This window comes from Dipteris shenzhenensis, chromosome 1 (genome assembly GCF_047967505.1).
Source record: "Dipteris shenzhenensis isolate YYH24624 ecotype China chromosome 1, Dip_SZ_1.0, whole genome shotgun sequence".
Classification (NCBI taxonomy): Eukaryota; Viridiplantae; Streptophyta; class Polypodiopsida; order Gleicheniales; family Dipteridaceae; genus Dipteris; species Dipteris shenzhenensis.
In genome coordinates, this window is record NC_141596.1 from 48403882 (window position 1) to 48548060 (window position 144179).

At 45.0% G+C, this 144179-nt stretch overlaps 1 protein-coding gene across 4 annotated transcripts; it reads left to right on the forward strand.

Annotated features, from left to right (window-relative positions):
* Positions 1 to 6321: 6321 nt before the first annotated feature.
* On the forward strand, positions 6322 to 120472 carry LOC147905960 (boron transporter 1-like). Of its 4 annotated transcripts, none has more exons than XM_087375911.1 (13): positions 6322 to 6488; positions 20103 to 20185; positions 20274 to 20466; positions 20640 to 20778; positions 20919 to 21084; positions 110090 to 110256; positions 110540 to 110713; positions 110972 to 111067; positions 111422 to 111559; positions 111635 to 111951; positions 112051 to 112321; positions 112800 to 112953; positions 120069 to 120472. In XM_087375911.1, exons 1-12 carry the CDS (start codon positions 6382 to 6384, stop codon positions 112944 to 112946), a joined length of 1998 nt encoding a protein of 665 aa, XP_087232037.1. In that variant the 5' UTR covers positions 6322 to 6381; the 3' UTR covers positions 112947 to 112953; positions 120069 to 120472. The 4 variants fall into 4 exon arrangements, with proteins under 4 accessions (XP_087232037.1, XP_087232029.1, XP_087232021.1 ...); XM_087375903.1 differs by having other exon boundaries at positions 120080 to 120472; XM_087375895.1 differs by lacking the exon at positions 120069 to 120472 and having other exon boundaries at positions 112800 to 113218.
* The last annotated feature ends 23707 nt before the right edge of the window (positions 120473 to 144179 follow it).

Consider the following 144179-nt stretch of genomic DNA (forward strand, 5'->3'; position numbering starts at 1 on the left):
CAGGCATATCAACATCCAAGGTGAACATTCTGCCATTTTTGTTGCCTTTCGCAACCAAGCGGCACTTATTTTTCAAGTCCTCAACAAAGCATCCATCAGGATTAAATCTAACCTGCAGACCTTGCTCAACCATTTGGCCAACTGAAACCAGGTTCTTAGTGATTTTTGGAACATGAAGTACATCTGCCAAGTACTTCGTTTTGCCATCCTGCATAGCCAATGGCACTTTACCAACCTGCGTAATTGGGTGCGCAGTATCATCACCTGTTTCAACATAACCTGGCTTATCCAAATTTCTAACATCATGAAACCACTCACCATGACTGGTCATGTGGTTAGAGGCACCTGAATCAACATACCAAACATCATTGCAAGCTGCAGCATCTCCTGACATGGAGTTAGCCATATGATGCATCACAAAAAGGTGCTCATTTCTGTCGTCACCATGCCCACTTGATGATGCATAGTTGCTTTGCTACAACTTCCCACTTTTGATGTCATTCTGCTTTTTATAGCATGTATTCTCCTTGTGTCCAGGCTTTCCACAATAATAGCATTCTGTGCTGCTATTTACTTGCTGGTTCCTTTGCCATGAACCACGGCCTCTTTGGCTCCCCCTGCCTCTAGAACTACCACGTCCTCCTCCATAGGACTGGTTTTCCTGTTGTTGCTGTTGGTTCTGATTTCCTGCACGGCCACCAAAACGGCCTCTTCCTCTACCCCTGCCTCTACCTGTATTCGAGTAGAAAGCAGTCTCTTGAGAAGTTGAGGTGGCTGAACCACCATTCCTTTGCTCTTCACTCAGCAAGAGAGCAATAAGTTCCTGAAAATCAGGAAATGTTTCACGGACTCCAATGGATGTCCGAAACTGTGCATAATCTTTCCCAAGACCATTCAAGGTCACAGACACTAAGTCCTCATCATCAACAGGTGCTCCAATGGAGGCAAGAGAATCTGCAAGGCCTTTCACCTTCAAGGAATACTCATTTATATTCATATTTTTCCTTTGCACATTGTGCAACTCCTGCTTTAGCTGCATCTTTCGTGCTTTGGTATTTGTGCTATACAGCTTCACCAATGTATCCCATGCCTCCTTAGGCGTCTCTACATCCTGTATATGCACAATCATAGAATCTGAAATGCTAACAGATAGCCAATACAAGCATTTTCTGGCTTTTTCATGCCATTCTTTAAAGGCCTTCAATTCAGCAGGAGTGGGAGCAGTACCCAAAACTGGTTCTGCAGTTTCACCACTGATGTAATCCCAAACTCCCTTTCCCATAAGGAAGTTTGTCATCCTGAACTTCCATGCTTGGAAGTTGTTCTTGTCAAGCTTCTCACTGACAATGGTAGACAAATTCTCAGACATTTTACAAATCACGAATTGCAACAGCAACCTGTAAACACAGCAAATGCCTCACAAGGGCAAATAGCAAAACTTCTGCAAAAAGCCTCATAGGGGCAGATCTGCAACACTGACGAAAGTGGTATTTCACCACACAGTCACTTCCTAGTGACGATTTTGCATCGACAGGCAACAGGCATGAATCTGCAACTCCCAATATCTTTGCACACAGGCATACGATGCAATTTCTGTGGCACCTTTCCACCGACTAGCCGCGCAGTGGTCGCACAGCGAAAAACAGGGCCTTTTTCTGAGCGCCTGCGAAGAACTTGTGCCTTCAAAACGGGCCCCGAAACGGACTCAAATCAAAAAAATAAAGTCACCTAGGGCTTCGCCCTGTCCCGCAGCATATACTGTGCTCTCGCCACACCGCGAAGGGCCTCTCAATCTGAAACAGTGCACTCCTGCACTTCTGGCTGTGCTACCTGCAGAGGTTTGCTCCCAAACTCGAAATAGGAAAGCAACACTGGTCCTCTTACCAGGACACCACAAACTTGGCTTGCTTTCTTGAGCTCCTTACCACGAACAAGGCTCTGATACCATGTAAAGAATGAGGGAGAGAGATAGGAGACTCAAGTTCAGCTTTCTTCACAACACACAAAAGAGAGAGGACACAAAGTTGGAGGGTGAAGCCTTTCTTCACTTTTGCATACAACAACCATACAATAGAAGAGGGAAATACCCTATATGTCAAAACCTAGAATATGTGGTTCATATGTGAACCCAAACCAAAAACATACGTGGTAGTCTAACTACACCACGAGTACAACTATCATAGGCGGTGACATAAATGATAGTCACCCAGGAGATATATCGGGGGTAGAGCTTGATATCTCAACATACCAAACCACTTGGCAAATAGCTTTTTGATATAAGCACAAAAATGCTCTTAGTTTCACTCAGAAGAAGGACATTCCCATTAAAGGGGTGTGATGGAATGTAATGTTCAGTCCTTCTTCGATTCCCCATAATCATCATCTTGAGGGAAGGCCTACTTCATGATGTTGATCTTGAGGGAAGGTGTTGAGGAACCATCTCAACATCATATGCTAAATATGTGCAAAGCACTAACCCAGTAGAGTGCTATAAAGGAAAGGGTTAGAAACCCTAACCCTAACCCTAAAGGAGTTTGTATATATTCATCATTTTCAACTAAATCTAGTGTACAGTTGTCATTTGTGGTGTGCTCTCTAGTTGTGCCCTCTCTCCTCATCCCCATTCTTCTCCTCTCCTCTCTCCATATTTGTTCAAGGTGGTGATGAGAGTGTGTAATGAGGTTTGTTATAGTGCAGCAGACTCGCCATGAGATTTGTCGGTTGCTTGTCATAGAGAGGTCGTGGGGAGTTTGGAAAATCCTTCACATGAGGGCTACACTTTAATCAAAGTTTATCAATTGATATGTCTCCCTAGTGAATTTAGGGGGAGATTTAATTAATCCACTGCCCTGCACATGATTCATATGTGATTAACATAAGGTTTTTTTTACATTAGAAAAAATGAATTTTTTTAAATAAAAGGTTTTACAAGATAAACAAGGTTTTATGAAATTTTGTTAATAAAAGGTTTCACAATATAAACAAGGTGATAATTTTCAATGGGCTTGCCAAGCAGATTCTACACTCACAAGAGGAAGAGTGCTGCCACAAAACCATGCCACCAAATTTCCTTAGTAAATAGGGGCATTAAAAATCAAACATTTCACCCTCCCAAATTTTCAAAATCCATAGCAATGATCTTCTTATTGAAAGTTGTTGGATTTTTCCTGGCAACAATTTACTCACATGTGGCTAGCATATGATTCTCGACTCATAGCTATTGCTTCCTGATAGTGGAAATTCATTGCTATCAGCCAAGTTGAGAAATTTATGTAGCCAATTGTACCCAATTTCACTCCTAATTTAATTCCTTAAGTAAATCTAGGTGTTAAATATCCTCCCCAAAAGATCATCCATTTCACGAGTTTATAGAAATTTTCCCTAGCCATATTGTGTGCCACCAAAACATCATTATGCTTTGTTGCAAAAACAAGTTACAGAAGTAGGAATTTGAAAGGAGGGACCTCCCCAAACAGATGATGATTCTTGCATCTCTAAAATCTACATGAGTGTTACCCAAAAAAGCTAGAGCCTCCAAATCATCATGCTTGCATGGCACCTAACCCTACCATATATAGACAACCATGCATCAGTCTAGCAACTAAACACAATTGTGAATCATGCTACATTGGACAACCCAAATACAAGCCACTAGGGGGCCTCTAGAAAGTGCCACCAACCTCCCACCAACAAGTGGACCAATACATACATGATCAAGATGCAAAATAAAATTAAATCATAATTCTCTCTTTTTTGTTTGAGAAAGCAAGAATAATTACTAAGACCTTCCCAAGAGGGGCAGGCCAAAAAGAGTACTAAAACATAGCTCCAAGAGCTCAAAAGGCTAGATTGTACTAAAGATTACAATTTACAAAATATTGTAGCAATTGAAGGATCTCAATCCGAACTAGACACAATAGATTTGGTGGAATGGGAATGTGGCAAAATACAAGAGAATCTTGATTGTGACAAATGCACTGAATAACCAATCCTTTGATGAGGTCCCACAAAATAATTTGAGGCTTCGATGATTTTCCCTTATCACCCATAATGCAACCTTCCATTTGAACGGCATTATGATTTGTGCTTTTGAGCAAATATTGCCAAATTGACCGAGAAACCAAGCACTCCCAAAAGAGAGGGTGAGGGAGAGGGGGGCTACATGGAGGGAGAGGCAGCTGAGCGAAGGACAAGAGGGGGAGGGAGAGGCATGAACTGGGGGAGAGGTGTGAGGGAGGGGGAGGAAGGAGAGGGATGAGTCGAGGGAAAGAGTGTCATGAGCAGAGGGAAAGAGCAGCAAAGGAGCGACATGAGCAGAAGGAGGCATGAGCGAAGAGAGTGGCAAGAGAGAGGTATAAGGGAGAGTAGAAGGAGTGGGGGAGGCAGAAGGTTAATCATGTCAATAATCTCCTTACATTGAACTAATTGGTTAATCAATCCCTTACACAGATAATCAAGTTAATAATCCCCTTACACAAAAGCATTTTTTCCACCCAACTGTCACATGAACAAGCTCTAGAGTCTACATTATTCAACACCACATAATTCACAAGATGATGTTCAATTCTCTTATTTCTCAATGGCAATCTAGGTAAGTGAAAATAAACCCTTATTATTTATCCACCATTAAGAAAAAGTTATTTAATTTCTTTTAGGCTTGACCTTAAGTTAGTCTTAAAAGGAACATTGTACCTATATTACACTTGAGTTTGATGGTCAAGCAATTTCATTAGGCTCAAAAAACCAAATATATATACAACTGCACATACAGTAATCCAAAATATGTGTTCACTTCGTTTGCTAAAAGGTTAGTACATTCACGCTTAATTTTTCCCTAGAATAATAGAAGATTTTATAAGGAATTTTTAATTTGGTACTTGAGTAAGTGCAAAAATTCCTAAATTGCACTTTTACGTGTTAGAAAAGGGGATACCCCTAGGTACAAGCAAGATGATGTATAGCCAAAAGGGTTCCTTCTACCAACCTTGCTCATTCATTCTTACCAATTAGTCATCCGTATATTGAAAAAGTCGCCACCTTGCTCATTCATTTCGGCCATTAGTCATCTGTATATTGAGAAAGTGGACAAGGAAAGAGTCCCCCCTCTGGACTGCATCATCCCTCAAAATACGTATTCCTCATAGCAAGACAAGTGGGATTGGAACACCTATGATGTAAGAATCCTAGGAAGCTACATTTTCATAGTTGATAGGGATGGGAAGAAGTCCTTAAAACACATATCCCAAAAGCTCTTTTGGAAGGGGAATATGAATGGCCTAAACTCGATCATGTAGAAGCTGATGATGTCATACTCAAGTTGGCCACCTTGTAGACTTTGGGGCTTCATCCCAACTTTATGAGTGCACGTAAGATGATGCAACCCACAAACAACGCATTCTCACCATGTTTTCACTTCTTGATCTAGAGAAATAATGTTGAACCAAAGAGAAGACTAAGATACTGGTATTCATTCGAGCTTGTTGCGTCCATGCATGGGCCAGAATGGTACCTTACATTCTACTATTCTGGTCCCATTTGGAACCCCAAAGGCCATGGTCTCCCCATGTATACTAGCTTTTGAAACCATTATAATTTCACACTCTTCGAGTAGTTTATCCCATAGGTTTTTTTTTTTGGTAAAGGGCATAGGACCCAATTTTGTGGGTCCATGGGATGTTATGGCATTACATAAAGCTTGGTCTCAAAACTTACCATCTACATAGCGTTTCAAACCATGCAAAAAATGCCTTCTAGAAGGAAGTTCGACCTTGCTAACTTTATGTCCTGCTTGAACTTTACTTGACGTGCACACTAGCAAAAGGGGATATACCTAGGTATAAGCAAGGTGATGTATAATGACACGGTTCCTAGTGGGCCCTCCTCTCATCTTTGGAGACCTCACTCATTCGTTTTCGCCAATCAGTCCTCCATATGTTGTAAAAGCGGCCACCCTACTTATTCATTTCTGCCAATTAAACTCATCTGTATATTGAAAGAGTGGCCAAAGGGAAGGGTCCCCATAGTCAACGGAACCATTTTTTAAAACGCTTCAAATGAGTGCGATATATTCCTCGTCCCCACTGGATGTGTGGAAGTAAGCATTCCTCAAAATTCAAATGAAGCCAATGCTATATTCTTCGTACCACCTACGGTGTAAGAAAGCTACAAGGGAGTGGTTGGAAGGCCATGGAACACGTAATCCCAAAAAAGCCATATTGGAAGGAGAATACGAACGGTGGAGATTCGATCATGGGAGTTGATGACGTTAGTATTCAAAGCTGGCCACCTTGTAGAGTTGCAGGGAGCTTTGTTTTTCGTTGCTCTCTCGTGAGCTTCCAGTCGCTCATCCTTCCCAACCTTCGTCTTCCCTGCCTTGCTACCATGCACTACGCTCGCCTTGCTCCCTTTCGTGGCATCCGCAAGGACTTCGCAGCTCGCCTCCAGTTCTATAAGCAGGACTGGACCGCCGCCTTCGCCTCTCCTTCCAGGTTTTTCATCCACTCTTCTTGAATTCGTCTCTTCCTCGTTATTTTCATTAGCATCGGTACAACGTTTTCTCAAGTCGCGAACCGGTTGTTGGGTGCACGGTAAAGGGCTCCCGCTTAGCTAGCGGAAATGCTAGGAATCACTTACATGCAACGTGTCTTGCAAGAAATGAAAGATGGGCAATTATAACGTGCCTCTCCGCTTATTTCTTTCTGAGCTCCGCAAAAGTCAGATCGATTTTCTGGGTTGTACTGCTACGGTCGGTAGAAGCTATCCCTTAACCTTCAAGTATATCAAGCTGCTTTCGTCCGATGTTTGATTGCAATACCACAAATTGAAACGTCAATCTCAAGGATTGCTGTTTCTCAAACTATGAGAAGAAAGAAGAGCCAGTCGAACACAATTCTGCATCTTATCACGCAAGGAAACTTTGCCTAGCTGTAAGTATATATTCCCCTTCCCACGACACGTGTACGACACTTACATTCATGCGTCCACAACTACGATAGAATAAATAAGTCATCACGGGCGCATCAGCAAATTTCGTACTCTCTAAAATCAGCGAATTGAGGATGGTTCTCTTGTTCTAAGCAAACGATTCTGTAGATTGTCAGGACAAGACGCCACTTCCAATGCAGAGACAAATACGCGTCCACAATTAGGCGAGCATGATAAAATAAATAGGTCATCCCAAGTGCATTAGCAAATTTCGTATTCTTTATCGCTTTCTCTTTCTATTTTTCAGAATTTTACAAGGGTGGAAGTTTGCGTTCCCTTCACTCATTGCAGCTAACTTTCTCTCTAGGCTGCTTACTGTTTTCTGGAATAGTATGTCTCTCAATCTCACATCGGTACGTTTCATTAGTCTAAGCATTTATTTTACTTGTTTGCAAATCATGGGCCTTGAAACATGGTTACAAATGTTTTTAGTTCCAATATTTAAACCTTAACAAACCTTGGGCTGTTATGCATGGTTGCATGTGGCTAAAGCAGAAGGAGAACGCAAACCATCCTAATATAAAGAAGAATATATGGACAGCTGCTACTGGCTCCTCCTCTGTATAGAAAGCCTTTGGAATCCTGATAGTGGCAGAGTAAGAAGGAATATGTGGCTTACAGATAGTAAGAGCCATGAGATAGAGACCAGACGAAACCCGAGTGGCAATCAAAACAATACCACCTCTATGCAAAGCCCAATCAGAACAACTGTAAATCCTGGAATGGATGGGCCTCGAATGTCTGTTATTTGACCAGGACAATAGGAGCAATGGTGGCAAGGCATGAAATGCATCATCAATTCAACAATCTCTGCCTCTAAACTGAAAAATCAAGTCATCCCAGGAAGCTCTATCAAGAGAGTAAATGCCACATTCCATTCCTCTCTATATCTAAGGTCAAGACCACCATGTTGAAGCCACCTCCAATGATCCAAGAATCAGCTATAGGGGCCCAAGAGAACAACTCTTTGCAAAATAGAATCCGTTACGCCCTGTTGAAGTATAGATATTAAGGAAACCAATCTTAACCCCATCTATCAAACCCAATGTTCTCTAGATGGAACAATAATTCCATGGCGAATTCCATAGAGGGAGGATGGTGGCTGAAAATGAAGTGCGCGTGTCTTCTCTAGGGCCAAATGCAGTATATCAAGAAGTGCAACTGCCAACTAGAAATGCATGTCCCTTCTCTGGGGCCCATACCAAAAACTGCAAGTGGAAGAAACGTGACTTGACTTTTGCAATCCCTACTATCCAGTTTGCGCTCTTGGATACAAAGAATATCAATAGGTCCCCCCAAACCACTTTGAATCTGATCGCATATCATCCGTCTACAGCGGTGATGTGGTACACCATCTAAACCCTGAACGCTCCAGCTAAAAAGCTTCATCGATGAGATACGGTAGCCTAGAACTGCTTTCTTGACCTAGTGGTGAACGCACTCACCCCATGTGACCTGAACTTAAGGCATAAGCAAGAGCCAGAAAATCCATTGAAGATGAGAGATCAATCCAAGGCTGAAGTTGAATGGCTTGTGGAGAATGTCTATCTGCAAAAGTAGGAGCAAACTCCAAAAGGTCTCTGCAATCAGATAGGACAGTAAAATTATTATGCTGCACAAGCTGAAATGAAGAGGCATAACATGGGAGGGCTTGACCATCATATAAAGTGGAGTGGAATGCGCTACCCTGGGTACGTCTGAGGGAATGGTCAACAAAGCATCTTCATAAGAGAGAGAATCTGCTGATGAGCATATGGAGAGAGAGTCTTAGAAAGAGCCGGCTGGTCCTGATCAAGCCACATGAAAGGAAAGGGTCGTATTCCACAGATAAAAAATGAGCAAGGAAAACCTAATACAGATGAAGATGAACTTCGTGACAATTCAGGGCAGGATTTTGCATCACCTCTATGCCAAGACACCTTTATGGAAAATGAGATCTCTAAAAGAAAAACCCGTCCTTTTTAACATCTATATGAAAAGCAAGTTTAAAAGAACTCAAACACTGGTGGGCTCCATGCTTTGATAATGCCCAGGAAGTGGAAGCACAAACTCTTCGTAGTTAATGAAGGGTATAAGCACAATGAGAGGGCTCAAAACGGTGATAAGAATTCCCCCCTAAATCAAGTGGTCCCCAAAAATTGTTTGATAGCAGCTCTGATTGTGTTGTATCCGTTGAACAACACTTAGTGTCACAGCCTCATCAATTTTCAAAAGGATATGATGGAGTGTACAATGGGGAGTCCAAAAGAAAGCTACCTCTCAATACAGATGCTGAGGTAATAGTTTAAATGGTTCTGACCTGGGGAGAAAGAGTACATGGAGTAGTAGTTACATAGCCAAAGTAATAAGTCTTTAAGGTTGTGTCCGGTGGACCTAGACAAGCAAATATCAGCAGCCACTGGCACAGCCTCAAAGTTCCTTAACATATGCAAGGGAGATGGTCCAATTAAAGGTTAGATTTAAAAATAACTTTAATCTTATCCTCCTAACAGAAAAAAGTGTAGACACAAAAAGTGTAAGAACAACCACCACTAGACTAGTAAGTTACTATTCTGCAGTATGCAGGAGGCGCCTGAAGCTTTGAGTCTGGTGTTGGTGCCTGCCATCTTGGACTACTGGGAGGAGCATGGGCAATAGTAGCATCTTGTTGAAACGAAAAATCATGCCTTCTTTGCCTTTTGGGGCATTTTCTTTCCTTGGGTAACCCCTAGCAAAATGCCCAAAGAATCTCCAAATATGACACTGGTCCTAGCACCCCACAATATTATCCTCTGACTGAAAGGGAACCATCTTCATTCTGAAGGATGATAGGCGTGCTACGAGGGGGCAGGCAGCGTGCAGGTAAGGGGGGTCAGGATGAGGAAGAGGAGCAATAGGCAACAGGCTGAGGAAGAGGAGCAATAGGCAACAGGCTGAGGAAGAGGACAACATGGGGGGCTGAGGATAAGAGGGGGCAGACTGAGGAGGAGCAACAGGCAACAGGGAGGGAGAGCAGCCATTTTTGGCTCCCAGTCTTTGAAGCTTCTGTGGTCATGAATCATTCACAACATGCCTTTTGAATCTTCTGTGGTCATGAATCATTCACAACACTTTGTCATGTTTGCAATTCTTTGGTCGCTCAGTGACTTCTCTATGGGTCAGTTTTTGCTTTGGCTTATGGTCCTTCCAGCTGATCTTCAATTGTTGTCTTCCTAGTTTTCGGCAGCTTTCTAGCTGATCTTTTATTTTGGTCTTCTCGATTTTGGCAGCATTTTGTTTTTTTTGCTGTTCGCTGTTTCGCTGTAATGTTGATAGTGCTTCTTTTGTGTAGATTCCAAAGCATGCATATGGGCTAGATTCTTTGCCAATCTTCATATCAGTCAAAGATCTAGGTGAATAGAGATCTTCCCTCACCTTCAATTGATCTTCATTAGAATTTATTGGTGTATTTGCGCAAGAAAAGATATGTGCCAGAACAATACTTGACAGGCTGCTGCTCCTCCCGGCTCCCTTGCTGCACCCTCTCCCTCAGCCCATCCCTCCCTCTCTCCCTTTCCCTCAGCCCCTCCCTCTCCCTCAGCCCCTCCCTCCCTTCTCCTCCTCCCCTTCCAGCCCGCCCCCTTCCAGCCCGCTCCCTCTCCTCCCCCTCTCAGCCTGCTCCTCCGCCCCCTCCCTGCCTCTCCGCCCCCTCCCTGCCTCTCAGCCTGCCCCCTCCTCTCCCTCTCCTCCCCCTTCCCTTCTGCCCCCGCTCCCTCTCCTCCCCCTCCCTGCCTGCTCCTCCGCCCCCTCCCTGCCTCTCAGCCCGCCCCTTCCTCTCCCTCTCCTCTCCCTCTCACTCAGCCTCTCCCCTTTATTCCTCCCCTCCTCGCCCCTTCCCCCGCTCCCTCCTCACCTCCTTTCCCTGTTTTCTACCCCCCTTTCTCCCGCAGCATTTTTTGGAGCGGAAGGAGCCTCCAAATTGTCAGAGTCGGCCTCCTCACCTCGATTGGCGATGGATACTCCGTCAGCCAATCCTACTCCACCTCCATCGGCCGCGAAAACTATTACCTTTTCTAAAGACGAGTTGTAGCAGCTCAAGAAGGATGTAGAGATTGAATGCTCTACCACGTTGCTAGCATGCATCTTCGGGTCTCACCCCTCTAGATCCCAAGCCAGAGACTGGATGCTTGCGGCTCTCCCCCCAGACCTCACTCCATGATTGTTAGATGTTCGTCTTCTGGGACGAGGTTTTTTCCAGGTTGTTTTTGACACTCCAGAGGCTGCGAGCACTGTGCTCAAAGCTGAGTTTTTACACCTGGGACACAGGAAGATCTTCTTTGAAGCCTTTCATATTGGTTTCGACCCAGTGGAGACAGATAAGGAAATCTTTTCGCTCATCATCAGATTCCCCGGGCTTCCCCAGGTTTACCATCGACTTCTTTCTGTTATTGGGGAGCATTTTGGCGCAATTGCTGAGATCCCACCCCTCCCTGGGTTGCCATTGACTGCAGCAGAGGCAACCAAGGCTGATGGGGTACCTAGAGTTAGGGTCCTCTGTAAGGATCCTAACCTCAAGATGGATCATGTTATGATCCAGCTCCCGGATGGTTCCTTTTTTCGCCAGAGCGTAGAGATTTCAGGCAGACAGGACCAGTGCAAGATATGCAGGACCATTTGCCAGGGATTGCCCCAGGAAGAAGAAAAGGCCCAAGAAGCCCTCTGGTACAGCTACCGCCGCATGGCCTCGACAAGGGGGACAGGTGGGTGGTATAGGTCCAGCACTTGCTCCTCGGCCTCGACAGAGGGGTGGTACAGGTCCAACACCTGCTCCTCGACCTTCGCATGGCGGTCCTCCTCAGGATGGTGGTGGTACAGGTCCAGCACCTGCTCCTCGGCCTCGACAGGGGGGTGGTACAGGTCCATCACCTGCTTCTCGACCCCCACCTACCTCAGGGGCACGCGACGCTCTCCAGTGGGTTTCGGCACGTGTGCAGATCCCTCCTTCAGTTCACAAGGGTACATTAGTGGACTCTGCTTCACCTGGAGCTGTCCCTCCAGTCTCACCTCGCACAGTCTGAGACACTGAAGCTTCGACCTCCTCCTTGGTTGCAGCTTCTTCCCTAGATCCAGTGGTGCCAGACGCTCTTCTTGAGGCAGTAGAGGTCTCCGCGGCTGGGCAGACACAGGATAGAGAGCAGTCCTCACTTCCTTCCTTGGATAGGGGGAAGGGGATGGTTTACACTATTGATCCTCTTCCCTCAGAAGGGATCCTTCGCACTCCGGTGTCTGGCTTGCTTCACAGGAACTCGTTTTTAGCCCTGGCAGATGGTTTAGATTTCCCAGAGGAGTCGTCTGTGCCCGCTACTTTTGGGGAGACTGTGATTGGGTTTCCTGTTGACAGGGCTTCTTCTTCAGGTGGCAGGGTTCTTTCCCCTGTTGATTTTCCGCCACTTGGTTCCATTCCTCCCTCCTCGAGCAGGAGGTCTTCCCCTGTTGAGGGGTTTGTTTCCGCCACTAGGTCGGGTAAGGTGTTCCACTCTACATCCTCCCGTCGATGAGGATTATTAGTTGGAACATACAGGGCCTAGGTGGCGTCCCACATCGCCACCGTAGACAGCTGATACGGGATCAGCTTCATCCAGGTATTACTAGGGGTTCCATTGATATCTTATTTATTTAAGAACACAAACTGGATTCTAGAGATTGTGCCAAGTCAGACAAGTTGCTTTCTGGCCATACTTTTTGGTCGCCTGCCTTGGGCACCAAGGGGGGCACTTCTATTTCAGTTTCGCAGTCGGTTCTCCCCTTAGTTGTTGGACACTGAGTCATTATTCCCTCTAGAGCTCAGTGAATTATTCTTTTGATTGGAGGGCGTAAGGTTGGTTTCCTTAACCTGTATGCCTCCAACATTAGAGGGGAACGTGTCCTTATGTGGAAGAATTTGCTCTCCTTGGCCCCCATTGTGGATTCATGGGTGATTGGAGGTGACTTTAACATGGTTGAGTTACCGTCAGACAAAAAAGGGGGTAGAGAAGACGGACTTCACTCCTTGGAGAGAGCAGCTTGGGATGCCTTTCTTTTTCACTTCTGTGGCAGAGATACTTGGTGGGATGATGCCTTTCTTATTCAGCCACAGTCCCTCCTGTTCTCTTGGTCGAACAGGAGGCAGCAGATGCCTATTCATGCACGCATTGACAGATTCTATGTAGATGATTGGGCACTAGACAGAGGTGGGTTGGTATGCATTGCTGCTGGGGTTTCCACTTCATACCACTTTCCTGTTGTGCTGGCTATCTCAGAGTCTCACCTGAGAGGCCGGTCTACCAGCATCAGGATTCCAGATGCCTTTTACATAGAGGAGGACCTTACAGAGGCAGATTTGGGTTTCTCATGTCCAGGGTGGGCAGCCATATCCATCACATGTAGCCGCTGCCCTTTCTGTTGCTTGTACCAGGAGACGAGATATTCTCAGACGTGAGATTGGTGTTCGCCAGCAGTTGGCATCTTTGCAGAGGGAAGAGCAGAAACGGCCTTCAAATGCTTGGATTCAGGAGCGCCTTGCTGCAGCAAGGGCTCATCAGAAGTTATTGCTTGATCAAAGAGCAGAGTATGCCTTTCATGCACGGGAGTCCTTCTGGATTCAGATGGGTGGTAGAGTCAATAAACACTTTTTCTCTACTCTTGGCCCTAGACATAGTAGAGAGAGTTTATCCCAGCTTATTGACTCACATGGGGTTTAACAGACAGAGCCTGATGATGTCTTACGCATAGCTTATTTCTATGCCACCCTTCTTACTGCTAATCCTGAGACACATGATAGAGAGGATGCTAGACAGGCTATTTGGCAGAGCATCCCTGTGTTGGTGAATCCGAGTATGCATGTTCTACTCGATGCCCTTTCACCAACACAAAGTTCAGGACTGCACTTTCAGCCCTTCACAAGGGCAAGTGCCGAGGTTCGGATGGCCTCACCCCCTCTTTTTTCATTGCATTTTGGGATATGATTGGAGACTTTATTACTTCAGCCCTGCAGGCCATTTGGGACTCTGGCGAGATGCCTGGGTCACTTACAGAGGGTCTCATCCACCTTATCCCAAAAGGAGGTTGCAGAAATTTAGTGTCCCAGTGGAGGCCTATCACACTTCTAGGGACTTGTTACAAGATTCTGGCCAAGGCTATCAGCCTCCGATTGCAGCCCCTTCTCCCTGATCTTATTCATGACACTCAGATGGGATTTGTGCATGGCAGAAGCATTTTTTATAACATTTTCTCTTTCTGGGAAGCTTTAGAGTGGGCCATGCAGAGTGGCCAGAATCTTGCCATTCTACTTTTGGATTTTGAGAAAGCTTATGACAGAGTAGATTGGGGTTTTTTTGGAGGGCACCCTTCTACGCTTTGGCTTTACTGATGCTTGGATCAGAGGTGTTTCCTCTTTGTACAGATCAGCCCACAACGAGGTACTTATTGGTGGGGTAAGGGGTGAGAGATTTTTGAGATCAGTCCGTCAGGGATGCCCCCTTGCTCCTTTCCTTTTTTTGTTCATGGCCGAAGCTATGAGTATCTATGTTAGATCTCAAGCTGACATCTTTGGGCTGAGACTTCCCATCAGAAGGGAAGAGGAGCTACTTGACAGTGAGTTGGCAGATGACACAGCAGTTTACTTGGATGCCACTCCATAGATGCTCACTTCCTTCAGGACAGCGTTGGATTTATTTTGCTTGGCGGCAGGGGCGCAGATAAATTGGCATAAATCCAATGGCTTTTGGATGAGTGATGAGGACACTCCAGTTTGGGGGCTTGACATAGGATTCACTTGGGTTCAGAGGGGTGAGCCTATCAGGTATTTGGGCTGCCAGGTCGGCTTGGATATATCTACCACGCAGCAGTTTACTCTCGTTTTGGAGAGCATCAGGAGGAAGCTTCTTTTTTGGAGCTTAGCCAAGCTGGATCTTGCCTCTAGAGTGGTGGTGGTCAACCAGGTCCTCTTGGCCACGGCCTGGTTTGTTTGTTCATGCTGGTGCCGTTCTAGGGACTGCATCATTCAGCTCAGAAGACCGATCAGAAACTCTCTGGAGTGGGCTTGATGGCACAGCAGATGCCTTAGCCAGGGTGGCTAAGGAGACCCTCATCCTCCCTACACAGGAAGGGGGTCTCAATATTATTGATCCAAATTTACAGTGCAGAGCTTTACTTTGCAAGATGGTGGTGCGGGAACTTATGCCAGGGCAGGAACCGTGGAAGGACTTTCTTATTAGCAGCATACAGAGGTGCACACCTTCTTCAGGAGGAAACTGGATGAGCAGTGTTAGGTGGATCTTCACCACAGCACACCTCAGATCACCTTCGTCCCCTCTCATGGTTGCCATTCTGAAAGCTTGGGCTAGTTTCAGAAGCACTCTTCGGAGGATTCCTCCCTCCTCTCGGGAAGAGATTGATAGGCAATCCATCATGTGGAATGACAGTATTTTAGATGATCATGGCAGACCACTGGGTGCCTCACTCTACATGCAGTGGTCCAGGTGGGAGAGGAGACCTGCATCATCTATGGGGTCTTGGAAAGCTTTCCGCAGGCTTCCAGAGGAGACCAAATCAAGGTTGACAGGACATCTCAGAGGGAGTGCAGCGAGGATCTTGCAGACTGAGGCAGCCCTTCCAGAGGTTTGGGTAGACACAGATGATATGCCACTCACTTCCTCCACTTGGGCAGGTACTTTTACGAGAGGCAATGTTCCGCTTCAGGTTTTGGCCTTTCGAGATGCACAGGAGGATGCTTAAGTTTTTAGTGTCCAGGATGGTGGCAGATTGCTCAGGTCCACAGAGGACATCTTGCTTGAGTCTGCTTTTCAGCCTATCAGGGTTGTAGGTCTTTTGGTGCAGGGATCAGATTCAGAGTGGTTCCTAGACCCAGACCCCCGGCTACTCTCCACTGGGTCTTGGAGGCTCTGGCTCTATGGGGGAGTTCCCATCAGGTATTTGCAGTGGGACCCTAGAGAGTGGGAGTGGATTGACGCAGGGCATCGAGAGAAGAGCATCCCCCTCTTTTGTCACACGGTCAGTAATGCCAGGAGATATCAGCTCAGTAGTAGAGGTTGGAGACCTTCCAGAGTTCCTCATTGGGAGACATTTGATATCACTGCGGATCTGCAGAGGTGCTTCTGGAGGAGACTTTGGAAATCCCACAAGAATAGAAAGATCACTATCTTCTTTTGGCTTTCTATCCATGGTGAGATTGCAGTGAAACTTTGGAGGTCCAGGTTCGGAGCCGACCCTACTTGCCCTCGATGCCTCTCTGCTTCGGAGACTATTCAGCATTGCTTATGGGATTGCAGACAGGCGAGGATGATTTGGATGGGGGTAGCCAGGATTTTCAGTCACTTTGCCCACTCCCCATTTTTTATGACATGGGGCTCAGTGGCTTGGCTTTCTCTTACAGGGCCTCAGGTATTCTATGAGAGATCTGACTCCTCTCGGGCCATTTCGGTTCGACGTCATCGAACTGAGTCCTATTCGTTGGATGTGGTACCACACCTTCCTTTTACAGCTATACATGCCTCTGTGGATACTTCTTGGGAGATTCTAGCGAGCATAGCATCCTGGCATATCTGGAGAGCCAGATGACAGAGGCTTTGGAGGTTACTCAGGTTCATCCCTCGCACACATTGGCTAGTATCTGGATAGACACCGTACATACTTTGATGGCCGTATGGACGGGTATGTAGGGAGACTCCCATGTGCAGCCTCAGCTAGGAGGGCTTCTTTCTTCAGGGAATGGAAGGATTCTCCTTTCTTCTCTGAGACTACTACAGGGTTGAGGTGGCACTTTCAGCCTCAGCCTTGGTTGTTTTCCACCTCACTCTGAGAGGGTTTTTTATTTATCCTCATGATTTCATGATGTATTCCGCTTTGAGCTTGCTCTCGCGGGTTTTCTCTCTTACTTAATAGAAGTCTCTTTCATGAAAAAAAAAAAAAAGAAAAGATATGTGCAGTAGATGATGTTTCTGGATGTTGGGAAAATCTTACATGTCTCTTACAACTCCATCTCATACGTGAGTAATGGAAGATTACAGGTCTCTCTACTTAACCTACCTATCTCCCATTGCAAGATCACCAAATGGAAACAGGAAAAACATTGTCCACGGACCAGGTTGCCATGGTAGGAAAAGAGAAAACCCAAAGGGAAAAAACATTAAGGGTAGAGAGAGAGAGAGCTGCCATAATTACTCGTTTCTTCCCAAAAAAATGGAGAGGCATACAAAGAAAAAGATCCATTTAAAATGGTAGTCATGTCCCCATATAGTTTCCTTTCTTCACTGTTCCCAAGAAACCTTTTATTTGAAGAGCATGCCGCTCTATTGTAAATGACTAGTTACGGAATATGATTCATCTCTTTTAGCTCAGTTGTATCAGATGCTAAGTTAACTCCGTGTTGAAATGAGCAGTGTTCTTTTCTAAAGCTCTTATGCTATTCTGCCTGTTGATATTACTTCCGCTTGTCTCTTTCAGCATTCCAACATCATTATCTGCAAGTTTATGTTCCAACTCATGTCTATTCTAGACAAGCGCCTCAATATACTTAGTTAATGTAAGAAAACCGCATTAACAAGCAAGGTACCCAGAGACTTTTTGAGAGGATATAGGGTACTCCTAAGTAAATTTGATGGAAACTTTAAGATTTTCCTCTAAGGGTTATGGTTGATTGTTGGAATTGAAAATTTCATGTGTCATGATGACCTTGCAAGCCCACATGTGTCCCCTTGTATCATGTTTGAGGATGGACTTTCGGGGACTTTGGGGTTCGTCTACTTCTTTATGAAATTGTTCCTATTTCAAGGCCATGAGGACAAAGTTAGAAGCTTTATAAAATGAAAAGCTCTTAAACTACGGCAAAAATGCAAAAGAAGACATAGAAAGGGATTACAAGCCCATGGTAATATGGGAATGCTATGTCCATAGTAAAAATTGTCAGGCCTATGGTAAGAGGTGCTAGGGCAAGTGCAAGTCAAGAAGAAGCTATGGCCAATAATTTCAAGGCCTTGGCAAGGGAAGGAGAGCCATGGCCAGGAGTTACACAGCGATAAACAAGGAAAAGAGGAGACTTGCTGAGGATTGCCAGCATGCACCATAGTAAGGAAGGCAAGGAGGATTGATCACTAGGAATACTAGTACTTATTAACATTTCTTTTAGGAAGTGCAGGCCCATAGTATGGAGTGCTAGTGCCATGGCAAGGCAAGAAGCAGCCATGACCCCATGAGTGCAGGGTAGCAGCAAGCAACTATAAGGGCTACCAGATCTATGATAAGGTAAAGCCAAGGTAAGATATTTCAGTTGAAACCTGACAAGGTCATAATTACAACAGTATAGATCCATGGCAACTGAGACTAAGCCTAAAGAATCTAGGAACATTTAAGTAGATATGAAGCATGGATCAAAGTTTGGTACTTTCAAAGGAGTAAAGACAAAGTGTTGTAACTTTTGACCACGGAAAAGATGCCACAGACTGATAGGGAATGACTGCCTGAAGGACTAACAAGCAGAGACCTCGTACTATAGAGAAAACAGAGAATCTTAGTATAGTGGGTGACCCCGCTAGGAGAAGTGGCCATCATAACTAGGCCACTACTGTGGAATAATGTGGAAGAGAGGTTCATGTGTGTATCCAAGGCACAGGAGGCCTCCTCCTAAGAAAGAGAAATAAGGAGCACAATACCTCCCCTTTCATTTCTATTTTTAATGACAGCATGGCCATACACCCTTGAAACGCATGAAACCACCATTGTGAGAGAGGGAAAGAACTATTTGTTATGTACAATGCTCTAGAGACGAATTTTTGGCCAGGTTCCTGTCCATGGAACAAACTCATATTTTCTTATCGCTTATTCTTCTCTCGTGTACCATAAAACAATAGCCTCTGTTCTATTTTTACCTTGTCCTCTTCTCATTCAAAACTCTTTTTTGCATACACAAGTCAATTTCTAACCACATAAGTAATCCTGTTCCTTCGTGTTCAAAGTTCTGCATTCTTTTGCACCCATTGAGCATTTCTCACCTGGGTGGGCATGGTGGTAATCTTCCAATATTACTACTGTAAACTCCCGACAATAGCAGTCCTAGAGTGCCTTCTTACAAAGAATTAGATTTAAGTAAAGGAAGGGAGGTGAGGTGGGAGGGGGAAGGAACATGTGTACTATGAATGTTGCATATAAGGAAGCTCCAAAGTGTGCCCATGGGAAAGTTCTTCCATCCATCAGACAACTACCCCTAAATTAACAGAGGCATGGAATAGGCATGAAGCAGGATGGTACTGCCCTTCTCTGTCCTCTTGACTTTTTGTCAGGTAATCAGAGCAAAAGAGGCCAGCACGTGCAAAACAAAACAGTATCCTGTGTTGCTGCTGCTGCTGCTCTCTCTCTCTCTCTCTCTCTCTCTCTCTCTCTCTCTCTGAGGAGCAGGACGAGGCGCAGGACCATGAGCACAGAGATAGCCCATCTTGCCAGAGAGCACCGATGGTTCCACCCCGAGGATGTACATATGACATGATCCGGCAGCACCGCAGGATGATCTTACACAGAGGCCGTACCCGTCGCTTTATTTCTAGACGACGGAGGATGATGGCAGATTTTCGGAGGAGATTGCTCCATGGAGACTTGGCACCGCCAGCAGCCCATTTGACACTTGCCCAGATCTTCACACTCATGGCAGGAGGCATGGTCGATGGCCATGACTTCCATCATTTCTTTGGATCACAGACCCCTTAGGGAAGACGATGTTCCTCATATTCCATATTTTACATTTTGTATCTAGGCAATTTTGGTACTCTATTTCATTTCATTTTGTATCTAGGATTTTTGTAGCCATTTTTGGCATCTTAGCGGTATTACGATGAGGCCACCTAGTTGGCGCATCGTTGATGATGTATTTTCCTTTCGGATGATTTTGTGTCCCATAGGCCATGTATGGCCTTCCGTGGACCTTTAATAAAATTTCTTTCTTTCTTTCTTTCTCTCTCTGAGCGAGAAGGGAAGCTTTTCGAGACAACATGCCTTAATTTTATAAGAGTTATCATTTATATGCAGAGTGAACATTTGACCATGCTTTCTCATCAATGTGAAATGTTTTTGCGTACCTCATACATAGCATATGTCTTGACTCTCCATGGCAGGATTCTCGCACCTACAACCTACATCTTTTTTGCTTCAGCTTTACCAGTACTTGCATTCGGAGAACAGATGGATCGTGATACAAGTGAGTGAGCTCATTTTATGAATGGTTGGTTGATCATATGCCATCACTGAAGACCTCAGTCTTTTACAATGTTTCACTCACAAAACAGATGGAGTCTTAACAGCTGTTCAAACACTGGCTTCTACTTCGTTATGTGGAATCATACACTCAATGTTGGGAGGTCAGCCTGTATTAATTCTCGGAGTTGCAGAACCAACTGTGATAATGTACAATGTCATGTATAATTATGTCAAGGATAAAAGTCAAATTGGGCCCGAGTTATTCCTAGCCTGGACAGGATGGTGAGCTCTTCTATGCAATATGTCTGCAATAGGACTGAACTCTACAATTTTCGAATTCATAAGTTCAATTTTCATGTGTTATAAAGATTCTTTCATTATATTTCCTTTCAATGTCATTTCATAGAGCTATTTTGTGGATGGATGCAGTGTTGATGTGCCTTGTCCTTGTAAAGGGTTTGTGTTTGGACTGCAGTGCTGTTATTTCTGCTGGCTGTCTTTGGTGCATGCTCCCTTGTGAGTAGATTCACTCGTGTGGCTGGGGAGTTGTTTGGCTTGCTCATAGCTATGCTATTTGTGCAACAGGCTATCAAGGTCACTTCTTGTTACTCTACTTTCCTCTTTGTGTACAAGCTGCTACCTGATAACTTTTGTTACACATTGGGTCCTCTCTGTTCATATCATCTACAGCTTGCACCTTAAATATTGTTTCTATGAATTCAAATGTCCATCAGGGTGTTGTGGGAGAGTTTTACTCACAGAGTAGGGAAAACCCTAACCTCGAAGAACTTGAACCTGCCTGGAACTTTGGAAATGGGATGTTTGGGATAGTACTTTCTTTTGGGTTAGTGATGACGGCATTGTGGAGCAGGAAGGCACGATCATGGCGATATGGAACAGGTATAGACAAACTCAGAACCTTATTACTCCAGCTTTTCTCCCAGGGGTTTGAATGACACTATACATACATGGTTTGGTGTTCCATTTTCCCACCCCTTAAGAAAAGGTATTTTTCTATGAAGAATCTACAGTGAAAACAAGAAGGTATTTTTCTAAGAATCTACAGTGAAAACAAGCAGAAGAACTCCCCACTGTTACACAAAAAAATTTCAAAGGAATTAACAGGACTCCAAAGCATGGATGGCACCCACTAATGTTAGAAGCCATAATATTAGTCCAGGCCTAGCCATCTACCACACCATCAGCAAACTATTGGCCCTGCTGCACAGGTAACACGTTGGCAAAGACAAGGAATCCAAATTACAAGATGAGTTCCTGCCTGCTTCCTCCTCTGACCCCTTCTCCTCCTCTCTCCTCTTCCTGCCCCTCTTTGCCTTTCTCCTTCCCGCAGCTTTTCTGGAACGGACAGAGCTTTCTTCTATTCGAGTCGGCCTTCTCATCTCAATTGGTGATGGATCCTCCCTCAGTCAATCCTTCTCCGTCTCCACCAGCCACGAAAACTATCACATTTTCAAAAGACGACTTGCAGCAGCTCAAGAAGCATGTAGAGCTTGAATGCTCGACCACTTTGATCGCACGCATTTATGGGTCTCACCCTTCGAGGTCACAAGCTAGAGACTGGATGCTTGCGGCGCTTCCCCCAAACTTCACCCCTCGATTCAAAGATGTTCACCTTTTGGGACGAGGTTTTTTCTAGGTTGTATTTGACTCTCCAGAGGCTGCAAGCGCCGTGCTCCAAGCCCGTTTTCTATACCTAGGACACAAGAAGATTTTCTTTGGTGCCTTCTCTCTAGGCTTTGACCCCATGGAGGAGGATAAGGAGGCATTTTCGCTCTTTATCAGGTTCCCCGGGCTCCCCCAAGTCTACCATTGCCTTCTTCATGTGATTGGGGAGCACTTCGGTATGGTCATTGAGGTCCCCCTCCTCCCTGGGTTGCCCTTGACAGCTGCAGAGGCAACCAAGTCTAACGGGGTCCCTTACGAAAGACCCTAACATTTCAGATGATCATATCTTACTCCGGATGGATCTTTCTTTTAACAGAGAGTGGAGGTTGCAAACATATTGGACCAGTGCAGGATTTGTTGGACCCTTGGGCATTTCACCAGGGATTTGCCCCAGGAAGAAGAAAAGGACTAAAAAGCCTTCTAGTACAGCAACTCCCCTTCGCCCTCAACAGGGGGGTGGGATAGCTCCTGCGCCTTGCTGTCCAACCTAGGCAGGGTGGTGGTACTGCTCATCCACGACAAAGCGCTCCTCCTCCATAGAGTACTCCTTTGGTACCGCCGCCTCTTGCCTCGGGTGCCTCATGTCCCCCATTGGCACCCGCAGCACTTCGTTGGCTCTCGGTTCGGGTACAAAGCCTACACCCTCGAATGTTCAGGAGGCCGCCATCATCAACTCCACCTCCTTAGGAGCTTTGGAGTTTCCTACTGTGGTTGTTCCCAATGTTGCACCTCACACAGCCTAGGACGCTTCAGCTACACTTGAGCCCCAGTTGCAGCCTCTCGCCCAGACCCAGAGGTTGCCCTTCTCCCTATCCCAGTGGTAGCCCCTCTCCCTGACATCGCACATTCTCTGGTTGGAGGGGCCTCCGTAGCTTTTCAGATAGAGGGTTCTCAGGAGCAGTCTTCAGCTCCCCTCTTGGATAAGGGAAAAGGGGTTGGGTACCCCATAGATCCGCTTCTTTCTGAAGGGATCCTCCGCAACCCTATGTCGGGCCTGGTTCACAGGAACTCCTTTTCAGTCCTGGCAGATTTCCACGAGGAGGACTTTGTGCCCTCTTCTCTTGGTGAGGCAGTGATTGGGGTTCCTGTTGATGACAGGGCATCTTCTTCTTTAGGTGGCAAGGTGTTTTCTCCTCTTGATTTCCCGCCAGTTGGTTCCATCCCTTGCTCTTTGAGCAAAAGGTCTTCCCCTGTTGAAGGGTTTGTTTCCACCACTAGGTCGGTAAGATGTTCCTTTCTACATCCTCCCGTCAATGAGGATTGTTAGCTGGAACATACAGGGACTGTGGCGTCCCTCATCGCCGTCGCAGACAGCTGATACGGAATCAGCTTCATCCAAGTGTTACTGGCGGTTCTATTGATGTTTTACTCTTGAAGGAGCACAAGCTGGATGCCAGTGATTGTACAAAGTCAGGCAAGCTACTTTTAGGTCACACCTTTTGGTCACCTGCCTTTGGTACTAGGGGAGGTACTTGTATTTTAGTTTCGGATTCTTTTGTCCCCTTGGTTGTCAGACATGGTGTGATCTTACGCTCTAGAGCCCATTGGGTTCTTCTTTTGATTGGGGGTCGCAAGGTTGGACTCCTCAACCTTTATGCCCCTAATAACAGAGGGGATCATGTATAATTTTGGAAGGAGTTGCTCTCCTTGGCCTCCATTGTAGATTCATGGGTCATAGGAGGGAACTTCAACATGGTAGAGTTACCCTCATATAAAAAAGGGGGCAGAGTGGGCGGCATCCATTCTTTGGAGAGGGTAGCGTGGGATGCTTTCCTCTTCAGTTTCAGCGGCAGAGATGTTTGGCTTGACAATGCTTTTCACACTCAGTCTCACAGTCACTCCTATCTACTTGGTCGAATAGGAGGCCGCAAATGCCTATCCATGCACCGATTGATCGATTTTATATTGATGATTGGGCCTTGGATAAAGGAGGATCAGTTTGCATTGCTCCTAGGGTTTCCACTTCGAATCACTTTCTGATTGTTTTGATGGTTTCCGAGCTACATTTGAGAAGGTGTTCTACCAACATTAGGATTCTTGATATCCTTTATGTAGAGGAAGACCTCTCAGAAGCAACTTTACAGATCTGGGTTTCTCATGTGTAGCTTGGAGCACCCTCCCCATCACTTTTGGTAGCAGCCCTCTCTGATATTAGCGACTTTTATCATCTAGTTGCTAGTACCAGGAGACGTGAGGTTCTCAGGCGATAGATTGGTCTGCACCAGCAGTTGGCAGCTTTGCAGAGGGAAGAGCAAAAGAGGCCACTTGATGCTTGGATCCAAGAGCACCTTGCTACGCAGCAAGGGCTCATCAGCAAATTTTGTTGGATCAGAGAGCAGAGTTTGCCTTTCATGCACGAGAGTCCTTCTGGATACAGATGGGAGGTAGAGTCAATAAGCAGTTCTTCTCTACTCATGGCCCCGAACATAGTAGAGAGAGTGTCTCTCAGCTTATTGACTCAGACTGAGTTTTGCAGTCAGATCCAAATGCCATCATGCGCATAGCTACATATTTTTATGCCTCCTTTCTTTCAACAGATCTTGGTATTGTGGTTGTCGATGATGCCATACAGGTCATTTGGCAATGTATCCCTAGGTTGGTGAGTCCAGATATTAGACTCTCTTGATGCACCTTTTACCAACCTAGAATTCAGAAGGTTGTATACTACCCGGGTATATAACGTTAGGGGCTAACTATACATTTGACTTTTCTATATAACTTCAGTTTTAAAGTAATAATTTTCCATATATCCGTTCTTGGATACCTCTTTGATGACTGCTTCACTGAGTTGGACTTTATAATTTGAAAATGTTGCATTCGAAGGTTCTATTTTCTTATGACTGTTTCACTCAGTTGGACTTTATAATTTGAAAATGTTTCCCTAAGTTGGATTTTATAATTTGATGGACATTTTCTAATACATTTACAGTATAATTCCATAGCTTGCAATTCATTTAAGATTTGTGATCACCAGCCCAGTGGCTGAAAATTTGATAATAGATAAAGAGAACCATCCTAAAAGGGACTGTCTTAGTATAGCACTTTGCAACAATTTTGATTCGTTTTAGGATAGTGTGATGCCAAAATTTGATATTTTTTATTTGGCATTGGTAGTTAACTAGGTTGCTACCAGCCTTCATTCTCTGAAGTTTCCTTATCCTTTAGCTTCTCTTTACCTTTGTCCTTTGCCTTTGTAAGAGTGTGTACCTTTATTAAATGCTCATTTTCTGATTTAGATGCATTATCTAGAGTAGTATTGGTTGAAATGTGTGGGTTGCCAAAAACCAAATGCACACACACACACACACTTCTTTTTTTTTTCGGTGGAATCTTTGAGTCATTATATTACAAAAAAGCTATCCCAGAAAGGGAGAGCTATAATACATCAAGACAAAATCTCACTGTAGGACAAATATACATCATGATCAAAGACACGAGATTGCAAGCAATCAAAAAGCGATTGTTGCTGCAAAGAGTGTATGAAGAAAGAGAAAGTGGAAAAAACAGGATCACCAAAGACCCTATGATTGCGATCCTTCCAGAGAGTCTAGAGTGCCCAGTTCGAACCCAAACAAAAAGAAATCAAACTCCTGTCTGGGTGGATGTACACCAAAAAGCCAGAAGAACTTGCCAAAAGCAATTTGAGGAAACCGAGCTCTCAATATCTACCCAAGGAAGTCCAAGAAAGAACGAGAGGAAGGACAATGCCAAAAGAGATGAGGCATAGTCTCTCTCGGAGCCAGACTTCTGTGACAAATAGAGGAAGCAATATGTCGTCGTGCCAAGACCTGTCCATGAGAAAGAACACCCAACAAAGCTCTCCCCAAGAAAACCTGCTGACGGAGAGGAATCTTAGAATGCCAAATCTGTCTCAAACATTTCCGCCACCATTTCATAGGACGATTAAGATGCCAAAGCTAATTTGCCTTTTGTGAGATAAATGGCGGAGGAAGTAGAACTTTATAAAGAGAAGACACTGTAATATGTGCAAACTGCAGAGGACGGTATGACAAGCCCACAGAAGAAAGTGTCCAGTCTTGAAGACGATCCTATAGATGCAATGGAGGAACCAGCTGAAAAGGTTGGAGCATCAAAGTAATCTTATGCCAAAGTGGACGATAATGCATTCCAAGGCCAAATTTGGCAGTGGCCAAAGGAAAAGTAAGGGGAATTCCAGCATCATCAACAACATCCTGAACCAAATGAATCCCCTTGAGACTCAGAAAATACGAACGTCAAGGCTCCTGCAAAGCCAAAGGAAGGGCAAACACTCTAGACCAATGTATACTTTCAGCTTTGAAAGAGTTTCCCTGCAAGGAATCACTGCCATGCCAATCCAAGTGAGAAAGGATATGTTTTCAATCCATCAACAAATGGAAACCAAAGGACAGTCGGGGATTTTGCCTGTCACCGAACCAAAAAGAAACTCCCACTGGAAAAGCTGCCAATGACCCAAAGCTGGAGATTCAACATGCAAGAGTAAATGACGAATCATGGCAGCCCATGGTTGAGAACCTTGCAAAAACTGCAGCATGAGTTTCCCCTTATGAGCAAGAATGTGCAGATGGATATTAAGAATATTAAGACCTCCATGCATCTTTGGAGAACAAAGCTGTTGCACCGGAAGCAAATGCATGCTTTTTTTGCCATGGCGAGAACCCCAGAAGATTTCCAGCAGCTCAGACATAAAAGAGGCAAGATCAGCCTTGTTGAACATAATAAGAGGCAAGTAGAATTGAATATACGCCATCAGAATAGATTGCACAATTCGAAGAAGAACATGCAGAGGCCAAGTTGCCAATTTCTAGTAGTCCAGCTATTTCTTGAGAGTTGCAAGAATCCAATCAGATTGTTGACGAGGAGAAAGTGTCCAACTCAAAGGATAGCCAAGATGACGAACCAATTGAGTTGGTGGGATGATTTCTCCAAGCCATAAAAGAGACTGCCATTCCTTGGAATGCAAAGGCAACAATTTTGATTTCTGAAAATTTACATGAAGCCCAGCAGCTAAACCATATAAAGAAAGAGCTTGCATCAGCTCAGAAATATCTTGCTCTGTATTGCAGGGAGTGAAAAAAGAATCATCTGCATAAGCTTGAGCAAGCAATGGTTTACTGTCATGAATTTCCAAAGCATGTAGCTTATCCGTAGCTACGAGATGATCCATAAACTGAAGCATGGAGTGCGTGGCTATAGCATACAGGAGTGCACTAAGTGGACAGCCTTGACGCACCGAGCAATGAAGAGTCCATGCTTCAGAGATATCCCTAGAAAGAATGCAAGCAGCTTGACTGTCACTATAAAGCCAATATATGATATGCTGCAATTTCTGCCCAAATCCCAAGGCATGCATTATCTAAGAGATAAAGTCCCATTGAACGTATCAAAAGCCTTAGCAATATCAACTTGTAGTAAAAGAACATCCTTCTCTGTGTATTTGGCATACTCAATTCCAACATAAGCATTTGCGATATTATCAGTGATATGCTTGCGAGGAACAAAACCATATTGTGCAGGATGTAAACCATCATGCAAGTATCCTTTAATACGATCAACAACCATTTTGGTGATGATTTTATAAATGACAGGCATAAGAGTAATAGGTCTCCAATCAGCCAATGATTCACAAATCTGCTTTTTGGGAAGAAGCTTTATTAGCCCTTTTTTCCAAGAAACTGGCATATGTTGCTGTTCCTACGCATGGTTGATCATACGCAGGAAAATGGGCTTGAGAAGATCCCAGTATGCAAGAAAAAATTCCACTGTAAGGCCATCCCATCCCAGAGATTTCCATTTACCACATGATCGGACAGCAGTGGTCAATTTTGTTTCAGTGAAAGGGCATCTAGGCTCAAGAGCTTGTGCATGGGAAACAATAGGGAAAACATGCTGCAGTAATTGAGTCCGGGCTGCCAATACTACCAGAGAAAGAGGATCAGCCTGTCCAAACTACCATGAACACAAGCTGCAGCAAGTTGAGCTCGAGAGGATGTCCAATGTCCATCAGAAAGCAAAGTACGACAAATATTGGTAGCTTGTCGCTTATGATGTAAGCTCTTAAAAAAACCCCTTAATGAGCAACCTTTATCCAAGAAAGCTCGCTCACGAGCTCTTGTCTCCCATTTGGCAATTTTTCTATGATCATTACTTTGCAAACAATGTCTAGCTTGGCCTAAAGATGTGCTTTCTTCAAGAGACAAAAACCGAAAATGACTGAGTTCAGTCTGACAGGTAGATTTTGCCCGAGCAACCATATCCCTCAATGTTTTGAGATAATTTTTGCCATAATCCCGAATAATTGATTGCATACGAGCAACAAATGCATCCTAGGCATAATCAGTATCAATAAAACTCTGATGTGAAAGAGGTTGACATGCATCATACACCATGGCCTTAAAATGATCATGATCCAAATAGCTATTGTTAACCATGAGGAGCCTTCTGTGTGGAAGCCGATCATCCGGCATGTCATGCAGAGAAATCCTCAAATATAGAGGTGCTGCATGATCAAAATGCACAAATGCATGATCAACTGACAAGGTAGTAGTAAAAGTATCAGAGTGCTGAGGATCAACTCTGTACCACCTGTCCAGTCTAGCTTTGTTTGTGATTGAGCATTGTGCTGGAAAGTAAACCCAGGCAGCAATGGATAAGATGCTGTCCAAAGATCAGCAAAATTGAAATCAAGCAACAATTTAGACCAGCTCTGCCTCTCAGAGGCCAACATATGTGTATGGCCAGATGTATTATCCCCTGGCTGAGGAGCATTGTTGAAATCACCACAAAGAAAAGCATATTGCCTCCATGGATACTGCATATCTTCCCAAATCTGTCCTCGATGACGGGAGGATTGAGGAGCATAGACAGATGCAAATCCAAAGATATCACCCTGTACAATGCATTGCATAACCAGCCACTGCCTTGTGAATCATTGAAGGCCACATAGGGATGAAGATCATGCCTGATCAAAAAGACTACTCTCGAAAAGGAATGTTGTCCAGCATAGAAAATCTCATAACCGTGAAAATGACCATGCTGTCCGGCATACACATGCTGATTATGTTCCTGAAAAGCTACCACATCTAGTTGTAAGTGATTGAGATACCCCCAGACTTTCTTCCATTTAGAAGCATCACACAAACCCTGTACATTAAGTGTCAAAGATATGAGTTTCGACAGAATATTTATAGATTATGTACAGCAGAGGGAAAACTGAAATCAGGCCTGCATATCAACCTCAAGATCCGGGCCCCGCGGCCCTGAGGTATCACAACTGGTTGAGAAGTGGACAGCAAACCAACAATATTTTCTTCGGGAAAGAGAGTCCGACTGGCTGTCACATCTGCCCATGTAATACCCACTCCTGAATTTTCTTTAGGAGTACGAATAGTCGAGGATGCACCATTCCAAGTGCGAGAAGGTAAAGGTCATCTAGCTGCGACAGTTTTCCTGGGAGTTTGCCAGACCTCCTGCAAAGTTTTGTCTTTTCCTCTAGACTGAGAGGTGGAAGGCATAGAGGGAGAGGCATTCCCATTGGATACAACAAGTGTCTTGCCTTTTTCTTGAGCTGAGTAAGAGGCTTGACACCCTTCTGTTTGAGAACAGGCTGACCCATCATTTCTTTAGTAGGCATCTGAGAAGGCATATTTTCCAAAGGTCTTTTCTTCATAACAAGAGGGCACTGAGAAGCCGTGTGGCCAAAATTCTTACATTCAAAACATGCACCTGCAAATAGGCCCCACTTGAGTTTGTAAAAAGCATTGCCCATATCCACCTGATTCACCGTAACAGAATAAGAGTCAGGACTGGGATGATCAGTATCCCACAAAATGCAAAATCGGTTGAAGCTCCCATTTGGCCGCGGAGGGCACACCATCTTACCCAATGATACTCCAATTTTGGGTAAGAGAGAAGCCAAGCACTGAGGGAAGTCAACCACTTCCACCCATACTGGACAGTGATGGCGAATTAAAGCGTGATAATCCTTGGTGGGCGACCAGGGCAAAACATGCACCATCTGCTGCCCATAAAACAAAGCGGAGTGTTCAAGGAGCATCTGTTTGTGCAGTTCATCTGTCATAATAACCTCAAAAAAACCCCGAGCAGCATAATGCACTTTCCAAACAAAACAACCACCCAAAGTCCTGGTGAGCCAATTTCCCACATCTACTGTAACAAGCATGCGCCCCGGGGAAAAAATAATAATAGCATGCTTGGCGTATTCACGCATGGGATCAACGATGTCATCCACCTCCACCATGAGCCCAACAGTGGGAGCAGAGTCCTTTCAATCCCAACGCGTGTCTTCAAAGTCCTCATGCATAACATCAAAAACCAGTTGAGCCTCAAGAGAGGCATGCATCGAGTCATCCTGACCCGAGTCTTCTTGTGCATGTAGGTCTTGACAGTTTCCATGGAAAAATGAAAAGAGTAAAAAGGAGATGTTGTATGGGAAAGACAAAAGGAAACAGAGAGAGAGGCTGAGAACAGCAGCAAATGAACTGTACGGAAAGAAGAAAAGGGAGCAGTCGAGGCTGTATGGATTGATAGGGCCTGCAGGGATACGCAGGAGCATACGGAACATAGGTACTAATTGAAGAAGCTGTATGGAAAAGCAGAGAACAATACGTATGTACTGTGGGTAGGTGTACGGATGTACGAAAAACCCTATACAAACAAAACACCTTGTACGGATGGACGAAACAGTACGGAACAGAGGTACATAATTAAATAGGTTGTACAGAGTGATGAAAGAACAGAAAAAGTACAAGAAAAGGGTGAAGGATCTGTACCGAAAAGCTAGGAGAAAGTGGAATCTGCAAGAAAGAGGCAAATAGGAAGAAAAGAGGCTCTAGAAGGGCAGCTAGCAGCAGTGAGCAGGCTGGAGAGGCTGTACGGACATTAGGGCAGCAACAAGAGGCAGCAGGTCGGGGTCATCACACACACACACACACACACACACACACATAGTGCGGGAGTACATCATGCAATGCATGAGGAAAAAATAGCTCAAAATGAGCTAATAAAAAACCCAAGGTGGAGGCTGAAAATGCCACCTCAACCCTGAGGGAGACTTAGAGAAGAAAGAAGATCCTCTCCAAACTCTAAAAAAAGTAACTCTCTGGCAGTAGCTACTCTAGAGGATCCCTGCATGCTCGCCCATATGGCCATCAAAGTGTGTACTGTGTCAGACCAAATGCTGGCCATAACCTGAGAAGGGTGAATACCCTCTATCGCCTTTGTGCACTTGGCTCTCCAAATATGCCAAGCTGCAATGCTAGCCAGAATCTCCCATGACATGTCTACTGAGGCATGAGCATCTTTGAAAGGAGTGAAGGGAACATCCTGGAGGGAACAAGACTCCACTGAGTGTCACCGTACAATGAGAGCTAGATCTAGATCATGTCCCTCGAAAAACACCCGGGGGCCAGTAAGAGATAGCCAAGCCATTGAACCCCACATCATATAGAAAGGTGTAGTATGAAAGATTTTGAAAATCCTAGCAACACCTTTCCAGATCGTCCTTGCAATGTGACAATGAGGAAAAGTAGGGTCAGCCCCTCATCAATCCATTCCACAAGAATCTAATAGGGGAACCACCATATAACCAGCATCTCCAAGACCCCAGCGCAAGGAGATGAGGATCGGGTCAAGATACCACTGTGAGTCCTTGCCCCACTCCATGAAACCTGCAATCCTGACAGGCTAAAAGGTAACCTCCAAAAGAATATCATCAAAGGATCTGGTAAGTCTACCTCCCGATTGAACATTAAAAACTAGGGTATCCTCATGTGCGTCGTGCAGGGAAATAATCTGTAAGGGAATGCCTATCCCTGAGAACGCTCCCCACCAAGTGGACTCTGTGATTGGCATGTCATCTATGTCAATCCACTCTGGCAGAATGGCTACCTCCATCTATTGTATCTTGAGACTGCACTCCCTCTGAGGTGCCCAACTGCTAAAAGTCTCTGATACTCTGGAAGTCTCCTAAAGGCCTACCAGGCGCCTACTATAGAAGCAGGTCCCCTCTCCCATCTAGACCACTGTGTATAATGTGACACTCCAAGTGGCCTGCCATGGTCATCGAGTCATTCCACATGACTGGCTGCCTGTGAATTTCTTCATGACAGGTGGGTGGAACTCTATGAAGAGTGTTTCTGAAGCTGTCCCAAGCTTTCAGAATAGCAGCCATGAGAGGGGAAGATTATCCATTTTGATAATGTCAGTCTCTTGTAAATCCTTGTTTACTATCCCCTTGTCATCCCCATGAGCTAGACTATAGTGAGCTAGATTGTGGATCATTTCATGATCATTGAAGGCAATGAATGCAATCATTGATTCTCATCTTAATATCTAATGCCTAAGAAAACATATTTTGAGTGGTAGATATTCGGTGCCTCTTGCCAAAAAGAGGCTTGGAGGTTTGGACTTCGACCTCCTCCTCTCTATTAGGGTTTGAGTGATCTCTAGTGAGGTGAGCTGAACTACAAAGACCCTTTTCCACAGATGACCCCTTGCATTATATCCCCTCTAATGTTAGGCTACCTTCAACTCAATCTCAAACCTTGCAGTGTTCATCCCACCACTAAATGACCTTGGAGTTCTCGTACTTCATGTTCTCTTACTTTTCCTTGGTGGAAAGATAAATTCAAAAGCTAGTGTGGATCAAGGATACTACCATATCTCTAATGGACCTAAGACTCACCTTCTAGAATATCTTTTCCCAAATGAAACAAAGCTTTGTGGAGTAACTACTAGCCGAGATCTGGAAAAGGGATGGAGAACCAAGAGCAACATGGCAAGAAGAAAAAAGGGAGTAAATAGCCCAGCAAGAATGAAATGAGAAAAAAGTAGGCCTGAGGACCAACCCAAAAGGAATGTAGAGGTATACAATGATATGGTGGTGTAGGAGTCTATCTTGTGTGTTAGTACTTGGACTATATATACCAAGTACTTGTACTTCATTTGGCTGAACATTTTAGTTGGAATTTACTTGTTCACTTCTTGTTCTCTTGTATTCACAATCCATCTCCATTCTTGTTCCTACGTGTGGAATCAGAACTGTTGCGGAGAAGAAGATTCCATTGTTGGTTGACTGCTCCTTTGTTCACCCACATCTTGTGAGAGCTCCCTTGAGCTTATTCTGCTGCTCCGTACTCATTTCACCCATACCTGCTCGTATATCTACTCCTGTACTCCAGTCATCAACTTGGACATACAATCCGCCCGTAACTTGCCATACAGCCAATCCGTACCATCCCGTATGACTGTACGGAATCAGCATCTCCCACCATCGGCTGTCCGTATAACTCATACCAGCTCGTCGTACAATGCCCGTACTTCTCCCGCCACATGTCCGTACAACACGTACCAGCCCATACAACAGTATAGACTGTATCCATACAGTTTGTACCATCGCAACTTGTCATCAGCACCCGGACCTGCAATTCGCCATTTGCCTCGCCATTGACGTATTTTTCACTTGCAAAAGCACTGCTCTTGCCTTGGTCCTTGCATCTGCTCATTTCGAGCCTCTTCCAGGTTGTATTTGCAGTTTGTACTTGCAGCCCGTACTTTCAGTTTCCTTGCACAGGTGTCCTCGGAGTACTTGGAGTACAGGTGCATTTGGAGAGTTTTAGTGTGTGCATTTGGGACAGTTTTGGGGCTGCATATTCAGCTCATCGAAATGATGCAAGACAGGGTCGTTTATGTTTGGGCAGTGCCAAAATGTCAACAAGCGTCAAAATCGGACCGGAGAAATCACTAGGACACCGGAGTACTTGATGGTGAGGAACCATGGCGAGGCTAAGGGAAGGGAGGCTCTACCTTAGACGAGAGGGGAGCTTCCATTTGCGGGCTTTTCTCATCCTCTAGATAGAGCAAGAAGAAGGGGAAGGTAGGAAGGCTGGTACCACATGAAGGAACATGGTGGAAAGAGGGAGAGAGAGAGAGGGTAGGCTAGGGAGAAAGAAAGAAGAAAGAAATTTTATTAGAGTCTTCGAAAGATCGATGGGTCTATGAGACTGAAAGAAAACCTCATACAAATCACAGTAAGGGTGGAGCTACTGAAACGAGCATCATCACTCATGCTGAATCCTAAGTCTGATCATACATAATCAAATCAAATACATCTGGATGTAACAATGAAAAGAAAAGGACTAGAGCAGAGCGGAATCCTCCGTATGTCATGTCGCCCTAGTTGGTGCATAGCCGGTGATGGGACGCTAGTGCCCGTCAAGGGGTGTTGTACGTCTCGATCTCCTGGACGAGGCTCGATGCAAGACCAGAGCCACTGTGACTCCCATGGGACGGTATCCTGGGTCTAAACAATGATGGGAGGTCCCCCAGAGTGATTTGTGTGTCCCCTCAATGTCTTGTGTGTCGTGCTGCAGTCATCGGGTCGCGGTCCCTGTCACGTCTGCGGCTAGAGACTGGACAATCAATGTCACTCGATGAGAAGAACTCTGTGATTCTGCTCTGAGAGGTGTTTAATGATGTGGCCAAGCCCCCGTCGCTTGAGTAAGTACTCTCTGTGTCGGACCCCCTCGTGAATGAAGGCCGCGAGGCATCTCTGATCTGGGTAGGCGAGGAATCTGGAAAGGAGCCCGGAGTTGTCTCTAAAGAGACAATGGTAGCGACCACGGATCTCGTAGTACACTGGGCACCTGAAAATAAAATGCTCCTCCAGCTCGACCTCCTGACAATCGCACAATATGCATAAGCGATGCTCCCTAGGAATCCCCTTTGCTCTGCCGCTCTCTATGCGGAGGCGGTGTGATGATACCCGAAACTGTCCGATGGAGATCCGTAGTGAGTGAGGCATATGAAGCTCAGTGTACCCCGGTGGTGTGATGAATCCCTCCTTCGAAATACGAAGACAGTAATCTCTATAGAAACTCAGCTTCACTGGAAGCTCCCTCGGCTCCAACCAGGTCCTAAAGGTGTGTAGTTGCAGGAGATCCTCACGAATGACCTTGTTGGTGTGTGGCCCGCCAATCAAGATGGTGGGTGGGAGTACCGGAGGGGCATCTAAACTGTACTGAAAAGGAGGTATCCTATCGATATGGAACCCTAGTCTCACAAACCACCTGTGAGTCTGTGCATACCAGCATCGCTCGTCTCCCTCTGTTGCCAACCTCATGGAGGAATCGAGAGCCAACCATGGCAACCTCTGTCTCCCTGATGTGCAGTCCCCATATGATCTAACCCGGTGTAGATATATAATGGTCTGAAAGGCTGCATCTAGCTGGAGTAGAGAAGCACCAAACTCAGCCTGAATGATGTGATGTGGTACATACGGTTTCCCCCGGATCATCCGTGAGAGCATGAGGATCTGCAAGCGCTCCACCTGTGTCCACTCTATCTCTGACATGTCAGGCGCCCAACAAGTGCTGCCATACATACCGGCTGGTCGGACCAAGGAGTCGAAGAGAAGAGCCTTGGTCCGAGGGTCCTGGAAGTGGGAGTGGAAGCATTGTCTCTCTAGCCGAGCCAGTGAGGCGTATCCCTTGCTCAGTCTGGCCTACATCGCTAGTCTCATCATAAAGATCGACGGGCCGGAGAAGATGACCCCCAAGTAAGTGTATGAGGATACGATCTCAACTGGTGACCCACCGAAAGTAAAAGTAAACTGCTTCCGTTGCATGTTTGCTCGAGAGGTGTTAAAGATCATGACCTTGGTCTTGCCAAGGTTGACCTCCAAATCATGGGATAAACAAAAAGCCTGCAGTGCATCTAGGTGTCGCTGGAGCCCCTCGGGTGTGGATGACAAGAGTGCCACGTCATCTACATAAAGAAGAATCCTGATGATGATCCCGGCAAGTGAGCAACCGGTCCCTCCGAATGCCCCCATGAAAGTCTCAAGCTCATCGATGTAGAGGCCAAACAGGGTCGGTGATAAGGACAACCCTGTTTGACTCCTATGGTACTTAAGATCTCATCTGTCCAACCTGCGCCTGTCCGAACTCAGCCTGAGACTCTCTCATACAGTGCCATGATTGCCCAGATGATCTCCTGATCAAATCCCAGTGTCTGTAGGCGTGTGATGAGATGAGCTCGAGGTACTGTGTTAAAGGCTTTGCGAAAATCCACAAAGCAGCAATATACCCTCTCCTTCAGTGATCTGGCCTCCTCAATGACACTCTTGAGTGTATGTGATCCATAGTCCCATGGTCTCGCCTGTGGCCGGCCTGACCCTCTATTCTAAACCCTCTCATCTCTACAAACAGGCTAACCGACGCATCCAATACAGATGCATAGATCTTGGACATCACATGTCCAATCATGATAGTCCTGTAGTTACTCGGGTCCATGGGATCCCCTGCCTTATGGATGGGGGTGATGGTGTTGAGTGTCCACGTGCGGGGGAAGCCAAGGCAAATAGCGTCATTGAATAACTTTGCTAGGATCGGGGCCTAACGGGTCGATCCCATATGCGATAAACTCAGTACATAGCCCCTCGTGATCCTTAGCTTGACCATTGTGCAGTTTCAATGTGGCGTCCTTGACTCCCCCTCTGGTGAACAACTCGTGGTGGTGCTAGTGTTGTCTCGCATGATCCCTCGTATCCAGATGTTAAGGGCCTTTGAAGCCCTCTGCTACTGCTCCTATATGGCAGCTGAAACGGTTGCCTTTGCGGGCTCCCATTTCGCCACATCCACCCATCTAGTCGTCTCTGCTATAGCCGATTGTATCGTGGCTATCTGTGCCTCCATCTCTGTGACTGGGGTCCCTCCAGGCGCTGCTCTGAGGGTCCCGAGCTCCTCTTGAAGCTATGTGATGTTGTGCCTGAGTCCCTGGATAAGGGTGCCCCACTCATGTATAATGCGGGCATAATGCGGGCCTGCTCCTAGGTGTATCGGGCCTGCTCCTGGGTGTAATGTGTCAGCTCTACCTGACGGGCCCAGATGTTGTGTATCTCAGCCAATAGGGGGTCCCAAGCATCTGGTGGGGGCTTAAGATGTCCTGGTCCAGGTGGGAACTGGATCTCAAGAGGGGTTGGAATGAAGGTGGGCTGCTAAGGTTGTACTGAGGGTGGGGACAGCATGATCTGGGCGGGGGAGTGGTATGTAGGAGTAGCGAGGCCAGACGAGGTGATGAAGGGTGGCTGACTGAGAGGTAAGGTGATACAAGGGGAAAGTACTGTGGAGCTGTGGCCGGTGGGGCCAGTGGTGAGGCTACTGGAGAGGAGACCTGTGATGATGATGTAGGAGAGGGGGAGGAGAGAGGTGGCGTAGATGATGAGGCGAATGATGGTGGTGAAATAGTGGTGGCAACCATAGAGGTCGAGGATGTGGTGAGCGGCATGGGCTTTGGGTGGGCCCCTTTCTTTTGGGCCGCGGTGCTATCTACTGTCAAACCACTCTAGTTGCTGTGTTTGTTGAAGTCCTCCAGATTGAGTTGCTTTTGTGTTTTCACCTTGTCACCGTTCCCCTTCCCCATCTCCACGCGTATGCAAATTTGGACCGAAGGGTCTCCTGCCTAGTCTTCTGTCCTCATCCCCCTTTTCCCTTCATTATGGGGGAGGCAGTAGCGGGCAAAGAAGGGATTGCAGTAGGTCGGAGCTGTTGGAGAACCCCTGCTCGCAGCTCCGACCTTTTTTATTTTATAAATATAATTATATTTATTTTTAAAGAAAAACGAGAGGGGGGGTCGCTCATGGGGGAGGCAGCAACGGGCAAAGAAGGGATTGCAATAGGTCGGAGCTGTTGGAGAACCCCCGCTCACAGCTCTGACCTTTTTTATTTTATAAATATAATTATATTTATTTTTAAAGAAAAACGAGAAGGGGGGGGGCTGAGCAAGGGGTAGCGAGGGGGTAGCGGAGGGGTAGCGGGGGGGTAGCGGGGGTAGCAGAGGGGGTAGCGGGCGGGGGTAGTGGGGGTAGCGGAGGGGGTAGCAGAGGGGTAGCGGGGGGGCAGCGAGGGGGTAGGGAGGGGGTAGCGGAGGGGGTAGCGAGGGGGTACGGAGGGGGTAGCGAGGGGGTAGCAGAGGGGGTAGCGAGGGGGTACGGAGGGATAGCGGAGGGGGTAGCGAGGGGGTAGCAGAGAGAGCAGGGGGTAGCGGGAGAGAGGGAGAGAGAGAGAGAGTAGGGGGTAGTGCAGGGGGTAGCGAGGGGTAGCGGAGGGGGTAGCGAGGGGGTACGGAGGGGTAGCGGAGGGGGTAGTGAGGGGGTAGCAGAGAGAGCAGGGGGTAGCAGGGGAAGCGCAGCGGGTAGCGAGGGGTAGCAGACATAGCAGGGGGTAGCGGGAGAGAGAGAGCGGGGGGTAGCGCAGGGGGAGCAGAGGGGGTAGAGAGAATTTAAGGAGGTGCAACACCAAAAGCACCTCTACACAATTAAGACAAACTTTTCCTATGATACATAATGAAATGGAAATGAAATGACTAGAGCAATGAACAAAAATGAGAGTACTCACATGTAGACCAAAGAGCTTGTAGCTTGATACTTGATTGATTTGACACTAGACAAGTATAGCTCTTATATAAGAGTGCACACACACATATGAACACCTATGCATATGGGATAACTCCCAATATGACACGTGGCATCCATAGGACACACTAGACTAGAACTCACACTAGAACACACATTTTTGACTCACTTTGGCTTCATATTTCAACAGACAAAGGTGCAAAGGTGAAGAAAGGTAGATGCAATCATTGCAAAAAGCATGGTGATTGCAAAGTGCTAGAAATGGATTGCCAATGAGAAAAAGAGGCAATGCACAAGTAGTAATTATGTTGCACCAGCTAAGAATGCAAATACTTAACCATCTCATCAAATTTTGCACAAGAGAAAAAGGATTTTATATTTACTGCATTTCAGGACAGATTTGGTACCAGGGGGGATTTAATTGCATATGATGCTTCTCATGCTTCATCTAGTGATTCTTCATTTTATTGGATTAAAAGAAAGGGTATGAGATTCTGGCTACAGTGCTCTTATGAGACCAGCATGGGTCTTTCCAAAGCTTGATGCTTAGCCCTATAATCAGCATGCTTTGGCTATCTCGTATGCTACTCGGTGATTTATGGCATGCCAGGTTTGGTCTTGCGCATCACAGAGCTTTGGTATATTTGCATAATCATAATATGGTTGAAGGTTTGCCAAAATTACAGTAGCCCGCTCAAGAGGTGTGTGAAGCGTGTGCACTTGGAAAGCTACATCGCCTACCTTTCAAAAAGGATAGTCCAAGTTTGCAGATTGTGCATAGTGATGTTTGTGGACCAATGAATGTAAATACCCATAGAGGGTATCGGTACTTTGTGACATTCATTGATGACGATTCCAGGTTCATGTGCCTCTTTCTTATGAAATGCAAATTTGAAGTGTTCAATTGGTTCAAGGCATTGGCTCAAAACCAAGCCAATTCTAGAATTGGAACACTCAATTCCGCCAATGGGGGAGAGTACACTTCAAATGCCTTAGAAGGGAACTTGAAAGAGCACGGGATAAGGCATCACAAAATAGTGCCATACACGCCTCAACACAATCCGATCGTAGAGAAGAAGAACAAGATTCTCATGAAGATGACATGGTGTATGCTGACATTTAAGAAAATGTCAAAAGCATTTTGGGGTGAGGCAATAATTACAGCCACATATATTCAGAATCAATGCCCTACACAATCATTGCTTGATAAGACGCCTTTTGAGGCATTTTATGCTACAAGCCCAAGGTGAATCATTTCAGGGTATTTGGGTGAGATGCACATGCTTTGGTACCGGCTTTGATCCAAACTTGATGATAACAGCACTAAATGCATCTTTATGGGGTATTGCATTGAAAGTAGAGGCTTCACGCTTTATGATCCAGCCACAAGGAAAGTAATCATAAGCAGGGATGTTTTATTTGTTGAGCATGATAGCATGCAGCCCATCAATGAGGATTTGCCTCCATATGATGATACATCTCTGGATATTATTTAGTTTTAGGATGATGCTGATTTAAGTCCTTCAGTTGATTTGGGTTCTCCAGTTGATAATCTCTCTATCTCTAAGACTCCAGCTGAGTTGCCTCATGGTGCTTCTCCCTTGAATGTTTCATATTTGCAGCCAGCTCATGGAGAGGGATAACCCAATACTTGGAAGCACTATCACCATCATGCAAAGGATGCAACTCCGGGTGCACTTCCAGTTGCTATTCCCAGTGGTACTTGGTATCTAGATTCTTCAATTGTTGTTGCCATAGATACTTGGTATCTAGATAGTCATTTATCGAAGCACATGACTCACCGGAAAGAGTGGTTTGAAGAAATCAAACATATTCATGGCAGACATGTTACTTGTGCTAATGATGCAACTCAAGACATCATAGGAGTGGGAGATGTTTCCATCCTTTTGGATTCAGGAAAGAAAAAGTATATCTGTGATGTCTGGTTCCATCCATGGCCCATGATCAGCACAGTCTTGTGGAATTTCAGGATGATCAATGCAAGATCAAGGATCCAAAGAAAGGGTATAAGATTGTGGCTACAGGCTCTTATGAGGCCAGCATGGGTCTTTTACAAGCTTGATGCTCAGCCCTATAATTAGCATGCTTTGGTTGTCTCTTATGCTACTCCTGGTGATTTATGGTATTCCAGGTTTATTCTTGTGCATCACAAAGCTTTGGCATATCTGAGTGTAGGTACCTCAAAGGATTAAGGAAGCTTCTTCCAGAGTATACCTCGGGGGAACCTCTAGTTGCTGCAATCAACAAAACGGTACCCATAACTTCTGGCCCAACAGGAGTACATCCTGCTCCCCCTCTTGCACGAGCATCTAAGCCACCTCCTCCTCCTATCATGCTGCCTCCATTGCTTCCGACTCCCCCTTTGCTCCAAGCTCCTGCGCCCAATTCAATTGGTTCCCCTTATTTCTATCCTCAGCCTTACTATGCACCGTACCAACCACCTATGTTAGGAGGTGGCTATGGACCCACATCGCCTACCTTTCCAAAAGGATGGCCCAGGTACAGTAAGAGCACACATGGTTTTGAAGATTGTGCATAGTGACGTTTGTAGACCACTGAATGTAACTACCCATAGAGGGTATCGGTATCTTGTTACATTCATTGATGACTATTCCAGGTTGACATGGCTCTTTCTCATGAAATGCAAATCTCAAGTGTTCAATTGGTTCAAGGAGTTCAAAGCATCGGCTAAGAACCAAACTAATTCTAGAATTGGAACACTCAATTCCAACAATGGAGAAGAGTACACTTCAAATTCCTTTGAAGGGTACTTGAAAGAGCATGGGACAAAGCATCACAAAACAGTGCCATACATGCCTCAACATAATCCGATTGCAGAGAGGAAGAACCTAACTTTCATGGAGATGACACAATGTATGCTGCAATGTAAGAAAATGTCAAAAGAATTTTGGGGTGAGGGTGAAGCAATAGTTACAGCCACATATATTCAGATTCGATGCCCTACACAAGCATTGGTGGACAGGACACCTTTTGAGGCATTTTATGCCTACAAGCCCAAGGTGAATCATTTCAGGGTATTTGGGTCAGTTGCATATGCTTTAATACTGGCTCAGAATCGATCCAAGCTTGATGATAAGAGCACTTAATGCATCTTTGTGGGGTATAGCACTGAAGTTCCAGGCTTCAGGCTTTATGATCCAGCCACAAGGAAAGTAATCATAAGCAAGGATGTTTTATTTGCTGAGCATGATAGCATGCAGCCCATCAATGAGGCTTTTTGCCTCCATATGATGATACACCTTTGGATATTTTTCAGTTTGAGGATGATACGGATTTGGTTCTTTCAATTGATTTGGGTTCTCCAGTTGCTATTCCCTCTATCTCTCTTGCCACATGTTAGGGTACTTCTCCCTTGAATGTTTCAGATTTTCAACCAGATCATGGAGAGGGACAGCCCAATATTTGGAAGCACTATCACCATCGTGCAAAGGATGCAACTCTGGGTGCACTTCCAGTTGCTATTCCCAATGGTACAAGTGAAAAATCAGTTCCAAGATGGGCTAGGTTGACTCTTATAGATGCCAAAGATTAACCCACTTTAGGGAGAACTAGGGCCAGCATCAAAAGTGCTCAGAATCAAGTCGATTTTCCCTTGATGACTAAAATGATGGAAGCTGAAAATGAACCTCAGTGTTGTGAGCATGCACAAGGACATCCCGCATGGTGGAAAGCCATGGAATAAAAAATTCGATCCATTGACAAAAATGCTACATGGGATTTGGTTGATCCTCCCATAGGCCAGAATGTGGTTGGCACCAAATGGATCTACAAGGTCAAGTATAATGTAGATGGTACAGTTGAGAAACACAAGGCCCGTCTTGTTGCCAAGGGGTATGCTCAAGAAGAGGGAATTGACTATGAGGAGACTTTTGCTTCAGTAGCCAAAATGACTACCATTCGATGTGTCAATTCCTTAGCTACAAATTATGGTTGGTCATTCTTTCAGATGGATGTCCAGCTTGCCTTTTTGAGTGGGGATCTCAAAGAGGAGGTCTATGTGCAGCAGCCCCAAGGTTTTGTGGTGGAGGGACAATAGCACAAGTTATGCAACTGAAACAGGCATTATATGGGCTCAAGCAAGAACCTCGTGCATGATATCACAAGATATATCAATTTTTTCTGTCCCGGGGCTTTGTGAATATACATACGGAGCCCAATCTCTATGTTTTGCAAGAAAACACAGATTTGGTCATTCGTGTTCTATAAGTCAATGGCATTATACTCACTGGCAATAATTTACAGAGATAATTGCAGCAGTGAAGTCCGTCTTATTTTAAACATTTGATATGACATATTTGGGACACTTCACTATTGACGTTATATTTTGGTAGACCCAAGGGGGGATATCTATGTCATAGACAAAGTATTCAAAGGGCCTCTTGCAGAAATTTAACATGGAGAATTGTAAACCTGTGGCCATGTCATTGGAAAAAGGAATCAAGGTAAGTAAGTATGATGAGGCCGAAAAGTTTGATGGCACACTCTATAGGCAGCTGGTGGGTAGTCTTATCTACTTATGTTCTACTAGACCAGCCATTGCCTATGCCACAGGGTTACTCAGTTAGTTCATGCATTTTCCCACAATCACACATTGGAATGCAGCAAAAAGGGTTCTCAGATATGTACATGCTCTAGATGGTGACGTATTGCTGAGTGGTTTTTCAGACTCATATTGGTTAGGAGACATTGATGACCGCGAGTCCACTTCGGGTTATTGCTTCTCATTGGGCTCCGCATGCATATCATGGCTCTTTAAGAAGCAAAGCCATGTCTCTCTCTCCTTCAGTGAAGCTGAATTTAAAGTGGCAAACATAGCCACTATGGAATGTATGTGGTTAAGGAAGCTATTGCATGATTTGCATCATGCTCAAGATGGTGAGGCATCTCCAATACTTTGTGACAGCCAGAGTTGCATCGCCATTGGCAACAATCATGTCTTTCATGCTCTCATGAAACACATTGAAAATCACTATCATTATGTGCGGGATTGTATTTAGGATGGCTTCATTGATCTTACATATTGTTCCACTGAGGACAATGTGGTGGATATCTTCACAAAAAGCTTGTCAGCGCCTCTCTGCACACGTCGTCGACATGGCTTGGGGATCAGAGACATTCAAACAATGTCAAGGGGGAGTTGTAAAATGACATTCTTTTTCTTTGTACTCCCATAGGTTGCTATATGCACATGTGGATGGATGTGTGCAACCATGGTACTTTAGGTACTTCTGAGATCATTCCAGAGTACTTTAGCCATATCATGGAGGTGGGATTTGTAGAGATATACAATGATATGGTGGTGTGGGATAGACTAGGACTTAGTCTATTTTGTATGTTAGTACTTGAACTATATATACCAATAAGTGCTTGTACTTCATTTGGTTCAAGATTTCAGTTGGAGTTCACTTGTGTTCACTTCTTGTTCTCTTGTGTTCACAATCCATCTCCATTCTTGTTCCTACAAGGAAGAGACAATAAGTCACTTGGTGGCAGAAATGTTGGATTAGGAGACAGCGCAATTTACATTGATGGAGTTCATCAAGGACCTTCGGGCCGCATTCCTTCCACTAACTATCTAGATAATTTGAGAGTCAATTATCCTAGGGATCCAATGACAAATTTATCATTATGCCAATTGATTCAATTGGGTAGCCATTTAGTGGCAAAGGAAAGAGCAAGACAAAAACAATAAGTTCTTTTTATGGCTTGCGCTCAGATATTCAGTAGTACGTGCATAGTTTTCAGTCTAAAGATTATGAAAAACCTTATGAGCTTGGTCAAAATTATGAGCTAGTTAAGGACCCAAGGCAACCTTCAATATAGAGTACTAGGTTTTCACCTTTTTAAGAGACAGTAGCTCTAACAAAGGAAAGATATAGCAATTACCAACCTAATAGAATGAAGAATGATAACTACTACAATGGCTTGTTGGTCTTGGAGTCTCTAAACAGTTATGGTAATGAGAACCATTTCTTTGATCATTGCATGTAGGGCCACAAAAAGCAAGATTGCCCATACTACAAGAAGCTCCAAGTAGAGATGGCCGCTGTAGTTGGCCCTATATACACTTCACATCCTGTAGAAAGGAATTTTCTCATCATTGAGGAGATCAAAGATCTGTAGAAGGGGAAACCTCACATAATTCCCACCACCTTCCATTTTACAACCAGATCGGTGGGCAGAAAATCCTCATCCTTGCAGACTTTGGGAGTTCTAAGGACATCATCTCCAACAAAGCAACTAGGCAAGCATGGATGACTCTCTCACCAACAATAACCATTGCCTTCAATGGTGAATTCATAGGTCAACACATGGAAAGCGACATGGAGCCTACTTCAGTCATTCTAAAGATCTCAGGCCACTCACTACCAGTCATGATCGCAACAAGCAATGGACATCATACCGAGATCCAAGTGGTAGCACCACCCACTAGGATCTAACCCTAAACATAGTCCAAACACAATCAAGAAAACTAAATAAAGGTCAATAGACAGGCGACTCACCTCCCTACCACTCTGAGCATGCGGGCTAGATATCAAACTCCCACAAGGCTATGCCATACCTCCAGCATCCCATACCACCAGAACTATCCACAAGGAATCTTCCCATATAGTAGGCAAGAGTCTAGCTCATGATTTAGACTAGACCTTATAGTGGTGTCAATACACTAAATACCAATCCAATAGCCTTGGCAACTCAACGTTGAAAAGCATCTTACTTTCTACAAAGTGTCATGCCTCAATATAGCCACCTTTGCAAATGTTAAGTCATCTAGCCCCATGTTAGCCTGCTTCCCTAAATCCTAGGGGCCCCTAACCCTATTGGATTACTAATCTCAGTAGCATCTAGGTACACAACATTATTTTTCTCTTTTAAGCATTTATTCTTGAATGAAATTGAGAAATTTCCTCTGCAAAGTAACAATTGACTCCCAAGTTAGTCTTTGAACTAACTTATTCATAATTTTCCTTTCCTTAAAAATGATAACTATTTTGAAACATAGTGAAGGTGCATGGTGGAGAGGGAGAGAGAGAGTAGGCTAGAGAGAGAAAGAAAGAAAGAAAGTTTATTAAAGTCTTCGGAAGACCGATGGGTCTATGAGACTGTGAAAAACCTAGTACAAACGAGCTGTGGTAGTGGAGATAATAATACTCAAAGAGAGACATGATGAAATGAAAATGAAATAGCAAGAGCAATGAACAAAATGAAAGTACTCACATGTAGACCAAAGAGCTTGTAGACTTGATACTTGATTGATTTGACACTAGACAAATACAGCTCTTATATAGAGCACACACACACATATGAACACCAATGCATATGGGAGAACTCCCAATGTGACACGTGGCATCCATAGGACATACTAGACTAGAATTCATACTAGAACACACCAAACTAACTCATCTTGACTTCATATTCTAACACCCCCCCATGAAGGCAAGGTGAGAGACTACTGGAATGGAGCCAACAACAGAACATGACAATGACGGTCATCAAACTGTGCAATGACAGTGTGCAATGACAGACAGTCTAGAACTAGACATGGCTCCCATGCTATCTCAGAGGCAAGTGAGCATGGCTCAGAGCCTATTGAGCATGGTATATAAACTCAAAGGCTCAACTAACATGGCTCTGAGGCTCATCATGCATGGATGCGTGGCCAACTTAAAGGTCTAGGAGACTAATGCACCTACATTCTAGAACTGACATGCCAGGCCTGATAAATAGACCTATCAAAGCCAATGCATGGCTCCCATAGTACATCCCCTTCTTGACCCCAATGACTAACTAGAAACATGGAGTCACACACCATAAAAGAAATACATCATTTTAGGAGGACAGTCCAAGGCAAAGGACCTTTATTTACTCAACACACATGATTTATTGCATTCATTTTTGGGAAACATCCCAGGGCAGAGTACCCAAATAGAACATGCTTAGAACATATATGGATCATTATCTCCATCGTTCTCTGGAGGGAAAGAGAGATGTCAGATTTCAACAGTCCGAGCATGAACTTGTGTCGGAGGGTCGTTATCTTCATCGTCACTCGTGGCGGCTGTAACCCAATTGCCATGGTCCTTAATTTGCTGTATGGCAAGCTCTGGTAGCATCGGTCCTCCATATGACCAAGCTTGTTACAAAAGGTGCACTTGTCTTTCCATGTGCATGTGCTATAGTATCTAAAGAAGAGATCGGAGATTCTTTATTCCTGCGATCTTTTTTGAGAAGAAGAGTCACCATATCATCAAAGTAGTCATGGCAAGCCTAAGCATTTTAAGAGTATGTTCAAAATGAGTGACTCCTTCCATACTCTTCATGAGGACAGCCATTTTGTCCTCATCGTCCATGGGGAGACACTTCAGGCTAGAAAGTTGTTGCACAAGAGATAACATTTTTGCTAAATGTGCACTCAAGTTTTCACTATCATCCATTTTCAATTTATAAAATTGCAACTTCAAGAAAACCTTGGAGTTTGTGATTTGTTACCAAAAAGATTATCGAGACACGCCCATATCGCCTTGGCTGTTGATTTGAAGTCGATGTGATGAATCAAAGTATCATAAAGGCAAAGTCTGATGATAGCAATAGCTTTTGAGTTGTGTTGCTTCCGGGTCTTGAGTTGTTGGGGATCCTTTGTGGGAGCATCATCCTCAATAGCATCCCATACATTTTCTTTCATGAGGAGCAATTGAACCTTAGTTTGCCAAGATAGGTTATCCTTTCCCCTTGAACTTCTCCACGAGCAATGAGTTTGAAGAGAGAGAACTCATTGTGTACCTTGGGAAATGGCAACTTCAATCTTCAGCACTTTAGGAGCGGGAAAAGAGATGAAACTAATGGCTAGAACTGAAGGCAGAAGAGGCGGATGTTATACTGAGATCAATGCAGGACCAGTCACTTAGTGAGGGGATGACATGGTCACAAGGATGACACAAGTCATGGCGATGACATGGTCACAAGGATGACACAAGTCATGGCGATGACATGGTTGCAGGATGACACAAGTCATGGTGATGACATGGTTGCAGGATGACACAAGTCATGGAGAGGACATAGTCACCAGGATGGCATAGTCACATGGGGACATAATCATCAGGAGGATATATCACCCAAGTGCATGGTCATAAGTCAAGGGTCTTCATGTCACGTAGTCACGCTCCACTAGCCTCTGCAGACCTGACTCATTGGTGGCATAGATGTTCATTTGGCGGTGCCTTGTCAGATACAGGGTGGTTGCAGGCAGTGCACATGGAGTAGTTACAACGCACCAACTCGGCCCAAGCTGGCCGTGGCAGCAGACATGAAGAGACTCAACGACGCGATGGATAAGGATGAGGGGACAACCAATAGGAGAGAGGGAGGGGATTTTCCCATCCGAAAGGTGAGGGTGAAGAGGGGAGATGAGGGGGATGGGGATGGATGGAGCATTGTACGGGGATTGAGAGTGAGAAGGAGAGAGACTAGAGCTACGAGCTCACCTGTTGCATTGCTATGGTGTATTGCTATTGCTGCATTGTGGTAGATGAGTGGTCTCTGATCTGTGTTCGGAGAGACTAGTGTATGAGGATCCCTTCATTCTTTGATACACACTTGCTCGCATCGTGCTCTTGTCTATTGCTTTCTCCGTCCTCTATTATTAGTGTTGTTCCTTCTTATCTCCTTTCTGGGTTTGTTCTTCCAGTTCTAGTTCTCAGCAGTCCGTAGCACCTTCGACTAGTGTTGTGTCATAGGTTCACGCATCATGCAGTGTAGCGAGTAGTTCTGATACCCTTGAAGGAGCTAGTAAGAGAACTAGGAGATACTTGAGGAGAGTGGAGAGAAGACTTCCTATCGACCAAACTCGATACAAGAAGCATTATGTGAGATGGAAGTTGGTGAAGTCCTCAGGGCGAGCACAAAGTGAACCCATTGGAGTAGTGGCCAGAGCAAGCAATTTCATCGAAACTCTCATCGATCTAGACCAACAAGATCCCTGGTGGTCAGATCAGGACTCTGGAGAAGAGGAAGTACAAAGCGGGGAGCAAGTGAAGGAGGAAAGTACGAAGGACGAAAGCTCCTCAAGAGCTCTTCAGGGTCAAGACAGCACCTCTTCTCCTCTTGCAATGATGTCTTCATCAACAGCCACTTCAATGGGAGTAGTGCCCACTTCAGCACCGGACTTGACATCCAGTGGTCAAGCTACTATTTCACATAACCCTGCTCCGTCGAGTCTAGTTTCTACATCCATGACACCTGTGGGCTCTCATTTTGCTCTGGTCATGTCCCTACCCTCTACGTTGCCATTACCATTATCTATGTCCTTTCCTACTACTTATCCATCATACATGGCTTCGACCCCATCCTTGTCTTTCCCAACTGCCCTCGCATCCTCTTTGACCCCCATGTTTCCTATGTCCTCACCATCTACTTTTGCAACAGTAGCACCTGTGACATATGCAGTACCATCTATTTCCTCTATGGCTACATTAGTAGTGAGTTTACCACTAGTGTGGTCCTCTACACGGGGTATCGCCTCATCAACCTCTCCACCGTATGTCTCCATGGTACCCACAATTAGTATTGTTCCATCGGGAGGCCCTTCATCTGGGGTGGGGATGGTGGTTCTTAATCCTGCAGAAAAAGCTCGACTTCTTGAGTTTCTCAACAAGGTCCATGTGAAGACTCGGAAATTCAAAGGTCACCTTCATGAGGATGCAGAAGCTCATATGAGAAAATTCATCACGACATGCAAAGCTAAAGGCATGGAGAGCGAGCATGCCTTCCTACACATCTTTCCGTTGTCATTGGAGGATGCAGCTGATGTATGGTTTAGTCAATTTCCCCCTGACCATTTTCAAACTTGGACATCTCTAAGGGAGGAATTCTTATGAACTTTCAAATTGGAGAAGTTTGAACATATGATTGTCGAGGAGTTGTCCACTGACACTATGAAGACTAGGGAAAGCATATCTGAGATGTACTCAAGGATGAGGGTCTTGGCTGCCAAGATGTTTGTGCCACCTAATGATGCTGTCATGAAAGGGTGGTTTTTGAAAGCATTTCCTCCCACCATTGCTATAATGCTGGTTGACAAACTCCTTGAACATGCCTCACTACAAGATTTCTTGAGAGAGGTAGTGAAGATGGAAGGGTCACAGTTAAGTTTTTTCTCATCGCCGACTTCGACCGCCCAGCCCCTGAGAGAGGAGGGATCATCGGAATGGCAGCAACTCAAGAAGGAATTAGAAGAAATCAAAGAAGTTCTGAAAGACAGAACAAGGATGGATGGACAATCATCCTATGAGGCCCAGATCAGAAGTGGTCTTTGGTGTACAGAATGCAAGGGTTCTGGCTATGGTCAGTGGGAGTGTCCCTCTAAGCGCAAGGTACCTACTTCTACCTCCTTTTGTACATTTTGTGAAATCCATGGACATGATTCTTCTGAGTGTAGGTACCTCAAAGGGTTAAGGAAGCTTCTACCAGAGTATTCTTCAAGGGAACCCCTAGTGGATGCAATCAACAGAGCTACACCGGTAGCTTCTAGCCTGACACTTGTACCTCCTACTCTTGGAAAAGCATCTGAGCCACCTTCCCCTCCTATCATTCCACCCCCATTGTTTCCTAATCCTCCTTTGCTTCAAGCCCCTGCACACAATCCGGTTGGGGCACCATACTTTTATCCTCAGCCCTAAAATGCACCATACCAACCACCTACTCTTGGAGGTGGGTATGGACAGTACTATCAACGCAGTCGACGGGGTGGTTTTCGAGGAGGCCACAGAGGCGCTAGTCGAGGGACCAACCTTAGAAGACCTATCATGTGTTATCGATGCGGAGAGTACGGCCACTACCAAGATGATTGTCCACAGCCGTTTGGAGGACCCTCTTGCACACAGTGCAACACAAATGACCACTATAGTAGAGACTGTCCCAATACCAGAGGTGAACCAACATCCCAAGTCAACATGGTTGATGTAGTAGTGGAGGGGGAGAGCGCACACCCCATCTAATTGGTGCAGTGTTGGGAGCTATGACAAGGTCACAAATAAAGGATAGCGATGTTATGCACGACTCTGTCTCAACACCATCGGCCTTGTCACCGACTAGTATGCATCTTCCTCGTCCTCTCCTGTTAGTCGATCAGAAAAATCACCAAAGTCCTCACAACCATTCAGGCCCGTCAACAGCTCCAAAAGTGGCCGACCTTCCGACAACCAATCTATGCCTTCAAGGTATCAAGCAGTGGTCAAGAGCATCATCAATGATCTTCAAACTAGTAGTTCCAAGGAGGAGGGAAGCACACCTCAGTTTCCTTCCCGAAAGTTTAGAATAGTGCAGCTCGCAAAGGCACTAACAACCCTAGTAGGACAAAACAAGGGTGCGGAGGAGCAACTAGGACCTTCCAATTTTCTCCAAGAAATGGGGCCATTAAGACATAATATGGCACAAGACAAAGGGAATCAGGTGATAGAAGAAACATTACATGAGTCACGGGCTAGACATTTGAGAAATGGTACGGCACAAGATAAAGGGAAGCAGGTGTGGGAAGGGACATCACATGAGTCAATGCCTGGACATTCACATTTGCACCCTCCACCTCGCGTGAGCTTCGACCCTCAGACAGAAGCTAGGAGAATGAGGTTACAAAACGCAACGACCTAGCCCTACTCCTTGATCCAGGACTTGATGGAATTCAGGCCCAACATTACCCTACGTCAACTTTGTTTATTGTCCCCCACAAATCAAGGACTAGACCATGGCGTTCCTGAACCGTATGGCAGGAGGTCGACACAAGGGACTTGTTCAACGCGGGCCCACACTAGAGACCCCGGACCTATTCAACGCAGGCCCGCACTGGAGACCGGACCGATTCAAGACGGAGATCAATGCTCGGCTTATGCTGCCTTAACATGTGATAAAGTCCTCGGCTCAATGTGGATATTAATGGCTTGGAGCTGAAGGATGTATTCTTGGATGGGGGTGCAACTGTGAACATCATGCCCAAAGGTACACTACAACAACTAGGTTTGAAGTTGACCAGTGATGTCTCTTTCCAAGTCTGCATGGCTAATCAACGTAGAGTGAAGCCTATGGGGGCAGTCAAGGGTGTTAACATGAAGATTGGTGGTGTGACATTCTTGTCCAAAAAGTTGTTTTGGACATGACCGAGGATGCACAAACCTACCCTTTACTTCTTGGTCGACCATCGTTGTGGTCAGCGAAGACCATTCAAGATTGGTCCACAAATGAAGTTCGGCTGCCCTTAGGATCCACATCCTTGAAAGTAGATATGGTCATGGAAAAAGCACGGCACCAACCCATCGAACTAGGTGAAGAGGATTTTGAAGAGCAAGTTGGAATGGAAGAGGAGCGTTGGGCTCTTAGGGACTGGCCCATTGCAGATGACCAAGATGGAGGAGAGGAAACACAAATGGTGGAGGGTTTTGAAAGCTTGACCTACTTGTTGGATCATGCTGACCAAGATGAGGATGAAGCTGTCATCTTAGATTGGATGGGCGCCTTGGGCTCCTTGTCTGTTCACATGGTGGAACTCAGTTCTCTAGATCATGATGTGACTAGCCTCCAAGTGAGAGGGACCAGCAAGCCCTACTATATCTTTGACCCTTGGTCTGGGTGAGCTCGCCTATCACACGATGCCCTTTGGTCTCTTTAATAATCCTCACATGTATAAGTGGATGGTTCGTGCAACTACAGGGGAGGCTAATGCTGAGATTACCAGCGTCGCCAAAGCCGATGAGTAGGAAGGTCAAAGGTTGACCCATGACATGTATAATACCAACCCTCAAGAGCTAGGTCCAATGTTGGCACACGACATGGGAAGCACCAACCATCAGGGAGACCATTTCACAATCACTATAGAAGAGCAGGCTCATGATACTAATAGTGCAATGGAGATCAATGTGACAGTGACGCAGATGACGTGGAGAGTACTAGTTGGGTGGATGATTCAGATCAGTCTGATCAAGAAGCCGAGTCTGCCAACAACATGGCTAGTGTTGACCACAGACCAATGGAGTGGCCACTCCCTCCTCCAAGGACACAAAGCACTTTCAGGCATGATGTTGGGAATAGCTGGAGCCAAGAGCAAGGAGAGCACCTACGGGGAGTAGTGCACATAAGCACTGGAGTTAAAGCTTTCTGGAGTACCCGGCAGACACACCTTGCAACCGAAGAAAAAGATGTTAGGGACCTTACCTTGCTCGACTTGTATCTTTCTGAAGCAGACCTCAATATGACAAAAGATGTTCCTAGAACCACGCATGAGGTGGAAGGCTTACCATACCGTGGGATGCTCAAGCAGGCACAAAAGGGTAAAAAGAAGTCTTCTACTAATGCCCCTTCTATATCTCAACCAGTTCCGGAGACCACATCCGCAACCTTTCCTCCATCTTGGTTGAGGGAAGTGAGCGGTGACTTCTCCCTCGAAGACACTCTTGCACATGCAGGGTTGGGGGAAGGAGCAACCAGCCACCCCTCATCCACAAGTGTTCCCCAGGTGGATCAGGCACGTGATTGATAGTACCTCAACATCGAGACTGAAGACGAACCAAGACATTTGAAGGTAGCAAGATGGGTCTGGGAGCATGAATATCTTCTTGCTGCTTTAACTTATTTTTACAAGGAATATGTCGACGTATTTGCTTGGGGTTACAACCAAGTTCGGGTCCGAGAACAAAATTAGTTGAAAACCACTTTTATCACCCAATGGGGAACATATGCCTACATGATGATGCCTTTTGGTCTCTGCAACGCCCCGGCAACATTTCAGCGACTGGTCAACAAAATCTTCCAAGAGAATATTGGAAGGTTTCTTGAGGTATTCTTGGACGATTTTTCGACTTTCAATGGTAAGAATGCCTCTCACCTCGACCCTGCTGTGCAAACTGGTCACGTCAATAAGTTGAGATGGGTTTTTGACAAGTGCAGGGAAGCCTGTTTGTGCTTGAATCCTAACAAATGCTTTTTCCTAGCATTGCGAGGGGTTCTCTTAGGTCACATTGTGTCGGCCGAGGGTATGACCACCGACCCAGCTAAGGTGGAGGTGATTCTGACCTTGTCCATTCCTCACACACCTCACGAGGTCAAGTCCTTTTTGGGACATGTGGGTTATTATCACAGATTCATCCGGTTCTATGCCGACATAGTAGTAGCACTAACAGAACTCCTCTACTCAAAACAATCCTTCCTATGGTCCACACCTCAGCAATTGGCATTCGAAAATCTCAAGGACCGTTTAGTGAAGGCACCCATCCTACAGCAACCCCAATGGGATATCATTTTTCATGTCCATGTCAATGCAAGTGGGGCAGCCATTGGTGCAATATTAGCTCAAGCAGATGCGGAGCACAAACTGGACCTGCCTGTTTACTTTGCCAGTAGACAACTCAATTGTGCAGAATGCAACTATAGTACCACGGAGCGCAAGGGCCTAGGCACAGTTTATGCCATGACAAAGTACCGGCACTACCTCTTGGGCAGTAAGTTTATTATCATCACTGATCATCAATCTCTCAAGTATTTGCTAAACAAACCCACACTTGGGGGTAGATTAAGCAGGTGGATACTTCTTTTTCAAGAATTCGACTTTGACATTGTAGTGAGGGCAGGACATTTGCACCAACCTGCAAATCATTTGTGACAGATCTCTTCAGGTGAAGCACCAACAGGGGTGGAGGATGAATTGCCAGATGCGGGCCTCTTCGGAGTGAAAATGACAAAGGATGATTGCTTGTTTGCAGTCGACTCCATTCCACCGTGGTATGCAAACATTGTGCATTTGTTGTCCACGGGTGAGTTTCGAGAAAGGCTAACCCTAGCCCAGAAGAGAAAACATATCATTCAAGCTGCCCCCTTCAAATTGATTGCTGGACAATTGTACAAGAAGCTAGGTAAAGACCATATTCTTCGACGGTGCATGGTCCCTCATGAAACACAGGCCATTCTTGATGAGGCTCACTCAGGCATGGGGGGTGGTCATATGGCTCTAGAGGCCACTACTCAAAAGATAATGCGAGCAGGATTGTGGTGGCCGAAGTTGTTCCAAGACTGCTATGCTCATGTGCGCCGTTGTGACTCATGTCAACGAGTTGGTCCCAAGCCGACCCGACGTGAGTACCTTCCCCTAAAGCCATTCAGCCCTGTAGCCCCCTTCTATAGATGGGGCTTGGACTTTGTTGAACCCATCTCTTCTGCCACTCAAAGAGGGAACAAGTATGCCTTGATTGCCATAGACTATGGCACCAAATGGGTTGAGGCCAAGGCTGCAAAGGCATGCACCGCTCAAGTAGTAGCTACTTTTCTTTATGATCAAATCATCTCAAGGTTTGGATGTCTTGTAGAATTGATGAGCAATCGAGGCACCCACTTCCTAAATGATGTCATTACTGACATCACCACTCAAGTGCAAATAATTTACAAGACATCTAGTTCATATTACCCTCGCACCAATGGCTTGGCTGAGAGCTCCAATAAGACCATGTGTAGTATCATGACACGGTCTTAATTCTCTAGAGGATTGGGATATTTTGCCCCCCGCAACTCTTTTTGCTTACAGGATGACATATAAGGCCAGCACTGGATATTCACCATTTCGATTGGTTTACGGCCTTGGATGACAACTTGGAGGCCTGTACCCTTGAATGGCTGTGGGATCCTGAAGCCTTAGATGCACCGACAAGAGGCCGTCCTTGCATAGGAAGTTTGGCAAAATAGACAACGGGCGTGGCATGATAGGAACCTCCGTCGTCATGAGTTTAAAGTGGGTGATTTGGTTCTCTTGTATTCCAGCAAGTTTTTGAAGCATAAACCTAAATTTGTTAGCGGGTGGACTAGACCTTACTTCATCTCCAAACTTCTGCCTAGTGGCGGTGTGTATTTGGCCACTTTGAACGGTATGGTGCTACCAGCCCCAGTAGACTGTTCCAGAGTGAGGAAATATCAGCCTTCGTAAACTCTTCTGGAGGAGCTTGTATATACCCTTTTCAAAAACCAAAAAAAAAAGTTTGGCTATTCACTTTGGCTTATTGTAGGTTTCATTGTGTCCTCTTTCACTACATTTTTTCAGGCATTTCTTCCCTTCATGGAATGGCATGGGGTGTCGGTGGGTTCCCTTTAAAGCTTCACAAGAGGTCTGTAGTAGGTGAAGGCATGTCTTACTTACTTCATGCTTACAAGACTTGGGTTATAGGTCATATCATGAGTCAATCACTTGGAAGAGGATTCATGCCTTGGGACATATGTTATATCATGACTCAATCCCTTGGGACAAGGTTACAAGACTTGGAACAGGCATCACTTGGACAAGGATATAACATGACGCAAGTCACCCACCAACTTGTGCAATCTCTCATATCTTCACTCAGTCCATGGTGCATTGGTTTTCTTTCCATAGCAAAGAGAGACAGAGTGTGGTAGTATCAACACTTCCTCACTTTTCTCACTTTCTCTCTCTAGATGCACTTCTCTCACTTTCTCTCTCTAAATATATTCTCTCTCTAGATACCTTTTTTCACTTTCTCTCTCTAGATACTCTCTCTCTCTCTAGAGCAATTCTCTAACTTTCTCTCTCTAAACATATTCTCTCTCTCGATGCACTTCTCTCTAGAGCAATTCTCTCACTTTCTCTCTCTAAACATATTTTCTCTCTAGACGCACTCTCTCTCTAGAGACCTTTTTCACACTTTCTCTCTCTCTAGATGCACTTCTCTCTAGAGCAATTCTCTCACTTTCTCTCTTTAAACATATTCTCTCTCTAGATGCACTCTCTCTCTCTAGAGATCCTTTGCTCACTTTATCTCTCTAAATGCACTCTGTCTCTAGAATCACCCTCTCTCTACAAGCCAACCTAGTGCACATGACCTCTCTAGTGCTGTAGAAGGACCTTCTCTCTCCTGTTGCAGAAGGACCTTCTCTCTCTTGGTGGTACAAAAAACCTTCTCTCTCCTGCTGTAGAAGGACCTTCTCTCTCCTGCCTGCAAAAGGACCTTCTCTCTCCTGGTGGTACAAAGGACCTTCTCTCTCCTGTGCTACAGAAGGCCCTTCTCTCTCCTGGTGCAAAGGACCTTCTCTCTCCTAGTAATGCAGAAGGCCCCTCTCTCTCCTAGTGGTGCAGAAGAACCTTCTCTCTCTTGGTGGTACAAAAGACCTTCTCTCTCCTGCTGCAGAAGGACCTTCTCTCTCCTGCTTGTAGAAGGACCTTCTATCTCCCAGTGGTACAAAGGACCTTCTCTCTCCTAGTGCAAAGGACCTTCTCTCTCCTAGTAATGCAGAAGGTCCTTCTCTCTCCTAGTGGTGCAAAAGGCCATTCTCTCTCCTGGTGCAGTAGGACCTCTTCTCTCTCTGTGGTGCACGCAAACTTCTCTCTCTCTTGTGATTCAAAACAACTTTCTCTCCTAGGTGAAAAGGACATGCCATGTTCTTTAGCTTTGGTGGAGGAAGGAACAAGGAGGCTCGGTGTCCTTTAGCTTCGGGGGTGAAGTGAACACATAGGCTTGGTGTCCTTTAGCTTCGGTGGTGAAGGAACAAGGAGGCTTGGTGTCCTCTAGCTTCAGTGGTGAAATGAACAAGGAGGCTTGGTGTCCTCTAGCTTCGGTGGTGAAGGGAACAAAGAGGCTTGGTGTCCTCTAGCTTCGGTGGTGAAGGGACAAGGAGGCTCGGTGTTCTTTAGCTTCGGTGAAGCATGGACAAGGAGGTTCAGTATACTCTAGGCTTGGTGGTGGATGCAAGAGGTCAAAGTCCTGTCCTCTAGCTTCGGTGGTGAGAAGCGATTCCTTTGACTCCCTCTAACAATTACCTCTCTCTTCCAAGTACTCTCTCTCTCCACCCCATCACCTCTCTCTATCATCATGCCTCTCTCTCTACTCCTCCCCCCTCCTTCACCCACCTTGGCATCGGCTATTTTTAGCAGCCCCTTGCTTTTTGGGTTGCCCTTCTCCCTAGCGGCTATTTTTTTCCCTTCCATTCATCGCAACTTTCTCCCCCTCCTCCGCCAAAGGACTCTCCTCTACAGCTATAGCCCCCTCTTTCCTCTCCTTCAAGCTTCCCCTCACCTCCTACTCTCACCGCCTAGAGTCCTAGCCTCCTTCACATCTACATCCCTCTCCTCTCCTCTATTCTACAGCCCTCCCCCTCACCTTCTTCTCACTGTTCACATACCCCCCCCTTGCCATCTCTCCCTACAGCTACCCCCCTTCACCATCTCTCCCTACAGCCACCCCCCCTATGCCATCTCTCCCTACTTTGCCATAAACTATGCTAGTGAGCTTATTGCATAACAAATATATGGCCGTGTGATAGTCAGATATATAAGAGATCCAATGAGCTACCTGTAGTACTTGTCATTGACTATAGGCTTTTCTGAATCTTTAGTAAGTTTCAAACTCTGTTCCATGGGAGTGGCTGCAAAATTGCAATTTGCCATATGAAACTTCTTCAGGAGACTATCAACATACTTGAGCTGACTCATGAATGTGCTATTTGAATCTCTCCAGAACTCAATTCCAAGGCAATAGTGCATAAGTCCAAGATCTTTCATGTTGAACTCTGCAGATAAGTCTTGTTTTAATTTTCTGATGAAGCTATCCTTGCTTCCGGTCACAATCAGATCATCTACGTACAAAAGTGCAATAGTAATGTCTTCTCCTTGAACTTTGTATTAGAGAGTATGATTTGCATTGGATTTAATGTATCCCAAATCAGCAAAATACTTGTCGATTCTGCTGTACCAACTTCTGGGTGCTTGCTTTAAGCCGTAGAGACTTTTCTTAAGATGGCAAACCTTATTCTCCTTTCCTGGTTCAACATAACCTGCTGGTTGTTGCATGTAGACTTCCTCGTCTAGATAACCATTGAGAAATGTATTCTTGACATCGAGCTGATACACATGCCATGTGCTAAGTGTCGCTAGTGATATCAAGAACCGTAAGGAATCCATCTTTGCTACTTGAGCATAAGTCTCATCATAATCTTGACCATATTGCTGTGAAAATTCTTTTGCAACTAGTTTGGCTTTGTATCTTTGAATACCTCCATCTAGATTGTACTTCACTTTGTATACCCATTTGTTTGCTATGGCCTTCTTTCATGGTGGAAGGTCACATAATTCCCAAGTATTATTCTTATACAAAGCATCCATTTCTTCATTCATAGCAGTTTGCCATTTTGGCTTGTCTACTGCATCTTTGAAGTACATTGGCTCTTCTGTAGCCATGACGGTAGTCATGAGAGCATAGTTGGCCATTTCAACCCGAATTGCTTTGCCTTTCTGAGCATATGCCAATATGGTTGGAGGTCTGCTTTCCCTAGTAGACCGTCTGAGCTGTTGTGGCTCTGCTTGGGGTGTTTCTGGCAATTCTTGCTCTACTTCATCAACCTTTTCTGTAGATGACTATGAAGACGATGCTTCCATCTCCTGTGTATTTGAGGTTTTCCATTCTGGTTCCTCATCAAAGATTACATCTCTGGAGATAATGACCTTGCGGTTGATGGGATCATACAACTTATATGCTTTGCTTTCTTCATTGTAGCCTACCATGATGCATTTATGTGACTTCACATCCAATTTCCTACGATGATCATCATGTATGTGGGCATATGCTATGCAACCAAATATGCAGAGATGTCCAATGTGTGGCTTGTGTCCAATGAATGCTTCATAAGGAGCCATACCTTGTATCGGTTCTTTCAGAAGCTGATTAAGCAAATAGTTTGCAGTGGCTATTGCTTTTGCCCAATACTGATTCGGAAGATGCTTCTCACTAAGCATTGCTCTAGCACTGTGTGCTAAAGTTCCATTCTTCCTTTCAGCTCTTGCATTCTGCTGAGAAGTATCTGCACAGTGAATTGTCTTTGAATGCCGTGATTTTTGCAAAAGTTCATGAATGCTGAAGACATGTATTCACCTCCTCTATCTGATCTCATGACTTTGATCTTTTTGCCTGTCTAGTTTTCTACCATGGCTTTTTTTTAATTATTTGTAAAAAAGAGACTTCTATTAAGTAAGAAAGAAACTCACTAGAGCAAGCTCTGTGCAGAAATACAACATGCTAAGCATGTAATAAAAAACACCTTAGAAGAATAAGGTAGAAAGAAACCAAGGCTGAGGCTGAAAATGCCAACTCAACCCCGTAGAAGTCTCAGCAAGGAAGAGAGAGTCTCTCAATTCCTGAGAAAAGTAACTCTCTTGGAGGATGCTACTCGAGAGGATCCCTGCATGGTCGCCCATATGGCCTTCAGAGTGTGTACCGTATCTATCCAAGTACTGGCCAAGGTCTGAGAAGGGTGAACCTGAGAACCCTCCATAGCCTCAGTGCATTTGGCTCTCCAAATGTGCCATGCTGCAATGCTAGCTAAAACCTTCCATGGAGAGTTAACTGAGGAATGAGCAGCCCTGAAGAGAGTGGCCGGAACATCCTCTAAAGAGCACGACTCCACAAGGTGTCGTCGGATGTGAAGAGCCCAAGACGAGTCATGTCTCTCAAAGAAAACCTAGGGCCCTAAAAGAGTGAGCCAAGCCACTGATCCCCAGGTCCTATAGAAGGGGAGGCGAACAAAAGTGCTGAAAAGTCTTACAATCCCCTTCCATATGATTCTCACCTGTCTGCAATCCCAAAGGCAGTGCTATATTGTCTCCGAAGTAGAAAGGCAACGAGGGAAAGTAGGGTAGCCCCGAACCTGGATCTCCAATGGTTCACTGCTATCCCACCATGAATAGAAAGCCAAAAGAAGAGTGATTTTTCTATTCCGATGGGATTTCTAGAGCCTCTGCCAAAAAAGTTTCTGCGAGTCTATAGAAGTCTGAAAATTCTCCCAATGAGGAGCTCTGGTGGGCTTCCAACCCCTTCAGCTGAGCTGGAATTTCCTGGCATTACTGACCGTGTAACGAAAGAAGGGGACGCCCTCCTCTCGGTGCCCTTCATCTATCCACTCCCATTCCCCAGGGTCCCACTGCAAAAACTTAATTGGGACACCTCCATAGAGCCACAGCCTCCATGAGCCCAGGGCAATGAGTAGCGGGTCAGGATCCAAGCACCACTGTGAAAGAGAGCCATGCTTCATGAAGCCCACTATCCTGACTGGCTAGAATGGTACCTCCAACAATATATCGTCTGTGGACCTGGACAGCCTGCCCCCCGAAGAAACATCAAAGACTAGGGCATCCTCATGTGTGTTACGTAAAGCAATCACCTCCAAAGGAATGCCCAATCTGGAAAATGCCCCCATCCAGGTGGAGCAAGTAATAGGCATGTCATCTGTGTCCACCCAATCCAAGGGCAAGGCTGCATCAATCTGTTGAACTCTCCCTGCACTCCCTCTGAGATTATGAACCACCTGGGCGTGTCGGTTTGCAGGAAGTCTCCTGAAGGCTTTCCATGCTCCCACAGTAGATGTAGGGCCCCTCTCCCATCTGGGCCACTGCATGTAAAGAGAAGCTCCAAGTGGTCTGCCATGCTCATCCAAAATACTGTCGTTCCACATGATAGGCTGCCTTTCAATCTCTTCACGGGTGGACGGGGGAATCCTGCAAAGAGTACTGCTGATGAAGCTGGCCCATGCTTTCAGGATAGCAACCATAAGAGGGGAAGAAGGAGATCTGAGGTGGGCTGTGGCAAAAACCCATCTGGTACTGTGTATCCAATCATCTCCTGAAGTGGGCGTGCGAGACTGTATGCATCTAATAAAAAAATCCTTCCAAGGCTTTTGCCCTGGCATAAGTCCTCTCACAACGACCTTGCAAAGTAAGGCTCTGCACTGTAGATCCAAGTCGATGATATTCAAACCCCCTTCTCTTGTAGGAAGAATCAAGGTCTCCCAAGCTACCTTGGCTGTAACATCAGTTGTGCCATCTAGACCACTCCATAAAAAGTTTCGTATGGGCTATTATCGAAAATACTTCTGCCATGTACAAGTGCCCAATAGAGTGATGGGTCTCCATTGTGACACTAGATTCCTATTACCCCCCTTTGGGATGAGATGAATGCGACCATCTGTAAGTGAGTCACGCATCTCACCAAAGTCCCACATGCCCTGCAGGGCTGATGAAATGTGATCACCAATCTGCTTCCAAAAAGTAATAAAAAAAGAAGGGGTAAGTCTATCCAAACCTGGGCACTTGCCCTTGTGAAGGGCAAGTAATGCAGTCCTGAATTCTACATTGCTGAAAGGTGCATCAAGAGAAACATACATCTCATCCTTCACCAATACAGGGATACACCGCCAAATAACCTCTTTGGCATCATCTATGTGCTGTGTGCCCGGATCTGATCTGCAATAAAAAGGGATGCAAAAAAATCTGAAGCTACATGCATGATGGCATCAGGATCTCACTGTAATACCACGTCTGAGTCAAGAAGCTGCGAGACACTATCCCTACTATGTCTGGGCCCATGAGTAGAGAAAAAGTGTTTGTTGACCGTGCCACCCATATGAATCCAAAAGGATTCTCGTGCATGAAAGGCATACTCTACTCTCTGATCCAACAATATCTGTATATGAGCCCTTGCTGTAGCAAGGCGCTCCCGAATCCAAGCATCTGTGGGCCTCTTTTGCTCTTCCCTCTGAAGGGACGCTAACTGCTGGCGTATACCAATCTCACGTCTGAGAATCTCACATCTCCTGGAATCAACGACGACTGTATGATAATAGTCACTAATTCCGGATAAGGCTGCAGCTACCTGAGATGGGTGGGCAACTCCACCCTGTATGTGAGTAACCCAAATCTATAAAATATCCTCCGTGAGGCTCTCCTCTGCATAAAAAGCATCCGGAATCCTGACACTGGCAGAGTGTCCTCTCCAATGAGGCTCAAGAATCTGCAACACCACTAGAAAATGAAATGAGGTGGTAACCCCAGTAGAAATGCATACAGATCCTCCTCTGTCAAGTGCCCAATGGTCTACATAAAATCTATCAATACGTGCATGGATGGGCATGTGTACTCTCCTATTTGACCAAGAGTACAGGAGTGACTGTGGCATAACCTGAAAGGCATCATCAAACCAAGTGTCCCTGCCACTGTACTGAAAGAGAAAGGCATTCCAGGCTGCCCTCTCCAAAGAATGAATTCCACCCTATCTGCCTCCCTTTTTGTCTGACGGCAACTCAACCATGTTGAAATCACCACCAATGATCCAAGAATCTACAATGGGGGCCCAAGAGAGTAACTGCTTCCAAAAGGAGACTCGCTCTTCCCTGTTGTTGGGGGCATACAGATTGAGAAGACCAATCTTACGCCCTCCAATAAAAATAATGATCCATTGAGCTCTAGAGGGGGAGATAATACCATGACCAGCAACCAAGGGTAGAATAGAAGAAGAGATCGAAATGCAAGTACCTCCCCTTGTGCCCATAGCAGGCGACCAGAAGGTATGTCCTGGAAGAAGTTTGCCAGACTTAGAGCAATCACTGACATCCAACTTGTGTTCTTGGATAAAAAGGATATCAATAGCACCTCCAGTGACAACTGGATGAAGCTCATTCCGGATCAGCTGCCTACGATGACGGTGTGGAACTCTACCTAGGCCCTATATGTTACAGCTGACTATCCTCATCGACAGGATGATGCTGGGTGGAAAGGCTTACCCGACCTAGTAGAGGAGACTAGCTTCCCCTAGGCCGAAACACTCCTGCCTAGGGTAGGAAACTCAACAGGTGAAAGGATCCCCACACCTGTTGAGGGGGAGGCCCTATCAAAAGGAATCCCAATGACCGGGACCCCTAAGGTGGAGGGCAAAAACTCATCATCATCCATGAAAGTCGCCGAATTTGCCAGTCCCAAAAAAGAGTTCCTGAGAAGCAGGTCTGTGGGGGCTAAGAGGTATGTGGCTAGGCTGAAGAGGAATCTGGAGTTCTCATCTGTGCATACATTCCCTCGGTCGTCCTAACTATGGCAGGAACAGTTTGTGGGGAAGAAGTATGGGTAGCCCCCTCATGATCAAAAACCAAAGTGATCGGGGCCAGTACTGGTGCATCTAAAGGCCCCTCCTTATGTGGAACTATAGTGTCTAGGGCTGCATCAACATCTACCTCTAGAGTCTAGATGGCGTCTGTCTGAACCGGATCAAAGGTCTCCTCCTGAGGTAAGGGAGCCGCTTTAATCGCTCTCCATCGTGGTACTGGGTGTGCTGCGGGCTTTGGGCGCCCTGCTGCCCCTAGTGGTCCTGGGGTGGACGAACCAGGACACCCTGCTGCTCCTGGTGGTCCTAGAGTGCATGCTACAGGGTGCTGGGGAGGTGCAGTCGGAGTAGTACGTGAAGGAGCCGCACCAGAAGACCTCTTGGGTCTTTTTCTTTTCCTTGGGTAATCTCTAGCAAAGTGCCCAAGGGTCCTACAAATCCTGCACTGGTCCTATCTACCTGCAATCTCGACTCTCTATCGAAAGAGAGAGCCATCTGGACGCTGAAGCATGATATGGTCATCTGAGATGTTAGGGTCAGAGACAATGACCCTAACTCAAGGCACCCCGTCCGCTCTGACTGCCTCTGCTGAGGAAGAAGGCATGTTAGAAAGGGGGGGATCTCAGTGACCACTCCGAATGTGGCTCCGATAGTAGCAAGAAGTCGATGGTAGACCTAAGGAAGACCAGGAAATCTAATGAAGAGTGATGTGACCATGAATCGAAGCCCAAGGTGTAGGGCAAAAGGAAAAACTTCCTCGAACCCAAAGCCAGAGGATTAGCTTTGAGAACAAGGGCTGTGGACTCGTGGGAGTCGAAAACCACTTGGAAGAATCCACGTCCCAAAAGTCAAATATCCCTGAGGTGTGGGGGGCGAGATCTGTCGCATCCAGTCTCTAGCCTATGATCTGGAAGGGTGTGACCCAAAGATGCGGGCGAAAAGTGATGTGGAGCCCTCTAGTTTCACATCTTTCTTGAGCTGCTGCAACTCGTCTTCTGAAAAAATGACGGTTCTCGCGGCCGATGGAAGTGGACGAAGATTGGCTGAATGGGGATCCATTCACCAATCAATGTGAAAAGGCCGATTCAAACACTAAAAAAGCTTCATTCGTGAAACTGTCGCCCAGGACGCCCTGGAACACGGGCGCTGGAGGAAGGAGAACAGGAGAGGGTAGGAGAGAGGGGAAGAGGAGGAGAGGAGGCGGGGGGGGAAGAGGAGAGCGAGGGTAGGCTGCGGGGGGGAGAAAGGGGCAGGGGAAGGTGCGGGGGTAGGCTGCGGGGGGTAGAAGGAGGTAGGTTGCGGGGGGTAGGCTGCGGGTATAAGGGGGCGGGGGAAGGCAGCAGCGGGGGGGGAGGAGGGGGGCGGGGGAGAGGAGGCGGGGGGAGGCAGAGGGGAGCTGTGGGTTAGGAAGGGAGGGGGCGGGGGCGGGGGTGGGGGAGGGGGCTAGCGGGGAGGGAGAGGGTGGGCGAGGGAGAGGAGAGGAGGGGGCGGGGGAGAGGAAAGGAGGGGGGAGAGGGAAGGCGGCTAGGCAAGCAGGGGGAGAGAGGGTGGGCGGGGGAGAAGGAGAGAGGGGGCGGGGGTGGAGGAGGGGGGCAGGGGGGTTGACAGGTGGAGGAGAGGGAGGGCAGGGAGGAGGAAGGGGAGCGGGAGGGTGAGGGAGGAGGGAGAGGGGGCTGGTGAGGAGAGAGGGAGAGGAGGAGCAGCAAGGGGAGGGAGAGGGGGGGTAGCGAGGGTGAGGGAGAGGGAGAGGGGCCTGGCTAAGAGAGGAGAGGGGGGGGGCAGCAGCTCACGGGGGGAGGATCTGGCCTCTACCATGGCTTTGAATTCTTGAAATCTGGAAAAGACTTCAGATTTCTCTTTCAGAAAGTAGACCCAACAATATCTGTTGTAGTCATCAATGAAAGTCAAGTAGTAAAGTGAACCATTGATGCTGCGGGGCTGGGCATAACCTTATACATCTGTATGTATCAAATCAAGAATACCTCGTGCACGAGAGGTACTTCTGCCAAAGTGGGTTCGCTTTTGTTTGCCGAAGCAACATGCTTCGCAAACTTTTCCAAGAAACTGTAGCTTCGGAATCCCAATTGCTATATTTTGATTCCTGAGATCTAACAAGTACTTGAAACTGACATGACCATATCTCTTGTGCCATTTTGTAGAAAGTGGCATCTGTTGCGGTTAAGCTGACATGGCATGCTTATCTGGTATTGTGGCTAGCATTCTGTACATGCATCCTTCCCTGACACCTTTTGCTACTAGCTGACATCTTCTAGATTTATCTCTAATAGTGCATTCATCTCCGTCGAAGATGACTCTGTAGTTGTGTTCCGTCATTTGACCTACTGACAAAAGGTTCTTGCTGAGTTTCGGAACATAGAGCACATCTTTCACCAATCCTTCCATACCAGTGAAATTGTTCATAGGGATAACACCTGTCCCTTGAACTGGATTCAGTGTATTATCTGCTGTGTAGATGACATTTTTTTGACCTTCTAATGGTTTCATCTTTGTGAACCATTCCTGATGATTTGTCATGTGAGATGATGCACCGCTGTCGATATACCAAGGATGAAGAGACATGGAATCTAGCTAGGAACGGAATGGAAATATGGAAAGCATAATGAACGGCAGAATGGAAAGGAAAGAAAGTACAAGTGCAAGGCAATAACCAAAATACTCACAATGTATTGATAGCTTGATGTTGACTGTTGTTATAGACAATGGGGACGAGCATTTTCCGAGCGAAATCTTCCGAGCGTCCGAGCGAAGGAAAAAAAAAGCTTCCAACTATGCAAAAATATGACAAAAATGGATCAGAAGAAAACATAGTTTCACTTAGAAATATGAAAAGTATTATAGGAATGCCTATTTTATACACGAATATTTATGTGAATCTTTGGGAATGGTGAGAACATAATGGGATGGCTTTTGAAGAAACCCACATGTAGAGTAGACTTCTCTATGAAAATTCCCTTATGATCCTTCTTACAACTTTTTACTTAATAGGGGGTGACATTGAAAAACCTCTCTCACCCTATCTTCATGAAAGGGTTTCTCCAAAGAAAACTCATTGAAGCAAGCCATCAAGGTAGTTTCACCAGCGAAACCCCTTTGAACAAGGTCTTTCAAGGTAGTTTCGCTGGCGAAACTACCTTGGACAGCACTTTTAAAAGTGACATAACTTTCACATCCAATGTCCAAATATAGTCATTCAGCCACTCAAATTGATCGGAAAACCCCATTTGAGCACATCTATGGGGTTATATTTTGGAAAACCTTGCATATATAGTATTAAATATTACATGTATTTTATGAGAGTGATATATAAGCCCAAGTTAATACTTATTTACAGTAATTTAAACTTCTGTAGAAACATGTCCATAAATATATTGTTATTAATACTATAAAAACACTTGAAAGATATTGCCATATGATATAAATGTGTTTAATAAGTAATTATTTATGTAGAATATTATTATGTTGAGAGTGATTATGAGGGACGTTTCTTAAATGAATTATTTTTCAATACTTTTTTAAGGTAATAACAAGGGTACAAAGGGATGTCTATGAATAAGAAGATTTATGTTATGTAAAAATGAATGAGTGACTAGTTTGTATATTTTTATGATAAAAGGATCTAGTTCTAATGAAAATAAAAGTGTAAAAACCATGTTTCCTAAAGAAATACTATTTTTAAAATCTCTTGAAAAACACGCTCGTATAAACTTGCTCATAGGTTTTTGCTCGTAAAATTGACGCATCCTATAGACAATAGACAAGTACAACACTATATAGTGTGACACTAGACTCTAGAAAGTCACAATGTCTATGGGATATCTCCCAATATGACACGTGGCACGTCTAGGACTCACTATACTATAAAACACCACCTAGAACACACATTTTTTACTCACTTTGGCTTCATATTCCAACACCCCCCCATGAAGGCAAGGTGAGAGACTACTGGAATGGAACCAATAATAGAACATGACAATGACGGTCATCAAAACTGAACTAGACATGGCTCCCACACAATCTCAGAGGCAAGTGAGCATGGCTCAGAGGCTAGTGAGCATAACATAGAAAGCTCATTTGGCATGGCTCAGAAGCTCATCATGCATGGGTGCATGATCAACTCAGAGGTCTAGGAGACCAATGCACCAATATCCTGGAACTCTCAAGCCAAGCCTGATAAACAAATAGACCTATCAATGCCAATACATGGCTCCCACAGTACATCCCCCCTTTGCTTCATAACAGGACATGTTAGGAAGCCACACACCAAAATAGGAAAACTAATACATCTTTTTAGGAGGACTATCCAAGGAAAAGGAATCAAGCTGTAGGAATTAAAAAAATAGATCTCTTAGGAGTAAGAGATGTCCTCCAAGTAGCAACTGCACGTGTGCACATCCCTGCGAGTCAATGAAGCACTAGGTATGGATGCCCCAAAATATGTGTCGGTGAAGTCAATGGGTAGCTACATGACTCTCAAAATACAAGATGGAGAGTCACCAAAAAGTTGATATAGATGCTGGAGGTGCCACAAGGACTAGTAGAGTCACTTAATATGCAAGCCTAGCACCACGGGCAATCAGAGAAGTAATCGGAGAAGCCGGGAAGTAGTCGTACCTCACATCAAGATCATTTTTCTTTATCTTCTTGCTACAAATTAGTGTGGAGTCTACACACAGTTATAGAAGGCGGATGAGGTGTGCAATGTGGCAGCTCGAATGGCGAGAAGATAGAGCTTCGTGGGCAATAGGAGAAGCGTGAGCAGCAGGAGCAGCAGCGTGGGCAGCTAGAAGCAGTGTGCGTAGCTAGATGGCGGGTAGAGAGGATAGCTACATGGGCAGCAAGAGAAGTTGCATGGGCAGCTATAGCTTAGCTTCATGGGCACCAACTGGAGCAGCAAAAGATGGAGGTGGAGATGAAGATAATGACAGTAGGCTGGAAACTATCATCCCGTGAACTGAAGAACAAAATCCGCGCGCAGGAATAATTTTCGTCACTTTTTGCAGGAGCTATATCTTTTCATAGAAAGCTCGGATTGCAATGATGTAAAAACAAAAAATTTAGTACTCAAGGTTCTCTACAACTTTCCTGAAGACACAAAGTTGTGATTCTGCTTCCAGATCCAGATAGAAGCGTCACAGAGAGAGCAACAGAAACATCACCACTCCAGGACGTCTTTGTAGCTGAAGTAAGGAAAAGAGCTCACCAAGGAAAGGGAAGAGAGGTGGTAGAAGCTCAAGTTGGAGAAGACAACGTTGGAGGAGAATCCCAATCTTGATGAAGCCTTCAATGGAGAGGAGTAGGGAAGGGGAGCTCCTCCAAGAGAAGAGAGGGCAGCTTCTCTTTCTGGCCACCCTCTACCTCATGGAGAAGCAAGGAGGAAGGGAAGGGCTAGGAAGGAAGGCTCTAATACCTTATGAAGAGACATGGAATCTAGCTAGGAACGGAATGGAAATATGGAAAGCATAATGAAAGGCAGAATGGAAAGGAAAGAAAGTACAAGTGCAAGGCAATAACCAAAATACTCACAATGTATTGATAGCTTGATGTTGACTGTTGTTATAGACAATAGACAAGTACAATACTATATAGTGTGACATTAGACTCTAGAAAGTCACAATGTCTATGGAATAGCTTCCAATATGACACGTGGCATGTCTAGGACTCACTAGACTATAAAACACCACCTAGACTACCTAGAACACACATTTTTGACTCACTTTGACTTCATATTCCAACAAAGGATCCTGTTCCGCTTGGTCGACTTGATAGCTAAAATCCTCTTTTGGATTGAAATCAGTGTCTAGGTACACTGTATCAGTTTGTTGCATTTCATGGCTTGCAAGAAACATATTCCATGCTCATTTGCAAAATGACTGTGACTAGAATGTCCACCACAATGATTTCCTCTGCCACGAAAACTCCCTCGATTGCTACTAGATTGACCGCATTGGTCGTACTGCTTCTTGCAACAATCTCTTTCATAGTGTCCAAACTTGTGACGGTAGTTGCACTGGATGTTTGACACATTAGTGGATGCATTCCCTCATCCTTGGAATCTTCCTTAGTTCCTCTTTGCTGATGCTGTTGTTGAGGATGATGCTGATGCTGATTGTGACTTTGCTGATGATGAACTTGTTGCTGCTGATGATTACCACTTCGCTGGAATGATCTACCTCTACCTCTGCTTCTGTCTGAAGCTGTGAATGCCTGATCATTAGAATGACCTTTACGTGCTTGAATGGCCTGTGTCTTGAGTTCTTCACCAAGTAGGGCTGACTGGAGCTCTTCCAGTGTCGGAATTTATCATTGAATAGCAATACTCTGGACTAGATTCTCGTATCCCTCTCCTAGTCCATTCAGGATGACTTGAACCATTTCTTCTGGGTTCATAGTCTCTCCTGCTGCTGCGAGTTGATTGTTGTAGTCTTTAATCCAGAGTACATAAGCATGACTTGTTTCGCTCTTGTTGCGGAAACTCTGGTTGATCTGGTTTCTCAATGTGAGAATCCTGGAAGTGTTCTTGGACTCGTAGAGAGCTGCGAACATATCCCATGCTTCTTTCGATGTCTTGACTGTGTTGAGTTGTCCTAGCATGACATCTTGTATATTCTGCTTGATCAGATGATATGCGTACTTGTCTTTCTTATCCCATTCTGCCTGAGCTCGGGCAATGGCAGGATTTGCTACTACAGGTGCAGAAACTGTTTGTGTAGCTGTAGATCCCACTGCTGGTGCTGTGACAACAGCTGGAGTAGATCCACTGGTGGCTGGATCGTCCAATGGTCTAGGTGTAGATCAGTCGACATACTCCCATTTGTCCTGAAGTATAAGAATGGTCTCCATTCGGTATTTCCATGTGCCGTAATTGGAGTTGTCTGGCTTAGCAGATGCATCCAGATTGAGGTTGCTAGTCGTAGACATGGTGCAAGAAGTGTACTCAAAGTGGCATGAAAATCACTGTATGAATTAACTGCAAAACATTGACTGTGCCGAGTGAAATATGAATAGTCGGTAAAGATAGAACTGCAATAGATAAAATCCAAACTGTATTACAAGGCTTGTGGCAAATGATGCTTGGAATAGCTAAGAGGCTTTACAACACTGAAATGATGTGCACAATGTCGTGAAATAGCCGAATAGGCTTTACAATAGGCAATCTAGTCTCTGATCTAAATCTATACTAACCATCGATCGATGAAAGAACAGCAAATATTTCCTTTTCTTTTGTTCTTTTTAAGTGTTGGGTCAGATGCATCGATGTAGAGGCTGATGTGCGTGTAGAAAGTGGTTTTGTCGGTGAGGCTCAAAAGTGAGTGATACTTGTGCCGAAATGTGTACGTGATTTGATGAGTGGGTGGAGCACAAAAAAATCGAGCGACTTTTCTTTGTGGACCCCCCTCAAATTCTTCCTGGATCAAGAGATACGACTTGATCTAGGTCGAGGGGCAAAAGGAGTGCAAATGTGCTCAATGATGATGTGTCACTGTGGGTCACATGCAGTGATGATGTGGCACTGTGCCTAGCAAGAGGTGTGCCTGTGGAGCAGTGTGCTGAGGTGGCAACTGTGGTCACATGTAGTGTGTGCACAGTGTGCCTGGTAGGGGACTGTGCTTGCAAGGGGTCAGTGTGCCACGTGGCACTAGTGATGTGGCAGATGATGATGTCAGCAAAGGTGATGTGGCACAGGTGACGTGTCAATGATGACGTGGCCAGATGATGTGGCATAGGTGACGTGGCATATGAGGTGTCAATGATGATGTGGATGGATAAGGTAACGTGGCACTTGTTGAGGTGGCAAATAGGGTGCCACGTGGCGCTTCTTTTATCACCCCTCTTGTGTGGTGACCTTGAGATAAGGTCTATGCCACATGTCGATAGGAGAGCCACCAAAATCTTTTTGGAGATGCCGTCTCCGATTCCGTCTCAATTCTGTCGTTTGAAGGAGATGGCAGTCGTTGGTGAGGGAGTCGCTGCTCTTACGTGAGCACAGAAGGCTATGCTCTTAATAGAGGTCCTTGCACTGGCCCGTTGCTGTCGCGCGTCGTAGAGCAAAGGTTGTGGAAGGTCTGCTCTATGTGGAGCTGGAGCCACAGGTCGACTGTCATGAAGCTCAGGAGAGCAACTGAGGGCAAGAGATGGTTGCAAGGAGCTCGTTGCAGTTTCAGCAACCAGATGGTTCCTTTTTTCAACAGAGAGTCAAGGTTGCTGGGAGACAGGATCAGTGCAGGATTTGCAGGACCCTTGGACACTTCGCCAGGGAAGCTTCTTTCTGGCCATACTTTTTGGTCACCTACCTTGGGTACCAGGGGAGGTATTTTCATCTCTATCTCTTTTTCGATGCTCCCCTTGGTCATTGGACACGGAGTCATAGTCTCCTCTAGAGCACAGTGGATTATTTTGATGATTGGTGGACGTAAGGTTGGCTTCCTTAACCTTTATGCATCCAACTTGAGAGGGGATCGTATCCTCCTTTGGAAGGAATTGCTCTCTTGGTCACATATTGCAGATTCTTGGATTATTGGGGGCGATTTCAACATGGTTGAAATGCCTTCATACAAAAGAGGAGGTAGGGAAGGTGGCATTCACTCCCTAGAGAGAGCAGCATGGGATGCCTTCCTTTTTCAATTCAGTGGTAGAGATATTTGGTATGACGATGCTTTTCACACTCAGCCACAGTCTCTTCTGTTTTCTTGGTCGAACAGGAGAGTAAGGATGCCTATCCATGCACGGATTGACAGATTTTATGTGGATGATTGGGCATTGGATAGAGGTGGGACAGTATGCATCAGTGCATGGGTGTCCACTTCATATCATTTTCTGGTTGTTTTGGTGGTTTCAGAGCCTCGGGCGAGAGGCCGCTCTGCCAGTATCAGGATTCGAAATGCCTTCTACGCAGAGGAGGGCCTCACAGAGGCAGTGCTACAAATTTGGGATTCTCACCTGCAGGGTGGGCAGCCATCCCCGTCAGATGTGGCTGCAGCCCTCACTGATATTAGCAGCTTTTATCATTATGTTTCTAGTATTAGGAGAGATGAGATTCGCAGGAGAGAGATTGCCATTCGATAGCAACTGGTAGCTCTTTAGAGAGAGGAGCAGAAACGACCTACAGATGCTTGGATTCAGGAGTGCCTTGCTGCAGCAAGGGCTCATCAACAGACACTTTTAGATCAGAGAGTAGAGTATGTCTTTCACGCCAGAGAGTCTTTTTGGATGCAGAGAGGGGTTTCTACTCTTTACAGGTCAGCCCATAACCAAGTACTCATTGGTGAGTCAGGGGAGACAGGTTTCAGATATCCAGATCAGTCCGACAGGGTTGCCCTCTAGCCCCCTTTCTATTCTTATTTGTGGCTGAAGCTATGAGCCTCTATATTAGAGCTCAAGCTGATATTTTTGGGCTGAGACTTCCGTTGAGACAAGAAGAGGAGTTGCTGGACAGTGAGTTGGCAGATGAAACACCTATTTTTTTGCATGCCACTCCACAGACACTCACCTCTTTCAGGACAGCCTTGGCTTTATTTTGCATTGCAGCAGGGGCTCACATTAACTGGAACAAATCCAATGGTTTCTGGATTAGTGATGAGGACACTTCAAATTGGAGTGCTGATATTATAGTTGGATTAAGAGGGGTGTCTCTGTCAGATATCTTGGATGCTAGGTTGGGGTGGGCATTTCTCCAGCACAACAGTTCGCTCCCATGTTGGAGAGCATCAGGAGGAAACTCCTATTTGGAGTTCGGCCAGACTTGACCTTGCATCCAGAGTGGTGGTTGTAAACTAGGTACTGTTGGCTACAGCTTGGTTTGTTTGCTCTTGTTGGTGCCAATCTACAAGCAGTATCACTCAGCTCAAGAGACCTATCAGGAATTTTTTGTGGAGTGGATTAGACGGCACTTCAGATGTGATAGCTAGGGTGGCTTGGGAGACTCTTATTCTACCCACTAAGGAAGGGGACCTCAATATTATTGATCCAGACTTGCAGTGTAGAGCCTTGCTCTACAAGATGGTGGTCAGAGTTTTGATGCCTAGTTAGGAGCCTTGGAAGGATTTTTTCTTATGCAGTATACAGACATGCACACCTTCTCAGGGAGGAGATTGGTTGGAAAGCCCTAGATGGATCTTTACATCAGCCCGTCTCAGATTTCCTACTTCCCCTCTCATGGCTGCCATTCTGAAAGCTTGGGACAGCTTTAGAAGTACTCTTTGGAGGGTTCCACCCTCCTCTCATGAAGAAATTGACAGGCAGCCCGTCACGTGGAATGATTGCATACTAGATGAGCATGGCAGATCACTGGGCATGTCACATTATATGCAGTGGTCTAGATGGGAGTTGGGACCTGCATCCACGGTGGGTGCTTGGAAAGCTTTCAGGATGCTTCCAGAGGATTAGAGAGCTCGTTCAATTAGTCACCTCAGAGGAAGTATAGCCAGGATGCAGCAAATAGATGCAGCCATACCAGTGGAGTGGATGGAACAAACCATTTGCCTATTTCTGAGTCCACCTGGTTGGGGGCTTTTTTGAGGACAGGTATCCCTCTGCAAGTTATAGCCTTGCGGGAAGCACATGAGGATACCCTTGTCTTTCAAGTTCATGCAGGAGGCAGACTCCAGAGATCTTTAGAGGACATTCTTTTGGAGGCTCCTTTTCAGCCTGTCAGGATTGCAGGATACATGGAGATGGGTAGAGACTCACAGTGGTATCTTGATCCAGACCCCGTTCTCTTGGCTATTAGATCTTGGAGGCTTTGGCTGTATGGAGGTTCCCCTATTAGATCCTTGCAGCGGGATCCAGGGGAATGGGAGTGGATAGTTGCAAGGCATTGAGAGAAGATCTTTTGTTACACAGTGAGAAATGCCAAGAGATTCCAGCTCAGTTGTAGGGGCTGGAGGCCCTGTAGAGCTCCTCATTGGGATACTTTTCAGATTTCTGCAGAGCTGCAGAAAAACTTTTGGAGGAGGCTTTGGAAATCCCTCGGGAATGGGAAAATCACGTTATTCATCTGGCTTACTATTCATGGAGGGATTGCAGTGAACCTGTGGAGATCTAGGTTCGGGGCTGACCCTACATGTCCTCGATGCCACTCAGCAGTTGAGTCGGTGCAACACTGCCTTTGGGAGTGCACTCAGGCGAGGACGGTTTGGAAGGGTGTTGCTAGGATACTTCGCACTTTTCATAGAGCACCCTTCTTCATGACTTGGGGATCAGTTGCTTGGTTGTCACTCACTAGTCCACATGCTTTCTTTGAGGGACATGACACGGACATAGCTTTCTTTTTTCGATGACATCTTGTGGAGTCATGCTCCCTCCGGGATGTTCCGTTTACTCCGTTTAGAGCTCCCCACGCTTTTGTAGATACATCTCGGGAGATTCTGGCTAGTATCACAACATGGCATATTTGGAGAGCCAGATGTACAGAGGCTTTGGAGGACTCCCAGGTTCACCCTTCTCAAACTATGGCTTGTATTTGGGTAGATACTATACACACTTTGATGGCCATTTGGGTGAACATACAGGGAACCTCCAAGACTGCTACTGCTAGGAGGGTTGCTTTTCTCAGAGTCTGGAAGGATTGTCCTTTCTTCTCTAACTCTCCTTTAGGGATGAGGTGGCATTTTCAGCCGCCACCCGGGATTTTTTTTGCTCATTCTGAGCTGTTTTTTCTCATGCTTGACATGATGTACTCCCGCACTTGAGCTTGCTCTGCAGTTTTTATTCATACTTAATGAAGTACTTTTCTTGAAAAAAACTGAAATCTCTCTTTAATAAACTGAAATGTATGTTTCTCTCTCACATAAGATTATGAAGGAATCACTCTCTTTCTCTCAAGCAAGAAGAAGAGGATTAAGCCTCTCTCTCTCAATGACGGAATGAGTAGAATTCAATTGAAATTCTCTCAAATAACTCTCACAATCTCTCAATGAAGAACAGAAACAAATGATGGAAAATTTCTATCAATGAACGGAATTTCTCTCTCACGGAAGAGAAAACTCGGTCTCTCAATCTCTCAAACTATCACACTCTCTCATACTCTTGCATACAGATCGCAGTGCCTCAGCGGAAGGCAAGGGAGCTATGATACCATGACAAAATATGAAGAGGGGAGAGGAGAAGAGTGGAGATGAGGAGAGAGGGCACAACTAGAGAGCACACCACAAATGACTAATTGTACACTAGATTTAGTTGAAAATGTAGAATATATACAAACCCACTTAGGGTTAGGGTTAGGGCATCTAAACCTTTCCTTTATAGCACTCTATTGGGTTAGTACTATACACATATGATAACATGATGGTGCTATGCATAGATGATCACATGATGTTGAGCGTGAACTCTCAACACGTGGTTGGTGAGGAGGCACGGGAATGGAGGGCTGTAGGAGGGATAAGCTTTGGGGAACCGAGTGAGGTAAGAGTGCCTACTGCCCATGTATAGTCCCGTCATTGAAAAACAGCGAAGAAAGGAGGTACTGGCGAGGTATTTCTTTGTACGTTTATATTCAGCACCTGGCCATTTCTTTATCTTAAGGAGTATTCATCCTGCATTGAATTCCCTCTTCACCGCGACTCCTTTTGACTTCGCCTCTCTATTTCACTCCACCTTCCGTGCCATTGTGCAAAAACATCGCGAAAAGACACATACATGCACATGTGGACCACATCTTACTCGCCTTCTACATCAGTGACATGTTGCCCTCCTCCTATAGTAGCTGCACGGCTTTCATGTGCCCACCCAGCCCCGTCTATATCTTGGGTGGCATCTTCTTCCTCCCCTTCTTCCGCCTCCCCTACCAGTACCATCATTTTCTCTCCCGCATCTCACCCTCTCTCTCTTCGTGCTCCAGCCACCACTCCACCACCTCTCCTACATGTCTCCTCTCCGGTGGATCCCAGTACTTCATGCATTGTACGAGCCCAGTTGGGGGTCAAATCAGCACAGAGGTCCCAGATGCTTCCTCCACGGCTTTGGCATCTTCTTCGGGTGTCCCCTCCCTTCATTTCACAGGGGTATCCTCAGTGGGTCAGCATTGTTACAGAACCCATTATGGCCACTGTTTGGGAAGGAGATGTTACTATGGAGCCACTTGATCTGCCACTCCATGATCATCCAGTTGGTACTGCTTCACTTCGTGTTTCCCAGGTCATTACATCATGCATACCGCAGATCTGTGCTACATATCAGGAGCCATTCGATCTCAATCTCACCTTAGGCATGAGCAGTGATGGGACTATACATGGGTAGCAGTAGGCACTCTTACTTTTTCTTTTTTTTTGGGGAAAAAAAGACTTCTATTAAGTAAGAAAGAAACTCGCTAGAGCAAGCTCTGAGCGAAAATACAACATCATGAAATCATGAGGATAAATAAAACTCCCTCAATGTGAGGTGGAAAACAACCAAGGCTGAGGCTGAAAGTGCCACCTCAACCCTGTAGGAGTCTCAGAGAAGAAAGGAGAGTCCTTCCATTCCCTGAAGAAAGAAGCCCTCCTAGCTGAGGCTGCACGGGAGTCTCCATGTATACTCGTCCATATGGCCATCAAAGTATGTACGGTGTCTGTCCAAATACTAGCCAAAGTGTGCGAGGGATGAACCTGAGTACCCTCCATAGCCTCTGTACATTTGGCCCTCCAGATATGCCAGGATGCTATGCTCGCTAAGATCTCCCAAGAAGTATCCACCGAGGCATGTACATCTGTAAAAGGAAGGTGTGGTACCACATCCAACGAACAGGACTCGATTTGATGACGTCGAACCAAAATGGCCCGAGAGGGGTCAAGTCTCTCATAGAATACGTGAGGCCCTATAAGAGAAAGCCAAGCCACTGAGCCCCATGTCATAAAGAGTGGGGAGTGGGCAAAGTGACTGAAAATCCTAGCTCCCCCATCCAAATCATCCTCGCTTGTCGAGTGATCTTTCTATTCCTGTGGGATTTCCAGAGTCTCCTCCAGAAGCACCTCTGCAGATTTGCAGTGATATCAAATGTCTCCCAGTGAGGAACTCTGGAAGGTCTCCAACCTCTACCACTGAGCTGAAATCTCATGGCATTACTGACCTAGTAACGTAAGAAGGGGATGCTCTTCTCTCAATGCCCTACGTCAATCCACTCCCACTCTCCAGGGTCCCATTGCAAATACCTAATGGGAACTCCCCCGTAAAGCCAAAGCCTCCAAGACCCGGTGGAGAGAAGCCGAGGGTCATGGTCGAGGAACCACTTTGAATCTGATCCCTGCACCAAAAGACCTACAACCCTGATAGGCTGAAAGGCAGACTCAAGAAAGATGTCCTCTGTGGATCTGAGCAATCTACCACCATCCTGCACAGTAAAAACTAAAGCATCCTCCTGTGCATCTCAAAAGGCCAAAACCTGAAGCGTGACACCACCTCTCGTAAAAGTACCTGCCCAAGTGGAGCAAGTGAGTGGCATATCATCTGTGTCTACCCACTCCTCTAGAAGGGCTGCCTCAATCTGCAAGATCCTCCCTGCACTCCCTCTGAGATATCATGTCAACTGAGACTTGGTCTCCTCTGGAAGCCTCCAGAAAGCTCTCCAAGTCCCCAAAGATGCAGGTCCCCTCTCCCACCTGGACCACTGCATGTAGAGTGAGGCACCAAGTGGTCTACCATGATCATCTAAAATACTATCATTCCACATGATGGGTTGCCTACCAATCTCTTCACGAGAGGAAGGAGGAATCCTCCGAAGAGTGCTCCTAAAACTGGCCCATGCTTCCAGAATAGCAACCGTGAGAGGGGACGAAGGTGATCTGAGGTGTGCTGTGGTGAAGATCCACCTAATACTGCTCATCCAGTCTCCTCCTGAAGAAGGTGTGCACCTCTGTATGTTGCTAATAAGAAAGGCCTTCCACGGTTCCTGCCCTGACATAAGTCCCCGCACCACCATCTTGCAAAGTAAAGCTCTGCACTGCAAATCTGGATCAATAATATTGAGACCCCCTTCCTGTGTAGGGAGGATGAGGGTCTCCCAAGCCACCCTGGCTAAGGTATCTGCTGTGCCATCAAGCCCACTCCAAAGAAAATTTCTAATCGGTCTCCTGAGCTGAGTGATGCAGTCCCTAGAATAGCACCAGCAAGAACAAACAAACCAGGCCGTGGCCAAGAGGACCTTGTTGACCACCACAACTCTAGAGGCAAGATCCAGCTTGGCTAAGCTCCAAAAAAGGAGCTTCCTCCTGATGCTCATTAACACGGGAGCAAATTGCTGCATGGAAGAAATATCCAAGCCGACCTGGCAGCCCAAATATCTGACAGGCACACCCCTCTGAACCCAAGTAAATCCAATGTCAAGCCCCCAAATTGGAGTGTCCTCATTGTTTGAGGGGAGGGGTTCCTATCCTTCTGGAGGTGTTACCAGAGGCCAAAGGCCACTGGCATGAGAAGCATGAGTGCTGCAATGCTCTAATGCAATGGATCACACAGAGTGCACCGTGCAGTGGTGTGCGAGTGTCGTATGCTATACTGCAGTGAACGACGACGTGCGAGTGCACTATGCTAAATGACAATCACCTGCGAACTCCACAACATAAGTAGATTAAGAAAATCTCGTCCTACACTGGTGAACAATCCCCATATCGGGAAGAGACAAGAGAAATGAGAAAGTGACCAAGTTGGCCAAAGTACATATCACTGGACTAGTGTCTCCAAGTCACAAGAATACACAGGTCTATCCCCATAGTAGACAGAGGGTACACACAAGTCTCTCCACACTCTCTCCTTGGCGAGCTCGTAGCTCTAGCCTCTATCTCTCCTCACACTCTCTTTTCTTCCGCTCTAGTGCCGAATGCCGAATGCCTTTCCCTCTCTCCACCTTCTCCTTCATCCTCATCCCCTGCCTTGGAGGGTCCCTTCTTCGCTGAGAATCCCCCCCTTTCTTCCCATCAGTCATCCTCTTATCTCCTTAGCTATTAAGGATAGCCGTTGCGCCGCTGGCTCTCTTGATGGCTACGGCGACTTCCTGACTCCTTGACTCACCAGCCACTTCTAGTTAGGATGGTGTAAATTCTCCATGTGCAGGTGAGCTAGATCACCGCGCCACTGCACCACTGTATCACTGAACCACTGTGTAAATGTAAATACTCCTGACTGCTCCATGTGCTAAGCTCACTCTCCATGTACACAGCTCTTGATGAGATCACTTTGGACATGATACTCTTGGTTGACCTGTGGTTGACATGTGTCGATACATGGTTGCCTCAGATAGTACTCCTGGATGAACACGTGTGATCGCATGGCTAACTTGTGTTGACACATGGTCAACATGTGGTCAATAGATGTCGTCATGTAGTCAACGCCTGTTGACAGGTGGTCGTCGTGTGATAAGGTAACAGTTTTCCCCGCCACTATCATTCACCGTCCCGATGAATAGAAATGGAGGACGAATCTGTCGAAGAAAAAAAAAAAAAAAGAACTTACAAACCATTGATATGGTGATGGAGTAGGAAAAGGAAATGGTACAGACCATGTGGTTGGCCGTGGGAGTAATCCAAGATTTGTATTAAGTTGAAACATGAAAAATAAACTGCTGCGTGATAAGGGACAGCATGGAAAATTGCAAAAAAAGTGAGTACATCTTGAGGTAAAACACTGATATTTACAGTGAGGGCCAAGCAGCTTGGCAAAAATCTAACAGTGCAAAAAAAAACCCAAACGCCCATGTATCAAACCCTTGTATGAGATTACTGAGGGTGGTAATCGGCAGCCTGTTCCTCTGCCTTCTCCTCTTCCACCTTTGTATTTGGCTCTGTGGCCTTTTGCTCATCCCTTTGCTCTGGCTCAGTCATATGTATCTGTGGATGGGGTGCTTCCTCCTCACACTCAAGCGTGTCCATCACATTTCTCAGATTTTCATACTTGGCTTTATATCGGTGGTATCGCCGGTAGTAATGATCCTTTTGCCCTTGCAAGATGGACTGGGAAGTCTAGAGGGTGGCCAACTGCGTCCGAAGATCTGTGAATTCTTCCTACATGGATGAACGCTTCTTTTCCAATTCAGCCACTGTGGATTCTGATTTTTCCTTGGCAATCTCAGAGGAAGACGACGACTCTTTTAACTGTGTAATCTCTTGGTGAAATCTGGTCACCTCTGTGACATGCTGGCTTTGCAAAGTTGCCAGAGCTGCTGCATGTTGGCTGCATAGTGTTGTCATTTATGCTTCCCATTCCTGCTTGTGATTATGGAGGCGATCCTCAAGGGCAGCCTGCTGAATGTTCCAAGCGATGTCACGCTCATGTATTGCTGAGTCCTCCTCTTTCTGCCACCTTTCCTCCTGTTGTCGAAGTGTCACTTCAGTGGCGCGCTGCCGGGCTGCCTGTGCTCTCTCGAATTCTACCTTCAAATGTTGCTGTTGAGAGAGGAGCTTATGAGCATAACCTGTGGAATTGAAGACCGTTGTCCCAAGCTGCGTGAAGGTGCCATCCATGATACGCTGAGCAAGATGCAAGGACCTTTTCATCCACGCATACCTATCGCTGTAATTCATCGTGTCTGCCAAATTAATCACGTCCTCCAATTCCTCAAACATGTCAGGGAGAGCTCCCTCTTCCTCGGTTTCCTGTAGGTGCCAATTTGTCTAAGTGCACAAAACATGTTGGGGCCCTGGAGATCTTTCTGCTCTGTGCGAGGCATTCCTGGAAGGGAATGGTGAAGATTTGATTGAGATCCTCCTCTTCCCCACATACTGGTGAGCGTTTCTTGTGAAGGACAGATAGTAGTTGGCTGTAATCTTCATTATGTTTTTCCACCAGGGAAATATTTGAAAGAGGTGGGCCTGATGAAGCAGCTATGTAAGGTGTGAACATATCATTCTCATGAAGGGGTGGGCAATCCACAGATTGGGGCAAAATCCCTCCCTCAAATACCTCCTCTGATGCTGAAGTGGCCGATGGAGGATCTCCTTGGGAGGGGCTCCCACTCCAGTCTTTGCTCCTGTCTCTGTCCTGTGGTGGTCATGGTGGGGAGGCCGAAATGTGAAGTACTCCCTGGGATGACATCTTCTAAGAAAGCCCGTGGGAGTCAGGGCCTAGGCTAAGATTCAGGTCCAACACTTGGTCCAACACATGGTCAGAGGTCGCCTGAACTGTGGTGATGACTGCATTGGTGAAAGTGGTAGGAAGGGAAGATGAAACAGCTGCAGTCCTTCGTAACAATACACCTTTCGAGGAAGTCCCTGGTACAACAATCGTATCTGGTACAACAGTCGTCGTCACTGGTACAACAGGGGGTGTATTTGGTGCAATCCCTCCCACTGAAAGTCTGGAGATCCCTGGAGAAGCTTGGACAAGTGTGACTAATGGAGATGCAAGTCTTGGCACGGGCACTAGTAAAGTGACTGATGGAGATACAAGACATGTCACTGATGGGAAACCTCTAGCACAGGTAACAGAATATACTGAAGAAGCTCTGGCGCAGACTTCATCAGGTGGTGCTCGCCGAGGTGTCCTCCTGGTCGAAAGAGGAGAGGAGGTAGTTCCGGGGAAAGGGACACTGGAAGTGATAGTCAAAGAGATGAAAGAGGGGGTGACAGGAGGGGAGAGAGATGATGAAGGGAGGCGACCTGTGACAATGGAAGGAGGGTTAGCCTTCCACTGGTGAAGTAAGAAGATGAGGTGGGACCCACAAGTATAGGTATATGTACCCCGACGCTTGCGGACTGTGTTACGCAAGGCAGAGTAGAAGAGTGAGGCGAAATTGTAGGGAGTGACCGAGAGAATGGAGTCTAAGGCAGAATGGATCACCTTGGTGATGAAGAAGTGGCCTGGGGCAGAGTAGAAGTGCGTGAACAAATACCTCGCTAAAAGCGCTTCTCGGCTGTTTCCCTCGAGAACCTTCTTGCACTCATGTCCTCTGCGATGAGTTTTACATGTAGACAAGAAGGACAGGAATGTGGGTGAGTCGGTGTGAGGTGGCAAAAAGGGAAGTGTGGGAAGACGGAGATATGTGGATACGAGACTAGGAGTGAACATGTGACGGGAATTCCGGAATCCAAATGTGTCTGTTGCAAAGTCATAAGACTGAATGAATGCAGTACACATTTGGACGTCCACCTAGGGAAGTGTGACATCATCAAACTCCATGAGAGACATGCGGGCTATCTCATCAGGTGACAAGATGCTAGACAGCTTTAGTGTGGGATCGAGGAAAGGTTTGAAAACCACCTGAATGATCGAGGAAGATGAAGCAGGGGGTGGAAGATCACAAGCTGTACTTTGTGGGGCCAAATCACCGCCACCGGTACTGTGACCACTGTGCCCACTGGATGCCTTGGATGGTGTTTTGATTGTACCTGTGGGGGGCAGATAGTCAGAGCCTCCATGATCTGAATCAGAGGAACTCGAAAATGGGGTTAGCTCCTCATCTGATATGACAGTGATCCTGTTGGAGGGAGGTGAATCGGCAGCTGCTCGAGGTCGTTTGAATCAGTGGTGCGTTTGCCAAGTGATGCCATGGAGGATGGTCCTAATCCTGTTTTGTGGCCTGCCCGAGCCCGATGGAACTCAACGAATAAAGTATCGCGGGGTAATCTGGGTTTGTACTTGTGGCGAGGGGCACGGGTAGGCATGAACGATGGCATCGTATGGAGAGGAAAAGAGTGCGGAGGGGGTGTTGATGTCGAGGTCTGGAGAGGCAAGGAGAGAGGAGGAGGTGTTGATATCGAGGTTAATAAGAGAGGAGCCCGGAATCTGCTACAAGATAATTCCTTAGCAGAGCCACCAATGCAGGCCCATGCTTTGTATGGAGAGGAAAAGAGTGAGGAAGGGGTAGGAAAATAGTGAGGAAGGGGTCTCGCTGTCAAGGTCTGGAGAGGCAAAGAGGGAGGAGTAGGTGTTGAGGTCGAGGTTAACAAGATAGGAGCCTGGAATTTTGTACGAGAGAATCCTTAGCAGAGCCACCAGTGCAGGCCCATGCATCGTATGGAAAGGAAAAGAGTGAGGAGGGGGTGTCGGTGGAGAGGTAGAGGAAGAGGACGGATGTAGAGTGATAGGGAGGGAGGGGTGACGAAGGGGGGGAGGAGGGCAAGGAGGGGGGAGGGGGTGACGCAGAGGGTGTAGGGAGGAGAAGGGGGGGGGGGGGGGGGGTTGCGCAGGAGAGGGGGACGTAGGCAGGTAGAGGGAGAGGGGAGAGAGGGGGTTGCGCTGGAGCGGGGGGAGGCAGGTAGAGGGAGAAGGGGGAGGGGCTGCGCAGGAGAGAGGGGGAGGGGCAGGGGCAGGGTGGCGGGTAGAGGGAGAGAGGGGGGGGGGCTGTTGCGCAAGAGAGGGGGGAAGGCACGTAGAGGGAGAGGGGGGAGGGGCTGCGCAAGAGAGAGGGGGAGGGGCAGGGTGGCGGGTAGAGGGAGAGAGGGGGGGGGGGCTGTTGCGCAAGAGAGGGGGGGAGGCAGGTAGAGGGAGAGGGGGGAGGGGCTGCGCAGGAGAGAGGGGGAGGGGCAGGGTGGCGGGTAGAGGGAGAGAGGTGGGGGGCTGTGCGCAGGAGAGGGGGGGGAGGGCAGGTAGAGGGAGAGGGGCTGCGCAGGAGAGAGGGGGAGGGGCAGGGTGGCGGGTAGAGGGAGAGAGGTTGGGGGCTGTGCGCAGGAGAGGGGGGGGAGGGCAGGTAGAGGGAGAGGGGGGAGGGGCAGGGTGGCGCATAGAGGGAGAGAGGGGGGGGGGGCTGTTGCCCAGGAGAGGGAGCTGCGTGGAGAGGGAGAGAACTCGTTGCCAAGGAGAGGAGAGCTGGGAGGAGGAGCTGGTTGCCAAGGAGGAGGGAGAGAGTTGGTTGCCAAGGAGAGGAGAGCTGGGAGGAGGATAGTTGGCTGCCAAACTAGCGCGCTTTTGAGTGTGGTGTGTAAGGGGTGGAGAGAACCGATGGAGGGGAGAGAGAGCCAAAAAGCAAATCCACCAAACTTAACCTTATCCACCAAAAATAGCATATCCACTAAATTTAGCATATTCGTCAAATTTAGCATATTTGCCAATTTTAGCATATTCGCCACATTTAGCTAAGTGCCAAAAATAGGTTGGATGTGCATCGCGAGGATGATGGAAGATGGAAGAAAAAGAGATGAGTGTGACAAAGGGTGGAGAGAGAAAGTATTGGTAGGAGAGAGGTGGGGGAGTGACATAGGTTGGAGAGAGAAGGTGTTTGTAAGAGGGAGGCAGAAGAGGGAGGCAGAGGTGGAAAGGGTGGAGAGGGAATGAGTTTGTAAGAGAGAGGTGGGGGTTGGACAGAGGGTGGAAAGAGAAGGGATTTGTAAGAGAGAGGTAGGGGGTTGGACATAGGGTGGAAAGAGAATGTGTTTGTAAGAGAGAGGTAGGGAGTTGGACAAAGGGTGGAAAGAGAAGGTTTTTGTAAGAGGGAGGTGGAGAGTTGGACATAGGGTGGAAAGAGAAGGTTTTTGTAAGAGGGAGGTGGGGAGTTGGACAGAGGGTGGAAAGAGAAGGGTTTTGTAAGAGAGAGGTAGAAGTTAGACAGAGGGTGGAAAGAGAAGGGTTTTGTAAGAGAGAGGTAGAAGTTGGACAGAGGGTGGAAAGAGAAGGTTTTTGTAAGAGGGAGTTGGGGAGTTGGACAGAGGGTGGAAAGAGAAGGGTTTTGTAAGAGAGAGGTAGAAGTTGGACATAGGGTGGAAAGAGAGAGTTTTTGTAAGAGGGAGGTGGGGAGTTGGACAGAGGGTGGAAAGAGAACGGTTTTGTAAGAGAGAGGTAGAAGTTGGACAGAGGGTGGAAACACAAGGTTTTTGTAAGAGGGAGGTGGGGAGTTGGACAGGGGGTGGAAAGAGAAGGTTTTTGTAAGATGGAGGTGGGGAGTTGGACAGAGGGTGGAAAGAGAAGGTTTTTGTAAGAGGGAGGTGGGGAGTTGGACAGAGGGTGGAAAGAGAAGGTTTTTGTAAGAGGGAGGTGGGAGGTGGATAGAGGGTGGAAAGAGAAGGGGTTTGTAAGAGAGAGGTAGGGGGCTGGATAGAGGGTGGAAAGAGAACCGTTTTGTAAGAGAGAGGTAGAAGTTGGACAGAGGGTGGAAAGAGAAGGGGTTTGTAAGAGAGAGGTAGAAGTTGGACAGAGAGTGGAAAGAGAAGGTTTTTGTAAGAGGGAGGTGGGGAGTTGGACATAGGGTGGAAAGAGAAGGTTTTTGTAAGTGGGAGGTGGGGAGTTGGACAGAGGGTGGAAAGAGAAGGTTTTTGTAAGAGGGAGGTGGGAGGTGGATAGAGGGTGGAAAGAGAAGGGGTTTGTAAGAGAGAGGTAGGGGGTTGAACAGAGGGTGGAAAGAGAACCGTTTTATAAGAGAGAGGTAGAAGTTGGACAGAGGGTGAAAAGAGAAGGGTTTTGTAAGAGAGAGGTAGAAGGTTGGACAAAGGGTGGAAAGAGAAGGGGTTTGTAAGAGAGAGATAGAAGTTGGAGAGAAGGTAGAACGAGAAGGAGTTTGTAAAACAGAATGAAAAGGGGAGGTCGTAGTTAGAGAGAGAAAGTGACACGGAGTGAAAAAGGGAGGCCGCATTTAAAGGGTGGTCATTTAGAGAGAGAAAGTGATGCGGGATTAAAAAAAGGTCACACTTAGAGAGAGAAAGTGGCTCGGGGTGAAAAATGGAGGGCTCACTTAGAGAGAGAAAGTGACACTCGAGTGGAAAGAGAAGGACCCATGTAGAGAGAGAAAGTGGCACCAAGGGGAGAGAGGAGGAGCCATGTAGAGAGAGAAAGTGGCATTAGGGGCAGAGAGGAGGACCCTTGTAGAAAGAGAAAGTGGCCCTCAGAGGGAGAAGATGCCACCAGGAAGGAGAAGGTAAGAGTGTATATGGAAGGACTAGGAGGGTGTTTCCTCATTGATCATGGTACCTCTTGATGCGTGACCCATTCACTGGTGCAGGTAGGAGTCTGGCTTCCAAAGTGGCCAAGTAAACTCCGCCACTTGGGATAAGCTTGGCAATGAAAAATGGGCCTTTCCAACCACTTACAAACTTAGGTTTGTGTTTGAGAAACTTACTGGAATACAAGAGTACTAAATCTCCAACTTTGAAATTTCTTTTTCTGAGGTTCCGGTCATGCCAAGATTTTTGTCGTTTCTGCCACACTTCTTGAGCGAAAACTGCTTCACGTCGATGCTCTGCTAGTGCTTCCAAATCCCACAAGCGTTCCATTGTGCAGGCTTCAAAGTTGTCATTATTGTCTGGAAGAATCCTGTGGGTGTCAAGATGAAATTCATAAGACATAACGGCCTCCAGTCCATAAACCAGCTCGAAGGGTGAATACCCAGTACTCGCCTTGTAAGCAGTTCGATAGGCGAATAAAGCAGCTGGAAGTATGTCGTCCTAATCGGCTAAAGAACTTAGGCAAAGTCGATGCACGATCTCGCACATTGTGCGATTTGAGCTCTCAGCTAGACCATTGGCACATGGGTAAGAGGGAGATGAAAATTTGTGAACTATTTGTAGCAGGTGAACTAGTGTAGCAATGGTATCATTTAGGAAGTGAGACCCTCTATCACTCATCAACTCAACAGGACAACCAAACCGAGAGATGATCTGGTCATATAGAAATGTGGCTACTACCTGGGCTGTATAGTTCTTGACTGCCTTGGCTTCGACCCATTTGGTTCCATAGTCGGTGGCAAGCAAAGCATACTTGTTCCCTCGGCATGTGGCAGGAGAGATGGGTCCAATGAAATCCAATCCCCAGCGATAGAAGGGAGGCACCGGAGTGAATGGTTTGAGAGGGAGGTACTCACGCCTTGTAGGCTTGGGGCCCCGCTCGTTGACATGAATCACAACTGGTCACATGAGCATGGCAGTCGTGGAAGAGCTTGGGCCACCAGAACCCTGCTCGCATGATCTTTCGAGTAGTAGCATCTAAGGCCATATGCCCTCCACCTATGCTAGCATGTGCCTCTTCAAGAATGGATTGTGTCTCGTGCGGAAGCACACACCGTCTCAAGATCTGATCTGGTCCTTCCCGAGCTTGTACAATTGACCTGCAATCAACTTAAAAGGAGCAGCTTGAAGGATCTGCTTGCGTTTCTCTGTTGGAGTTAATCCTGGAGGAAAGCCACCTGTAGACAAGAGGTGTACTATGTTGGCATACCATGGTGGGAAGCAGTCCACCGCAAACAGGCATTCATCAGGTAGTGTCGTCATTCCGAACAAGCCCGCATCGTGTAACTCATCGGTGATACCAGTGGCTGGTTCCTCGGAATGTAACCTGGACAAGTGGTCTGCAGGTTGATGCAGTCTCCCAGCCCTCACCACAATGTCGAATTCAAATTCTTGAAAAAGAAGAATCCATCTGCTTATCCGGCCACCAAGAGTAGGCTTATTCAATAAATACTTGAGCTTGATGATCAGTGATGATCACAAACTTGTTGCCCAAGAGGTAGTGACGGTACTTGGTCATGGCATAAACCATGTCGAGGCCCTCCCTTTCTATGGTACTGTAATTGTGTTCTGCTCCATTGAGTTGTCGACTCGCGAAGTAGATCGGCAAATCAATCTTGGTATCCTGGTTAGGTTGAGCCAGTATAGCACCTACTGCCCAACCACTAGCATCCACATGGACATGAAAAATTACATCCCAATCGGACTGCCTGAGGATGGGGGCCTTCACGAGGCGATGCTTCAGATCATCAAAGGCTAGTTGTTGTGGGGTGGCCCAAACAAAAGATCGGTCTTGATGTAGGAGTTCTGTTAGTGCAATAGCAATGTCGGCATAGAAACGTATGAACCTTCAGTAATATCCTACATGCCCTAAGAAGGACTTCACCTCTTTGGGTGTACGAGGGATGGGCAATGAGATGATCACCTCTACATTTGCGGGGTCCGTGGTCATGCCCTCAGCAGAAACAATATGACCAAGCAGAACACCTCGGAGGGAGAGAAAGAAACATTTGTCAGGGTTCAATCATATACGCACTCACTGCACCGAGCACTTCCAACATCACCTGTGCTAAGGTCCGACTCGATTCCAGGGTATCTATTTGAGGGTGGTCTCTTGCCGGAGTGTCTAGAGTGTCCTCCTCTGCATGAGAATGATATGATGTCCATCTATCTTGCTACCTCATCTGAACAATCATTCTCCACAATGGCACAGATACATAGAGAAGAGGAAGATTACAAGCGTTTGCTCACTGGAATGAAAAGGAAGAGGTCTCCTGCCAACCTGGAAGAAGAGGACATTAATGAGCTATTCGCTATTGCTCTATAGGAGACCTTGGCATGAAACAACCGCGCTACCAGAGCACCTACAGATTACATCGGACTCAATCGTCTAACGAGTGTGGCAGCCTTGGACGTAGTGGAGCAGAAAGGCATGAAGGCCAACTTTGAAGAGCTAGGGAATGTCATCAATATGGCTGATCGCATGTCTTTCAATGACAGGTATGCTTGGGCTTAAAGGTCGTTGCATTTACATAAGCGAATCGTGGATGACACCTTTGCCCAGTTAGGGGCTGCTGATTTTAATGCAACAGGCCATACACAGATGCTCGTGTGCCAGAAGCAACATCCGAAGCTCGAAATGGAAAAAGAAGCATGTGTGCAGGGGCAACAATACAACGAACAACTCCAGAGCAAGGAAAGCGCCTATAACACGGAGATGGACAGGTTGAAAGCACAACATGAGCAGCACTTACATGAGAGGGACTCTCAACTCCAGGAGGTTTTATGCACACATACCACAGAAAGAGATAGGCTGGCACAAGACCTAAGTATACTTCAAGCAAAACAAACATGACTGCCTAGCCACTTCACATTTTGCAGTAGAGAGGAGGATAGCTGAGTTGGAGTTGCAACTTCAGATTCAAGAGCAGGACCTCAAGGAGATACAAGGGCAGCACTCTACATTACAAGATACACATGCCATAGTCAATGCAGAGCTACTATCCCTGCATGCAAAGCATACTACTTTGCAGGTTGAGCATACTACTGTGCAGTCCGAGCGTGACCTCTACAGATCAAAATATCACCGATACAAAGGGAAATATGAGGATCTCCAGAATGTGATGGACACCGTTGAGGAAGAGAATGATCAAGTGTCTAGAGTCTCTGTAGCACCATCTTAGGGCAGAGATGAACAATGACATATGTTTCAGCAGGAGGGGTTTTGTATATAGTTAGCTTGTTGCCTCCTCATTGTGGCATCTCTTGTTAGCATGTTTGCTTCTCCGCTGGTTTTGGTATTGCGTGAATTTGGTTCCGTTTTCAGCTCAAGACATTTGTACATAATCCGCCTTGTCTGGCTGTTTTTCTTGGATTTCAGCACACTGTTGTAATAAAGGAGGTCTTTTTATTGGCCAATGGCTTCTGTAAAGCAGTTTGATCAACACATTTTTGTAACCAGTGGTTCAATAAAGTTTTCTTTCAACTCCACTCTTGTGAAACACAATGGATCTAGATCGGTGGTGATACATTTGGAAGCTGGGTGACTCTGATATGTTTTCGATAGGACCTTTTGCTTCACCTATGACAATTCTTGTATTTAGCAAAGGCATTCTTCCTGCACATCTTTCAATATCACTTATTCACCGAGACGGTGTATGATAGTGGCGGGGGAATTGTTATACTGAGATCATGCAGGACCAGTCACTTAGTGAGAGGATGACATGGTCACAAGGATGACATAAGTTAGGGGATGACATGGTCGCAAGGATGACACAAGTCATGGCGATGACATGGTCACAAGGATGATACAAGTCATGGCGACAATGACTACATGGTTGCAGGATGACACAAGTCATCGAGAGGATAGGATGGCATAGTCACATGGGGACATAGTCATCAGGAGGGCATATCACCCAAGCACATGGTCATGCGTCAAGGGTCTTCATGTCGCGCAGTCACACTCCACCAACCTCTACAGACCTGATTGATTGGTGGCATAGATGTTCATCTGGCGGTGCCTTGTCAGATATAGGGTGGCTGTAGGCGGTGCACATGGAGTAGTTACAATGCACAGACTCGGCACAAGCTGGCCGTGGTAGGAGACATGAAGAGACTCAGCGGCGGGATGGCTAAGGATGAGGGGACAGCCAATAGGAGAGAGGGAGGGGATTTTTCCATCCGAAAGGCGAGGGTGAAGAGGGGAGATGAGGGGGATGGGGATGGATGGAGCATTGTACGGGGATTGAGAGTGAGAAGGAGAGAGGCTAGAGCTACAAGCTCACCTGTTGCATTGCTATGGTGTATTGATATTGCTGCACTGTGGTGGATGAGTGATCTTTGATCTTTGTTTGGAGGGACTAGTGTATGAGGATCCCTTTATTCTATGATACACACTTGCTCACGTTGTGCTCTTGTCTACCGCTTTCTTTGTTATCTGTTATTAGTGTTGTTCCTTCTTATCTCCTTTTTGGGTTTGTTCTTCGAGTTCTAGTTCTCAGCACTCTATAGCACCTCATAGGTTCACACATCACGCAGTGTAGTGCAGCTGAGGTAGGGTTGTGTCATAGGTCTACACATCACCCACTTCACGCTTCTCACATAGGTGGCCTTAGGCCTCCGTTAACACCTCCGAAAGTGAGCGGACCTCCCTCTCAGACAGCGGAGGATAGAGATGTCATCATGCGGGAGATGGAGAAGCAATTTTTTGGGAAAATGAGGATAGCTCAGCTCATGTGGAGGAGAAGAGGCAATGAACAGCAATGGCATGCATAATGACACCAATGGTCGATGTAGCAGTTACTCTCTTCAAGTAGGTCGTTTCTTTAAAAATGGGCTCCAAATGAGATCGTTTTTAGGGCGACCAGTAGTAGAAACATCTCCACAATAGTAAGCAAACATTTTCTTCACAAAAATGCCCCCAAAACAAACAAAAGCGAGCTGTTTTTTTGCAAAAAACGGGCTGTTTTTAAAACAAAAAACGAGCTGTCTTTTCTCTCTACGAATGCACCCACAAGAATGGTGACCGAGTTGCTCCTTTGTGGGCAGCAATCCAAGCTCCATAGCTTCCAAAGGTGAGGCTAAGGTAGGAGAAGAGAGCAAAATGTGGAGAAAGGAGTGTAAGGGAGCTCGATCATGGAGGAGAGGATGGATTCCTTTTACGGGCTTCCCTGATCCTCTAGATTGAGCATGGAGAAGGGAAAGGTAGGAAAGGAGGCTCTCATGAAGGTGGATGGTGGAGAGGGAGAGGGAATGTAGGCTAGGGAGAGAGATAATAATACTCAAAGAGAGACATGATGAAATGGAAATGAAATAGCAAGAGCAATGAGCAAAATGAAAGTACTCACATATAGACCAAAGAGCTTGTAGGCTTGATACTTAATTGATTTGACACTAGACAAGTACAACTCTTATATAGAGCACACACACACATATGAACACCAATGCATATGGAGAACTCTCAATGTGACACGTGGCATCCATAGGACACACTAGACTAGAACTCACACTAGAAGACACCAAACTGACTCATCTTGACTTCATATTCTAACACATAGGTCGAATCCAATTTCTTAGGGCGAGACAAGACTATCTCTAGCCCCACACCTCTTTTCAGTCTAGTCTATATGTAATGTCATTAATCTTCTTCAAGATTAAGAAGGATCATAGTTCCTAGGGAAAAACTTTTCTACCAACCTGCACCCCGTCCATAACGTCTTTGAATCCTTTAGTATAAAAAAATATACCCGTATTCCCTCAAAAAAGTTGTTGGGCAAACATCATCTATCACCATAAACATCTCTTGCATATCCTACAAGAAATACTTAGCTGCATCTAGTTAAATACCCTCCAATCCAGCCGTCACAATAGACCTAGGTTGATATCCATACTTAAGCATAGATGGGCTGAAACCACTGGCCATATTCCATGGGATGTACTTCTCCCAACCAGATGGCCTCTTGGAGACATGTACTCAAAGCATATCTTCCAAGACGTGATTCACTCTTTCTGTTTGTCCATTTGACTTAGGATGATCAACGGAACTCATGCTTAAAGTGATTCCTAACTTTTTAAACACTGCTTGCTAGAAACTCTTAGACAACTTCAGATCTCTATCACTGTCTATATCACAAGGCAGCCCATAGACCTCAGCCCGTAGACCTAAACAATTGCTCAACAAATTGATGAGCCAGTTTAGTAGTTGTCTTTGTGGTGGGTTAAAATCTTGCCATCTTCTTCAATCTATCAGCCACAACCCAAATAGCACCATGCCCTCATTGGGTTCATAGTAATCCACATTGAAGTCCATGGAAATACTCTCCCATTTACTTCTAGGGATGTTTATAGATTACAAAAATCCTCCATCCCTAAGGTGCTCTACCTTATTTATTTGACACTGCTGGCATTTTGCCACACAGTCAGTAATCTCGGCCTTCATCTTAGGCTAGTAAAATTTCCTTTTTACTAAATCATAGGTTTTCTGAATTTCTAGATGACTTGTGTTTGGAGTGTCATGACATTCATATAGGATCCTTCTCTATTGTCATGACGTATGGCTGATTATGGTTTTCAGATTATTATGTGGTGACTCTAAATAACCAGAGCTTGACAAAACCATGAATGGTGAGATCCGAGTGTAAAGATATACAATGATATGGTGGTGTAGGATAGACTAGGACTTAGTCTATTTTGTGTGTTAGTACTTGGACTATATATACCAAGTACTTGTACTTCTTTAAGTTGAGCATTTTAGTTGGAGTTCACTTGTGTTCACTTCTTGTTCTGTTGTGTTCACAATCCTTCTCCATTCTTGTTCCTAAATGTGGTATCAGAGCTAGCTGATCTAGCCCACTTGCTTCCTGCTCTCCCGCATGCTCTCATCGCACTTCTGTCACGGAGAACAAAGTTCCATTGTTGCCTGACTACTCTTCTGTTCACCCACAATTCATGAGAGCTCAGCTTCCTCGCTCAGCTCTCTTAGCTCATTTCGAGTTTCCACAGCTCGTACCTGCTGAACATTTTGGCCGTACAACAGCTCGCTATTCCGTATAGCTACATCCGTACCTTGCCGTACAGCATCCTGTACAAGTTGCACGCATCCATACCAGCTCTGTTCGTATAGTCCTGCCCATCCATACATTTCGTATGGTTCTGCTACTAGCAGGTCGTACTACATTCCATATTATTGTTGGCCATACATCCGCTCTTGGATATACTTGCCGTACAGCACCTGCACCGTACTGCCCCATGTACCAGCTTCTACTATACATTTCATATGTCCCTGCCTATCAGCTCTGTATTGTCTGCGTGCAAGCAGGTGTACTTGTTTGTCTTGGTACCCGCATAGCTCCATACACACAATATTGTATAGGTGTACACACGACAGCGTACACCTGCTCACTTATTGTACAGCTCCAACCTGTGTAATGAAGCCAGTTGCCTTGCACAGGTGACTTCTGCGTACAAGTGCATTTGAAGGGTAGATTTCAACCTACAATAGGTCATCTTCAGAAAAAGACCAGCCATGCCATCAGCCCAAGGAGGAGGGAAATGTGAACACAAATGTAGGGAATTTAGACAAAGGTGCAAAGAAGAAGAAAGGCATATTCAATTATTGCAAGAAGCCTGGTCATTACATTGCAGAGTGCCAGAAATGAATTGGAAGTGAGAAAAGAGGCAAGGCACAAGCACTAATTATGTTGCACCAGCTAAGAATGCAATTGCTTCACCATTTCATGCAAATTTTGCAGAAGAAGGAAAGGATTTTGTATTTACTGCATTTCAGGAAAGAATTGGTGCCAGGGGGGATTAAGTTGCATATGATGCTTCTCATGCTTCATCTAGGTATTCTTCATTTGCTGCCATTGATACTTGGAATCCAGATAGTGGTGAATTGAAGCACATGACTCACAGGAAATAGTGGTCTGAAGAATCAAACATGTTTATGGCAGACAGGTTACTTGTGCTAATGATGCATCTTAGCACATCACAGGAGTGGGAGATGCTCCCATCCTTCTGGTTTCAGGAAAGAAAAAGTATATCCGTGATGTTTGGTATGTTCTTGACTTGAGGAAAAATCTAATTTCACTTCCATCCATGGCCCATGATCATCATATGCTAGTGGAATTTTAGGATGATCAATGCAGGATCAAGGATTCAAAGAAAGGGTATGAGATTCTGGCTACAGTGCTTTTATGAGGCTAGCATGGATCTTTACAAGCTTGATGCCCATCCCTATAATCAACATGATTTGGCTGTCTCGTATGCTGCTCTTGGTGATTTAAGCCCGCTCAAGAGGTATGTGAAGCGTGTGCAGAAAGCTACATTACCTACCTTTCAAAAAGGATGGCCCAGGATCAGTAAGATCACACAAGGTTTTGCAGATTGTGCATGGTGACGTTTGTGGACCAATGAATGTAACTAGCCCTATAGGGTATCGGTACTTTTTTACATTCATTGATGGGACGATTCCTGGTTCATGTGCCTCTTTCTCATGAAATGCAAATCTAAAGTGTTCAATTGGTTCAAGGAGTTCAAGGCATTGGCTCAGAATTAAACCAATTCTAGAATTGAAACACTCAATTCCCCAGTGAGCTACTGCCCCCCCCTCTCCCTCTCTCAGCCAGCCCCCTCTCCCTCGCTGCCCCCCCCTCTCCCCCCCTCGCTGCTCCTCCTCTCCCTCCCCTCTCGCCAGCCCCCTCTCCGTCCTCCCTTACCCTCCCTCTCCCCTTCCTCCTCCCCGCCCTCCCTCTCCCCCCCCTGCTACCCCCTACCTCTCCCTCCCCGCCCAACCTCTCCCCCACCTGTCAGCCCCCCCGCCCCCCTTCTCCTCCCCCGTCCCCTCCCCCGTCATCCCACTCCCTCGCCAGCCCCCCCCCGCTGCCCCCCTCCCCGCTGCCCCTTTCTCCTCTCCCCTCCCCCGCTGCCCCCCTCCCCGCTGCCCCCTTCTCCTCCGCCCTCCCTCTCCCCCGCGAGCCCCCCGCCCCCTTCTCCTCCCCTGCCCCCCTCCCTTGCCCTCCCTCTCCCCCCCCGCTGCTCTCCCCCTCCCTGCTGCCCCCTTCTCCTCCGCCCTCCCTCTCCTCTGCCAGCCCCCCCACCCCCTTCTCCTCCCCCGCCCCCCTCCCTCCCCCACGCTCTCCCCCCCCCCCCCCCCCAAGGTGAAACCCCCCGGAGGAAAGGAAAGAAAAAAAAAAAGAGTTAAAAAAAAAAAAAAAAACCTCCTTCCTCTCCCTCCCCGCCCCCTTCCTCCCTATCTCAGCTCCCCACGCCTCCCCCTCAGCCTACCTCCGTCTCCCCTCTCTTTCTCCTTCTTCCTGCCCCTCTCTTTCCCTTCCCTTCCCCTCTCTCCTACCCTCTCCTTCTCCTTCTTCCTGCGCCCGCATTCATGGCATCCTGGGCAGTAGTTTCACGGACGGAGCTTTTCAGTGTTGGAATCGGCCTTTTGACATCGATTGGCGAATGGATCCCCATTCAGCCAATCTCCGTCCACCTCCACCGGCCGCGAGAACCGTCATTTTTTCAGAAAGACGAGCTGCAGTAGCTCAAGAAAGATGTGGAATTAGAGGGCTCCACATCACTTTTCGCCCGCATCTTTGGGTCACATCCTTCCAGATCACAGGCTAGAGACTGGATGCTGGCGACGTTACCAGGAGACCTCACCCCTCACCTCAGGGACGACTTTTGGGACGTGGATTCTTCCAAGTGGTTTTCGACTTCCACGAGTCCACAACCCTTGTTCTCAAAGCTAATCCCCTGGCTTTGGGTTCGAGGAGGATCTTTCTTTTGCCCTACACCTTGGGCTCTGATCCGGTCGAGGAGGACAGGCAGGTCACATCACTGTTCATTAGGTTTCCTGGTCTTCCTCAGGTCTACCATCGACTGCTTGCCACTATCGGAGCCACATTCAGAGTGGTCACAGAGATCCCCTCCCTTCCTGGCATGCCTTCTTCCTTGGCAGAGGCAGTCAGTGCAGACGAGGTGCCTCGTGTTAGGGTCATTGTCTCTGACCCTAACATCTCAGATGACCACATTATGCTTCAGCGTCCAGACGGCTCTCTCTTTCGACATAGAGTCAAGATTTCAGGTAGACAGGACCAGTGCAGGATTTGCAGGACCCTTGGGCACTTTGCTAGAGACTGCCCAAGGAAGAGAAAAAGACCCAAGAGGTCTTCTGGTGCGGCTCTTTCACGTACTACCACGACTGCACCTCCCCAGCACCCTGTACCACGCACTCCAGGACCAGCAAGAGCAACAGGGCGTCTTGCTTCGTGCACCACAGGACCACCAGGGGCAACAGGGCGCCCAATGCCCGCAGCACACCCAGTACCATGATGGAGAGCTATCAGAGCGGCTCCCTTACCTTAGGAGGAAACTTTTGATCCTGTTCAGACAGACACCTTCTAGACTCCAGAGGTGGATGTTGCCGCAGCCCCAGACACTACAGTTCCACATCAGGAGGGGCCTTTAGATCCACCAGTCCCAGTCACTTTGGTCTCTGACCCCTTGGTTTCTGACCACGAGGGGACTATAGGTACTTCTTCCCCACAGACTATTCCTGCCACAGTCAAGACAACCGAGAAAGTGTAGGTGCAGATGAGGGCTCCTGATTCCTCTTCACCCCAGCCATAGGCCTCCTCAACCCCCAGCTCCAGTTCTGCTGATAGAGGCCTGGCAGGTCCTTCTCCTCCATCTTCCACGAGTGCAGGTCTTCTTCGCACTCCTCGGCCAGACTTGCTTATCAGGAATTCTTTTTCGGCACTGGCAGATTCGGCGACTTTCATGGATGATGAGGAGTTTGTGTCCTCTACCTTAGGGGTCCCGGTCATTGGGATTCCTTCTGATAGGGCCTCCCTTTCAGCAGGTGTGGGGATCCTTTCGCCTGTTGAGTTTCCTGCCCTCATCAGCAGGAGTGTTTCGGCCCAGGGGAAGCTGGTCTCCTCTACTAGGTCGGGTAAGCCTTCCCATCCAGCATCCTCCGGTCGATGAGGATAGTCAGCTGGAACATACAGGGCCTAGGCGGAGTTCTACACCGTCGCCGTAGGCAGCTGATTCGGAACCAGCTTCATCTAGGCGTCACTGGAGGTGCTATTGATATCCTTTTTATCCAGGAACACAAGCTGGATGCCAGTGATTGCTCTAAGTCTGGCAAACTGCTTTCAGAACATACCTTCTAGTCGCCTGCTATGGGCACAAGGGGAGGTACTTGCATTTCGGTCTCTCTTTCTATTCTCCCCTTGGTTGCTGGTCATGGTATTATCTCCCCTTCTAGAGCTCAATGGATCATTATTTTGATTGGAGGGCGTAAGATTGGTCTTCTCAATCTTTATGCTCCCAACAACAGAGGGGAGCGGATCTCCTTTTGGAAGGAGTTACTCTCTTGGGCCCCCATTGCAGATTCTTGGATCATTGGTGGCGACTTCAACATGGTTGAGTTGCCTTCAGACAAAAAGGGAGGCAGACAGGGTGAAATTCATTCTTTGGAGAGGGCAGCCTGGGATGCCTTTCTCTTTCAGTTCAGTGGCAGAGACACTTGGTTGGATGATGCCTTTCATATTGTGCCACAGTCACTCCTGTACTCTTAGTCGAACAGGAGAATACACATGCCCATTCATGTAGGGATTGACAGATTTTATGTAGACGATTGGGCACTTGACAGAGGAGGATCTGTATGCATTTCTACTGGGGTTTCCACCTCAGATCATTTTCCAATGGTGTTGCAGATTCTTGAGCCTCATCGGAGAGGACGCTTTGCCAGTGTCAGGATTCCGGATGCTTTTTATGCAGAGGAGAGACTCACGGACGATATTTTATAGATTTGGGTTTCTCACATATAGGGTGGAGTTGTCCATTCATCTCAGGTAGCTGCAGCCTTATCCGGAATTAGTGACTATTATCATTCAGTCGCTGATTCTAGGAGACGTGAGATTCTCAGATGTGAGATTAGTATACGCCAGCAATTAGCATCCCTTCAGAGGGAAGAGCAGAAGAGGCCCACAAATGCTTGGATTCAGGAGCGCCTTGCTGCAGCAAGGGCTCATTTGCAGACATTGTTGGATCAGAGAGTAGAGTATGCCTTTCATGCACGGGAATCCTTTTGGATTCAGATGGGTGGCAGGGTCAACAAACACTTGTCTCTACTCATGGGCCCAGACATAGTAGAGATAGTGTTTCGCAGCTTGTTGACTCAGACGGGGTGTTATAGTCAGATCCTGATGTTGTCATGCCTGTAGCTTCAGATTTTTTTGCATCCCTTCTTACTGCAGATCCAGGCACACAGGCCATTGATGATGCCAAAGAGGTTATTTGGCAGTGTATCCCTGTATTGGTGAAGGATGAGATGTATGTTTCTCTGGATGCACCTTTCACCAATGCAGAATTCAAGACTGCATTACTTGCCCTTCACAAGGGCAAGTGCCCAGGTTCAGATGGACTTACCCCCTCCTTTTTTATTACTTTTTGGGAGCAGATTGGTGATCACATTACATCAGCCCTGCAGGGTGTGTGGGACTCTGGTGAGATGCTGGACTCACTCACAGATGGTCTCATTCATCTCATCCCAAAGGGGGTAATAGGAATCTTGTGTCTCAATGGAGACCCATCACTCTTTTGGGTACTTTTTACAAGATTCTGGCGAAAGCCATCAGTCTACGGCTACAGGTTTTTCTTCCAGATTTGATTCATGACACGCAGACAGGGTTTGTGCATGGCAGAAGTATTTTTGATAATATTTTCTCATTTTGGGAGGCCTCAGAATGGGCCATGCAGAGCCGCCAGAGATTGGCTATTCTACTCTTGGACTTTGAGAAAGCTTACGACAGAGTAGACTGGGATTTCTTAGAGGGTACTCTATCTCGCTTTGGTTTTTCAGATGCATGGATTAGAGGAGTATCCTCTCTCTACAGATCAGCCCATAGCCAGTTGCTCATTGGGGGGGCAAGAGGGAACAGGTTTCAGATTTCCAGATCCGTCCGCCAGGGATGTCCTCTTGCCCCGTTTCTTTTTCTGTTTGTGGCGGAAGCTATGAGTATCTACATTAGATCTCAAGCTGATATTTATGGGCTGAGGCTTCCTATCCGCCGGGAAGAAGAGCTCCTGGATAGTGAGTTGGCAGATGACACGGCTGTTTTTTTTGGATGCCTCCCCGAGGACACTCACTTCCATCCGGACAGCCTTGGATTTGTTTTGCACAGCTGCAGGTGCACACATTAATTGGCATAAATCCAGTGGTTTTTGGATTTGCGAGGATGACACCCCGGATTGGGGTAATGATATTGGCTTCACTTGGGTACAGAGGGGCTTCTCTGTCAGATATTTGGGCTGCCAGGTTGGGGTGGGCATCTCTCCCTCACAACAGTTTGCTCCGGTGTTGGAAAGCATCAGAAGAAAGCTCCTTTTCTGGAGCTCAGCCAAACTTGACTTGGCCTCCAGGGTGGTGGTGGTTAACCAGGTTCTTCTAGCCACAGCATGGTTTGTATGCTCTTGTTGGTGCCACTCTAGGGATTGTATCACTCAGCTTAAGAGGCCTGTACGAAACTTTTTTGGAGTGGTCTAGATGGCACAACTGATGTTATAGCCAGGGTGGCTTGGGAGACCTTGATTCTTCCTACAAGAGAAGGGGGTTTGAATATCATCGACCCAGATCTACAGTGCAGAGCTTTACTCTACAAGTTCGTTGTGAGAGGGCTTATGCCAGGACAAGAGCCTTGGAAGGATTTTTTTATCAGATGCATATAGTCTCGCACGCCCACTTCAGGAGAGGATTGGACATACAGTACTAGATGGGTTTTCACCACAGCCCACCTCAGGTCTCCCTCTTCCCCTCTTATGGTTGCTATCCTAAAAGCATGGGCCAGCTTCAGGATTACTCTTCGCAGGATTCTCCCATCCACCTGTGAAGAGATTGAAAGGCAGCCTATCATGTGGAATGACAGGATTTTGGATGAGCTTGGCAAACCACTTGGAGCTTCTCCTTACATGCAGTGGCCAAGATGGGAGAGGAGCCCTGCATCTACAGTGGGAGCATGGAAAGCCTTCAGGAAGCTTCCTGCAGACCAACAGGCCCAGATGGTTCTTAATCTCAGAGGGAGTGCAGGGAGAGTCCAACATATTGATGCAGCCTTGCCCTTGGATTGGGTGGACACAGATGACATGCCTATTACTTGCTCCACCTAGATGGGTGATTGCTTTTCTTGACCCACATGAGGATGCCTTAGTATTTGATGTTTCTTCGGGGGGAGGCTGTCCAGATCCACAGACGATATCTTATTGGAGGTACCGTTTCAGCCAGTCAGGATAGTGGGCTTCATGGAGCATGGCTCTCTTTCACAGTGGTACTTGGATCCTGACCCGCTTCTCCTCACCCTTGGCTCATGGAGGTTGTGGCTCTATGGAGGTGTCCCAATTAAGTTTTTGCAGTGGGACCCTGGGGAATGGGAATGGATAGATGAAGGGCACTTAGAGAAGGCATCCCCTTCTTTCGTTACACGGTCAGTAATGCTAGGAAATTCTAGCTCAGCTCTAGGGGTTGGAAGCATACCAGAGCTCCTCATTGGGAGAACTTTCAGATTTCTGCTGACTTGCAGAGAATTTTTTGGCAGAGGCTCTGGAAATCCCACCGGAATAGAAAAATCACTCTCTTCTTTTGGCTTTTTATTCATGGTGGGATAGCAGTGAACCATTGGAGATCCAAGTTTGGAGCTGACCCTTCTTGCCCTCGCTGTCTTTCTGCTTTGGAGACAATACAACACTGCCTATGGGATTGCAAACAGGCGAGAATCATATGGAAGGGGATTGCAAGACTTTTCAGCACTTTTGCTCCCCCACCTTTCTATATGACCTGGGGATCAGTGGCTTGGCTTACTCTTTCAGGGCCCCAGGTATTTTTTGAGAGACTTGACTCCTTTTGGGCTCTTCACATCCGATGACACCTTGTGGAGTCGTGCTCTCTAGAGGATGTTCTGGCCACTCTTTTTAGGGCTGCTCACTCCTCGGTCGACTCTCCATGGGAGATCCTAGCTAGCATTGCAGCATGGCACATTTGGAGAGCCAGGTGCACTGAGGCTTTGGAGGGTTCTCAGGTTCACCCTTCTCAGATCTTGGCTAGTACTTGGACAGATACGATACACACTCTGATGGCCATTTGGGCGACCATGCAAGGATCATCTCGAGCAGCCTCCTCCAGGAGAGTTACTTTTCTCAGAGATTGGAGAGACTCTCCCTTCCTTGCTGAGACTTCTACAGGGTTGAGATGGCATTTTCAGCCTCAGCCTTGGTTTCTTTCTACCTCATTCCTCTGAGGTGTTTTTATTACATGCTTAGCATGGTGTATTTCCGCACAGAGCTTGCTCTAGCGGGTTTCTTTCTTACTTAATAGAAGTCTCTTTTTTGAAAAAAAAAGAAACACTCAATTCCGACAATGGGGGAGAGTACACTTCAAATGCCTTAGAAGGGTACTTGAAAGAGCATGGGTTAAGGCATCACAAAGCAGTGCCATACACGCCTCAACACAATCCGATCGCAGAGAGGAAGATTAGGACTCTCATGGAGACGACATGGTGTATGCTGAAATTTAAGAAAATGTCAAAAGCATTTTGGGGTGAGGAAATAATTACAGCCACATATATTCAGAATCAATGCCCTACACAATCATTGGTTGATAGGATGCCTTTTGAGGCATTTTATGCTACAAGCCCAAGGTGAATCATGTTAGGGTATTTGGGTCGGTCAGTTGCATATGCTTTGGTACCAGCTCAGAATTGATCCAAGCTTGATGATGACAGCGTTAAATGCATCTTTGTGGGGTATTGCATTGAAAGTAGAGGTTTCCCTCTTTATGATCCAGCCAGAAGGAAAGTAATCATAAACAGGGATGCTTTATTTGCTGAGCATTATAGCGTGCATCCCATCAATGAGGATTTGCCTCCAGATGATGATACACCTTTGGATATTGTTCAGTTTTAGGATGATGCTGATTTAAGTCCTTCAGTCAATTTGGGTTCTCTAGTTGATAATCCCTCCAACTCTCAGACTCCAGCTGAGTTGCCACATGTTGAGGGTGCTTCTCTCTCGAATGTTTCAGATTTGCAGCCAGCTCATGGAGAGGGACAGCCCAATATTTGGAAGCACTATCACCATCGTGCAAAGGATGCAACTCCGGGTGCACTTCCAGTTGCTATTCCCAGTGGTACAAGTGAAAAAGCAGGCTATGTTGACTCTTACAGATGCCAGAGATCAGCCCACTTCAGGGAGAACCAGGGCCAGCAGCACCAAAGGTGCTCAGAATCACGTCAATTTTTCCTTGATGACTACAGTGATGGAAGCTGAAATGAACCTTAGCGTGTTGAGTATGTACAGGGACATCCCCTTGGATGGAAGACATGAAATTGGCAATTAGATCCATTGAGAAAAATGGTACATGGGATTTGGTTGATCCTCCCATAGGCAATAATTGTGTTGGCATGAAATGGATCTACAAGGTCAAGTATAATGCAGATGGTAGTGTTGAAAAACACAAGGCCCGTCTTGTTTCCTTGGCGTATGCTCACGAAGAAGGAATTGACTATGAGGAGATCTTTCCTCTGGTAGCCAAAATGACTACCATTCATTGTGTCATTTCCTTAGCTTGAAATTATGGTTGTCCAGTCTTTCAGATGGATGTCAAGACTGCCTTTCTGAATGGGGTTCTCAAAGAGGAGGTCTATGTGCAGCAACCCCAAGGTTTTGAAGCGGAAGGACAAGAGCACAAGGTATGCAACCTGAAAAAGGCATTATATGGGCTCAAGCAAGCATCTCATGCATAAGATATATCAGTTTTTTCTGTCCCAAGGCTTTGGGAATATACATATGGAGCCCAATCTCTATGTTTTGCAAGAAAACACAGATTTGGTTATTCTTGTACTGTAAGTGGATGACATGATACTCACTGGCAGTAATTTGCAGATAATTGCAGCAGTGAAGTCCGTCTTATGTCAGACATTTGATATGACAGATTTGGGATACTTCACTATTGTCGTTGAATTTTGATAGACCCAAGGGGGGATATCTATGTCATAGACAAAATATTCAAAGGGTCTCTTGCAGAAATTTAACATGGAGAATTGTAAACCTGTGGCCACGTCATTGGAAAAGGGAGTCAAGGTGAGTGAGCATGATGAGGCTGAAAAGTTTGATGGCACACTCTACAGGAAGCTGGTGGGTAGTCTTATCTACTTATGTTCCACCAGACCAGCCATTGCCTATGCCACATGGTTACTCAGTCAGTTCATGCATTGTCCCATAGTTACGCATTGGAACGCAGCAAAAAGGGTTCTTAGATATGTACATGGTACACTCTCTTATGGGATGCATTATGCTCCAGATGGTGACATATAGCTCAATGGTTTCTCAGACTCAGATTGGTCAAGGGACATTGATGACCGCAAGTCCACTTCAGGTTATTGCTTCTCATTGGGCTCCGCGTTCATATCATGGCTCATTAAGAAGCAAAGCCATGTCTCTCTCTCCTTCAGTGAAGCTGAATATAAAGTGGCAAACACTGCTACTATGGAATGTATGTGGTTAAGGAAGCTATTGCATGATTTGCATCATGCTCAGAATGGTGAGGCATCTCCGATCTTTTGTGACAGCCAGAGTTGCATCGCCATTAGCAACAATCATGTCTTTCATGCTCTCATGAGACACATTAAAAATCTCTATCATTATGTGCGGGATTGTATTCAGGATGGCTTCATTGATCTTACATATTTTTCCACTGAGGATAATGTGGTGGATATCTTCACAAAAAGCCTGTTAGTGCCTCTCTTCGCACATCATCGACATGGCTTGGGGATCAGAGACATTCAAACAAAGTCAAGGGGGGTTGTAAAATGACTTTCTTTTTCTTTGTACTCCCATATGTTGCTATATCCACATGTGGATGAATGTGTGCAACCATGGTACTTTAGGTACTTTAGGCACTTTTAAGATCATTTTAGAGTTCTTTAGCCATATCATTGAGGGGGGATTTGTAGAGATATACAATGATATGGTGGTGTAGGATAGACTACGACTTAGTCTATTTCATGTGTTAGAACTTGGATGATATATACCAAGTACTTGTACTTCTTTCAGTTGAGCATTTCAGTTGGAGTTCACTTTTGTTCACTTTTTGTTCTCTTGTGTTCACAATCCTTCTCCATTCTTGTTCCTACACCGATTCCTTGGTCTAATAGTTGGGTCGGTTAGCGAGTTATGTACCTAGATGTTAATCCTTGGATTATTAGACTTAATCCAGTAGGATTAGGGGTCCCTAGGATTAAGGGAAGTAGGCTACAATGGGGCTAGAGGACTTAGAACAATAGTAAAGGGCCAATTGGCTATTCTAGCCAATGCTTTCTAGAAATCGGGATGCTCTTCTACATAAGAGTGGCCAATACTATTGGGTTGGTATTTAGTGTGTTGACACCATAGCTCTCTCCTGCTCGAAGGGTTGGTAGAGGCTTGTGCTTCCCTACTATCATGTCGACGTGCATGTCATCTTCGGTTCTTTGCGGCTCTCCTGTCAGGTGTCTTGCAGTCCACATGAGAGTCCAACCCCTCAGATGACGCAACCCAAGAGATCTGATACTCCTGTTATTGTTTGTATATGCAGGGAGTTTTGTCCTCTTGAGTCTCTCGATGCTATCCTCCCGAGGCACTGTCCTAGGAAGCCTGAGAACTCACCACCATCTAGAGTCTCAAGAAGAACCTCCTCAACCAAAATCTGAGAGCTTTGTAAAACCATGAGCTACAAAACACCATCATTTGTTGTGGGTGGGGACTCCATAAAAATTCCAAAGCAAGCCCCGATGAAAGACAAATTGGGTTCATATTCCTGCGGAACCCTTAGATAGTGTAATGTCATTGGAAACCTCGGCACATGATGTATTGACTTCATGTCATCCACCGTAAAATTGTGGTGCCAAGGTATGAAGAAGACCACATGTGAGCCACAAAAGATGGGGCTCTACTTCACAAGGACCTGGGTAGTGACACGGGGGAACTAAACTAGAGGAGGAAGATAGATGGTGACCTCTTGTATGTGGTCACTCTCTCACCCTCTAATGCAAGCTCGCCTAAATCCAATCTCGGGCCTAACTCGTAGTGTGTGTGTGTGTGTGAGGTCCGCAATGCAGCCCACCACTATTCTATCCTAAAGGGATTGTATGGCTATCTACACTTCTTTTGTCCTCCAAGGAAAGGGAGATCCAACGGCTGGGGTGTGAAGGGAGCTGCCATGACAGCCCCTCTGGCTAGATCAAAAAGTCACCAACAAGATCGGTTAGACAATTTTGGATGAGAGATCAAAACTGACTTCACGGTGGCGGTGAGTAAGGGGTCCAAAAGAAAGCCTAACCCTCTTCCATGCTAGGGACATAGGAGAATAAGATGTGAAAGAAGAGACATGCGCACGTAAGATATATTGGTTGAAGCTCTATTTAGACTCTGGGAAGAAACATGAGTGATAATTCTAAAAAGCTACAGTGCGCACCCTTCAATATTCATTGAGGTGGAGAAGCTCCATTTAAGCTCAAGATCTTGCCACACAGTAAGCTTCAACCATACATCGGCGTCAGGACATTCGCCTCACCCTGGCTAGTTATCCATAATCTCAAGATGTTCTGCTACTCTTTGTGATCTTCCTCCCTGATGGAAGCTCTAGCAAAGTCTATTGTTACACTTGTAATTGTCGATTCTTCTCCTTAATCACCAACACCTTGGTCCTCCCCCCAAACAAGCATCCCATCCTGCTCCTTCCGCACCATGAAAAACCCTCGTGCTCCCTTTCTTCTCCTCACATGAGCACCAAGCCCTCACTCTGCATATCCCAAGAAGTTTCTCATGCGCTCGCTCATAGATTTGTGTGTTGAATCTTCTAAAACCTCTTTCCATAGGTGCACAATCATGTGAATTGGTGCCCCAAAAACCTATGCAGCTCCAATCAATCGAACTCTTCCCATGCTGGTCTTCGATTCATCTTTTTACACAACTCTGATCAACCAATCTCTTCCCACCGCTCTGATGAACCAATCTCTCAACAAGTTCGAGGATCTGGCAACTCCTCTGGTCCCATGAGTGATCCTATGTCGTGCTCATGAACCACAACAATGCAAGATGTTACACCTTTAGCGTGGAAGCAAAAGAGGTGCAAAGGGTAGAGAGGAGCTTGGTACAGGTTGGGTCAATCAATAGGCAAAGGACTAGAAGGAGTTGTAGTGTAGGCAGGACTAGTGGAAGGATGGCCGGTAGAGAGGCAGCACGAACGAGGGAAATTGGAATTTGTGCAACTACTATGACATGGACCATGCATTCAATATTCATGTGTCATGGCTCAAGATGTATGTGGGCTAGGCATTGATGGTAGTCCTAGATGCGGAGCAGCCCAACTTTGTAGATGATGCAAAGGCCGTACCGACAATCGCCAGTGCTTGTTTGTAGTTGCTTGTTTGTAGTGAAGTTCAAACGTCGAGGCTTCCACGTGGTTCATGAGGACTTTTTGGCCCTACAAGGGTTTGAGGGATGGACATGTTTCATTTTTTGCGAATCAAATCCATCCCACTTCTTTCAGTTCATTTGGTAAATTTGACTAGTTGTTTAAGGCTTTCTAATGTGTTGTAAGGGTCAAGTTTTGGTCCTCTTGTGAAGATCCTAAATGCTTTTGTCTTTTGTTGGGTATTTCGCTCTCAAGATGGAGGCTCTCTTTGTCTCTTGTATGACACCACCTTTATATTACTCTTGCCAAAATAGGCACATCCCCACTTTTATTTAATTGTCTATCACCACACACACACACACACACACACACACAACTATTTCACCTCTTTTCTCTCCTCTCTTTCACTCATCTGCCTTTCCCCATGTTCCTTCACCTTCACTTTCTTTTTCTCTTTCCCTTTCCTTCCAATCATTTCCCTTTTATAAGTTATTGGAAATATTTATCGAGCTACTTTACACTTACACTTATTAATGACCAAAAGTCCGGGCCTTAGTGGATCCCCACCTTGTTTGCATATTATCCTCCCTCCTTTTTGCAAGAAGGCTCTTCATCTACCCCAGTTCCAATTCAGAAGAAGGGGATGGCATGGGCATCCACAACCCAAATAGCAATGTACCCCATGGGTGTAGCAGGTACAGCAACGGCCAAGCATTATAGAAGTCAAAAAATGGTGAGGCAGGTCAAAAAATAAAGAATTGAATTTTTGGTCGTCAAAATGCTCATGCACCTAATTTTGGTCGACTTAGCCAACATTTGACGTAGACCAGCTGACAAGGGGTAACGACTAGGCTGACCTAGACTAGTTTCGAGCCTATAAAAGGCCCCAAACCCCTTATTTGGGATTGGCCTCTACAACAATTCGGCCAAGAGTTAAGTCCTTGGAGAGAGGCAGCTCCAAACTGTAGACGGACACGCAATGCCCACAGTACAAGGAAGAGGAAGCAAAGGAGCAGTTTTGCCTCTGCCCATCTTCCTCCTACATAAAGGAGTAGTCCTTCATGAACACTTATACTTTCAGTCTTTTAATATATAAATACTCTCTTTTGGAGGGGACACAACAAGCAACACGTGTGTTGTGTGTTTCTTTCATTTACAATTCGTGCTTCTGCTCATCCAATCAGTAATGTGTGTGTGTGTGTGTGTACTTGGTGGCAATCATGACTCATGAAAATCTGGAAAGCCAAATTGCCATTAAAACAAAGGCTTTTCTTTTGGAGATGTATAGTGGGAGCTTTTTCCATTGGGGTGAAATTGGCAGCACGCCGCATTGCTTCCCCTTACTGCCCCCGTTGCTCTCATCACCGCGAGACAGTTCCTCACCTATTATGGTCTTGCCCACACTCTCGCATATTGATCACTCATGTTTCCCATTTGTTGCGGCTTCGGTTTCCCTCTATCAGATTTGGGAAACTCTTCTGGATGTTTGGATGCCTCTCATCTCAGATGTCTCCATTCCTCCTCTTCTTTCACTGGACTCGCTTTTGGGTACTATGGACCATTTGGACACAGAGACTGCATTCCAGGATGGGTCAACAGTTTCCTCAGGCATATATTTTCTTCAGAATGTCCCTCAAGCAATCCTTATATGATAGTTTTGCTGCAAGGGACTTGGATGCTACTAGCCTTGAAGTGTTCTCTCACTGTTTTTGAGTTCTTCCATTGGGCTTTCCTTTGGAGTCTAATGTCATGTACATTGATTTTATGTTAATATAGTAATCTGCTTTCACAAAAAAAAAAGTGTGTGTGTGTGTGTGTGTGAGGATGTATATTTGGCTTATACTGAGATCTTCAGTTGATGTATATTCTAGCGTCTCTTTTCTGAGGTGACTATTCTTGTAATATAATCAATCAAAGCTTTCACTAAAGTGTGTGTGTGTGTGTGTGTGAGAGAGAGAGAGAGAGAGAGAGAGAGAGAGATTCCTATCTTCTTGGAAATTCGTTTGATCATCCAAAAAGTAACAGCCTTCGAGACATCCAGACAAATCAAAATAAGAACTTGCATAGGGGGAAAGCAAAGCTTCTGTTTAGCTCTCTCTCCATACAAAATCCATAGATGTTTAGATCTCGTTCCATACAAAATCCATAGAGAGCATGTTCTAGCACCTAGCCAAAGACTAAGCATATTCATAACCTGGTCACAACTGAAGTCTAACAACTCGGCTGTCCAATCCTTCTCAGTAGTAGCCACAAATTTCTCATTGGGAGAAAGAGTTATCCAGATGGATGAGCATGGTGAAGACTATTCCATCAGATCTGCTAAGTAAATGACAAAATCTTCAACACAAGGATGCCTCTCCAGTTCATGATACCCAGCAGACGTAGCTCAATGCTTGCTACAAATAATGCGCCACTAACCTGAGCTCCTGCATTCACGTCTTCCCTGCTCACTGCTTCAGACTTTACTCACCACTCCAAGCATGCTGCAACTAATGGTCAGGTTAACTTGAGCCGATGCATTCATTGTTCCTTGTTCTCTGCTTCAGACTATACTTTTTTGCCCACGACATGAAAGACAGTCACCACTCTAGACAAAGTCATGCTCACAACAGTCCATTGCTGCAACAGCTAGTTTGCTGTGCTACTACAAGAGCTTGCCGGTACAGATAATGTTTGCCCCAAAGATAGTTCATTGACACAGAGATAGGATTAGAAAAACGTGTTTTGCAAAGTTGTGAAAAGAATGCATGCAAACAGGAGCATTGATGCTTGAGAACCACTAAGGGAAATGTAACGATGCTAGTAGCCTTCAAGGATCATTTTGACAGTTAGATGCTTTGACTAACAAGAGAGTTTACGCAAATAGGGAGCACAAGAAAGACAAAAATAAGACTGAAATGAGAACGTATGCAAACAGGGAGCATTACAGGCTTGAGAACGTCGATGACAATTGTTATCAAACCATTTCAGCAGGCAGATGATTTAACTGAGAAGAGAATGTATGCAAACATTGAGCACAAGGAAAACATAAAAATCTGTTTGACTATTGATAGGAAATTTTGACAGTGACTCATTAATTTGGCCAAAGGGAGTGTTAAAAAGAGGTTTAAAAATATGCATCGTGTGCTTTTAGTCTATGTGTGTGTCTCCTATGGGTACAATACTTTGCACAAGCCTCAAAATTACTTTTTAAGTTATCATACCCATCAGATATCATTTGCATGGTTGGGAATGCATATTTCCTTTTTTTTTACCACGCATCATGCATGAGCCCTTATAGAAGCTAATAATTGATACATTGCAAGAAAAAGTCTTTTGGGTAGAGAGAGATTGGGGTTGCGATGAGGAATGGGTGGAACCACTTTACCTACAATTCAGAAGAGCCTCTTCCATTCATTATTATTTGGACTTTGCTTTACCGTTTTTTTCGAAGGGTTGCGACATTGGCATTTCCCCCTCCTCATTTGACCCAGATTTACGTAAAGGATTGATGTTGTTGCACCTTCATGCTTATGTATCTGAGATGGTCATCTTTTCTGAGATGTTGTAGGTTCATTTCGGGAATTTGTAGCAGACTATGGGGTGCCTTTGATGGTCCTTTTCTGGACTGCTATATCCTATGCACCTGCTCGTCATGTTCCTCAAGGCATACCTAGACGGCTTTCCAGTCCCAATCCATGGTCATCCACTGCCACAGGAAATTGGACAGTCACGAGGGTATGTAGAACTTCCATTTATGCATTTGGGTAGACCCAACACACACAAACTTTTTGAATTCAGTCATGCAAGCAATAGTAATTTAATGCAGTTGCTGCTGTTTACATCATACTTGTTGAGTGTGCATGAATGTGCAATCAGTAATTCAACATAATTCCATTGAAATAATTTCTTTTACCATTTTTCCATGTGGGAGATGCTTTCAACAAAGGCTTTCAAAATTTCCATCCTTGTATATTCCCCGGTAAAATTCTGACTCAATTTCTGTTATTAATTGCAATAGGAAATGCTTCAGGTCCCAGTGCTGTTTATTTTTGGTGCTTTTATACCAGCAAGCATGGTGGCTGTCCTTTATTATTTCGACCACAGTGTTGCATCACAGCTTGCTCAACAGAAGGAGTTCAACCTGAGAAGGCCTTCAGCTTACCATTATGACTTGCTTCTTTTAGGATTCCTGGTATTCTTCTCCTGCACAATCTTCTTTGGATCTTTTTGACGTCATAAGATGAGATGGTCTTGTTTGCAGTGAAAAATATATCGGGACTTAATATATGATTGACCATGCTGTGTGTGTATCACTGTTTCCCTGCACGTGCACTGCTGAGGGTCTAATTTTGTGATACAAATCTCACAAAACAAAATTTATGGCACAATTGGTTCTGAGGCGATGTAAGCGGATTTGCCATTCTTTGTAGTTAATATGAGAATGTTTTAGGTCCTGATCTGTGGCATCTTTGGTCTCCCTCCTTCAAATGGAGTTATCCCTCAATCTCCAATGCACACAAAGAGCTTAGCGACAATAAAACCCCAGGTAATTAAAGCCTTTATTTATAATTTGCTGGTATCATAAATGTTGCTTATAAAAGGATCAGACCTAGTCTTTCTTTTACGGTAAGAAGCAATCTATTTCGTTCAAAAGCAGACCGTTACAGCAGAGGTGGGAGAGTGGTGTTCACCCTAAGCCTCTGCAGCAAACCAAAAGATCATGGGGTGGGAGATAAAACCAATCCCAAACCCTCACTACAGATCCGAAACAAAAAAACCCAAACAAAGAACTTCTCTCAGACCTAGTCTTTGGTCCCAGCAATCCTGGATGGTGGTGTGTTTGCGATTTTGGATGTTTGTTAGTAAGGGATGACCATTTAGCTTAACACATGTCTTTCAGCTAGTCTGTGACAAGCTGGTGAAACAGAGCAGTAAATACAATCAGCAGCAATCCATATCATCACAACTTAATGATAATATGCAAGAGTCTTACAAGCAAACAAGGACACCCAATGTCTTGCAGCCTCCCTCTTCTTGGGTAGGTCACCTCATTGTTTTCTAATGCTTCTTTAACCACAACGTGAAAAGAATACTGATTCCAACTTTCATACAGCTATTAAGAAAGTCGAATAGCAGCAAACTTCAGCCAACAAGTATTGGCAATGTTCATCTTCAGATACAAGAATGTGTTTTTGACCAAGAAAATGATGTGGATGAATACTTGCCAGTGGAAGTGAACGAACAGCGCCTAAGCAATTTGTTGCAGTCGCTTATGGTGGGTGGGTGCTTAGGTGCAATGCCTTTCCTGAAAAGGATCCCCACATCTGTCTTGTGGGGCTTCTTTGCATTCATGGCCATAGATAGTTTGCCTGGCAACCAGTTTTGGGAAAGAATTCTTTTGCTGTTCACGACAGTCAGTTGCCGACACAAGTAAGTACTCAGCAAAAGATGTTAAAAACTTCAGTCACTCTACTGGTGGTGATATCAGTAATGTTTTTTATTTTTCACAAAATTTGAATTGGCTTTCAGGGCATTTGAGCAATCACATGCATCATTTTTAGAGGCAGTTCCTTTCAAGACAATTTCCCTTTTCACACTTCTCCAGCTCTTGTACTTGCTTGCATGTTTCGGTATCACGTGGATCCCTGTGGAAGGGGTTTTATTCCCACTTCTGATTATGCTGCTTGTACCAGCTCGGCAGTATATTCTGCCCAAATTCTTTAATGGGCAACATCTGCAGCAGTTGGATGCGGCAGAGTACGAAGAGTCACCAGCCATGCCCTATGATCAGGCTGTTAGGGTATGTAAACCGTATATCTTGGCATTTTGTTCAGGAACTATTAGCCTAGCTGCTGTCACCTGTTCGAGTAGAACTATGACTACTGGCCACATGGAATTGAACAGGATCTTGCCATCTTTGATATTTAGACTGTTAATTGGGAAAACTGATCTGCAATTACTAGGGCTCTGTACTGTAAAGTATCAGTTAATTGGATCAGCAGTTATAGGTAGGATTAAATCATGATCATCCTGCACCTGTGAAGAAAACAATCGTCTTAACATTTCATATTTCAGAGATTCCCACAATATCCACAAACTGTTACTCAATCAATTTTACGAATAAAATATCTTGCTAAGAATTGTGAGAGATTTGACTAATTTCACTGTTGCATGTCCTTTTTGATAGACATTCATTGTTCATGCAAGTAAGTAGCTGCACAGTGTAAACTGGAATAGATTGAATTTACATAATTGAGGCCTTCATTTGAATGTAACAGGAGGCAGACACACGTGGATTTGGAAGGGCAATAGATCTGCATGCTCAGATTGAAAAGGGCGAATTATTCGATAAGATTATGACCAGCAGCCGCGGAGAAATCAAGCATCGACATAGTCCCTCCCTATTGAGATGTTCTTCTATATAGTCATCAAGTATGTACTTATCTTGATATTTTCTTTCAATGTAAGGACTTTTAATTTAATAATACTTGTATAGTTTTGGGACGGCTGGGTTTATCCATTGGCTGTTATCATTGGCTGTTATCATTCATGCCTTGATAAATGAGGAGTATGCTTGGCCAAGTAGCCAAGCTCCCTACATTGCAGATACTGTCCTTGGAGACCTGCAACCTCCAGTTCTTGACCCTCCACTAAGTGTATCCAGCATAACTTATGATGGGTCAGGACCTCACCTTGAGCACACCATCTTTTGTAAAGAAAAACCGTTAGAGCAAGCTCCATACGGGATACATCATGCAATGCATGAAAAGCTCAAGAGCCAAAAAGAAAGGATTGAGGCTGATAGTGCCATCTCAATCCGGTAGAAACCTTTGAGAAAAAGGGAGAACCCCTCCAAACTCGAAGAAATGTAGTCCTTCTAGAAGAGGCTGCCCGTGAAGGGCCCTGCATGCTAGCCCATATGGCTATCAAAGTGTGAACCGTGTCAGTCCAAATACCCGTGAACACCTGTGATGGGTGTATCTGGGTGCCATCCAAGGCCTCAGTACATCTGGCTCTCCAAATGTGCCAAGAGGAAATGCTAGCCAAAATCTCCCAAGAGGTGTCCACTGAAACATGAGAAGCTCTGAAGGGAGTAAGTGGTACATCCTGCAGAGAGCAGGGCTCTATCACCTACCGGCGGACCGAGAGTGCCCAAGAAGAAGGCTCACCCTCATAAAAAATGTGTGTTGAGTCTTCGTAATTTTTTATTATGTCTTGAGTCTTCGAATAAGCACAATGTGTTGAGTCTTCGTAAATTTTTATTATGAAACCATGGTACTAGGAATAAAGAAGACAAGCTATGCACCTAAGTAAATTAAGTTCTTGTCTATCTCAATAATTGTAATCCTGAGTAAGAATAGTCCATGCTACATCCTGCAAGTGGTCACCCTCTTCTCCTAGGCTCGTCTGCAAAAAAACTACGAGTTTCTGTCATACCTGAATGGCAATGACATGTTGAGGGATGTCTCTAATGGCGTCCATCAGACCTTGCCTGAAATTTGGCATGTGCTTCAGCAATCTCACCTTTTCTCTCCCAAACCTACTGATATACCCAACAACATCACTTACAGAATTGTCCCATCTGACTGTAGCAAAGAAACATCTACTCTTGCCTCTTTCTCATAATACAGCACCCACTGTTGGAAATCATTATGCTTCAAATGATTTAAATTCAACTGAAACGACACACTTCCAGTCAGCTTGTTATGCTGCCCCTTAACCTGACAAGAAAATAATCAGAGGGGGAAATTCTAATAATGGTTTCACGTCCAAAAGAAGGCTTAACCCACCAACCTCCACTAGAAAGATAAATCCTGTCCAACCTGCCTGAATTCATTTTATTTTAGCAGATCAACCTGCCTGATTAGAAACTGCTCAAAGGCCCTTCAGGGAATTACTCCTTTGAATCCAGCAGATCAACCTCCAGCTCCACCTTGGCCCATGCTGATTCTTCCTGCGGACCCATGCACTTCTTAGGATGTGAGCTGTTAGCAATCAAACTGACAATGTTGAAGTCTCCTCCTATAATGACAAAGCTGCCCTGTCTTTTCATCACATAATAGAGCCCTTTCTGTGGAACTGTGGGATGCTTAGACCCACACAAGACAATCTACATCACGAAGCTTAACTGTAATCAAAAGAGACCGACAATCCTTGTCTTTGATCCCTTGATTTAATGCCACGTTTCAACAGCATCGCAACCCCTGCCACTCCCTTAGCAAAGACATTGTACTCTTGCTTTTTCCGTCATCAACCTTCAGCTCTTGTAGAAGAATGAGGGGGTCGCATCCTTATTAAGCCATCACGGTAAAGGGACTTTTTAGCGGAGTCACAAATGCCTAACATATTCCAAGACACTGTTGTTAACTCTTCAGTACCAACCTCCCAGCTGTTCCAGCCCATAAACAGGGGACCTCTATAGAGACATGTCACTGGATCTCATCTTCATTAAATAAAATAAATAAACTAGACAAAACGTAGAGTTTTCTTGAGCCCTTTTGAGGCTTATAGGCTCTTGATGTGCCCCTTGCCTCATAGCAAGTATACATGGAGGGCTTTCTAATGTCAAGCATGGACTTGATGATGCTCTCGTATGCTGATGAGGGACTAAAATGATGGGGAAAGTAGCATGTACGAGGTAGCTTTGATCTTGAGGATGCTCTACATTAACATTGGCTAGAAGCTGCATCAATGTGAGCGATAGCAACTTTGTAAAGATCCATGGGAATACATCAAAAGTATCCTCAGTGTTTTCTCTTTCACATAATAGATCCCATTTATAGTTATGTATTCTCCCAATTAGTTTTGCACTAAGGCTATAAATCTAGCATTTGCTAGCTTCTTTTAAGTTTATGTGAAACTTGTGTGGACGTTTTGTATGACTCGAGGGAAGAAGATTGAGAATTGCCAAAAAACAAAAAAGGTTTTGAAGGGCAAAAAGGAAGAAGATGCATTTTCCCTCTAGAAAGGAATAATACAGCTCAAAGAAATGAAGATTTAGGGATCCTAATTTCTCCATTAAAGCTTCATATATGCTTGCAAAAAATTTAGTTTTGCACTAAGGCTATAAATCTAGCATTTGCTAGCTTCTTTTAAGTTTATGTGAAACTTGTGTGGACGTTCTGTATGACTGGGGGGAAGAAGATTGAGAATTGCCAAAAAACAAAAAAGGTTTTGAAGGGCAAAAAGGAAGAAGATGCATTTTCCTGTAGAAAGGAATAATACAGCTCAAAGAAATGAAGATTTAGGGATCCTAATTTCTCCATTAAAGCTTCATATATGCTTGCAAAATACTTAAAGACATTAACTGTAAGTATTGGGTGTAGATCATTCAAAGTCATTTCCTTGAACCTCACTCATGTAAAAAACCCTAGTACATGTTCAAACAAGTATGCCTTGAAACTACCCAATTTTTAACATACTTGTACATAATTTTTAATCCCTTCTTTGTTCTTATGCATGTTTGGATTTGCATGTAGCAGTTCCCTCTATAAATTCTCATGGATTCAGTACATTGGGTAAGTATTCTTTTGATAAATTCATTTTCTTATACCAACTATTATTCCACCAATTTGTGGGTCCCACGCACCCAAGGCCTCTAGCAATGCGAAAACTTTGTTACTAAACATGGATTCAGGGATTGAAGACCATATCACCCACATACATATATGGATTATCAGATTGTAAATGGGATGCCACATAGGCTACCCACCACCAAATGGAAACATGTGCCTAAACCTGGTCCATTTTCCTTCCTTTCTTCCTTCTTTATATCGTATTTCAGCATGATTTAAGGACCACACAATACTAGAATATTTCAACTCCGGCGGAGGCCTATGCTTCAATGTCACCTTTCGCCAAAGCGCAGTCCCTCCCCTCCCCTCCTCCTGCTCCTCCTCAAACCCTCTATTTGTTTTGTTTTTCACCCGAGAAAAAAATGCAGGGGGGGGGGACTCAGAATCCAAGTTTGTTATTCCCCCATAAATCCAAGTTCATTGTTTCCCCACCCTCGTGTAAATACCAGGAAGGGCTTGTTATGATTAATCTTATGAGTGTTTGGTCAAGGGAAATGTTGTCTACAGTCTCTAAAATTTTATTGCTCACACTCAAAGTGAAAGTGAGATATAAACGAGCTCCACATTATTATATATGAACAGAACAGAGTATTGCTTGCAATAGTAATGTGCTATAAGGAGAAAAATAGTAAAACTCTCACAATCAATTGCTAGGATTGAATATTTCATAATGTAAAAATCTTTTTGAGTTTTCCAAATGTTGAACTATGGTTTAGGGTAAGTAGTTTTCAGGGGTGGCTTCAAGTTGGTGATGAATAGGTGGGATTTGTACACGCTGTATTTACAAGTATAGATGAGTTGTGAGGCAATCTAGTCATCCTCTACTAGTTTTCCCCCAAAATTTCAAATTTCAATGTCTTTTGTGTTGAGGGTTCATCATCCTAGTGCTATCTTTCAATCTAGTTATCATTTATAGATCTAGAGAGGTTCTCCCCTCTATTGTTTCTAGATGGACAACCAATAGGGCCTTTTGCTCCAAAAGTATTAAATTTCCTATGTGGGACCTAGCACTATATAGTCGCACCTGGTTATCTTCTTCAATCTCTTTGCTTTGAGATTACAATTGAACCATGATTTCCTCCACAAGTTTCTTCCCATCATGCATGGTAACCTTTTGTGTCACCTTTCATTGATGTGAGTAGTGTGTCATGCAAAATGTTAGCCCATTCATGGATATCAATTCTTGGAATTCGGCACAAGAAACTTGGGGGCTTCCATTCCCATCACTACAAGAGACTTGAAGGCAATGAGATTGTACCAAAGATGTGCCGTTTGCCTAGCAATCACTGCCTGCATGTGACCTATCTCCTGGAGAAACCAAAAGCATATTCCCACACGGAGCATGTTACTAGCCAAAGCCAGCAAATAGGATACACAATGAGTACAAACCCACTCGCATTCGGTGCTCTTCCCACACTCCATAGGCATCAATATCACAACACAATAGCTGTCACGGGGACGTGAATTTTGTAAGCAAATAAACTATGACTAAGTTTGTAACCAATCTGGCCATAGGGGACTGGCCTAGAGGAGTAGTGAGCTCCTGAAAGCCCCTAGTGTTAACATCTAACTGGACACACTTGCTAGACCTAACTGTTAGAATCAAGGCATGGCATCATTTTGACCCCGCGGAGGGGTGTGATGGAGCTAGGAAGTTTGCCCCAAGATAGATTCCCAAGTTTCACGTTGGAAGAGGGGTTAAAAAGGACTAAAAGGTTGCCCCTAGACAGTACCAATGTTTGTCATTGGTTAGTGGGGTTAGGACCTTTAAAAGTTGCCCCTCGGAAACCAACACTTCCTTGGTACGGTGCCAATGTTTCCCCCCCAAATTGTATGGTAAGTCCATAGGGATGCATCTAGTTTTTACAACCAATTTGTTCCATTTCCCTATATGATTTCTGTGGGGTACCCCATGTTATCTTGGATGTTGCTAATTTAACTTGCGTGTTACTCTCTGTGTGTTGTGCCTTGTTGTTGCCATGTACAATCATAAAAGTCAATGGACAGCATCTTATGCTCTTTGAGGAAGCAAGTTCCACACCCAGAGACCATTTCAAGAGGCATCATAAACATAAGAACGTGGTATGAGTTCCACACCCAGAGACCATTTCAAGAGGCATCATAAACATAAGAACTTGGTATGAGTTCCACACCCAAAGACCATTTCAAGAGGCATCGTAGAAGCTGGTATGCTTTGGTGTCTACTACTTGCATAACTTTGGCTTCTTGAAATATTATCAAAGATTATGTGGCGACAAATAGGTGCTATGCTTGTGCAACCTTTTACTACATGTTGAGTTGGACCAACACGATCCAAACCCCTCTTTTCAATGGCTTGCTAAGTCAGAGCTTAGTGTAGAGGTTATTATCTCACCTCTTAACACAGTTTGTGTATAAAAGAGAATTGTTGTGTAACAAATTGGCCACCATAGGCCAACCAACCATATCTTGTGTGCAACAGCTTTTGACGATAAGTAATATACTTCCATTCTCTCATAATATTTTTAGGGCAAGATATTGATATAAATTTCCAAGCTTCCTAAGGGCCGAGCTTCTTGGGCAATTTCATTATCATTAAAAGACCACAATGTCATAACTCCAATTGGGCATATCATCGATTTCACACAATGGTAGGTTATCATTTATCCCACCCTAGGCTCTCCATTAGCTACATGCATCAATGGTAGGTTATCATTTATCCCAGGCTCTCCATTAGCTACATGCAATAGCTGGTCATCTAGATCATATTCCCCTTTTTGTACCACCACTTTAAGGATTGAATTAGTAACCAATGGGTGTATTACATGGTCTTCCTGTCGGGTGCACCATTTCTTGGTCATGTTTGGGTCATCAAATAGATAATATATGTACTTCTCAATTATTTCATCTTATACAAGTATTTGAAATAGTCAACAACCTTATGTGTATGCTACATGCCTAGTCTTTCTAAATTGTCACACCTTGGTGGGGGAAATTTTTGGTATGGTTCTAGACTCATGTGGATAAACAATTGGTAGGGCATTGACTATTGTTTTTCATGGGGTATTTTCAAAGAGGATTGGCTATTTCTTAGCAAAGTTTCCACACTGCCCATGTCCCCATGCTAAGTTCCACTTTAGTTTCTCACAACTAAACCATGGTGTTATATCTCCATGCCATGGATATTGTATACCAGGGTGATTCTAGACTTAGGTACATTTCTATTTTGAGCCTTTCTTGTATATAATTTTTCCACTATCATTGATCCCACTTCATAGACAACTTTTTTACTAGAATCATAAAATCTTTATTAAAATTATCAAATAGAGGTCTTAGATAGAGCTCCTCCCATTGTCTTTTTATCTTTACATTTTGCACATGATTGCTCTAAAGTACCTGCATTGAGTTCTTGTTTATCCTCCTTGCAACAATACATTATAGCTCATGTTTGTATACGATTTGGAAGCTTCTCTTTCAAAGCTCGTTTAAATGATTTAAGTAATGTCATGGTAAGGTAGTGATTTTGGAAATTTGTTCATCTCCCCCCATCGTGGTGAGATAGGGTTTTGTCTTCATTATGTGGATTTGGTATCTCTTCTAGTTTACTTTACGTGACGTCATTGTGAGATATAGTTTTGTCCTAGTTATGATATTTTTCTGTCTCCCCCATTGTGGTTGGCTTGATCTTCTACATCGCTACATCGTAATTTATTGCCCTTTCATGATTTGTTAAGGTGATCTTGTTTGTGAGAAAATGATGCACTACATGGGTAATTTTAAACATGGCTGCAAACTAGCCTTGAAAGGTAATTTTCCAATGTAACTTTGCAAAGTTATGACTAATCCTAGACTTAATCCATTATCGGCTCCATTTCTAAGGATTTCTCTAAGCATATTTTGTCAATTTGGCTATGGTAAATTACAAAATCTTTTACTAAGCTGAGCAGGGTTCACATGTGGCCTCTACGAGTTCTTTTTTTAATCATGGTATAGGTGTGGATCAGATTTGGAAGGTCATGTTGGGTGCTCAAGGCATGTCTCAAGATTTGGAAGTATCAAGAAGTATCATGTCTCCAGTCAGTGGAGAAAGAATAATTTACTGCAACAATATCAAGACAATCAATGGAAAAAAAATGGGGACTACAACAGTATGTAAAATTAATTCATTCACCATTATTGTTAACTATTTAGGTTTTCACATGCATGCTAAATGTCCAATTATTAGTATAGATGTCAAGATTAGTACTTGAAATCTAAATCAAGTTTAGAACTTACAATAAATTGTAAGCATTGGGATAACCTATGAAAGCCTCAAGGCTCACTTTTTAGAACCCATATAGCAAGCGTGAGCAATCATGAATATTAACATTTTACATTTTATATTTTGAAGCATAATTTTTTACCCTCTTCTATATATTTACATGTTTGGAAGTTGAATTTAAAGCTCCCCCTTTATATAGTTAATTAGATTAAATCCCCTCATATACATATAAATGGACTATAATTCCCCCAATATAAAAATCCACCCTCTGTTAACTAAGGTGCTATGTTACTTATTTATAAGGTGACCATACTAGGGTGAGGGGTACATGTGATTACCTATGAACGTAAAATGGCACTTGATCATAATCAATTATAAAATGTTGTGATATTTGATTATGTATATTTTAGAAATTAGGTAGGCTTTATATAAGCTCAACATGTTTATTGCCATGGGACTCAATAATAGGCTATTTTGAGTTCTCATCTAGCAATGGCTATGGCAATTAGGTGTTATGTGTGATTTTGTACATCTTTTCTCATCTTTTTGGGGAGCAAATCTTGATAATAATTCAACCAAAAAAAAATATTGTTATTGGGGTCCTATAGTGCTATATCTTGATTTTATATAAAGTGAAATTGATCTTAAATTGGGAAAATGATATCTCATATTCTCACTTGACAATTGAAAAATGTGTGGCTTGGTGATGACTCAATGTACTAGTTATGAAATGAAACTAGCTAAGATGTTTGCCTTCTCAAATTCCTCTAGCCCAATAGTGCAATTGGTGGCACTTGCAAAGTTGTCACGTTGACCTATCTTTGGAAGTGGATATGGTGCTTGTATAAGATTTACAAGGGATTCATGTGTAGATCTTGCAAAGACACTAATAGCGTATATCATTGGATTCCACTAAGGGCAATCCATCTACACACACTTATCAATAGGCACGTGTTTTCCTTGCTAGGCCTTTATAAGATTATTGCTTAAGGTTTCCAATATGTTTATTTCCAAATTGGACAATATTGCAACTCCTCATTAGGGGTTACACAAGGTCATCTAGACACAAACTAAGAATCTTTGAGGTTGGTATGGGGTTGCAATGAATTAAAAAATATATTGTGCAAGACTTGCAATGTCTGAGTCATCACAACTAGTTACCAATATAGTCTTGCAATGTGTGAGTTATCACTACTACATGATTTGCTAGTGGGATATATTTGCAACAATGTCAATTTACGTATCAAATTAATGTTGAACATTACCAATATGTTCCTTTTACACTTGCCAAAACACTGGAATTTTTCATATTCTTAAGGACCTTTAGAAAATCCTCTAGACACAACTATGATTATCTAAGATAGGTGTGAAGCTATAGCCTGAATCACAAATATATTCTGCGAGGATTTTGCAATGTGCAAGTCATTGTAATTAATATTTGAGGAGTTCCACTTGGTAGTCAACTTGTTTTTTTAGTGCTTCAAAATAGTACCATTGAATTTTATGAGCTGGATTGATATCAAATATCCAAATTTCTTCCACATGTCTTAAAACTAGAGAAATCCACTCAATTTACATAGACATTAGATCAAAAGTGTGATGATTCATAATGGCTAGCGTGATATTTTCTATACAAGATGCTTGATAGCAATTATTGTTGCTTTGTGTTGAGAAACATCTTTCTACTTCTTAAGAGCTCAAAGTTCAATGTATGCATGTGTGTATGCTATTATCGTTTGAAAAATGTAGATATGTTAGTCTCTAAGTAAATTGTGTGCATGGACTGCTTTTTTATATATGCTAAGAAAATCCATGGTTGTGGTGGCACGCTTATAGTTTTTTAAGTGATTATAACCAATGGAAGCATATTGAAAAATTAGGATTTTTCAAGTGTTTATGCATAATCCCATAGGAATAGAACTTAAAAAAGGGAAAATAGGATGAGCTGCTGTTGTCAAATGCAATAGACGTGATATTGAGTATGGAAAAGGGACATGGAATACAATATTATAATTGAAGTGTGAGACACCCAATCTTGGCAAGGTGTGATTCTTTCAGCAAGCATGTGTAGCACCCACTCGAGCATGCATGCTTGCACACACAAACTCTCTCTCTCTCTCTCTCTCTCTCACACACACACACACACACACACACACACACACACACACACACACACACACACACACACACACACACACACACACACACACACACACACACAGAAGGGGGAGAGAGAGAGAGAGAGAGAGAGAGAGAGAGAGAGAGAGATGGACAATAAGAGAGAATACAAAAGGGAAGAGAGAGGAGACAAAGTGCACTCACAATTTTTGCACATGCTTGCCAAAAAACACACACCAAAAGAATCCCTCATCATGGCATGTGGATTTGTTTTGTATGAAGTGGAGGCTAAGGGTGTCACACTTTATTGAAGTGAGAAACTTTATGACCATATGGAAGATTCTCCCTTCTCCTTACTCTATCCATGTGAATTTGCCAATTAGTGGCGACAATAGGGGCTATATGGTGATGTTTTTCATGATGCATGGCTTGCACACTATCTTTTGCATTTTGTCATATTGCCATGTGTGTGCTACCTTTGTTATTTATGGGTCTCCTCACCATTTTTCATATTCTTCTCTTACCTTCCCCCTCCATGTTCATGACCCAATTCTCCCTTTTCTATTATTTTCTTGTAATTCTCTTTCCTATTCTTCCTCTTCTCACCAATATTCCCTTCCATGATGTGCATATACCATTATTCTCATGTGTGACAATTGCACTAATGTGATGCTATAATTGTGCCAAGCGCTTACATTCTATGGAAGTCATACTGAGATGCATGTCATATGTAGCCGTGCTTATCTGACAACACTTCAGATTTCTTTTTCTTTTTCTATTTGTAGTAATTTTCCTTATTTAAGGGGATTAGCCCCCCTATCCACCCCCTATCCCCGCCCCTCCTTTGTGCTTGTCTTGATCCTGCCCTAACTCTCTTTTGTAGTCTTCTTTGGTTTTCATCCGTGCTAGAAGTATAAATTTGCAGATCACATGTATCCTTGCTTATCTAACAAACTTTGTTTTTTTTAAATTTTAAAATTTTAGTATTTTTCCTTATTTAAGGGGATTAACTTCTCTATCCACGCCCCTCCTCTATGCTTGTCTTTATCTTGCCCTAACTCTCTTTCGTAGTCTTATTTGGTTTTTAATCTCTGCCATAAGTATAAAATTGTAACTTTTTACCCCTTATTTTGTGATTTTCCCTATTTGTACTATTTTTCTTTATTTAAGGGGATTAACCTCCCTATCCCGCCCCTCCTTTGTGCTTGTCTTGATCCTGCCCTAACTCTCTTAGACTTGGTTTTTCATCTCTGCCGTAAGTATAAATTTGCAACTATTGTGCTAATTTGGTTTTTCATCTTTACCATAAGTATAAATTTACAACTTGTTACCCATTATTTTGTGCTTCTCTCCCCTTCCTTTTCTTTTTTCTTCTTGCCTTTCCCTATGCCACCCTTATGATCATCTACTATATCTCATGAAATGACTTATGACACGAAACAATTTGCTATATCTTTCCTTCTTCTTCCTACCCCACTTTTTCAAGATCTCTAGTGGTTGTCCCCTTTCTCATGAAATATATGTGCATCAATTCCCACCCACCATATATTCCATCATAGCCTTTAACTTTACTTATTGTCCTCCCTCCCCCTTGGACTACATAGTCAACCTTCTTGGCTTTTTGGCTATTATGAGCTCTCACACTCCTCTCATATCCACTTCCATGAGATCCCATAAGATCTTTGAGCCCATTGGTCCCTCATACTCCTCTCTAATTTCGGTACTATCATATGCTATGTAGTACACATCTTGGCTCTGCAATCTCTCACTATACTTCTTGGCTCATCCTTATAAGTTTGTAGTGGCTATATACTACTTCCTCGTCTCCCATTATCTTACCCTCCCAATATACTCCATTTGAAGATTAGGCCCTCTATGACAATCATAGCCTACTTTCCCACAGTTGTTACCTCTTTCTACTCCTCTCCTTCTTCATACTATTTTTCAATGAGCTCCATCCTCCTACTTTTACCACCACAAGTGGCCCATTATTATGTAAGATTCTAGCTGAAACTCTACTCATCCCCATGAAGGAACAAAGGAGATGGTTGTGAACACAAGTGAGCAAGAATGTGGTCACACAGAAACTCAAATACTTGGTATTTATAGTACCCAAGTACAACACTAGAAAAATAGACTAAGTCTTAGTCTATCCTATGCCATCATACCATTGCATGTGTCTACAAATCCCCCCTCAATGATATGGCTGAAGTACTATGGAATAGTGTTATAAGTACCTGCAGTACCTAAAGTATCATGGTTGCACAAATTCATCCATGTGTGGATATAGCAACCTATGGGAGTGTACACAAAAGAAACAATGTCATTTTACAATGCCCCTTGATTGAGATATACATGGAGGGATCCCATGCTTTGTATTTTGTATCGAACACCGTGGTGGTTGATGCGTCCTAGATGACCATTTGATGGTATTATGTATTTACGCATGAATAAATAGAATTGTGTGTGAAACAGAGTCGTGCATTCAACCGAACAGTCTGTCTAAGAGAACTGAGTGTTGTACTCTTTTGCGATGCTCTCTATAGTGTTGATCTCTTGCCATCATATATCTAACACCTCATGTGCAGTAAGTGTCAAGAAGAAGTTTGGAAGACCTCAAGCATCAACCATCACTATTAGATCCTTCAATTGTCATTGATGCCATGACGATGTTTCGGGCATCATGGATGGCATGTTGTAGCATAACACATGCTTGATCGCATCTTTATCAGTACCATCTCGATTTCTTTTCTTGAACTGATTAATATTGCACTGTAAACACATCGTGTTGTTGCTATTTATGATCATGATGACAAAATATGAAGAGGGGAGAGGAGAAGAGTGGAGATGAGGAGAGAGGGCACAGCTAGAGAGCACACCATAAATGACTAACTGTACACTAGAATTAGTTGAAAAAATAGAATATATACAAACCCTTTTAGGGTTAGGGTTAGGGGATCTAACCCTTTCCTTTATAGCACTCTATAAGGTTAGTGCTATGCACATATGATCACGTGATGGTGCTATGCACACATGATCACATGATGTTGAGCGTGAACTCTCAACACCTTCCCTCAAGATCAACATCATGAAGTAGGCCTTCCCTCAAGATGATGATTCTGGGGAATTGAAGAAGGACTGAGCATTACATTCCATCACACCCCTTTAATGGGAATGTCCTTCCTCTGCATCAAACCAAGAGCTAGTCGGTGTTTCTCGAATAGCTCTTTACCGAGTGGTTTGGTAAAGATGTCTGCAACATTTTCTTTGCTATCACAATGCTGCAGTGTGATGTCACCAAGCAACACTCTTTCTCTGATGAAGTGCTCTCTGACATCAATGTGCTTTGTCCTGGAGTGATATACTGGATTTTTGGCCAATGCTTGAGCCGATTGATTATCACAGTATATTGTTGTTGGCTTTGACCCATCAAAGTAATCTGTTTCTGATAATAGTCTTCTAAGCCATATAGCCTCACATGCACCTGTAGTGAGTGCTCTATATTCTGCTTCAGTCGAAGACAAAGAAACAGTTGGCTGTTTGTTTGACAACCATGATATAGCACCTTGACCAAGGAAAAATGCATATCCCTGTGTCGATCTCCTGGTCTCATGATCTCCAGCATAGTCACTGTCACAGTATCCATGCAACCGTGGATGACTTCCTCTGTATTCTATCCCAAATTGTCTTGTACCTCTGATGTATCTCAAGACTCTTTTGGCTGCATTCCAGTGAGACAGTTTTGGATTTGCCATAAACTGTGCTAGTGAGCTTACTGCATAACAAATATCTGGCCGTGTGATTGTCAGATATATAAGAGATCCAATGAGTTGCCTGTAGTATCTGTCATTGACTGTAGGCTTTTCTGAATCTTTAGTAAGTTTCAAACTCTGTTCCATGGGAGTGGCTGCAATCTTGCAATCTGCCATATGAAACTTCTTCAGGAGACTGTCAACATACTTGAGCTGACTCATGAATGTGCTATCTGAATCTCTCCAGAACTCAATTCCAAGACAATAGTGCATAAGTCCAAGATCTTTCATGTCGAACTCTGCAGATAAGTCTTGTTTTAGTTTTCTGATGAAGCTATCCTTGCTTCCTGTGTCACAATCAGATCATCTACGTACAAAAGTGCAATAGTAATATCTTCCCCTTGAACTTTGTAGTAGAGAGTATGATCTGCATTGGACTTCATGTATCCCAGATCAGCAAAATACTTGTCAATTCTGCTGTACCAACTTCTGGGTGCTTGCTTTAAGTCGTAGAGACTTTTCTTGAGATGGCAAACCTTGTTCTCCTTTCCTGGTTCAACATAACCGGCTGGTTGTTGCATGTAGACTTCCTCGTCTAGATAACCATTGAGAAATGCATTCTTGACATCAAGCTGATACACATTCCATTTACTGAGTGTCGTTAGTGATATCAAGAACCGTATGGAATCCATCTTTGCTACTGGAGCATAAGTCTCATCATAATCTTGGCCATATTGTTGTGCAAATCCTTTTGCAACTAATCTGGCTTTGTATCTCTGAATACTGCCATCTGGATTGTACTTCACTTTGTATACCCATTTGTTGGCTATGGCCTTCTTTCCTGGTGGAAGGTCGCATAATTCCCAAGTGTTATTTTTATACAAAGCATCCATTTCTTCATTCATAGCAGTTTGCCATTCTGGCTTGTCTACTGCGTCTTCGAAGTACACTGGCTCTTCTGTAGCCATGATGGTAGTCATAAGAGCATAGTTGGTGGTTTCCACCTGAATTGCTTTGCCTTTCTGAGCATATGTCAATCTGACTGGTGGTCTGCTTTCCCTAGTAGACCATCTGAGCTGCTATGGCGCTGCTTGGGGTGTTGCTGGCAATTCTTGCTCTTCTTCATCAACCTGTTCTGTAGATGACTGTGAAGTCGATGCTTCTATCTCCTGTGTAGGTGAGGTTTTCCATTCTGATTCCTCATCAAAGATTACATCTCTGGAGATAATGACTTTGCGGTTGATGGGATCATACAATTTGTATGCTTTGCTTTCTTCACTGTAGCCAACCATGATGCATTTGCGTGACTTCGCATCCAATTTCCTGCGATGATCATCATGTATGTGGGCATATGCTATGCAACCAAATATGCGGAGATGCCCAATGCGTGGCTTGTGTCCAGTGAATGCTTCATAAGGAGTCATACCTTGTATCGGTTCGGTAGGAAGCCGATTAAACAAGTAGTTAGCTGTAGCTATTGCTTCTGCCCAATACTGATTCGGAAGATGCTTTTCACTAAGCATTGCTCTAGCACTGTCTGCTAAAGTCCCATTCTTCCTTTCAGCTCTTGCATTTTGCTGAGGAGTATCTGCACATGTGAATTGTCTTCGAATGCCGTGATTTTTGCAAAAGTTCATGAATGCTGAAGACATGTATTCACCTCCTCTGTCTGATCTCATGACCTTGATCTTTCTGCCTGTTTGGTTTTCTACCATGGCTTTGAATTCTTGAAATCTGGCAAACACTTCAGATTTCTCTTTCAGAAAGTAGACCCAACAATATCTGCTGTAGTCGTCGATGAAGGTCAAGTAATAAAGTGAACCATTGATGCTGCGGGTCTGGGCATAACCCCATACATCTATATGAATCAAATCAAGAATACCTCGTGCACGAGAGGTACTTCTAACAAAGTTGGTTCGCTTTTGTTTGCCGAAGCAGCATGCTTCACAAACCTTTCCAAGAAACTGTAGCTTCGGAATCCCAATTGCCATATTTTGATTCCGGAGATCTAACAAGTACTTGAAGTTGACATGACCATATCTCTTGTGCCATTTTGCAGATAGTGGCATCTGTTGCATTTGAGCTGACATGGCATGCTTATCTGGTACTGTAGCTAGCATCCTTCCTTGACACCTTTTGCTACTAGCTGACCTCTTTTGGATTTGTCTCTGATAGTGCATTCATCACCGTCGAAGGTGACTTTGTAGTTGTGTTTCGTCATTTGACCTACTGACAAAAGGTTCTTGCTGAGCTTCGGAACATAGAGCACATCTTTGACTAATCCTTTTGTACCAGTGAAATTGTTCATAGGGATAACACCTGTCCCTTGAACCGGATTCGGTGTATTGTCTGCTGTGTAGATGACATTCTTTTGTCCTTGTAATGGCTTCATTTCTGTGAACCATTCCTGATGATTTGTCATATGAGATGATGCACCACTGTCGATGTACCAAGGATCCTGTTCCACTTGGTCGACTTGATAGCTGAAATCCTCTTTGGGATTGAAATCAGTGTCTAGGTGCATTGTATCAGTCTGATGCAATTCCTCACTTGCAAGAAACATATTTCCATGTTCATTTGCAAAATGACTATGACTAGAATGTCCACCACGATGATTTCCTCTTCCTCGGGAATTCCCTCGATTACTGCTGGTGGATTGATTGCCTTGGTCATACTGCTTCTTGCGGCAATCTCTTTCATAGTGTCCAAACTTGTGACAATAGTTGCATTGAACGTTTGACACATTGGTGGATGCATTTCCTCGTCCTTGAAATCTTCCTCGGTTGGAATGATTTCCTCTTGCTGATTCTGATGTTGCTGAGGATGATGCTGATGCTGATGCTGATTTTGACTTTGTTGATGATGACCACTTTTCTGATATGATCTACCTCTGTTTCTGCCTTTGCCTCTGCTTCTGTCTGAAGCTGTGAATGCCTGATCATTAGAATGACCTTTACGTGCTTGAATGGCCTGAGTCCTGAGTTCTTCACCGAGTAGAACTGACTGAAGTTCTTCCAGTGTTGGAATTTGCCGTTGGATGGCAATACTCTGGACTAGATTCTCATATCCTTCTCCTAGTCCATTCAGGATTACTTGAACCATTTCTGCGGGATTCATAGTCTCTCCTGCTGCTGCAAGTTGATTGTTGTAGTCTTTGATGCGGAGTACATAAGCATGACCGGTTTCATTGCTATTGCGGAAACTCTGGTTGATCTGGTTTCTTAGGGTGAGAATCTTGGATGTGTTCTTGGACTCGTAGAGAGCTCTGCGAACATATCCCATGCTTCTTTTGATGTCTTGACTGTGTTGAGCTGTCCTAGCATGACATCTTGCACATTCTACTTGATCAGGTGATAGGCATACTTGTCTTTCTTATCCCATTCTGCTTGAGCTCGGGCAATGGCAGGATCTGCTACTGGTGCGGAAACTGTTTGTGTAGATGTAGATCCCGATGTAGATCCCGTTGCTGGTGCTGTGACAACAGATGGAGTAGAGCTACTGGTGGCTGGATCGGCCAATGGTCTAGGTATAGATCCATCGACATACTCCCATTTGTCCTGAAGCACAAGAATGGTCTCCATTCGGTATTTCCATGTACCGTAATTGGAGTTGTCTAACTTAGCAGATGCCTCCAGATTGAGGTTGCTAGTCGACATGGTGCAAACAATGTACTCAAAAGTGTCCTGAAAAATTCTGTATGAATCAACTGCAAATACACTGAAGATGCCAAGTGAAATCTCTGTACCGTCGGTGAAGATAGAACTGCAGTATATAAGATCTGATCTGTATTACAAGGCTTATGGCAATGATGCCGGGAATAGCCAAGAGGCTTTACAAGGCTGAAAAATGATATGCACGATGCTGTGAGATAGCCAAATAGGCTTTACAATGGTGGCATGTGTGTGTGAAATCAAATGATATCTGCCCACTGAACCAATCTGCAATGCCTCTGTACTCTAAAGTCTGCTCACTGAACTGATGAACGGAAGGTTTCAGGTAATGTAATGATGTGAAATCAGATGTGAGCGTATGGACTGACTCCGAGTAGGTACTAGTCGGGAATTTCGGGCATGGCTTAGATTGGCAACTTGGGGAATTCAAAGCGTCCCCTCTATGGTGATCTAGTCTACTCTGATCTAGATCTAAACCAACCGTCGATCGATGAAAGAGCAGCAAATAATTCCTTTTCTTTTGTTCTTTTTAAGTGCTGGGTCAGATGCGTCGATGTAGAGGCAAATGTGCGTGAAGGAAGTGGTTTTGTCGGCGAGGCTCAAATGTGAGTGTAACTTGCGCCGAAATGTGCGTGTGATGTAACGAGCGCATAGAGCACGAAAAATCGAGCGACTTTCCTTTTTGGAGCACCCTCAAATTCTTCCTGGATCAAGAGATATGACTTGATCTAGGTGGAGGGGCAAAAGGAGTGCAAATGGTGCTCAATGATGATGTGTCACTGTGAGTCACATGCAGTGATGATGTGGCACTGTGCTTAGCAAGAGGTGTGCCAGTGAAGCTCTGTGCTGAGGTGGCAGGAGTGTGCACATGCAGTGTGTGCATAGTGTGCCTGGCAAGGGACTGTGCCTGCAGAGGGTCAGTGCTGACTGGACTGCTGAGGTGGTAGTGCTGAGGTGGCACTGATGATGTCAGCAGGGTGACGTGGCAATGATGACGTGGCACTAATGACGTGGCACTGATGACATGGCACTGATGATGTGGCACAGGTGACGTGGCACTGATGACGTGGTAGGTGACGTGGCTGATGACGTGTCACTGATGACATGTCATGTGACATGGCAGTCGGTGATGATGTGGCTACCGGTGCTGACGTGGCACTTGGAGATAAGATTGCCACGTGGCACGAATCTAACCAACTGATTTAACCGTGATTCACTTGACTTAACCACAATTATTTAACCACGGTTAGGGGCAAACCTTATCTGGTTAACTGACTAGGGTTAGGCTGACCAACCCTATCTGCCACGTGTTGCAAGGTGAGTATGTGCCTTATCCTCCACGTGTCAGGGCGTGGGTAGCCGGAATCTTTGGAGATTCTGATGGAATCTATGAAGATGCCGTCGTCTTCTCCGTTGATGGAGGCGCTCGTTGGAGGCGGCTTTGAGAGCGTTGACGTAGCGTCAAAGGAGCCTCTTGGTCGCCGATGGAGGTGTTGGTGGTGGAGAAGGAAGGGCGGAAGCTAACGTGAGGGGAGTTGAGCCGAAGCGCGGGAGCTGCTGGCGGAGGTAGAATCGCGACGGCCGAGAGGCAAAGGGATGAGAGGACCGCCGGCGAGGTTGACGGCCTGGCTTGCTGCGAGGGCGATGATATCTGCGCACGAAACAGTTGCAGGACAAGATGACTCTACAGCTGCCTTCATGAGGTCGATGAAATCCAGCCTTCGAATGCCCAGATTGGAAGGCGACTCAAGCTCCGAAACTATCCCTCCTTGCGTCTTCAACAGAATCGAAGCATCGCAGCCCTGCACACACCGGTTATGTTGAAGTATGAATCCCTGCGTCCAGCGGCCAGAAACCACGGCTCCACTGAAAATACGAGAAGCTTGGGCTGGCGCTACTACTTGTCGATGAAGGCGAGTCTGCTTGTAGATAGAGAGGCTAAAGGTGCGAGTCTGCAGGAGGGTCTCTCCACTTACATGAGAGACTCCAATTCTCTCAAGGTCCTTGAGTGCCAAACAGAACTCTCTCTTTTTGAAAAAGAGATTTCGTAGGAGCTTTGCTTGTTGCAGGAGAGATAGGACTCTCCCTATCTCTTTGAAGTCTTCCTATCTTTCCTTTCTCACAACACAATTGGAATTCTCTCAATGACTATATCACAAGTCTCTCTCTCTCACGTGATGATAATTTCTCAAATGAATGTACTGAACACCTCTCTTTAGACCTCTCTCTCACGGAAGAAAGAACTTTCAATGAACGGAAATGGACGGAATTTCTTCCAAAATGAGCGGAAATTTTCTCTCAACGGAAGTGAAGGGAAGGATCTCACAATCACTCAAGAGAACTCTCAATCTCACAATCTCTCTCACTCTCATGGAACTCAATGTCTCAGCGGAAGACAAGGAAGCTCTGATACCATGAAAAAATATGAAGAGGGGAGAGGAGAAGAGTGGAGATGAGGAGAGAGGGCACAGCTAGAGAGCACACCACAAATGACTAACTGTACACTAGAATTAGTTGAAAAAATAGAATATATACAAACCCTTTTAGGGTTAGGGTTAGGGGATCTAACCCTTTCCTTTATAGCACTCTATAAGGTTAGTGCTATGCACATATGATCACGTGATGGTGCTATGCACACATGATCACATGATGTTGAGCGTGAACTCTCAACACATGATTGCTTGCTTTAGTTGATACATAATTAGCATGTACGGCTTGTACAATGTGTAGATTGAGAACAATGTACTTATTCTCAATTTGATGTAGTTACCATGTGCAAATGGAAACAAAAAAGGGAACATTGCAAGCTCTATCGTCAGGTTAGGGTAACCACTGTTACTTGTACGAAGCCCATTCACTTGGAATGATGCCACCCTATCTAATAGCATTCATGTGGCTCGTAGTTGTATTGGTCCAAAATTGTGCATGTTCTTGGTTTGAAAAGCTTGATTGTTTGCTGATTCTACCATATTCTGTAGTAATGATAGTTTTGGTTGTGATTGTGCTATTGACATCAGCTCAAATGGCATTGACTCTTTGTGTATTTGTAAGATACTTTCAATAGATTTGGGAGACAAGATGCACATGCCTATCCTGGGATTTGGTCGCTTGGCCATTGTTTTGTTTTTCTATACGATCGGGTTATTTATTATGTTGTATGCCAAAATGTCTGAGAGCTCAATTGCCACCACGCCTCTTGTCAAAGTTACATCTATTGTTGCTTTCGTCCATGAAATCAATGGATTGTCCAACAACGATCTACGGTCGAGCATGCCTTTCGCAATTGCATTTGTTGTGGAAATTACTGAAATTGAGATGTCTACAATGCTCAGTAATTACATAGATGGCTCAACCTTAACAATCGGCATATGTAATCTGGTAGCCATTGAACCACGTATGTAGATTGCTATATATTTTGCGAGCAACTATGGCATGGTGTGCATGTTACTTCGATACCCAATTCATGAAATAGATGCAAGCAAAATGCAAAATCTGTTGCTATAAAAGTTATTAATATTCTAGTTTCGAAGCTTTGTTTCTTTTGTATAAGAACATTGTATTCATATTGCAAATAGGTAAAAGACTATGTGTTGCGTACCTCTCCAAAAGTATATTCCATCCAACAATGAGCTCGTATCGAACTTGTCAACCCTACCAAAGATAAACAAAATTGCTAGGGATCAGATGACTTGGTGGGTGATGCTGAAGACATATAAATGGGAGTGCATGCAAAAGAACATGAAAGTGTGTAAAAGCATGAGGTGAGGGGGGGGGAAAACCCATACATAATGTATGGCGAAGAGTGGGCACAACTCTCTTCATAAAATGATAATCGTAGGGAAACATGCCTCTTCCCCGTTTAATAAAATATTGTCTCTAGTGTTGGAGACGTAGTATATAAGAGCACATCAAGTTTTTGATGCGTTGTGCAAAAACATAGGCTATTGTAATATCATACTTACGTGCACGGTCAATTGCACGACTTTGGTCGCCCGGTTCTCTCCACTTATTTGCTATGGGATTCACACTACCTGCCAAGAATATATGATTAAAATATTAACTAGTTAATCACATGAAAATAATGCATGCAAAGGCAGGCATTCACTATTTCTAAGGTGGCCAAGTAAAAACAACTATATCATGATTGAAAACCATGACTGTCACAGGGGTTGAGTAAACACCTCTTTTTTTGTTTACACTGCCCTCAATCCCTGAGTTTGCCCCTCCTCAGATTTTATGAGCTTAACACTCCTCCGCACACTTCATTTTCCTCACAGAATACTTCATAATGTATGGCGAAGAGTGGGCACAACTCTCTTCATAAAATGATATAATTATAGGGAAACATGCCTTTTCCCTGTTTAATAAAATATTGTCTATAGTGTTGGAGACGTAGTATATAAGAGCACATCAAGTTTTTGATGCGTTGTGCAAAAACATAGGCTATTGTAATATCATACTTACGTGCACGGTCAGTTGCGCAACTTTGGTCGCCCGGTTCTCTCCGCTTATTTGCTATGGGATTCACAGTACCTGCCAAGAATATATGATTAAAACATTAACTAGTTAATCACATGAAAATAATGCATGCAAAGGCAGGCATTCACTATTTCTAAGGTGGCCAAGTAAAAATGACAATTATATCATGATTGAAAACCATGATTGTCATAGGGGTTGAGTAAACACCTCTTTTTTTGTTTACACTGCCCTCAATCCCTGAGTTTGCCCCTCCTCAGATTTTATGAGCTTAACACTCCTCCACACACTTCATTTTCCTGATCCTTGTTCAACTTTTACTCCAGCCTAAAACTTGCTGAACCTCGGCCTTGAAATTCTCCCAAGGCACGAATCTGGCCAACCTAACTGAATTGGACCTAACGCCATCCCTAACTTGGTTGACGGCTAACTAGACTAGGCTGTGACCTAGTCGGCTCCTCAGAACTATCTTATAACTAACTACTTGACTATCTACTCGATTTACCCCGCTTCTATTTTAGTTCGACAAATGCCACACGTGCAAAAACATTATCCGTGGTCGCCATGGCGGACCAATCGCCAAGCTCTCGAATATTGGCTGAATATTCTATCCAGAGGGAACTCTCCCGGATTCCAACACGTGACCCTCTTCCTCCCACTCAAAAAACTATCGCAACTTAGTACCTATTATGCACCAATTGGCTATAGCGTTATCTTGGGGCCTTATGGCCTTATATGCCAACCTTTGGTTCTTGGCTGGACTGCGCGGCTCCAAGGTTCCGTCCGTCACTACGCGGCTCCAAGGTTCCGTCTTTGTCACCGGTGGTGGCGTTGCATCGCAACAACGGGAGAGAACTCACTGCGAATGGAAGGGTGTCTACATCCGTCAACAGACTCTCTGATCGAACGCGGCTACCTAGACAACCGACCTACTTGTATACGTTAAGGCACATCTCTTTCCGACAGGCCTTCAGTTTCTTGCAGGCGCAGTTGATGGGTAGACCAGAGTGGCATTGAATGCTTTGGAACTGGCTATTGTAGCTAAAGCTTCAAGAGCAAAGGTTACTTCTCCAAACATAATGGCATTGAATCTTGCTACGCAAAAGCTTACATAAGGTATGGAGTGTTCAAGGAAATCTTTCTCGCAAGCGTGGAGCAAAGAGCCGACTACCTACCAGCAAACTTGCTTGCACTATACCTACACGGGCTGGCAGAGTTGACGGAAATGAAAACAAGTCTAAGCATACCTAGAAACCTGTAAGCTGTCGACCTTGAAACGACGAAAGGACTCACGTGGGCGTTGTTTTTCATTTGTTGAAGGCACATTGTTTTTGGATGTGTTCTTACTTGGAGGCACGTTGTTTTGGACTTTCACATTGTTTTTGGATGTAGAGTAATTTTAGACAAGGAATGATCTAACGGCCTACAACGAACCACGTTGCTACGTAGGATTTGAGAAGTGCATAGAACCGTCTAGTGCTGGCTAAGTAAAAACCAAGAAGGTGCTGATAATGGGAAACGGAAAATAAAATTGATTGCTGCCTAAAAAGGTCCAATGAATTTCCTGAGCTCCCACCATACAGCCTAGTGAGCCTCTGGAAAACAAGGGCTAGCAACCACAATGGCAGGCTATACAACCAACGGATACCTCTCTGCGGGAGAACATGGAAAGATCTTGCAAGCCATGCCTTGAAAACATGCTCACACCTTTTGGCGGTCGCTCTACATCTTCAAGTCCTATGCTCCCAAATATCTCATAGAATGTAGATGTATCCCAGATGGTGTCTAAATCGGCCACCTTCGGAGTAGTCTGCTACTTGCCTCTAATTAGCCAACTACAATGGGCGACCTAGATATGCCATGTAGTGATGCTAGCAATTGCCTCCCACACAACACTCATCTCGCGTATCTCGATCTTGGTCACTGTCTGGCCGTGACTCCAAAAGCTCGAAGTGTGGGGTCAATAAAAAATGCGCACCCTTTGTGAGCCAAGCAACCATCCCCCTATGAAGTCTCACTCCATGCGCTGGGTACTCATAGCTATCCTCAAAGCTGATGACCAAACCCTCTATATTACATGGCATCCCCATAGACAGTGAGAAATTGCCTCCGTCACTATGTATGTACAACAGTGGCATTTGCTGTCCACCCTCATCTGATCCAACCAAAGGCCAATGTGTAAGCCTCCATTTGTTACCATCCAAAGGATATAGAAATCTTCCATGGTCATCGCAAGTTGGACCAAAGGCATGCCTAGAACTAAGGGAACGATCTCTATGGGGACCTACTCAACCCAGTGTTGCTCTCTTGGGGAAGTCCATACTACTGCCTCTAGTTGAGCGATGATTGATACAGGTCATGGAAGACAAGAAAGCCACATCCTCCACCTTGTCAGAGTGCCCTACCCGAGCGGGCTAGAACTGTGAAGATAGTGGGAGAGAAGGAAGGAGTCTCACTTGCGGCTTTCTCACATGCACAATGGGGGAATACACACAAAGGTGGAGGCTGAAAACAGTTTTCCTCTTCTTAGTTGTAAAAGCCAAAAGAACTCTAGTACAAAGAAATAGAAGAAGCCTATATGTGGGTCTCAAACCAAACTCAATTAACTAAGGTGGCATACTAACTGAGCCATGAACTAGAGTACATAAGGATAGCTGTCATCCAGCTATTATTCATGGGCGGTGTACCAATCGCATCTGCAGCTAACAAGTCGGTGACATAAATGCACAACGGTCACCCTGGCATATCACGAGTGAAGCTCGATATCTCAACACTCCCCCTCGAGCTTAATCCCAATTCCTGCACACCAAGCAGGTCTTTGAACTTGCGCAGCTTCTTTGCGCCCAATGCCTTCGTGAATATGTCAGCTACCTGATCCTCTATGCTGACATAAACTAGATCAATAAGACCTAGTAAAACCTTCTCCCGCACATAGTGATAATATACCTCAATGTGCTTTGTTCTAGCATGATAGATTGGGTTATTTGCCAAGTGTATACTACTCATGTTGGGCTCATGTTGTCACAATAAATGACAACTGGCCCATCTGTAGACTGATGCATATCATAAAGTAGCTTATGCAACCAAGCTACCTCACATGCAGCCATTACTGCACCCTTGTACTCAGCCTCTGTGCTTGACAAGGCAACTGTAGGCTATTTCTTGCTGCTCCAAGTGACTGCAGCACTCCCAAAAGCGAACACATATCCACTGGTAGATCGTCTATAAAAAATACTACCAGCCCAATCAGCATCAGTGTATCCATGCAAATGTATCTGAGCCCCAGCCTCATAAAATAGTCTATACTGCAATGTGGACTTCACATACCTGAGTATGCGTCTAGCCGCATCCAAATGCGGTTTCCTTGGAGCCTGCATAAACTGACTTACCAATCCAACAACATAGCTCAAATCTGGCCTGGTAATAGTCATATAAATCAAACTTCCTACTATGCATCTGTACATAGTAGGGTCTTCCAGAAGCTCACCTACATCTGCACTCAGTTTCACATTCTGCTCCAAAGGAACTGAAATAGGCTTACAGCCTGTCATCCCATATTTGGAGAGCATGTCCAATCCATACTGCCTCTGCAAGAGCCGTATCCCACTTGGTGATCTAATCACCTCAATGCCCAAGAAATAACGCAGCTCTCCCAAATCCTTCATCTCAAACTTTTGCTTCATTTTACATGAAGGATATCTTCATCACTATCACCTATGATGATCAAATCATCAACATAAATGACAAGTAGCATAATACCTTTCTCTGCTTTTCTGACATAAAGTGAGAAATCTGCCTTGGAAATCTGAAAGCCAATAGTGACAAGATACTATCCTATCTTGTCAGAACATGCTCTAGGTGCTTGCTTCAAGCCATACAAGGCTTTCTTCAACCTGCAAACAAACTCAGGATGAACATCATGAACATAACCTGGTGGCGGCTCCATAAAGACCTCTTCTTGCAAATCACCATGCAAGAAGGCATTCTTTACATCGATTTGATGTAAAGACCATCCCTTTGATGCAGCCATAGCAATGACTGCTCTTATGGTTGCCATCCTTGCAACCGGACTGAATGTTTCTTCATAATCAATGCCATATGTCTGTGCATACCTCTTGACAACTAATCTTGCCTTGTATCTGTTCACAGAATCATCTGCATTGTGCTTCACCTTATAAACCCACTTACAGCCAATTGCATTCTTGTCTTTAGGCAAAGGCACCAATTCCCATGTAACATTTCTTCCAAGGCATCCATTTCTTGATCCATGGCTTTCTTCCATTTTTGTTTTCCCATGGCTTGCTCAAAAGAAGTGGGTTCTGGTTCCTGTATCACTTTGACCATATAGGCATAGTGAGTGGCTGTAAATCCATCATATTTCAGCCCATCCACAGGATACCTAGCTTTGGTAGATCTGCGCAAAGTAGGCTCACTTCCAGGTGCTCTCAAAACATCCCTGGTCTTCCTTACTCCAGGTGTAACAACAGAAGGAATACCCAACTCATCATCAATGCTCTATTCTGAGCCACTGGATTCACCATCCACATAAGAGTGACCTGTATTCACATCAAACATGGGCTGATCTACCTTCTCTTTTCCTTTTCATGATACCTGCATACCACTATCTGCATTGCTTTGAGGAGATTCTCCTGATCTCAATCTGCCTGTCCATGGCTAAGTATGTGAACCACTGCTACAGGACACTGCAGGTCCACTAATATTTTGTGATTGCTGCTGTGAATTCTGTGCAGCATTACCATTTTGTGCATCTATATCATCAGTCAAATTTATTGGTTTATACCAGCTGCTCATCTCATCAAAAACATCTCTGCTTATTGTAAACTTACGAGTAGAAGGGTTATAGCATCTATACCCTTTTTGCTGCAGAGAATAACCAATAAAGATGCACTTCTCAGCTTTTGGATCCAACTTGGACCTCAACTCATCTGGCACATGAACATAGGCAATGCAACCAAAAATTTTCAAATGAGAAATATCTGGTTTCCTACCAGTATACATCTCCTCTGGCGTCATGCCATGTATTGCTGCAGTGGGAGTCCTATTTGTGGGGGAAGAGGGAGCACTCAGGAAGGGATAAGAGACACCATATATGGTGGAGCAAAAGCTACTCTAGCTTATTCCTCTATCATATATATATGAGTATACATGGGCACTGTACAAGTGGGTGGGCACACTGCCCTTTACCCCAACAACCTCCCACTTAAAGGCAGTGTGTCTTTAAGGGAGTATAGTACACATATAATACAATAAGCCATAGGCTGAAAAACAAGATGACCAAACCGTCATCCTATGCCCATTGGCACTTTACAATGTGCAAAGTGCATAGAGGATAAGCTGCTAGCAGACATTAGGTTTGCAGGATAGAAAATGACAAGCTGTAGGTGCGTGTCAACTAAGATCTCATGCCAGATCTCACTGGGAGAGTGAACTCTCACCACCACGTGCTCCTGTGCTAAGTCCATAGCATCTGAACAGTTCACTGTGCAAAGAAAATGTCTCTGTACCACCTGTGACCATAAGCACATGACCTACAATAGACCTCTGTTGGTTTACCCAACCTGCATCACCTACATGCTGCTCCTGGAAGCATAAGGACCTGATGTCCACAATCGCTTCCCACTGCCAAAATCTGCCATAATCATGCTACCAACTCCCACTGCAACGGAAGCAAGAACCGGAAGTGTAGCCCCAATGGCAAACACGTGAGAACCAAGTCTCAACACAGTCATGGATGCATGAAGTACTATGGTTGTCATATCAACCATAACTTGCTGCTCAACTGATTTGTGATCGTCAAACCGGTAGTGTTTCAAGTATGGATCCAATACAGGCAATGGAATACTCAGTAACTTCCCCCTCTCCATACTGAAACAACCAAGTATCTGACAAACATCATCAAGACCATGCAGCTCCCACTGCAAAGCATCCCTATCCATAAGGAACCATATGGCAAGTAACCTCAGAAGGATAGCAACCTCCTGAATACTGAGACCATAACCTGTCTCACTGCGCATCACATCCTGAGCTCTCATAATGGTATCAAACCTATGAAGCCGAGCTCGAGGGGATCGCTTCTGGCCATGGAGGCACTTACGAAGCAAACATATCAATGATTCTTGCCCATGCGCAATATGACCCGAGTCAATAACTGCAAAAACCACATCTGTCTTGGCATAACCAGCCAATGGATCATACCGGGCATCATTAGCCAAGGTATCCTCCTCACCATGCATAGCCTCATCCTCATTTGTAAGAGGCACTCCGCATCCTAGGAGTAAACTATAACTGTCCATAGAAGATGCATCAACAATCTCCATAGGAGTATAAACCTGTGGAATACTCGAGACATCTGACCGTCTCTGACCAAAATCAGGAAGTAATCGTGGCTATCCTAACTTTATAACGTGCTCACCGTGGGAAAAGCCTCCCACTCCAAGGGATATGGGCTGCCCCTGCAAAGAATTCAGAGGTATTAGTGCACTTAACACCCTCCTGGAACACCACTCTCCTGCTATCCACAGTTCTGTGCTGTCTAAACATAGCATCCTCTCTGAAATAGACATTATGGCTGCGTATCGACTCTCTTGTTGAAGAATCCCATAACCTGTAGTCCATACTGGACTCATTGTATCCAAGGAAGATACACCTCCTCGATCGGGAACCATAAGCATAAGCCTCGCAGCCAAATACACATAAATGCTCATAACATGGTGCCCTGCTTGTCAAGAAGTCAAATGGCACTCTACCATTCAGAGATCTCCTGGGTGACGTGTTAAGCAAGTATGCAGCTGTCTTACATGCCTCAGCCCAATAGCATTCGGTAAGACCTGCATATCATAGCATGCTACAATCCTGTCCAATAGAATCCGATTTAAGCCTTCTACCAAGGCATCGTGAGTAGAAAGATGAGGAGTGGTCAACACCCTCCTGATACCAAGTGTATCACATAGATGCTGAAATCTAGGAGAGGTAAACTCTGCATCACCATCAGTCATCAAGCTCAATAGCTTCTTTCTTGACTGATTTTCAGCATTACCCAAGAAGCGCTGAAATGTATCATATACATCATGCTTCTGACGAATCGGATATACCCATATGTACTTTGTAGCAGCATCAATAAATGTCACAAAGTAAGAGGCACCACCCAGTGAAACGGTAGGCATAGGCCCACAAACTGCACTATGAACCAACTGCAATGGCTCAACATACCTCTCACTGACTGTCTTCCTCACAAAAGAGGATCCTGACTGCTGACCATTATCACAATCATGACATAAAATTTGAGAGACATCCATAACAAGAATGTATCTTAATTTTGTAAGGGCTTCCATACTTGCAGTAGACATATGTCCAAGTTTGGCATACCATAAACTAATTGATGGTTGCTTACTAATCATAAGCATCTTATCCTGGACACCTGATACATGCAATGCATAAGAGAATCCAACCCGTGGTCCCCTAGCCATAACCAGATTGCCTTTAGCAATCTTCCATGCATGATCACCCAAAGAGACATGATAACCTGCCTCAACCAACTATCCAGTACTGATCTTGCTCGTAGCAAGTCATGGTATATGTCTAATCCTCTGTAGAACAAGAATAGAGCCACTAGGCATAACAAGGTGGATATCCCCATAACCATAGACATCCATAGAATGATCAATGCCCATCAAACCACTCGCCACAATGCATTCCTGATATGCACTGAACCATGACCTATGAGGGGTCATATGACATAAAGCACATGGATCTAACATCCAATCACCGAGAATGGGTACATCAGTGGCCAAGAAGGAGGTGTCAGACATAGACAAAAGAATGCCTTCATCACTGCTACTGTCAGTGGAAACCCTGGCATCTATGCCTTGAAGCTCAACATGCTTCTTCTCCTTCTTCCTGTCATTCTTAACCTTGCTCTTCTTCTTGCATTTTCTTAGCCATTTTCAATAATACTTTTTCATGTGGCCATACTTTCCACAATAAAAACATCTAGCACAAGTCCGAGAGCTAGACTTGCTCTTGGAATTCCCCCTTGAACATGGCCTGTTTCTACCAATTGATCTACCTCTGGAGTGCATATCAAGGCTGTATTTCAGCACATCAAGGCATTTCAACCCATCATGCTGTAACATAACACTATCATGGTCATACGTTTGGCATATACGAGTATAGAACTCATATGCATGGCAGTCTACACCCTATACACCATCTTGTACCTGCAAGTAGACTGACTTCGAGAGTGATGACTGAATGATAGAGCATGCTTGCTCATCCATGTCATCCCAATCACTCTGTTTAATGCTATTAGGTTTGACACCTTTGCATTGAATGGGCTTATGCTGCCTCTTCTGCACTAACACATCATAGATCTGCTCTTTCCAATACTCAAAGTTTGATCCATCCAACCTCTCAATATCAAAGAGGGCACTACCAGCTGTAGATGCCATATTTGTGGCACAATAGCTCACAACCAAAGAGCAACATAGTGCAATAGGCAACCCAAATGACCAAAAAATATAGTGTTGTCTAGACCAATCAGGTCTCCAAATAAATTGGCTGATCCAATGCTCAAAAGCACTCAGCCATAAAGAGGCATAAACAAGTATGCAGCCCAGTAACCTGCCAATGCCTGGCAATCCAAGTAAGAAATGCACTAAACCAAATGAGTAATGCCTGCTCAACCAATGGCAATAGGAGCCCAGCTCAACTATCCATAAACATCAGTGCGGCATCCACCAATGCAAATCCATAATGCATCGAAATGGCATTTACTGCATCACTAATGCATCACCTCAAGTGTGCAATCCTTTGGCAACAAAATCAAGCATTCACCACTTGCCAAATGTGCCAAAGTGACTTGCCAAAATGCCAATAATGCCCTTGGACTGAAGTGAGATCCCAATCACTTTTTGTAATTTACTGTTATGCAAGAGAAATCTCATCCACTTTGGGCAAGATAACACGCTGTCCTTGTTTTTGAATAGTGATATCTTTTCACCAAAAGATCGGATGCCAAAGCTATAAACAACAAAGTTGTAGCTGGTAGAAAGATCTACAACTTATCAGTTGAGCTCAAGAGCCAAATCCTTGTGGATTCTCAGATATTCTCACATGAAAAATAGCTTCTTGCACATTGGTCACAAATAGACATTAGACTGCAACTTTTTGTGGTTTTGTAGAGGCTGTAACTCCTGCAGCTTATACCGGATCAACTTGCTTCCAAAAGCAAAGTTGTAGTATGTTATGTGAACTAAAACAGCAACAGTAGCTTCCTTGAATGTTTGCTGCCCTTTATAGCACTCATCTGCTCTGGCAAAAAATAGCCCCAAAAATGGTCAAAATACATCCAGCAGATCACCCCGTATGTCAACTGCAACACCAGCAAAATGGCAAGTACAATGCCCAACCAAATCAGCCCCGAGAATGCTCATAGATTAGCAATAAAATAGCCCAAAAGCACTGGCAAAACAGCCCCGAAATGTGCTCCAAACAACGGCAAGTCATTGACAATACATCCTCCTCAGCTGTTCAATGAACTTACATAAACACCACCATACATGTAGGTGTAAAACTGTCAAAATGTCCATTGAATCACTGTCAAAATGACCTGAAAGCATGTGTCCTCAGTCGACAAAAGTGTCTGCAATGGCCTCTGACAAGAGAACTCTTAACCTGAGTCTCTGTTAGCCTACTATCACTCGGGGAGACCTACACCTGTCCCCGAGCCAAGCCAAGACCAACTGAAAGAAACTGACGCTGTCTAATGCCCAGCATGGACAAGATGCAGCAAATTATGTCCAACAGG

What these genes read in the sequence shown, in the direction of transcription:
- LOC147905960 (XM_087375911.1), top strand. Translation starts at nt 6,382, where the DNA reads ATGCACTACGCTCGCCTTGCTCCCTTTCGTGGCATCCGCAAGGACTTC. An exon ending in GCCTTCGCCTCTCCTTCCAG is followed by an intron (nt 6,489 to 20,102) that starts GTTTTTCATCCA and finishes TCTCCATGGCAG; the next exon opens with GATTCTCGCACCTACAACCT. An exon ending in ACAGATGGATCGTGATACAA is followed by an intron (nt 20,186 to 20,273) that starts GTGAGTGAGCTC and finishes CTCACAAAACAG; the next exon opens with ATGGAGTCTTAACAGCTGTT.